At 39.2% G+C, this 144179-nt stretch overlaps 1 protein-coding gene and 1 pseudogene across 12 annotated transcripts; one reads left to right on the forward strand and one right to left on the reverse strand.

Moving 5' to 3' along the window:
* The first annotated feature begins 32779 nt into the window (after positions 1 to 32779).
* On the forward strand, positions 32780 to 98687 carry TAB3 (TGF-beta activated kinase 1 (MAP3K7) binding protein 3). 12 transcript variants are annotated; one of them, XM_036270347.1, is made up of 13 exons: positions 32780 to 32859; positions 51354 to 51456; positions 54992 to 55076; positions 55321 to 55443; positions 68285 to 68398; positions 68781 to 68973; positions 74102 to 75539; positions 76180 to 76218; positions 76651 to 76811; positions 83195 to 83288; positions 86472 to 86555; positions 92837 to 92938; positions 96908 to 98687. In XM_036270347.1, exons 6-13 carry the CDS (start codon positions 68872 to 68874, stop codon positions 97054 to 97056), a joined length of 2169 nt encoding a protein of 722 aa, XP_036126240.1. In that variant the 5' UTR covers positions 32780 to 32859; positions 51354 to 51456; positions 54992 to 55076; positions 55321 to 55443; positions 68285 to 68398; positions 68781 to 68871; the 3' UTR covers positions 97057 to 98687. The 12 variants fall into 12 exon arrangements, 9 of the variants coding, with proteins under 9 accessions (XP_036126240.1, XP_036126239.1, XP_036126243.1 ...); XM_036270346.1 differs by having other exon boundaries at positions 68285 to 68388; XM_036270350.1 differs by having other exon boundaries at positions 55368 to 55443; positions 68285 to 68388.
* LOC118635650 lies at positions 46928 to 47227 on the reverse strand (annotated as a pseudogene).
* Positions 98688 to 144179: the final 45492 nt, after the last annotated feature.

Below are 144179 nucleotides of genomic sequence, written 5' to 3' on the forward strand. Positions count from 1 at the left end.
CCTTTGACTGGGAATCAAACCTGCAACTCTTAGGTCTGCGGGCTGATGCTCTAACTGCCCAGCCAAATTGGCCAGGGCATGGAGGACTCTACTCTTAACCTCAAATTTGGCTAACTCCATGCAGGTCCCTAACCTTCATTTCATCCTGCCTAATTGTTCTATGGTTAAAGACTGAGTTTTCTTTGAAGTATGGCAATCCTCTGCTTTTGTACCCTGCATAGGTGGGTCACAGAATTTGCAGAGGTGAAGACCCCCATGGCTAGGATCTATGTCCATTTTGCACCAATCCCTTTGAATGTTGTTGCCTTCCTGAGATCCTGCCAAACCACAGCCCACTGAGATCCTTACCATCAAGAGTATTCATAGTAACACTGTTCATTAGGGCCCCAAACTAGAAAAAACGCAGATGTCAATCAGAAGTAGAATGGCTAAGTATATTGCAGTATGGCATATTTTACAGCAACAAGAGCAAATTAAATGACACAACAATATGAATGAATCTCACAAACTTCATGTAGAATGAAAGAACTTACAGTTACAAGCTGTATGGTTCCATTAATACAGATTTTAAAAACAGGTGAAACTAATCAAAAGTATTTTTAAAAAGGATAATAGTGAAAGTAACAGAATATGACACCTTAAAATACGCCTCTTTGGCATAAGGATTATTTTGAGGTGGCATGTTTTTGAGAAAAAGCAGGCACAAGAGAAGCTCTAAAAACAGAGTAGAGCTCTGACCGATCTGACTCAGCAGTTGGAGCATCAGCCCTCGGACCAAGGAGTCACTGGTTAGATTCCGGTCAAGGGCACATACCTTGGTTGCAGTTAGATCCCCGGCCCTCGTTGAGGTCATGCAGGAGGCAACCAATCAGTGTGTCTCTCTTATATCGATGTTTTTTCTCCCTCCCTCCCTCCCTCCTTCTGTATCTGAAAAATCAATGAAAAAAATATCCTCGGGTGAGGATTACAAAAACAGAGAAGAATTTACCCTTTTGTTAATCTCCCTTTGTAAGGGTGTCTCCACCTCTCTACCAGGAAAAGAAGGGTGACTCTAAATCACAAGAAACTCTTATCAATGGAGAAGATGTGGACTTAAATCTGTACAATCTAACTGTTTTTCCTGATAACCTTCCATACTTAACTTGACCTTCCTACTTAACATTTTTCTTGTCTTTAGCTGAAGATGGTATTTAAGGTGGTATCAAGCCATTTCAGAGAGTTTTATTCAGATATCCTGGGCTATATATACAGGAGGTATACATGTTATTAAGCTTGTTTTTTGTTTTTTTTTTTTTTTTTTATCTCTTGGTAATTCGTGTTTTATTATAGGGGTGTTAAAGCCAAGAGTTCACAAGGGTAGAGAGATAATTATTGTTTCTTTCTTAGAAGGTTATTCAAGCAGGTCATGACTAAAAAAATACAGAAGGAGGCTTCTGGAATTCTGGAAGTAATCTCTTGATCTAGGTACTAGTTACATATGTGTGTTCACATGGAGAAATTTTGTAGAGGTACACACTTATGATTTGTGCATTATATCTGTTATATTTCAATTAAAAGTTTACATTAATATAGTATCCTGCTTTTTTTCTTTTTTCTTTTTTGCCCTTAGGGATACTTCTCTTCAGTGAACTGAGGATTTAGAAAAAAATCCCAGAAAGGGAGGTGTTTGTACATGTCTTCTGCCTAGGGTGACAAACTTGTCCCGGTTTGCCCAAGACTTTATTCAGTTTTTGTACTGAAAGGTCCACGTGGCAGGAACTTCCACTTTCCCTCCTCGAGTCCTGGGCAAACTGGGACAGTTGGTCACCTTATTTCCTTTTGAATTTTTATTTATTTATTTTTTAATCGATTAGAGACAGGGAGAGAGAAACATGGATTTGTTGTTCTGTTACCCTAGTTAGCTAGACATTAAGGAAGTGCTATCGTCATAATTAGCTAGCTAATATTAATAATAGAAAAGGAGCAAAGGGGAGGCCAAACATTATAAGCATGGTCATCGGGGAAGCTTCACCATTCCCTGCAAATCACTGAAGAAAGGGATCAAACAAAGAAGATGGGCACATGCACAGTGAAGTCGGGGTGGTGTAGGGAAGGTGCTTGCCTGTCAGTCTAGCTGGGAACAAAGATCATTGGCTAGAGGGATGGAGCCACTGTAATTGCATGAAATCCTGAAGGGTTAATTGGTTAAACTCCTGGTTATAATCCCATTCTGAGACAAAGAGTTCTTTCCCTCTTGCACTCTTATTTCTCGCTTGCTCTGTGACCTGCGTTGGCCCGTGCATTCGCTCATCATGTGGCTTTAGCAGCCGGCTACACATGCAATAAACTGCAGCTGGGAACACAAGGTAGCCTAGCCAGATGCTGGACTGGACTGTGCTTTAATATGGAGTGGAAACTCTAGGCAGTGCCTTTGATCTTAGATTGGACTTTTTCCATGGCAAGATGGACAGAGATGGGACCTTGGGAAGGAACCCCTTAATCTTACATCATCAATAAAGATTTCCAAGATACTTCATCCACTGATGGCGGCCTCAGGAAATTCTGTCCTAGTGGCACTCTAAGAACTCCGGTTCTACCAGTAACAGGTGGGCTCTTAAAGGGCACCCTACCAATTATAGAAGCATAGGGAATCAGATTGTTGAGCCTAATGAGCTGGGGAGCATAACTCTGTTTGCTTGCCCTACCAAGGATTAACACCCCTTCCTTCCTCCCTCCAGTACTGGATTGTGGTATGCACATGTGCAATAAAAGTCAAAATGGCACAGGGGGAGGTGCTTGGCCACAGAGGCCTGTCAGTCTAATCTAGGAAAGGGATCATTGGTCAGGGGGTGGACCCATCAAAAGCCTGCAGAAGCTTGGGAAATTGATTGGTTATTTTGAAAAAAGCTCCTGGTTCTTCCTAAACCAGAGAATACATAATCCCAGGGGAACAAAGAGATCTCTCTCTCTCTCTCTCTCTCTGCCTCTCTCTCTCTCCCCTCACACCCCCCAATTTGATCAAGCATTTTTTCTGTCACCAGGAACACAAGACTATGGTGACTATGCAGCCAACAGGGCCCTCAACACACCATGTGGGTTTCAAAGGGCTAAACTTTTATATGAAACAGAAACTCTGGACATTGGCCTTTGTTTTGGCCTTAGCGGAGCAAGGTTGCACTTTTTCCATGGCGGGACAATCAGAGATGGGACATTGGGAACCCAAGAAGAGAACTTCTTTGACTTTGCATCACAAATCAATCTTGCTACACTACAATCTCCAGTGTGTGGGTCCTTGAAATGATTTCTTCACAATCCTGTAGAAGAACCCAACCTCCACCAGCATTTCCACTTATTTATGTTTTCATTGGTTGATTCTTTTTTAAAAAGTATTTTTCTTCCTTTATTGATTTTTAGAGAGAGAGGAAGGGAGAGATAGAAACATCGATGAGCGAGAACATTGACTGGCTGCCTCCTACATACCCCCCACTGGAGATCCGCCCACAACCTGGGCATGTGTCCCGATCAGGAATCAAACAGGTGACTTTTTGGTGCATGGGTCGATGCTCAACCACTCAGCCACACCAGCCAGACCATTGGTTGATTCTTATATGTGCCCTGACCAGAGATAAAAACTGAAAACTTGGCGTATTGGGAGGACACTCTGACTGAGCTACCAGTAGGGCCAGGGCTGTTCACCTTATTTCTGCCTACAAATACAGGGTGGGGCAAAAGTAGAATTACAGTTGTGAGTACAGGAAACACAGAGTTTATTCTTGTATTATTATTCATCAATTATTGTATTATTTTCCATACGAACAACTGCAAACCTACCTTTGCCCCACCCTGTATAATTACATTTGGGAAGGAGCACAAAAAGTATTGATTAACCTTCTGGAATAGGGGAAGAAGAATAAGCATTATGCCTTTGTTAAACAAAAAATTTTTACTTCCACAGATGAAAGTCTTTTTATTTATTATAATTATAATTATTATTTTGGTATGTGCCCCTAGCGGGAACCGAACCCGGGACTCTTGGGTCCGCAGGCCAACGCTCCAACTGCTGAGCCAAACCAGCCAGGGCATGATGAAAGTCTTTTTAAAAGAAAGGGTTTAAGCCCTGCCAGCATGGCTCATTGGTTGAGTGTCAACTCATGTGCCAAGAGGTCACTGGTTCGATTCCAGGTCAGGGCACATGCCCAGGTTGTGAGCCAAATCCCCAGATGGGGGCATGCAGGAGGCGGCCAATTAATGTTCTCTCTCATTGATGTTTCTCTCTCTCTCTCAAATCAGTAATAATAATAATAATAATAACAATAATAAATAAATAAATAAAAGAAAGGGTGTACTAGGCTATTGCTGGCAAAAAAGAAGGCCTGGCCTTGGAGCCTGGGTTCTACCCCAAGCAGCATTGCTGGGTAGAAAAGACATGCCCATATCCTGGAGTTTTGCAAATGTTTTTTCATATATGGAGTTGAGAGGGAAATATGTAAGGTCTTTGGAAAGGATTTACCTTAGCTATAGACAAAGGGGTGGAAGAAGATGAATCAGGGCTAGATCTGGGATAGGCCAGCAGAGTCCCTAAAGCTCATATGTAAACAAAAAGCAGAGGTTCCTGGGGTTCAATGGCTCCTGGCTACTCTCTTTCCAGGTAATCTCAGAAATAGCCATCTGGAAGTTAATTTAATAATTCCACCATACACTAAGGAGTCCGAGCAGTCTTTTGTTGGTTATGTACTGCAGTTAACTGACTGACCTCTTTTTGTATCTTCCTTCCACCCTCTGGTCTGCTGTAATTTAATTTAGGATATCTCAGAATTTTCTCCTTGTCACCCTCAATAAATCATCCCTCCGCAGTACTTAATAGTTTACTCATCATCACAATCAACGAAAGATCTCTCTGCTTGAGAAATCAAAGACACTGTATCACTTTGAAAGTCAGAATCTATATTAACCTAAAAGCTCAAGTAACATGCGTGCACACACAGAACCATCTGAACCTAGATCCAGAGGGAGATATTCAGTTGGAAAGTTTACTTTTAAAAAGGTCAAGTTATTCTCCCTGAAGTTACTGTAGACAAGTGATTTTAGAGTTAGAGGCCCCTGGAGGTCTGACGGAAATGCTATTATAATGCAAATAAACCTTCCTACAACCCAGCTGTGACATTTGATACCAGAGAGAATATGACTGAAAATATACAGCACCACTCTGGTTTTTCTCAAACGGACAGGGAATTGTCAGAGACAACTATAACTCACAAGGACAAAAACCAAAACATGTGAATTTCCATTTATAGTTCAAAAGATGAGGACGTTGGGGGCAGGTGGTAAGGGTGGGCTGCAGAATAGCTACCAAACAGAAGTCTTGAGTTCAGTTTTGGCCAAACAACTCCAAAATAGGAAGCCAGAGAAAAGAGGACCTAGTTTAAATGAACTTCTCAGTCAATAAGTACCTTAAACAACATGTTATTCCTTTAATGTCTTCTATTGCACAGTGATTAAATGGGTGCCCTCACAGCTCTGATTAAAAACATTTTCTAGGGCCCACTTCTCCAATTCCAGTTCTATAGCACTTAATGTTCCCTCCAAAATTGCTTTGGGGAGAGTAATCTCATGTCAGGGAAATGAATTCAAAAGTGCTTTTTACCAGGGCTGAGGGAAATTTGTACCTTCAATCCACAACTCGGAAAATATCAGGCTTTAGATTGCTTTGGGAAGTTCACAAAATAAATCTGAGAATCCTGATACTGAGTGAGGTAACCTTTAGACAGTCTACATACACATTTAGTCTTTAAAACAATCATTTTTTAAATAGGTGATTATCAATATTCTTCAGCAGAACACACTTGTTTACCCAAGTAAACTATTTAAATAAAATTTTTATAAGTATTAGCTTTTGAGAGCCTTCATGACTTTGGGGAACACTATGTATTTAACCCCTGCATGTGCACAGCTTACTATTCAGCCACAGACTTCAAAGGGACCCATATGCGGGTCTCTGTGTCTTTTCTGTCTAGTTCTCTCCTCTCCAGTGTGTTGCCCGGCATACACATCTCCCTCCATTGGACAATCTTTCTGGACTCATGGGTGAAGAGAAGCAGAATATGCCACCCCAAAATATGCTTCTTTGGCTTATCGATTATTTTGATTACTTGATTACTTGGGGCTGATTATTTTAGAAAGGCTTGGGGGCCAGGGACAAACTGCAACCGAGGTACGTACCCTTAGCGGGAACCTAACCCAGGTCTCTCTGGTCCGCAGGCTGATGCTCTAACCACTGAGCCAAACAGGCCAGGGCAAGTTGCTGTTTTGTAAGAGTCATGTACATTTAAAAGGGAAATCTGCTTTTGTAAAGGTGTTTCCCTCTCTGTACTTGGGAGAAGGGAATGACTCTAAATCTCTAGAAATTGACATAAAGATCTTACCCTTATTTACTGTGCTGTGCCTGAAAAACTCCCATAACCGTCTCCCCCACATCTTCTTTTGTCTTTAGCTGGAGATGGTATTTAAGGTGATGACATGGGCCATTTTGGTGAGTTACTCAGTTTTTCTGGGTCTCTCCTATCTGTACAGGAGGTACATATGTTATTAAACTTCTGTTTGCTTTTTCCTTGTTAATCTGTCTTTTATTACTGGGGGTCTCTACCAAGAACCTAAAAGAGTAGAGAGAAAATTGTTTTTCCTCCCCTACATGGACAGTGATGTGTATTGGGTGAGTTTGCTTGGCCTTATGTCCACTTGGGAATAGGCCCCTCATAGCCTTTATACATGACTCTAATTCTTCCCTCCAAATGGATCCTCTAGCTTAACACAATTCTGGGAAGCATCATTCACATATATGATCCAAGAGGTACCACTCAATTAGAGTTGTGTGATGTCTAGGCCCTGTCTCACACTCCAGTTCTACTTCTGTTCACCTAAAATAAGGATTGGTCACTTTTTCACATTGCCTTCAAGCCAATATCTCCAAGCTTTTATGATTATTTGCCCCATAATAAAATATTTTTAATCATGCTCTCATATATAAATATATACCTTTATTTATAAAATTTATACATGTGCCAACACATACACTCTCTCTCTCTCATATACACACACACAAAATAAAGAATTTTTAAAGCTGTGAAACACAAACTATATATATATATGTGTGTATGTGTATATATACATATGAAACTTCTAATAATTTTTGAGATTATCAGATTGACTAAAAAAGCATGAACCACATATGCTGCCTACAAGAAACCCACTTTGAACTTAAAGATGGAAACTGGTTAAAAGTAAAAGCATGGGAACATATACACCATGCTAACACTTATCAAAATAAAGCTGGACTGGTTATATTAATATCAAAGTAAATTTCAGAGCAAAAAATAATACCAAGGATAAAGAGGGTCATTTGGTAATAATAAAGGAGTCAAGCCATCAAGAGTATATAACAATCATAAATTGTTTATGAACTTAATAATAGAACTTCAAAATACTTAAAGCAAAAAACAAAACTGATAGAACTGAAAGGTGAAATAGATCGTTTCATAATTACAGTCAGAGATTTAAATATCCCTCTGTCTCTAATTAATAGAACAAGTAAACAAAAGATCAGCAAGTATATAGGAGATTTGAACAACACTATCAACTAATGTGACCTAATTAACATCCACCAACACCAGAATATACATTCTTTTCAAGTACACATGGACTATTTACCAAGACAGACCATATTCTGGGCCACAAAGTAAGTCTCAATAAATTGAAAAGGATTCAATTTATGCAAAGTGTGTTATATGACCACAGTAAAATTAAATTAGAAATCAAAAATAGAAAGAACTCTGAAAAATCCCCAAATAACACAACTCTAAAAATGCATAGGCAAAGAAGAAATCAAAAGAGAAATAAGAAAGTATTTGGACTGTATAAAAATGAAATATGACATTAAAACTTGTGGAATGCACCTAAGGCCATGCTTAGTGGAAAAGTTATAGCACTAAACACCTATATTACAAAAGAAGAAAGTCCTGAAATCAATGACCTCAGCTTCCATGATTACCTGGGAAGTTAGATGACTTGTATAAGCCGTGTACAGAGTTTCTCTATACATGAATTATCTTCCTTCGGGATTCTTATTCTTGGGCTCTTTTGGTGACTGGTAATGATGAATAGGCCACATCCCTTCTTTCTCTCACTCACGCCTCAGCTAAGAAGAAGCTCCCTACCTCCACTTGCATCCCCTTGGAAGCTTGAGCAGAAACCAGTTTCAGACTCAGGAGAACGAACACATGGGAAAGGCCATTTAGGCCAATTTCCAGTCCAGGCAAAAACAATGCTCACTCCTCACTAGTGATCCAGTCCACCTCACCTGGTCTGAGATATCCACATAGAATTTTGGGGTCCAAAGCAATACAGATTATGTATTAGTTTGGGTTGCCAAAACAAAATACCATAGACTAAGTGCTTTAAACAGCAAAAAAATTTTTCCCCACAGTTCTGAATGGTGGGAAGTCCAAGATCAAGGTGCTGCCCAATTCATTTTCTGGTGAGAGCTCTCTATTTGGATTGCAGATAGCCAGCATCTCAGTATACCCTCATATTGTCTTTCTTCAGTGCATGTGCGTGGAGAGAGAGAGAGAACGAGAGAGCGATAAACAGAGAGAAAAAGATCTTATAAAGCCACTAATCCCATCCTGATTTCCCCACTTTCATGACCTCATCTCACCCTAATCACCTTCCAAAAGCCCCATCTCCAAATATCATCACATGGGGGTTATGGCTTCAACACATGAATTGGGAGTGGGGGGACACAAACCTTCATTTCATAATAGATTGTTCCTACTAAATAGCTCTCCCAGAAATCTATAACATGGCAGGTTGCTTATGAAGAATTCTGGGATTTTCATTCCAGTCATCATTATTTCCTTCCTGAAGATCCAGCAAATATCATGCATCACTTTGAACACCACAAGAGAAAAGGAGCTCTTTATTAACTCAGGGCACATAATGACATTACAACATTAGTACAATAACCTTAACCAGAAGAAAGGGAGAGATGCTGCAGAAGGGGTGAAGGTCAGAGAAAGAACCCCAGAGCAGCTGAATGCCAATGGAGCAAAAACATAACTTCTTATCCAATGTGATCTTGATTGTCAAAGACCTTCAGGTCTTGGCTCTACCAATCATCAGCTGTGGGACTTCGACAAATTACCTCTCGGAAGCTCAATTTCCACATCTGTAAAGCGAGACTAGTAATAGAAACCACTTCTCAAATTTGTTATGAGACCATGAGACTATATGCAAAACATCTGAAAATGTTCATTTCAATGTTAATGTTGTCCATCATTTGGATCAGTGTCTTCTCAGCCATCATCTCCACCACACACACCTCTGAGACACTGGATCACATAATTGTGTTCTCAGAGTTTGTGCTCCTCCTCTCTCCTGGTGTGAATATTCAGAGACATTAAACTGAGGTTAAATGTCTTTTCACCCAGTCTGCACACTTTCAAAAAATTTAATAGCCTAAATTATATAATCCCATCATGCTTTCTTGTTTGAATTAAAAAAAACTCCAAATCTCTTCCAACTACTTTGGTTAAATATTTTCCAGTGGATTTTAGGATTATTTAAAAGAGAAAAAAAAAAAATCCAGGCCCTGGATTTTGGTTAGAGCATTGTCCTGATATGCCAAGGTTTCGGGTTTAATCCCTGGTCAGGGTACATCTAAGAAGCAACCAATGAATGCATAAATATGTGAAACAAGAAATCAATGTTTCTCTCTCTCTCCTTTCCTTTCTTTCTAAAATCAATTTTAAAAATAAAAGAAAAAAGTCCATTAATACATTAATCCAATGAAAATTTACTGAGTGCCCACTAGTACTGTTCTAGGTACCCAGTATACAGCAGTGAACAAAATACATAGACTAAAGTCCCTTATATTTCATACCAGCATAAATAACTACAATAATGTAACCTTCTCAAAGTCTGCTGACTTTGCTCCAAAACTTCTGTTTAGAATGGTCACTGTATCCATTCTCAAATAAAGTTGGTATTTAATTTGTATTTTGACAGTGCAAACTAATGAAGGAATCTTTAGTGCCAGAGATAAAGTAATCTGGAGTTTATCAGATGAAATGAACATGAGTAAACTACAATAAAGAAAATGAGCATGCTAAGGAGAGGAAGAAAAATCTCTTTGTGACAGTCATTAAATTTTAGTTCTCTTTCATTCTCTTGCAGGGGTGGGGAAACTTTTTTCTGCCAAGGGTCATTTGGATATTTATAACATCATTCACGGGCCATACAAAATGATCAATTTATACCAAACTTGACAATATATAATGAAGCTTTAAAAAGTGCATTTCCTATCAAACAACAACTGCTGGCAAGGGTGTGGAGAAAAGGGAATCCTAGTACGTTGCTGGAGGGAATGCAGACTGGTACAGCCACTATGGAAAACAATATGATGTTTCTTCAAAAAATTAAAAGTAAAACTGCCATTTGACCCAGTGATCCCACTTCTCAGAATATATCCTAAGAAGCCTGAAACACCCATCAGAAAGAATATATGCACCCCTATGTTTGTAGCAGCACTACTTACAATTGCTAAGATCTGAAAATAGCCCAAGTGTCCATCAGTAGATGAGTGGATAAAAAAGCTGTGGTACATTTACACAATGGAATACTATGCAGCTGTAAAAAAGGATAGCTTATCCTTTGAGATGCCATGGAGGGACCTGGACAGTGTTATGCTAAGCGAAGTAAGCCAATCAGAGAAAGACAAGTATCACATGATCTCACTTATTTATGGAATATAATGAACAAAATAAGCTGATGATCAAAATAAATCCAGAGACATGAAAGTAGGGAACAGACTGACAAACTTCAGAGGGATGAGGGGTGGGAGTGGTGGGAAGAGATAAACCAAAAAACTTATATACATTTATGCATAACCAGTGGACACAGACAATAGTGTGGGGAAGGCAGGAGCGGGGTGGAAACACAAAGGGTCAATGGGGGAAAAAAGTGGAACATCTATAATGCTTTCAACAATAAAGATTTAAAAAATTATCAACTTAAAATTAGCCTGCTAGCCCAGCCGGTGTGGTTCAGTGGTTGAGCATCAACCCATGCACCAAGAGGTCACCAGTTCGATTCCTGGTCAGGGCTCATGCCCAGGTTGTGGGCCAAATTCCCAGAGGGGGGCATGCAGGAGCCAGCCAATCAATGTTTTCTCTCATCGACATTTCTATCTCTCTCTCCCTCTCCCTCTAAAAATCAATAAAGAAAAAAAGTTAGCCTGCTATATTTGGTCAGGCTAATTTGGTGAGGCATGTGATGCTAGGTGGTATTGATTTCATGGGTCTTATATGGCCCTCAGGCCAGACGTTCCCCACCCCTGCTTTAAAGGCTTATTTTATAACGTAAGTAGGGAAGAAACGTCATGAGGCATTTATAATATATGACAAGCTTCAATTGCACAATATATCTAAAACAAAATAAAAGACTTTTAGAAGTAACTCCAGCAATCTGATCATCATATTGAAAAATTATAACAGAGCATGCATGTGTTTTCTCAGCTTTACAGTTTTAAAAGTCACTGTTTAGTTATTTTACTATACTTTCAAAATGAAGTGTTTTTTTTATGTTTTTTTTTTTATGAATTTTTATTTATTTTTTTGTTACAGATATTTTACCTTTTTACCCCATTGGCACCCCCCCTACCCCCCCTCCACCCTGTCCCCGGCTTAGTTGTCCATGTCCATTGGTCATGCATACATGCATATAAGTTCTGTGGTTTATCTCTTCCCACCCCCCCACCCCCCATTCCCTCTTCTGAGGGATGTCAGTCTGTGCCCTACTTCCATGTGTCTGGGTCTACTGTATTCCTCAGACTGTTATGTTCATTATATTCCGTATATAAGTGAGATCATGTGGTATTTGTCTTTTTCTGCTTGGCTTCTTTCACTTAGGATAATACTTTCCAGGTCCCTCCATGTCGTCTCAAAGGATAAGAGGTCTTTCTTTCTTACCGCTGCATAGTACTCCATTGTGTATATGTACCACAGCTTTTTTATCCATTCGTCTACTGGTGGACACTTGGGTTGTTTCCAGATCTTAGCTATTGTAAATAGTGTTGCTATGAACATGGGGGTACATATATTCTTCCTGATTGGTGTTTCAGGCTTCTTAGGGTATATTCCCAGCAGTGGGATCACTGGGTCAAATGTAAGTTCAATTTTTAATTTTTTGAGGTAGCATCATATTGTTTTCCATAGCGGCTGCACCAGTCTGCATTCCCACCAGCAGTGTATTAGAGTCCCCTTTTCTCCACACCCTCGCCAACACTTGTTTGATGATTTGTTGATGGCGGCCATTCTGACAGGTGTGAGGTAATACCTCATTGTTGTTTTAATTTGCATCTCTCTGATGATTAGTGATGTTGAGCATTTCTTCATATGTCTCTTGGCCATTTGTATGTCCTGTTTGGAAAGGTGTCTATTCAGCTCCTCTGCCCATTTTTTAATTGGGTTCTTTGTCTTCCTTTTGTGGAGTTGTATGAGCACTCTATATATACTGGAAATTAACCCCTTATCTGATACATCATTGGCAATGATGTTCTCCCATACAGTGGGTTGCCTTTCCATTTTGATGATTGTTTCTTTTGCTGTGCAGAAGCTTTTTAGTTTGATGTAGTCCCATGTGTTCATTTTCTCCTTTATTTCTGTTGCCTTAGGTGATGTATCAGTGAAAATTCTGCTCCGTATAATGTCCGAAATTTTGTTGCCTACATTTTCTTCTAGAATTTTTATGGATTCACGGGTCACATTTAAGTCTTTTATCCATTTTGAGTTTATTTTTGTGTATGGTGTAAGTTGATGGTCTAGTTTCATCTTTTTGCATGTAGCTGTCCAATTTCCCCAACACCATTTATTAAAGAGGCTGTCTTTACTCCACTGTATGCTCTTGCCACCTTTGTCAAATATTAATTGAGCGTATTGCCTTGGGTCCATTTCTGGGTTTTCAGTTCTGTTCCACTGGTCTATATGCTTGTTCTTGTGCCAGTACCAGGCTGTCTTGGTTACAGTCGCTTTGTAGTATAACCTGATATCTGGTATTGTGATCCCACCTACTTTGTTCTTCTTTTTCAAGATTGCTGTGGCTATTCTGGGTCTTTTTTGGTTCCACATGAACTTTTGAAGTATTTGTTCTAGTTCTATGAAATATGTCATTGATATTTTGATGGGGATTGCATTGAATCTATAGATTGCTTTGGGTAGTATGGACATTTTAATTATGTTAATTCTTCCAATCCATGAACAGGGTATGTGCTTCCACTTTTTTATATCTTCCTCTATTTCTTTTTTCAAAGACCTGTAGTTTTCTGCAAAGAGGTCCTTTACTTCTTTGGTTAAGTTTATTCCTAGGTATCGTAATTTTTTTGGCGCAATGGTAAATGGGATTGTTTTTTCAGTTTCTCTTTCTGTGAGTTCATCATTGATGTACAAGAATGCCGTCGATTTCTTGACGTTAATTTTGTATCCTGCTACTTTGCCAAATTCATTTATTAAGTCTAATAGATTTTTGATGGAGTCTTTAGGGTTTTCTATGTACAATATCATGTCATCTGCAAATAATGACAGTTTCACTTCCTCCTTTCCAATTTGGATCCCTTTTATTTTTTCTTCATGTCTGATTGCTGTGGCTAAGACTTCCAGTACAATGTTAAATAAGAGTGGCGAAAGTGGACATCCCTGTCTTGTTCCTGTTCTTAATGGAAATGTTTTTAGTTTCTGTCCATTGAGTATGATGTTGGCTGTAGGTCTTTCATATATGGCCTTTATTATGTCGAGATATGATCCCTCTATTCCTACATTGCTGAGCGTTTTTATCAGAAATGGATGCTGGATTTTGTCAAATGCTTTTTCAGCATCTATTGATACAATCATGTGGTTTTTATTCTTCATTTTGTTGATGTGGTGTATCATGTTAATTGATTTGCGAATATTGTACCAGCCTTGCATCCCTGGAATGAATCCCACTTGGTCATGGTGAATAATTTTTTTGATGTACTTCTGGATCCGATTTGCTAATATTTTGTTCAGGATTTTGGCATCTATGTTCATCAGGGATATTGGCCTGTAGTTTTCTTTCTTCGTAGTGTCTTTTTCTGGTTTTGGAATTAGAATTATGCTGGCCTCATAGAACGTGTTTGGAAGTCTTCCTTCTTCTTGAATTTTTTGAAATAGTTTGAGGAGAATGGGTGTTAGTTCTTTTTTGAATGTTCGGTAAAACTCTCCCGTGAAACCATCTGGGCCTGGGCTTTTGTTTGCTGGGAGAGTCTTGATTACCTCTTCAATTTCCTTGGTTGTTATTGGTCTGTTCAAGTTTCCTATCTCTTCCGGGAATAGTTTTGGGAGACTGTGTGTTTCTAGAAATTTGTCCATTTCGCTTAGATTTTCGAATTTGTTGCCATATAGTTGTTCATAGTAGTTGTTAACGATCTTTTGTATTTCCATGGTGTTGGTTGTTACTTCTCCTCTTTCATTTCTGATTTTGTGTATTTGGGTTCTCTCTCTTTGTTTCTTGGTGAGTCTAGCTAAGGGTCCGTCAATCTTGTTTATCTTTTCGAAAAACCAGCTCTTTGTTTCATTGATCCTTTGAATTGTTTTTTTGGTCTCTATGTCATTTATTTCTGCTCTGATCTTTACTCTTTCCTTCCTTCTACTTGCTCTGGGGTTTTCTTTTTGTTTGCTTTCTAATTCTTTAAGTTGTGAGGTTAGACAGTCAATTAGAAATTTTTCTTGTTTTTTGAGGTAGGCCTGTAGTGCTATGAACTTCCCTCTCAGAACTGCTTTCGCTGCATCCCATAGATTTTGTGTTGTTGTGTGTTCATTTTCATTTGTTTCCAGGAAGTTTTTAATTTCTTCCTTGATCTCGTCGGTGACCCATTCATTGTTTAATAACATGCTATTTAACCTCCATGTGTTGAAATGTCTTTGTATGTTCTTGTTGCCATTGATTTCTAGTTTCATGCCATTGTGATCTGAGAAGATGCTTGATATGATTTCAATCTTCTTGAACTTGTAGAGATTTAGTTTGTGTCCTATCATGTGGTCTATCTTTGAGAATGTCCCATGTGCACTTGAGAAGAATGTGTATTCTGTAGTTTTGGGGTGTAATTCTCTGTAGATATCTATTAAATCCATTTGGTCTAGTGCTTCATTTAGAGTCTCTGTTTCCTTGCTAATTTTTTGCCTAGAGGATCTATCCAGTGCTGTCAACGGGGTGTTGAAGTCCCCTGCTATGATTGTATTGTTGTCGATTTCTCCTTGGAAGTCCTCCAGAAGATTTTTAATATATTTTGGTGCTCCTATATTGGGTGCATATATGTTTATCAAGGTTATATCTTCCTGTTGGATAGATCCTCAAAATGAAGTTTTTGACAGGACCCAGAAAGTTAGCTTTATTGCTAGTTATGAGATAATCTTTGAACATTTATACCAATGAGATCAAAATTAGCAAAAGTTTAGCTTTCTTGGGGTTGGGGAGGAACTGTCTGGGTTTCCTTTTTCAAAGTGAGTCCTTTGATATTAATCTGAGCATGCCGGTTTTCTATTTTGCTGGCCCCACGCCTCCTACAAGTTGCTGATTCATTTTATGGAGTGGAATTAAGAACCTTTGTGAGCCCTGGCCAGTTTGGCTCAGCAGTTAGAGCGTCGGCCTGCGGTCCAGAGAGACCCGGGTTCGGTTCCCGCTAAGGGCGCGTACCTTGGTTGCAGTTTGTCCCCGGCCCTGGTTGGTCATGTGGGTGGCAGCCACTCAATGTGTCCCCTTCACATCGATGTTTCTCTCTCTCTCTCTCCTCTCTCTCCCTCCCACTCTACCTGAACAAAAAATGAAAAAATGTCCTCAGGTGAGGATTAAAAAATAAAATAAAATAAGAACCTGTTTGAATCAATAGACATCTGTAGAACAGAGTGCTAATTTTCTCCCAACATCCATTTTTCTCTTTCTTCTGAGAAAATAGATATTTTAGCTAGGCACAGTATTAATAAAGGTCAGCAAGATCTTGGAAAACAACTCACAGGCATCAAAAGCAATAGCATTGAGGTAAATAAGAAAGATTTATAACATTGAGCAGTGTCTGCTGCTTCTTGCTACTTTTAGCAGCACCCTATAGAGGGATGGACCCCAGTCAGAATTAGCTAGATAGCAACCAAAAATGGAAGAGAACAGAACTCTGTCAAGAGTCATTTTTGTCTGTGGCCTGCAATTTCAGAGCCTCACACAAAGGCAAAAGCCAACTGCTTTCTGCAACTCCACAGTGAAGCAGTTTAAAGAGGCTACAAAAAAAGGAAAGCTTGGGAAGAGATAATATTTAATATTGGGCTCCTCAAGCACCTTCCTTCTTGACCAGTAAATGAGAGCTAGAGCAGAGGTAAAGAGCATATTAAGAATGTCAACCTCCCACCCAAACCTATTAAGAAGAGCCTAAGGAAGGAACTATCAAGTTGAATGACAGGAAGATGAGTCAGCACAGAGAACAGTGAAAAAGCAAGAGAATATGCCTGGAAGAGATCGTGGGCTATAGTTACTTCTTTTGTTTGTTTGTGTGTTTTCAAACTAGGGTCATCTTTTTACATTTAAAGAAAATTTTATTGTTGGATCATCCTCTGGAGCTGTGCTTGGGGCCACTCGGGTCTCTCCGATATTGCAAAGCTGCAGGGCCTCCTTGAAGTACTTGGGAAACAGGAAGCTATCAGCATTCCTTGCAGTCAGGATCACTCCACTGGCAGAACAGAAGGCGGTGTCAGGGGTCAGTTGATGAACATAACCGCTTAGCAATTTGGCCACATGTCACTGATGACACCAGGATTCATCAGTGACAGTGACATCAGTTCTAGGCAGCCCTGGGGCCAGGTGCATGTACATTCTTCCCGGGAAGGACAGGACCTTGAGCAAGATGGATGGCCAGAGATGCCAGAATGTACCATGGATGGGCATCAAGGAATCAAGGACAGGGCCTGTGGGTTCTCCTGTGGGCATTAGCTCCAACTCAGTTACCTGCAGGTATTACCAGCTGGAGGGTTCTTGCTCCTCACAGGACAGAAATCAAGAGAGGAGCCAAAATCAACAAAGTAGGCGAAGCGGATTCAGAAGGAAAGAAGTTTATTAAAGATCAAGTAAGAAAGCTCATTGCACACTGCATGGAGAATAGTATGGATCCCCAATTTACTTCTGGGGTCTGGCTTATATGGTCACATGCTTCCTCCTTCCCCTTTGGTGGGCTGCCACTTGATTCACGCAGGCACAGGACAGATTCCTTTGATCTTCAGTTTCCCCATCAGTGGGTTGATACTGGTTTGCACAGGCACAGAGTGGATTTCTTTGTTCTCCAGGTCCTTCTTTTGGCTGGCTGGCTCTGATTCATGCAGGCGCAGAGTTCTATACTCTCACATGCAACGTATACTTCATTAACATCTTAGGTGGTGTCAGGGGTCATTCAAAGATGTATCTTTTCCTTGGATTTGACTTGAGGTTAAGTGGCCTTCTACACAGGGAATGACTGATTGGCCTGGATGAGAAGGCCAGTGCTTGGGTCCCCCTGCTGCAGGGCAAACTGCATTGTTGTCCACCATTCACTGCACTTCTTCAGCTGAAAATCTGCAAAACTGGGTCAGCTGCAGGAGGGTGCCTAGGGACACAAAGCTGTTGACCCCCATGGGAAGCACCACCATGGTACAAGCTTGGTCAAGTTCTTGGGGTCTGTGAGTCCTTCTACCCCTGGGCCCTGCTGCTTCCTGCCTCCTTCTACCAGAGGAGTTCATGGCCAAGACAGATTCCCACTTCCTGGTAGGTGATCTTGCCCAATGGTTACTTCTACATGTAATTGACAATCAGCAAGTAGACCAAAAGCCCATTAAATATTAGAGGATGTCTGAAAGCCCAAGAAAGCAAAACCTGGTTTGCAAATGCCTATGATGATTAGAGTCTCTAAGGAAGGAAAAATAATTTCCCTTCTACATTTTTAGGTTCTTGCCTGAGGACATCCTCCCATCCCCCACAATAAAAGACAGATTAACGGGAGAAAAAACAAACAGAAGTTTAATAACATGTTTACCTCCTGTATACATGGTAGGGACCCGGGAAAACTAAGTTACTCCTGGAAATGGTCCAATCCACCACCTTAAACACCACTTCCAGCTAAAGACAAGGAAAATGTTGGGAACTGGGAGTTAGTTATAGGAGGGTGTCAGGCAAAGTACAGCAAATAAGGGTAAGGTTGTTTTGCAGATTGAAGTCATTGCCTTCTCCACTGATAAGAATTTCTAGAAATTTAGAGTTGTCCTTCTCTTCCTGCTATACAGAAGAAGACACCCTTACAGATGGAGAATTCTTTTTACAATTGTAAACGTCTCTTACAGAAGGATAATTTCTACTTGGTTTTCTGAGCTTCTCCAGTATATGCTGTTTCTTTAAAATAATTAGCTCACCATAATCCTTTTGTCAAGGAGGCATGTTTTGGGGTGGTAAATTCTGCTCCCCTTTACCACCAAGCAGTTAGGATGACCAAATTGTTCGGCAGGAAACCTGTGAAAGCTGAACGATCCTCAAGAAAGGTCCACTGTAGCCCGGCCAGTGTGGCTCAGTGCATTGAGTGTCGTCCCATAGACTGAGAGGTCCTGGTTCAATTCCCGATCAGGGCACATGCCTGGGTTGCAGGCTCATTCCCCAGTGGGGGGCACGCAGGAGGCAGCCAATTGATGTTTCTCTCTCACACTGATGTTTCTATCTCTCTCTCCCTTCCTCTCTCTAAAAAAAACGAATCAATAAAATATATTTAAAAAAGAAAGGTCCACTGCAGATGTGGCCATAATAATCAATGGAAATTAACCTTCCAGAGAGTAGAGACTAGGATCATAGTGGACAATGGACAAGGGGTACCTTTAAGAGAACAGAGCAGCCCCTGGCCAGTTTTGCTCAGTGGTTAGAGCAATAGCCCGTGGACCAGAGAGTCCTGGGTTTGGTCCCTGCTAAGGTCACATACCTCAGTTGCAGTTTGTCCCTGGCCCCGATTGGGGTCGTGTGGGTGGCAACCACTCGATGTGTCTCTCTAACATCGATGTTTTTCTCTCTCTTCCTCCCTCTCTCTCCCACTCTCTCTGATGATTAAATGCAAAAATGTCCTCGGGTGAGGTTGAAAAAAAATGAGAACAGAGCTCAGGACTGTCTGATGAGCAAACTAAGGAATCCAGCACAGGGCTTTTGCATTTCCAAGCCAGTAGGACTCAAGATAATCAATAGGCCAGAGAGGCATATTTTTGGGGTGGCAAATTCTGCTCCCTTTCAGTAGTAACAGGATTGTACTTGGGAGTTCTCTCCCTTGACAACAGGTATATTTTATGTGTGGGAAAGAAGGCATGAATAGATGTTTGTGTGGCCAGAATAGCAGAATGGCGAAGGTTAATAGTTTTCCCCGAATGTCTGTTTGGTCTTTCTTCTATCATAATAGAATTATGAGCTGAATATGTGGCCACCTAAAATACAAACTTTATTTCCCAGTCTCCCAAATAATTAGATGTGGTCATGGGACTAAATTCTGGCCCATGGCATGTGAGAGGGAGTGATGTGTACAACTTCCAGGTTATGCCATTCAAGACTAGCCATGTATCTTTCCCTTCCCTCCTTCCCACTAGCTGGAATATGGAGGTGGTAGAGAGCCATCTGGAATCAAGAGACCATGGAAGCATTCTAAGGATGGTAGAACAAAATAGAAGGAGCCTGGTTTTCTGACACAATAGAGCACCATACTACCCTAGACTTTTATAGGAGAGATTTTATCTTTTATACAGTCATACTTAGAGCTTAATTAATAAGTAATTGTATATAATAATCTAATTCTAGACACCACAAAGGAAATACAGTATTTTTCAGCTTTGTATAAGAATGACAACTTCTTTAGTTTTGAGCAATACAAAATATAAAATGTGATAAACAAAGGATTAATAACTATGCTATATTAACAACTCATTCAAATTTATAAGCAAGACACCTGTAGTTAAGATAATTCAATAAATAGTTTATTAATTCTTGAAGATATACATATGGTGAAGGAAAATTACTTGGAAAATGTTTTTCCTACACAGACATCAAAGGAGTGAAAATTAAACCAATCTAAAGATTTTTTGTAACACCTAATAATTATATTAGCTAATGCTTATTGAGGACCTATTACATGCTAAGCACTATGCTTAGTGTTTTATATTATTTAATCTTGACAATATTTTGATACCATTATAATTAACCTAGTTATTAATAACAGGAAGGAGCAAAGGAAAGACCAAATATTATAAGCATGTCATTTGTGTAGCTTTGCCAGAAAGCTACACTTGAACACTCCCCAGGGAGCCACCGGTCTATTCCCAACAGATCACTGGGGGAAGGGGCTGGACAAGGGGAGAAAAGACAAAGGCTCAGTAAAGTCTGGGTGACATAGGGAAGGTACTTGCCTTTCAGTCATAACTGGGAACAGGTCATTGGACAGAGTAGGCAAGACCACTGCAAATGCAGGAATATTTGGAATATCTAATCCCCTAAACAAAGAAGTTCACTCTCTTGGTTGCTCTTGGTCTCCCTTGGTTCCTCTTAGTTGACACCTGGTTTGTGGGGCTCTCACGCTCCTGCTCTCTTGCATTCGTCCACATGGTGGGCCATGTGGACCCCACACAATGGACTAATGGACTGCAACTAGCCTGATGCTAAACCAGACCCAATTCCAACATAGAACAGAAACTCTGGACACTGGCTCTGCTTTTAGCTCTAATAATCCCCAGCTGCACTTCTTCCAGGACTAGATTAAGGGAGATAGGACTGGAAATCCAGGATTATGATTCCACGCAAATGAAAATCACTCATCCTCCAATGTGAGTCTCAGAAAATTATTTTCTCGAGATAGCTAATCAACTATTCCCTAGCACTCAGTGGGGAAAGGGATACCCCACTTCTACCAATAACAATTTTATATATGAAAAACTGAAACTTGAAGAGGTTAAGCAAATCACTCAAGCTCAGAGCAGGAATTCAAATGCAGGGGTGCCTGACTTCAGAGTCAGTACTCTCACCTACTAAACTGTATTGCCTCCCATGTCAAAAGAACGTTTATAATAACACACAATGCTAGAAAGACTGGTAAAGTTGTTTACTCATTCATTACTGTCCAGTTTGCTCTCAGAAAACTCACTGCCCTTCTCTGGCTCTGTTCTGTACTATAGGAAACTAAATTTCCCAGGTTCCTTTTTTCTTTGGCTTCTGGGTAGTTTTGCCCAGTGGACAGTACTTGCAGAAGATTGGAGAGCAAGAAGAAGAAAGAGTTTCAAGGTATTTTTCTCCCTCTCTCTTTCTTCTTACAACATCTCCATGGGTCCAGCTTTTGCAAGACCAAACCTCCCTTGATGGTCCCAGCTAGTACTAGACAGTTTTGACTAGGTCGACTCAGTCATGGTTCTAGTTCCCTTCGGATGGCCCTGGTTTCTCATTCAAGTATCCCTCCATCCCTCGGAGCAACAGCATCTTTCTTCTGTTGCCAATCTCTGAGTTATTCCACCACTGACATCTCAGCTTCTCCATTACCTTTAACATCAATTTCCTGTTTTATTCTCCCTCTGTTAAAGGTACCGGAGTGGTTTCTGTGGGTTTGGTGGAACTTGAATTAATATACAGACAACACACCCCTTTGGGGAATAAGAACAATAATGATGATCATACATGTTGACCTAGTTTTTTACCCTTAAAAATATAGTTTAAGTGAAATAAGCCAGTTAGAGAAAGACAAATATCACATGATTTCACTTATATGTGGAATCTATTGAACAAAATAAACTGATGAACAAAATAGGTCCAGAGGTATGGATCTAAGTGCAGGGAGGGAAGTAGAAGGGGACAGGAAGAGATTAACCAAAGAACATGTATGCATATATGCATAACTCATGGACACAAACAATAGTATGGGGAAGGCCCGGGGTGGGGCAGGGGTTGGGTGGAGGGGCAAAAGTGGAGAAAATGGGAGACATCTGTAACACAGTCAACATTTTTTTAAATATAGCTTAAGGTTTCCTGGCCAAGTAGTTCAGTTGGGTAGAACGTCATCCCAATACTCCAAAGTTGTGAGTTTGATCATGGGTCAGGACACAAGAACCAATCAATGAATGCATAAATAAGTGGAACAACAAATCAATGTTTCTCTCTCTCTCTCTCTCTCACTCTCTCTCTCCCTCTCCCTCTCCCACTCCCACTCTCACTCTCACTCTCACTCTCCTCTCTTTCTAAAAATCAATAAAAAGAAAATTCTTTAAAAAAGTATAGCCTTGATAGGTGTGACTCAGTTGGTGGAGCATCATCCCATGCATGAAGAGGTTGCTGGTTCAATTCCTGGCCAGGGCACATGCCCCAGTTGCAGGCTTGATCCCTAATAGGGATTGTGCCGGAGGCAGCTGATTAATGTTTCTCTATCATCAATATTTCTCTCTCTCTCTCCTCCTCTCCCTTCCTCTCTCTCTAAAATTAATTTTGAAAATATAGCTTAAGGCCCTGGCCAGTTTTGCTCAGCAGTTAGAGCATCAGCCCATGGACCAGAAAGTCCCGGGTTCAGTTCCCGCTAAGGGCTCGTACCCCGGTTGCAGTTTGTCTCAGGCCCCGGTTGGGGTCGTGTGTGTCACAACCAGTTGATGTGTCTCTCTCACATCGATATTTCTCTCTCTCTCTTCCCCCTTCTCTCTCCCTCCTGCTCTATCTGAAGATAAACGCAAAAATGCCCTCGAGTGAGGATAAAAAAAATAGTAATAAAATAAAATAAAATGTAGCTTAAGGAAATAATTTAACAGAAACAACAACAAAAATGTTCCCATAGATATCCTTTTCAGCGTTATTTATAATAGCAGAAAATTAGAACCACTTAAATGTTCAATATTAGGAAAATGGACTAAAAAATTCAGGGTACATAACACAATGACATATTATGCAGCCATTATAATTATTATATCAGTCAGCTTTTGTTAGATTATGTTTCAATAACAGCTGATCCCCAAATCTCTGATTTATCACAAATTTACTTCTCACTCAGTTACCTATCCTTTGCAGGTTAGCTGCAACTCTGCTTCATTCAAGGACCCAGTTGGAAGTACCAGCCCCATGGTGATCTCAAGGTGGTGGAAAAGGAGCAAAGATAGAATTATACAATAGCTCTTAAAGCTTAGGCTCAGATGTGGGATATTTAATTTCTGCTCTAATTCCACTGGCCAAAGCAAGCCATATGACCAAGCCTGATATCAATGAGACAGACACTGTTTCTGGTGGAGGTTGGTCCACCAGGCCTTTGGCCCTATAGAGATGGTCCCAGAGGAAAGAGTCAGCAAAGATTTTTAACAGTAATAAAATCTACCACAATAATCAAGACTATATAGAAACATGAAAATATAAGATATAATGATAAGGAAAGTAAGACTCTACAAAAAGATTTTACACACACTATTGTGGTTGAGTCTGCTAGTAGTACACTAGACTCCATTCTAATGTATTTCCTGGACATATAAAGTTAGATGTAGTCATATGACTAAGTTCTAGTCAATGACAGTATCTAGCTGAAGATAGTGTCAGATCCCATAGGTGAAGGGCTCAGTCCTGCAGGACTGCCCCTTCCCTCCTGACTTCAGATACCAATTGCAAGTCCAGTTTGTTACCTGTGCTTCTGATTAACTGGCTATAAATTGGATCCTCCTCTGACCCCTTCCTTGTGCTTGATTTATTTGCTAGAGCAGCTCACAGAATTTAGGTAAACAGTTTACTTACAGTTTATAATAAACTCACCAGTTTATTATAAAAGGATATAACTAAGGAATAGCCGGATGAAAGGAATGCCTAGAGCAAAGTATGAGGGGGAAGGGGCGTGAAACTTCCGTGCCTTCTTTGGCACATCACCTTCCTGGTACCTCCACCTGCTCATCAACCCAGAAGCTCTCTGAACCCTTTTTGCATTTTTAAGGAGGGTTCATTAGAAGGCGCAACTGATTAAATCATTGGCCATTGGTGATTTTTATTTTATTTTTTAATTGATTTTAGAGAGAAGAAGGGAGGGAAGGAGAGAGGGAGAAAGAGAGAGAGAGAGAGAAACATGGATGTGAGAGAGAAACATGAATTGGTTGCCTCCCATATGTGCCCCATCTGGGGATGCAACCCACAACCTGGGTATGTGCCCTGACTGGGAACCTAACCTGCCACCTTTTGGTGTACAGGACAATGCTCCAACCAACTGAGCCACACAGGCCAGGGTTGGCCATTGGTGATTAATTCAAACCTCCAGCCCCTCTCCCCTCCCCAGAGGTGGGAGGGTAGGACAGAACATTCCAACCCCTCTAATCACAGAGTTGGCATCCTTGGCAACCAGCCCCCATCCTGAGGGGCTTTCCAAAAGTCACCCCATTAACTTAAACTCAGGTGTGGTTGAAAGGGGCTTGTTATGAGTAACAAAAGGCACTTTTATAACTCATATCATTTAGGAAATTCCAGTGGTTTTATGAGCCCATGCCAGGAATGCGAACAAAAACTAAATATATATATTTCTTATTATAAATCACAATATTACAAGGACCTCTCTTATGCACTCTGATTTACCATCTCCCAGCTTTTCCTTCCTACATCATCACTAGGCTCATGATAATAGGTCAGAAGATTATAGAATGAGAAGTTTAGAAAGAATTCTTATGATGCCACAACTCTGATTGGGAGCATGAGATTTGAAAGTAAACAAATGATGTTTTTAGGTATTAATTAAAAGGAGATGAATAACTGAGTGCAGAAGGTTTATTGAGAAGTTCTCTTAGAAAATATAGACTGTAAGGAACTAAGGAAACCAACATTGGACAGAGGGAGACACTGACCCGGGATGAAGCTACAACCAAAGCTTCAGCCTATCTCACATGAAGCTCTGAAGCTGGAATGGTCCTTCAGAGTTGTCCCAAATTAATGCAAGGATGACAAGACTATTTCCACAGCAGCCAGTCACTGGTTGTGGGCCACTTACTGAGAGAGAGCCTAACCTTTGTGAGGCAGATACCTGAGGGCAAAGGCAATTGCTAGCTGAGGAACAGGGATATAAGCTGTCAGGAACCAACAGCTCCAGCAACTCAGGGATAGGTGCATTGGCCTGAAGGGGGGACCTTGGTGGAGCACCCCAGTTTCTACTACAGATGCTCTCTATCTTTGCTATAATCTTAATGAGGTCCCTCAATATGAACTCTTTCTAATTCACCTATCCACTCATTCTACTTGCTTAGTCAAAAATAGTGTTTTCCTCTCTGTCTTCTACCACTGTTATCCACCTAGTGGATCTGTAGCAAACCTGCCTCGCTGGCTCACTAGACAAGAGACATTTTTGAAGAAATCTATTTGTGATTCCCTCAACTTGAGAGTTGAAGAAGAAGGGCAACTGTCAGGTCTTTGTAAAAGGATTTTCTTAGAGCATTGTTGAGCTTATCTAGCATTAAGGAAAGATAAATTGAGAGTCAAAATTAATTTACTTAGGAGTAGATACTGAGCATGTTTTCTATTTGAAATGTACTTTTTGGGAAAAGAAACTAGAGATTACTTTGCACTGCTCAAGAGAACTGGTTCCCTAAATGTTTTTATTCCCATTATTAATTAAACTTTGACTACAAATAAGGAAAAGATATTGAACCAATTTTAACTGAAGTTTTTTTCTTCTGAGAAAGGTTACTATTCCCAAGATGACAGCTTTGGTGGAGATAAGCCAATGGGGAGTTGGCCACTGGATGGAGGCACTGGAGTTTAGGAGTGGGGAACTAGCAGGGAAAGGGTTGATCCTGGTCACCAGCTGGAGTTACTGAGATTGTATACTATATCCATCCAGCTCAGGTGATGGCCTAAGACCCAACCCAATTCCCCTGGCTTGTTCCCAAATGAATCCTGGTAAGTATAGGTGAGTCATGTTCCAGCAGGAGCATTAACCCATTATCTATCACCAGACACACAAATTACAAGTCATAGAATGCTGAACCAAGAGACAATGAGTGTGTCCCCAGGGATGAAAGGGTGGGGGTGATGGGCAACTGGTGTCTTTTCCTTCTTTACCCTTTGCACTTACTAATTTTATTCCCCCTCTTGTTTAAAAATATGTTTTCCTTATTGCCCTGGCCAGTTTTCTCAGCAGTTAGAGCATCGGCCTGCAGTCCAGAGAGACCCGAGTTCAGTTCCCACTAAGGGCATGTGCCTTGTTTGCAGTTTGTCCCCGGCACTGGTTGGGTTGTGCGGGTGGCAGCCACTCGATGTGTCCCTTTCACATCGATGTTTGTCTCTTTCTCTCTTCCTCTCTCTCCCCTCCTACCGTATCTGAACAAAAAGTGGAAAAATGTCCTCGGGTAAGGATAAATATATATATATATATATATATATGTTTTCCTTATTGATGAGAGAGAGAGAGAGAGAGAGGGAGAGAGAGAGAGAGAGAGAGAGAGAGAGAGAGAGAGAGAGAGAAACATCAATGAAAGAGAACATTGATTGGACGCCTCCTGCATGCCCTCCATTGGGGATTGGGCCCATAACCTGGGCATGTGCCCTGACCAGGAATTAAACTGGTGACCTCTTGGTACATGGGTCTGTGCTCAACCACTGAGCCACAGCAGCTAGGTTATTTCCCCTCTTTAAGTGTCTTGATATAAGAGGGCTCAATTCTGTTGTTTCTTGTGGTTATAAAAGGGAAAATTAAAATAGGCTGCCTTTCGTTCTTCTAGCAAACTCAGAAGGCATTCTGACATATTCATTAGTTGTAGTACTGTTCAGTACAGGGGCAAGTGTTAAATGAAGGTTGTTAGGTGGTAAGCGAAGTAGAGTAATGAATCATGGCTGGGTGGCTCAGTTAGTTAGTGTTGTCCCATACACCAAAGGTTGTGGGCTCAATTTCTGGTCAGGGCACATACCCAGGTTGCAGGTTCGATCCCCAATTGGGGCATGTACAGGAGGCAACTGATAGATGTTTCTCTCTCACCTCGATGTTTTTTTCTCTCTCTCCCTTCCTCTCTCTCTAAAATCAGTAATATCCTTGGGTGAGGATAAAAAATATATATATAATAAAATATCAAACAAGTAGGGTATAGAATATAGGAATAAATTTAGATTATAAGGAACACTTTTCCCATTGAAGTTCATCAAATCATAAGGTGAAAATCAATCAATGGGTCTACACAGAAGCGAAAATTAACATAACTTAGTATTTTAGTACAAAGAGCACATTTGTCTGAAAGTGATCCTAAGAACTCATGTTGGGTTGCAGGCAAAAAGCTAACTGGAACCAGGGATCTGCTCTTCTCCCAGAGGGATGATCTGTACCCAAGCTTAGCTTCTTATTGGACTTCCTCCCCCTCTAGGAGAACTGTAATATTCATTCAATTTCAAGGTCCCAGACAATGCCTATAAACAGCTGGCACCCTAAATCCAGATTACCTGGCACCAAGTGGTCCATTTCCCATAAGGTTTCTTGTTGGCTTGTTTTACAAGAAGGTAGAACCCAGGATCACCCTTTGGGCCCAACCAGGGTTTCCTCTCACTAAAGTTCAATTAGCTACTTCTGGCCCAACCCACCACCTGCAGAAACCAACACTGAGCCACCGTATGGCATAATTTCTCAAGGAAACCAGCCAGCTGCTTGGGTAAATTGATTACTTTGGATCCCTTCCACATGGGGTGTGTGTGACTGTAGGGTAGCAATTCATTCTTTCCAGAACTGATTCATGCTCTCATTATGAGTTCACCTTTCTATTCACAGTTCCTCCAGCAGTACTACCATTGAAAAGTTTTCAAAATGGTCATCTATTGATGTTATATCCCATACAGTATTGCCTAAAACCAATGGACCCATGTTACTGCAAAGGAGTTGCACATGACCATGAGAACCACGGGTCTCATCATATACCTCATCACTCAGAAACAGACAGCCTAATGAAATGGTCCATTAAAGGCTCAGCTAATTTTTTAGCTTTTAGAGCATACACTATGGAGTTAGGGTGACTTGCTAAGTGGGAGCTCTTGTTGGTGTCATGAATAGCCTCTACTCTTGTCACCATGAGTGACCCTGAGTGAGACCAGAAGAAGAGCTGCCCAGCTGAGCCCAACCCAAATTGCTAACCTACTGCATAATGAGCAAATACCATGGTAATTATTTTAAACTATTATGTTTTGGAGTGGTTTGTTACATGGCAATAGATTATTGACACAAGTGAACCCAAAATATCTGAAATGGGACATAAGATGTAGCTGATACAGCTGAAGAAAATACTTGCTAACTTCTGTCACATTCTAAAGAGAGCTTCTAGCCCTTTCCCTAAAGGCTCATGAAAAGGCAGCTAAACCGGTTTTATGCCTACCACCGGAACACCTCCTCCAGCCTGAATAAAAGAAGACTAGCTTTTCCTCCTCCTGCCTACAAAGGTGGCAGCCATCTCCTACTCAGCATCATGGCTACCCTTAGACTCCTCATAAAACCCAAGGTTGACCAAAAGAGGACCAAGAAGTTTTTCCGGCACCAGTCAGACCAACCTGTCAAATTTAAGAGTAACTGGTGGAAACCCAGAGGCATTTACACTAGTATGCATAGAAGATTCAAGGGATAGATCTTGATGCCCAACATTGGTTATGGGAACAACAAGAAAACAAAACACATGCTGCCTAGTGGCTTTAGGAAGTTCCTGGTCTACAACATCAAGGAGCTTAAAGTGCTGCTGATGTGCAACAAATCTTACTGTGCTGAGATTGCTTACATTTCCTGAAAAAACCGCAAAGCCATTGTGCAAAGAGCAGGCCAGCTGGCCATCCGAGTCACCAACTCCAATGCTAGGCTGCACAGTAAAGAATATGTGCACAGCTTGTGTGCACACTGCATTGGTGTTAATAAAACCATAAAATCTGCCTCCCCCCCCCCCCAAAAAAAGCCTAGAAGGGAGATTTTTATTACTTACCACTTTTGAGGAAATGTAGATTTTTCTCTTCCACTAGGGAGGGCAAAGCCAAGCAAGGGGGCTTCTGAGAGCTGAGTGAGGAGTGTCTTCAAGAAGTATTACCTTGCCCAGCTAGTGTGGCTCAGTGATTGAGCGTCAACCCATGCATCAAGAAGTTGCAGGTTCGATTCCCGGTAAGGGCACATGCCCAGGTTGTGGGCCTATCTCCAGTGAGGGGCATGCATGAGGTGGCAAGTCGATGTTCTCTCTCATCGATGTTTCTCTCTCTCTCTTTCCTTCTCCCTTCCTCTCACTCTAAAATCAATAAAAGAAAAAAAAAAAAAAGATGTATCACTTTGCCCTGGCCTGTTGGTTCAGTCAGTTGAATGTTGTCCCATGCACTCAGAGCTCCCCATTTTGATACCTGGTCAGGGTACATGCTCAGGTTGCTGGCTCGATCCCTAGTAGGGGGCATGCAGGAGGCAGCCGATAGTTCTCTCTCCCCTCCCTTCCTCTCTCTCTCTAAAAAAAATCAATAAAATATATTTTTTAAAAAAGCTGTATCACCTTCTAGCTGCTTGGTTTCTGAACAGCAGCTATCTATAAGTCCAACTCAGGCAGATAATTTTAGGGAGAGCTGACCACATATCCTTGGAGTTTGGAGACTGGAGTCAGCAGAGATACTGTTGTCTACCTATTGCTATCAGAATTATGAAGACAGAAAGACTGCTGAAGCAGGAGAACAGGGCCGAATGTCTGTTGTTCAGCATGGCAAGGACATGTGAGTTTTCCATGGATCAAGTGAACGTCAAAGAAAGCAAACAAGTTTGAGCTTTTTTTTTTTTCTTTATTAATTTTAGGGAGGAAGAGAGAGAGAGAGAGAGAGAGAGAGAGACATCAATGAGAGAGAACATCAATTGGCCACCTGCTGCATGCCCCCCCACTGGGGATCGAGCACAACCTGGGCATGTGCCCTGACTGGAAATCGAACTGGTGACCTCCTGAGCCACACCAGCCAGGCAAGTTTGAGCTTCTTGCTTGTGCCCTGCCAGTGGATGAGGGGTTCCTGGCAGTAAGAAGTTGTGGGTATTCCACGAGAGGCAGGGACTGAGAAGTTAGAAAAGGTTGAGTCCATACTGAAGAATTATACCTTTAGGAGGGTGCTGAAGAATCATATTCACTTCATGAGAGAGCCAGCATTTAGGTACCAGTCACATAGAAGGCATGTCCAAGAGAGGACTTATAGCAGTATCAAAAAGTCAGAGAGATCAGGGGCTGAGAAAAGAGAGTCCAGACAGAGGAAAAAGCATCATCTGTGTCCTCAGATGTGCTATCGAACCTTCCCAGTGGAAGCCTAAGAAGACTCCCCAAATAAAACCAAGAGAGAAAGCTAATTTTAGATATCTGCCATGTGCAGAGAAGACAAAGGCATCTTACAAATGCACCTATAAAGCAGTAAGTTGCCCACCTCCATTCCACCCTCTTCATCCTTGGAGAAGAAACTGTGGTTAGCAAAATGGGGCAGGAGATGTAGAAGTCTATGGAACAGAAAGAGAAGGATTATACCTGCTTCTTTGACTTTAAACTCCTCACTGATGAGAGAACAAGGTATAACTTTAAATCATGTTCTGAGTTTTGATTATTTTATGGGGTTGCTGGTTGTCTCCCCAACCTTTTTTTCTAAAGTCATAGATTTTAGCTAGGTACAAGACTGCTTAGAATAAGACCACATTCCCCGGTCTTCCTTGCAGGTAAATACAGTAATGTGAGTATGTTCTTGTCAATGGGTTGTGAACACAAGTCATGTTAACAACTTCTAGGTTGTGCCCTTGAAGGAAATGGGTAGGCCTTCTCCTTCTCAATGACTAGAATGTGGTGTGGTGCTGAGCCATTCTGGACCAAATATACTAGGACAACACTCTAGGGACAGTGGAGCAAGAAGACAGAAGGAGACTAACTGTTGCTCACTTTGTGGAACAGAGCTGCCGTACTAGTCCACTTTTGCCACATAATAAGCAAAAGTGTCAGTGTGCCATATTACAATGTACACTTATTTCTCATTCATGGGTTTGTGAGTTGGCTGGGGCAGTTGTTTGACATGAAACCTTGAACTTGAAGCAGGTTTTAACATGATGGTCCCCAATATGTGGGATATACAACAGGAGTGAATGCCCTTTCTGACTACATCCAGCTTCCAAAATGAGTTGCTCTTAACCCTCGAATTGCTCTGCTTCAGGATGTGGGTCAAATTCAGCTCTGCTCTACATGTCTCATTCTCATCACTAGGCTGGAGGGAGATTAGCTCTCAGGACAGTGGCAGTTCCTTCCCATTGCAGTGCTTAGATTCAGTTTGCCATTTTCCCACATTAGTGGAAACAGCACCTTTAGCCCCCCTCAGAGACACCCGTACAGGAAGATGTTGCTTGGTCCTCACAGATCTGAGTTTCAGCTCTACAAGGCCCCTCCTCTAAATGTCTAAATTGCAATCATCGCAACCTCTTCACTTAGTTCCCCAAGCCCTAGGCATAGTAGCTGCTTCCTGCAGTTGCTATTCTTTCGATATGTTGAGTTCACTTCTTGCTTTTTCAGTTATCTAATGATCAATTCTTTATATTAAATTCTTTGTTAAAATAATCGGGGTGGTTTGTTTCCTGACAACACCCTACTAAATCCTATGCCTGTGAGATTCCCCTCAAGCATTTTCTCTTTGATATATTTCATGACAGCCCACCCCCAGTATCTGTCACTCCCCTGCACTCATTTTTATCATAGAATTTACTGTGAACTGTCATCATTGTTTTGTTTTTTTTTCTCTCATCCATTACCATCTGAGGCCAATAGCTCCCTGAGGTCAGTGCACATCTGTTTCCTCAGCACCTGGCACATGGGAAACTGAACGACACACGTTTGAATGAATAAATGAATGAAACAGAAACAGCAGTTAATAGTAAGAGATTTGTAAGGTTCACATAGCGCCAAAATGAAAGAGAAAGTTAGATGGTGCTGTGAGAAACAGGAGGGCCGGGGCTGCCAGCTGCGAGCCCAGCTCTGAGCTACCATTAAGCTCTCAATAAATAACGCGAATAGACAACAGGATGAAGGGACAGCTGAGAATTTGGAAAGAATACTTGGTGACAGGGAGGGGAAGGAGAAGGAGAAGGCCGAAGAACTCCCGGGGACGCCAGAGTAGTGTTGGCCCTTTGGGCTGTAGAGGGATGACCCAGCCCTAAAAGACGCCTCTCACTTCGCCATCTGGTCCTGCCCAGCCCTTTCCGGAGTTTCATTCTGGTTCCTCCGCCCCCTCCTTCTCCGCTCCGCGCCTCCAGAGGAAACAGGTAAAAACAGAGCACTGGGTACTCTTTAAGGGGCTTTTCTGGGCATGCGTTGTCTTCCGCCCGCCTGCCCGCCCTTGCGCAGGCGCAATAACCTGCTGTAAGCAGTACTGCCCCTAGCCGATAAGGGGGAGCGTTCGCTCCGAAGCCAGCTCAGGCTACTCTAATTGACCACCTTTCCAGTGGTCCTCCTCCCTCCGGTTGCTGTGGGGGAAGACTCGCGAGATCGCCTTCGGCAGTCCCCGACGGCGCCATCTTTGTGCCTGGCGAGCGACGGCGCCCGATGGGAGACCTGAAGCTTGTGGTTCGCTTGCCAAGCTCTCGCTGAGAGCGGATCCAGGAAATACGAGGCGGGCCTCGGTGGGAGGGACGCACTGAGGGAGGAGGGAGGAAAGGGGGCGGTGGCGGCGGCTCTCACCGTATCCGGGCTCGGCGCGGCGCGCACCCGAGGGGGGGTCGGGCGGGGAAGCGGCGCCGGCCCGGACCCCCCGCGGGAACAGGCGGCGGGAGTGACTGCGAGACGGCGGCTGCGGCAGACGGAGAGCAGCGGCTGCCGGGTGAGTGTCCGTGAGGAGGCCCGGCACCTGTCCGGTCCGGGATATCGAGGTGGCCCCGGGGTCCTCACGGTGACCCCGCGTCCAGGCGGTGGGCGTGTGCGCAACTGATTGTGTCCCGGGGGCTCGGTTCGGCCTGGGGCTGCGGGGCTGTCGGAGGTCTGTGCAGGGCCTGGCCCGTCCGCCCTGGACGCCCCGGGAGGCCGAGGAGAGAGGGAGTGGCCGGGGGCCTGGGTTAGCTCTGGCCCCCCAAACGGAGAGGATGATGTCCTTCCTCGCCGGACCCTGGACTTGGAAGCCCCAGCAAAGCGTTTTGGAATGAGAACTAACACACCAAGGTTGGAGTTGTTGAGAATTGTGGGGAAGGTTGGTAGTAATTGTTCTGAAAGAGGTTTGCAAATGATTGTGGGCAGGTGTGGAGTAAGGGGAAAACATCATCTACGTTCATTTAGAGATCACACGAGCAGTCCTCTGAGGTCCAACAGATTAGAGTTATGACCAGTGGAGTTCTATAGTTTAGTACTGTGTGCCAGCTTATTCAAGTTCATAAAAGCAGGATTTGGGGAGGTGGCAAGGGGGACAAGGTGGGTTATAAAGTAAGCTCCATATGAAAGTTCATACTGTTGATGAAAAGCATTTCTGTCCTTGCAGAAACGTAATTTCTAAAAATTGCTTAAGAAAATGTGTCACCTTTGGTCCAGACAGGGCTTGTCAATTCCATGTGTTCTTCACTGACGTTTGTCAAACAGAAAATAATTTTGGCAAGAGATGGATTTGCTTCTGGTTTGTAAAAACTAGACTGAATGGGAAAGAAGAACAGTTCAACAATTTGAAAAGCTTTTGCACACTTTATTTTGAAAGTATAAGGCAGCGGTTCTCAACCTGGGGGTCGAGTGACCCTTTCACAGGGGTCGGCTAAGACCATCAGAAAACACATATTTCTGATGGCGATTCATAACAGTAGCAAAATTACAGTTATGAAGTAGCAACGAAAATAATTTTATGGTTGGGAGTCACGACAACATGAGGAACTGTATTAAAGGGTCCTGGCATTAGGAAGGTTGAGAACCACTGGGTAAGGGGATTTACTTTTTTTTCTTTGCAGTAGTATACAAGAACATTTGTAAGGAGAAACATTTAGATCAAAAAGGCTTTTGAGATGAGAGTTTAATTTTTCACAGTATTAAATTGTAAAGGGTATCGTTACTCATGGTATGTTTTGTGATGGTGTCTTTTTATGAACACTGGAAGATTGCAAGCATAAACACATACATAATTTTAAATGTGTATGATAAGAAATTTTTCAACTTTAGCTTTCCCTCCCATTTACCTACAACTGGCTTAATCAAGGCAAAGACTTTAGTGAAGGTAAATATTAAATATGTAATTTCCATCTTTATGTTTGATTGAATATTATAATCTATTTTCTGTCACTCTGAATTTTCTTCCACGTATTTGACAGTCTTCTCAACTATAGGTACTACACTCTGTACAGTTTGTGTTGGAGCAAAGGGTGTTAATTAACATTGATCATGTTCAGGCACTAGGCTTGGTGAGTTATGCACTTTTGCATTTAATCCTCATAGCTACCCTGTGCCAAAGATAAGGTTATCCTTGTTGTACAGATAACGACACTTATAGCCAGTATTCTTCAGTACCTTTCCTGAGGAGGTCATATAGCTGGTAAATTGCAGAGCTAGAACTCAAACTCATGTGTGTCTGATTCTAGAATGTGTTTTTTCTACTATGCTCTGTATAAGTGTATGTGCTGACTGATACAAATTTTATGAAAGTGGAAATTTTTGTCACAAAGAGACCTTTCAATTCTGTTAGTAATCTTGAAAGCTTTCAGTGTTCTTGGCTGAAGATAATCTCAATATTTTTCCCCCCAGATGTCTTTATTTTCTAGCCAGAGGTAACATTTTGGCAGGTCGGCTGATTAGTAAGGATTTCTAATAGCCCTAGTGACCTATCTGAAATTCATATGTTTTCACTAACTTTGCCTGCAGTTTCAGCATGCCCAGGATACTTCAAATATTTTGTTTATTCTGGTCGTGAATAGTTTTTCAAGTTATGTTATTAAAATAAAATACCAACTATAGGGGTTTGAATTTGCTTTGTCATAGCTTGGAGGTACTCACACGCACCCACACATCCACACACCCCACACCCACCTACTCCCTCACCCACCTACCTTCTTCAGCAAGTGGAGTACTTGATAACAGACACTGTTTTTCTTCTCTTTAATTTAGTACAGAAGTTTTGGACCTAGTTCGTGGTTTGCAGAAAACACGGTAGCTATTCTGGGATCCAGCATAATCTTCTGTGGAGTTAGGGAGTGAAAGACCTTCCAGGTTCCCAGGGCAGTATCTTAGATGAGGTGAAACAGCAGGAACATCTTGCTAGTGCATGGCCATTGGTTACTTTTATCCCCCACTGGTCTCTGCTCTTGCATCTTTGATATGCTGCTGAGCTCGCCATCCTGGTCATTATCTCTGCTTAAGAGAGTTCAACTGTAAGAGTAGCTGAAATTTAAAAAGAAAAAAAAGAAAGTATGGTAGATGCTGGCACTCATCCTCCAGCAGGTCCTTTGGTTAGGTTTACCTGTCGAATTAATAATCCCTGGCTGGAAGTGCTGGAGAAGTTATTATAGAAGTTGGGATCTGCTGCTCCATCTTTAAAAAGTAAATTGGGGGTCTTCAGTTAACTAGCCATGTCTCACAGAAACATGATAGAGGCAGAGGAAAAAGAAGTCCTGTGCTCCTCAGGATGCATCTGCATGTGTGTGTTATATGGAGTCTGGAGCTTTGCTTGAAGTAAAAACTTGGAATCCTGATGAGCAATGTTTGGTCTGAATGAGCAAGTTTTTCATTATGGTTATACTCCCAAGAAAGAGTTAAATACACTTCCTTATTTGTGAAGGTAATTACTCATGGTATTTGGGCTATTGGAGTGAAAAAATCGACAAATGATAATGTAACTGAGTACTCATCAAGTAAATAAAGCCTTTCTGAAATGATTTATATTGCTGCTATATAAATAAAAGACACCAGGAAATTGTTTCCGATGTTTTTAGAGGCTTATCTTCATACCTTCTGCATAATAGACTTCAATTTATTACTATGGCCACAAATATTCATTCATCTAAAAGTGAAATGGAGCTGATGAAATATTTGCAACTGTCAAAATGAATTAATCCTAAATAGTTAAGAACATTTATTATAGTTTAATTCATTGGCGGGCCTATTAATTTGTTCGACCCTGTAACATCCCACTTTCTTCCTGCTTGAAATTTCTCTCCTTACTTTCCTTCCTTTCTCTCTGACACTGTTCTGCTGGTACCTGGAGCCTTCCCGTAGTTCTCAGTTGATACAGGTATTTGGCAGAGTGGATGCTGACAAGGAGGGCAACAAAACCTCAAGTCCACTCCCTTTTTCAAATCACTGTGCTGTAGGAGTTCAAGAGGGACCTGGACAGGACCTCGCAACCCACTTCATTCTTTTTTTACCCTTTTTAAAAACTTACTGATGAGGAGAGAGAACCGTCAACTTGCTGCTCCACCTATTTTTCATTCATCATTTGATTCTTGTATTTGTGCTGACCAGGGATTGAACCCGAACCTTGGTGTATGGGGACGATGCTCAAACAACTAACTTACCTGGCTAGGGCTCCTTGAAAGAATAAGGGTAGCCAGAGTAAGGGAGACAGTGTCAAGACCCTTGCCACAGTTTCTCTTTTTCTTTTCCTTCCCTCTCCTAGGTGTTAAAGGGGAATGTTTGTAAAAGCCCTGCTGCTGCAGGAGCAGGCACTGTTTCCATGTCCTTTTTGCAGCCCACCCTGACCCCCACATTATTTCCTTGTTCCTTTTAGCTGCCGTCCTACCCTTCATCCTTCTCTCCCAAGTAGGTCTTGCCTTCCTCATCCCACAGTTTCCTCTCACTGCACCTCTGCCTTTTTGTCCTAACTCTGAGGCCTAATGCACTGCCAACCACCCTCCATGCCTTTCCTTGTGCTCTGCTTTGATAGTGGAAGCCTGAGCCTTTGGTCCTAGGGGTCCCAGAGGTCCCAGACACTCAGTTGGGGAAGGGAAGAATTCTACTTCAGGGCTGAGTGGGACAGGGGGTATTTGCTTTTATTCTAAGTTGAATGCTAAATGGGTTTTCCTATAGGTTTGGTAATTTATTATACTTCTGTAACCTTATGGGTGTTTAAGTTTTTGTGGGTTGGCTTGGAAACCTGGCACATAGACTTTGTTTTTTGGGAAAGCAAGTTCTGAGGTTCAAATAGATTATTTAAAAAATCAGCTTGTGCCCTAGCCTGTTTCGCTGAGCGGTTGGAGCATCGGCCCATGGACCAAAGAGTTGTGGGTTCGATTCCAGCCAAGGGCATATACCTTCGTTTCAGTTCATCCCCAGCCCTGGTCAGGGTTGTGCGACCAGGGTTGTGCAGGAGGCAACCATAATGTGTGTCTCTCACATTGATGTTTCTCTCTCTCTCTCTCTCTCTCTCTCTCTCTCTCTTCCTCTCCCCACCCCCTCCTTCCTCCCTCCTCCTCCCTTCTACTCTATCTGAAGATAAATGGAAAAATATCCTTAGGTGAGGATTGAAAAAAATCAGCTTGTGCTCCAGAAGTTGTGAGTTGCGTGCTTTTTGTAGGGATGGTAGGGAGCATACCTTTAGCTCTCCAAGATTAGATGTGTTTTGTGGATCAGATGGCTCTTCTGGGAAATAAACTGATAGCTTTTTAGATTGTCAGTGAAGAATTTCTGAATTCTTCTAAGAATTCAGGCACATGTTTTGAGTTCAGTCCATTCCAGGTTAATGTTTGTCATTAAAGCAGATGTTAGTGTTGTGGAAAGAACAGTTTTTCTTTGTCATAAAAGGAATATCTTGTTCCCACTATATCTTGATGCTGTTTTGAAACTTTTCAAGGGTATTGGAATTCTTAGTTGTTTTACCCTAGTTTAGTAGTAAATGTGGACAGTGTGTTTTACCTAAAGATTTTAAAATAAAGTTTTGTCTGTTGTTGAAGTTACATGCAGTTACCATTGTTTGTAGTGTTCAATTAAGTGAAGGCTTTCAAAGTGATAAAAGCAAAGCCAAATATGTTTTAAATTTATTCTCCATAAAGTGTTCAGTTTTAGCTTGGTTGAAGGACATAGTCCTAATAAAAGGCAAATGGGGTTCTTTATTGGGGGTGGTCTCCAAACCAGTCTTGTTTTAAAAATGAATTTGAGTCAGCCCCTTTTATTTTGAGAGTTTACCAAATTATTTAATTACACATAGAATACAGTCATTAAAAACATGATCTCCAAGAGTAAAATGCTCGAGTATTCAAATCTTTCTTTTGACAAAAAGCTAGTTTTAACAAAACTAGCTCAGTGATCTTAGGTAAGTTGCTTAATCTCTGACCTGTTTCCTCATTTTTGAAAATGGGATAGTGTAATATCTACCTCACAGGAATTTTGTGAGGATTAAAAGAGCCAAAGGATGTATAATATTTAGAACATGCCTGGCAATGGTAAATGCTCAGTTAGTCCTTTTGTTATTATTACATTATTATCATCATTATTACTACTTTGGCTGCCTTCTGAGATGACACCCCTTCTGTTCTGGGTATGTCTGAAAACTATTTGTTTATTTGGTGGTCATTTTTAAATGTAAAGCTTATTGGGTGTCCAAGCAGAGAAATATATTAACTGTTGGGTATATCCAAAATTGGCCATATTAAAGGAAATCCATAAAATATTCAGCTAATTTTTTTTTTCAGTAACACTATTTCTATTAGGTATAAGGAACTGTGCCACTTGGAGCAAAAAGGGCTTATTTGAGTAACTGTAGTGTCTTTATTAAAATTTGTGTATATTATCTTGGGATTTGGGAACTGTGTAGTGGGATCTTCAATTTTAAATGGTCCAATTATATGAATTTCTTTCTGGAAATCAACTCCATTTTCCCACAGAAATAATGTCACGCCCTGTGGCCTTCAGATTCCTAGGCCAGTCCAATATATCTGAACTTGGAAACTGATAATACTATAAAAACTAGCTTCTATGTATAACAGTGTCTCAACAAGAATGCACTGAGTGCATCAGGTACTGAAAGATTATGAACACAGTGTGGTGGAGTCACATTCCTTCATGATCCTAGCAAGGACTCCCAAGCTTTGGGCAGAGGGATTTCTTCCCTGGTGGAGGCTGAGTACAGGGTGACCAGTATGACCTGGTCTCTAGAAGGCAGGAGTGTTTCCCTGGCCTGGCTCCTCTGAAAGCTGTGTAGTATAGTAGTTGCCTTCAAATTTTTGTTGTATTACTTACAAAACTTATCATCTGTAAATTTTAGTTATAAGTACTGCCTACCTTATAGGGTTCTTGGGAGGGTTGAATGTGTTTATATAAAGCACTTTAAAAAGCACCTGGCCCATAAGTGAGTGCATAGCAAATGTTATATGTTTTCTATTACTCTTTACTGTTCTAATACCTCAAGAATATCCCTCTACTTGGTGGCCCACTGCCCATATCTATTGTACTTAAATAGGATTGATTGTTCTTCCTTTCTACTGAGAAATGGTTTCATAGTTTTCCATTTTCCTCCCTCCCTAAAGTAAGCATCTTTTTTTTTGGAGGCTTTTCTGGAGTTTATTTTATTTAGTAATACTGGAGAAATGGGTAGCATTTAGAGTCCCTTCTGTGAACCTGTCCCCATTTTCTCTTTTGGCCTTGTGGGGATGGAGATACTTGAAGATAGTTGACTCTGGACATTTAATTGGGTCAGAATTTTGAGATACAAACTTACTGACTTTTGATAGAAATTAGCTTCTTTGGAATACTTTTAGATTTGCAGAATAGTTGAAAAAATACTATAGAGTCTCTTTATACCCTTCACCTAGGTATACATATCCATGATGCATTTGTCACTAACATTGGTACATTATTAGTATTAGCTAAACTGCAATTTTATTCAATTTCACCAGTTTTCTTACTAATATTGTTTTTGTGTTCCAGGCTCTAATCCAGGTTACCATGTTGTATTTAGTTTTTTTTTTTAATCCTCACCCGAGGATATATATTTTTTTACATTTATCTTCAGACAGAGTGGGAGGGGGGAGGGAGAGAAAGAGAAAGAAACATTGGAGAGAGAGAGAGAGACAGACAGACAGACAGACAGACACATTGATTGGTTGCCACCTGCACGACCCCAAGTGGGGCTGAGGACTAACCGCAACCAAGGTACATGCCCTTGGCCGGAATTGAACCTGGGACTCTTTGGTCTGCAGGCCAATGCTCTATCTGCTGAGCCAAACCAGCCAGGGCTGTATTTAGTTTTTAAGTTACTTTTAGTAAATACATTGCATCCTCAAAGGGCCAGGTGTTTTCCCTGAGGATGGCAAGTCCAGGGATTCATCTTGGCATTGAAATTTATAGTGTGAAATAAAAGGGGAGAGTCCTGTGATAGAGGAAAGAATGGTATGGGGACGGAGTGGAAACTACAGCATTTTTAGAATTAAAAATTTTTTTCACAGGACTAAATGAGCTGTTTTATGTACTGTTCACTTATGATGGATTTAGCTTCAAAATGACATCATTCTTTTAAAAATGTTAAAGTTAGTAGAAAGCATACTTGATACGGGAGATAGAAGCTAATTGGAATGAATTGGAGAAATTGGTTGTTAGTGCTTATAATTATTATTGATTTAATAAGAAATTACTATTACATGCAGTAATTTATTGTCACTAATTAGCACATTTGTGTGTTTATATGTACTGGTTGGTGTTTGGTCATGATTGATGTTTTTTTAAGTGTATTTCAGGGGTACTATATGCTATAGGTGCCATTGTCATTCTGAATTATCAAATATGCCGAGGTTTGATGTCAAAGTTTTCATTTAGTGTAAACAAAGTTATCTGTTGGGTTGCACATCATGAACTTTACTTTGAAAAAGTCTTATCTTTTCTGCCCCAGAAATAGCTTTTGGCTATTAGTCATGGATGGCAAAGAAATTAATTTTGAGTTGGTAACATTTGGATGACAATGTTTTCATTGAATATGGTGTGTATTGAGGGACACTACCAGTAAACTAACTCTTGGTGGGTGGAAATCCCCTAGAACTTCCAGAAAATTGGTAGAGGAGTGAAGTTAAATAACTTCAGTTGTTTCTACTTAATCAAGAGCTGTTTATGACCTTGGACAAATCACCCAACTGCAAAGGACCATGGTTTCTTCATTAGTAAAATTAGGAGGTTTGACTACATATGTGAATCTGTAAGTTCATTTCTGAGATTTGAAAGACCCTGCTATTTAATAAAAACCTATAAGACCAAGTTGTTTGTCTTATACCTTTATAAATCAACACTAGTCACTAAATCTAGATATAAATCAATTTATTTTGGGGTGGGTAATTTCTTTCAAACCAGTGTTACTATAAGTTTAAGAGTCACTAATTGGTTTGACACCTGTGAGTATTTTTTTGTTAGTTAGCGTGTTGTGTAATACCTGCTTTTTAAGTTTTTGTTAGTTGATTTCTATGCTTTGACCTGAAGCAGCGTGGACTTAAAACCTTTTTGTTCTCATATCCCCTCGCCAGTTTTTTTTTTTTTTCTTTATTGATTTTTAGAGAGAGAGTAAGGGAGAGGGAGAGGGAGATAGAAACATTGATGAGAGAGAACAGCAATTGGCTGCCTCCAGCATGCCCCCCACTGGGGATCGGGCCCACAACCTGGGCATGTGCCCTGACCGGGGATTGAACCAGCGACCTCTTGGTGCAATGGTTGATGCTCAACCACTGAGCCACACCAGTCAGGCCACTCACCAGTTTTTTAAAACAGGTACTTCTTCACTCTTAAAAGAATTTATTGAAGTTTAATAGCGTAATGTATATGCAGAGAGTGCACATCAGTAGTGAATAGTTTGATGCATTTTCACCAACTGAGCACACTTGTGTACCAGCACTCATGTCAAGAAAGTGAACATTACCAGCCACTTAGAAGCTCCTTTGTTTGCCCTTCTGTTCACTTCCACCCTGTCTCTCAACCATCACCCTGACTCTTAACATCACAGATTTGTTTTGCCTGCTTTTGTACTTTATACAAATGGAATCCTACTCCCTTGTGCAGCATTATAAATGAGATTTATCTATACTGTGTGTAGTTGTAGACTATTCCTTCTCATTACTGTATATTCCATTGTGTGAACATATCACTATACATCATTCTGTTGTTGATGGATATGTAGGTAGGTCTGTTTTTAGAGAATATCTTTGTGACCTTGTCATAGGCAAAGATTTCTTAAACAGGACTTTTTAATATGTTCTAGAGTTCTAACTAGAGAAAGAATGGGAGAACTGGAAAGGGTCAGTATTTTTAACTAAATCGGCTTGGTAACAAGATTTGTGTTTTCATAACTATTTTGGGTGGAATTACTTCAAAAGTGTCAGGTATTTCCTTGCCTATTTTGACTATTATACTGGTGAATAGAAGTGGTAATAGAGGGTACCATTGTCTCTTCCCTTTGTCAAAGGGAAAACTGAACATTTATCCACCGAACATTTGCTGTAATTTTTTCCTAGTTACTATATTCGCTTAAGGAAGTTTCATTCTGCTAATGGCTTAGTAAGAGCTTATATCATGAATAATAGTGGATTTTATCAAATGCTTTTTCTGCTGTTGCTCCTTGAATCAAATTATATTGATTGATTTCCTAATGTTAAATCAACTTTGCATTCCAGGAATAAACCCAATTTCGTCATTTTCACATTTTCCTTTTATTTGCTTGGAAAATTTGCATCTTTGTTCTTGAGTGAGATTGAGCTTTATTTTGTTTACTTGTACAGTCCTTGTCAGGTTTAGGTGGCCTTGTAAATTGAGTTAAAAGAAATAACAGGTATATTCCTTTTTTAAGTAATACATGTAATAGAGATTATATGGTATTTGTCTTTGTCTTTTTTTACTTAGCATAATGTTCTTCAGGTCCATCCATGTTGTCACAAATGGCAAGATTTCATTTTTCTTGTGGCTGAATATTCCATTGTATATGTATACCACATTTTCTTTATCCATTCATCCATTGATGGACTCTTAGGTTGTTTCCGTAACTTGGTTGTTGTAAACAGTGCTGTAATGAACATGGGTATGTATATATCTTTCTGAATTCGTGTTTTCATTTTATTTGGATAAATGCCAAGAAGTAGAATTGCTTGATCATATGGTAGTCCTATTTTTAATGTTTTGAAGAACTTCCATACTGTTTTCCATAGTGGCTGCACTAATTTACATTCCCACCAACAGTGCACAAGGGCTTCCTTTTCTTTGTATCCCTGCCAAGACTTGTAATGCTGGCCTCGAAAAATTAGTCTGGAAGTCTTCTCTCCTCTTCTATTTTTTAGGGGAGGCTGAGAAGGATTGGTATTGGTCATTCTTTCTCCTTTGTTCAGATTTTCTATCTTCAGTATTCAGTCTTGATGGGTTGTATTTCTAGGAATTGGCATATAATTGTTAGTCTCATAGTCCTTTATATTTCTGTAATATCTTTGTAATGTCTCCTGTGTTATTTCTGATTTTGAGTTCTCTCTTCTTTCTTGGTGAGTCTAAAGGTTTGTCTATTTTGCTTATCATTTCAAAGAACCAGTTCTTATTATCCTTGCTCTTTTCTATTGTCTTTTTCATCTCTATTCCATTTATTTCCTCTCTGATTTTTGTTATTTCCTTCCCCTTCCTTCTACTCATTTTGGGCTTTGTTCTTTTTTTTTTTTTTTTTTTCCTAGTTCCTCGAGGTTTCATGTTTTGTTGTTTAAAATGGTTCTTGTTTTTTGAGGTAGGCATTTACCACTATGAACGTTCCTCTTAGAATTGCTTTTGCTGAATATATAAATTTTGGTATGTTGTAGTTTCCTTTTCATTTTTCTCAAGATATTTTTAAAAGTTTGTCTTTTAATTTCTTTTTTGTTTTTTTGATTAATCCTCACCCGATGATATTTTTCCATTGGTTTTTAGATAGAGTAGGAGGGGGTGAGAGAGAAAGAAACATTGATGTGAGAGAGACACATTGATAGGTTGCCTCCTGCAAGACCCTGACCAGGGGCTGGGATCAAACCTGCAACCTAGGTACATGCCTTTGGCTCTTGACCCTTGACCGGGAATTGAACCCGAGACCCTCTGGTCTGAGGGCTAACACTCTAACCATTGAGCAAAACTGACCAGGGCTGTCTTTTGATTTCTCCATTGGTGCATTAGTTGTTTAAGTACCATGTTATTTAATGCTCTTCTGTCATTTAATGTGTCCATAGTTCTTAGTTAGGTTCCCACCCTTTTTTTACATAGTTTTGAGATGTAACCATCTAATTCACCCATTTAAAGTATAAAATTAAATGGTTTTTAATACATTCAAAGTTGTACAACCATCACAACAATCAGTTTAAGAACATTTTTCATCACCCCAAAAAGAAATGCAACAGCCATTAGCAGTCACTCCATGTTGTCCCTCATTCCCTTCCCTCCTCATCAGTCTTAGGCAATCACAGATCTTTTTGTCTATATGGATTTGCCGATTCTGAAATTTTCCTATAAATGGAATTATACAATATGTGGTTTTTTGTTTTTTTAATTTTTATTTTCTTTATTGATGTTAGAGAGGAAGGGAGAGGGAGAGAGATAGAAACATTGATGAGAGAGAACATTGATTGGCTACCTCCTGCATGCCTCCCACTGGGGATCGGACCCACAACCTGGGCATATGCCCTGACCAGGAATCAAACCAGTGACCTCTTGGTGCATGGGGTTTTACTCAACCACTGAGCCATACCAGCTGGGCTAATATGTGTTATTTTGTGACTGATTTCTTTCACTTTCAAGGTTCACCTATGTTGTAGCATATGTTAGCACTTCATTTCTTTTTATTGCCATATAATATTCCATTGTATGGACATAGCACATTTTTCTTTTTTATTTATTTATTTTTTTAAATCCTCACCTGAGGATATTTTTCCATTGGTTTTCAGATAGAGTGGGAGGGAGGGTGGAAGAGAGAGAGAGAGAAACATTAATGATCAGTTGCCTCCCACATGAACCAGGCCAGGGCCAGGGCCAGGGCCAGGGTCAGGGCCGGGGGTTGAACTGTATCCGAGGTATATGCCCTTGACCAGAATCTAACCCACAACTCTTTGATCTGAGCGCCGGTGCTCTAACTGCTGAGCCAAACCAGCCAAGACCCTTTTTCTTTTTAAAATTTATTGGGATGACATTGGTTAATAAAATTATATAGATTTCAAGTGTACAATTCTGTGATACATTATCTGTGTATTGTATCATGTGCCCACCACCCAAAGTCAAATCTCTTCGATCACCACATATTTAGCCCCCTTTACTCTTTACTACCTATCCACTCCCCTTTGCTCTGGTGACCACCATACTGTTGTCTGGGTCTATGAGTTTTTGTTTGTTCATTTGTTGCTTTCAGTTTTATATTCCACATATGAGTGGAATAATATGGTTCTTAACTTTTTGTTCTTGACTTTTTTTGTCTGACTTATTTCACTTAGCATAATATTCTCAAGATCCATCCATGTTGTCACAAATGGCAGTATTTTATCTTTTCTTATGGCTAAGTAGTATTTCATTGTATGATATGTGCCACATCTTCTTTATTCAGTTATTTATTGAAGGACATCTCAGTTTCCCTGTCTTAGCCACCATGAATAATGCTGCAATGAGCACAAGAGTGCATATATCTTTGTGAATAAATGTTTTCAGAATTTATGGGTAGATACCCGGAAAGAGGGTTGCTGGGTCATTGGTAACCCTATTAATATTTTGAGGCACCTCCAAACTGTTTTCAGTAGTGGCTGTACCAGTTTACATTCCCACCAGCAGTGAATGAGGGTTCGTTTTTCTTCAGAAGCTCTCCATACTTGTTATTACCTGTCGTGTTGATAATAGCCATTCTAACAGATGTGAGGTGGTATCTCATTGTAGTTTATTTTATTTGAAGATTTTTAAATTGAGTTTTAGAGAGATAGGAAGGGAGAGGGAGAGAGAAACATCTATGTAAGAGTGAAACATTGATGGGCTACCTCCTGCATGCCCCTTACTGAATGAGCCTGCTACCTGGTCGTGTTCCCTGACTGGGAATCAAACTGGCAACTTTCCAGTACACAGGACAACGCCCAACCAACTGAGCCACACTGGCCAGGGCTGTTTTTTTGTTTGCTTGCTTGTTTGTTTTTACGAGAGAGAGAGAGAGAGAGAGAGAGAGAGAGAGAGAGGAATCGGGGAGGGAGAAAGAAACATCAAATTGTTCCATGTATTTATGCATTCACTGATTGACTCTTCTGTGTGCCCTGACCAGGGATCAAACCTGCAAGTTTGGCATATCAGGCTACCCGGCCAGGGCTCATTGTAGTTTTAATTTGCATTCCCCTACTAGCTAGTGAAGTTGAGCATCTTTTCTTATATCTGTTGCTCATTTGTATGTCTTCTTGGGAGAACCGTCTGTTCAGGTCCTCTGTCTATTTATTATTGGATTGTTTGTTTGCTGTTGAGTTGTATGAGTTCTTTACATATTTTGGATATTAATCACTTATTGGAGCTGTTGTTTGAAAATATCTTCCCACTTTGGTTGATTGCCTTTTTGTTTTGTTGGCGGTTTCTTTTGCTGTGCAGAAGCTTTTTAGTTTGATACAGCCCCATTTGTTTATTTTTGCCTTTACTTCCCTTGCCTTTGGTGTCAGATTTATAAACATCCTCTCTAAGGACAAGATCCATAATTTTAGTTACCTATGTTTTCTTCTGTGGAATTTATTGTTTCAGATCTTATATTTAGGTCTTTGATTCATTTTGAATTCATTTTTGTACATGGGGACAAACAGTATAGTTTCATTCTTTTGTATTTGGCTTTCCAATATCCCCAGCACCATTTATTGAAGAGGCTTTCTTTTCTCCATTGTGTGTTTTTGGCTCGTTTGTCAAAAATTATTTGCCCATATAAATGTGTTTATTTCTGGGCTCTCAGTTGATGGACATTTGGAGTTGTTTACACTTTTTTTTTGTATCCAAAATGTGTTTATTGGAATGGTTCCCCACTCATCTTGATTCGAGGTGTGTTTAGTGCTGCTTCCTTCTGAAGGAGCATCCTTCTGTAAGCCTTGCTTTTCCTCCTGTTGGCAGAGAACAGTGGAACAGCCAACACACAAAACTACTGTTTGTGCATGGCTGAAGACAGTGGTGATTTTATAGCACCCTGGGCATTTTACATCAGTGAGGTAGGAATTGGGGCTCTGCACCAGACGTTTCTTCTTGTGTTTCCTCTTCTCCTCTTCTGGAGAGGGATGAAGGAGATCCTTAGCGAGAGGCATATTGTCGTGGGGAGGTCGTCACCGCCGGAAAGAACTGTTTTCACTTTTTGACTATTATGAATAATGCTGCCATAAACATTCATGTACAGATTTTTACACAGACATGTTTTTATTTCTCATGGACCCTTTTCATTCTTGATATTGGGTATACATATCTTTTTCCTCTCTTTTAAAAAAAATTTTTACTAGAGGTTTAGCAATTATAGTAATTCTTTAAAGAACCAATTATATGGGTGTTTTTCTATTTTGTTATGTGCTTTTATATTCATTATTTCCTTTTAAGGGTTTATTTTGCTTTTATGTTTCTAACTTTTTTTTTTGGTTAACCCTCACCCGAGGATATTTTTTATATTGCTTTTTAGAGAGTGGGCCCTGGCCGGTTTAACTCAGCAGTTGGAGTGTTGGCCCGAGGACCAATGAGTCACAAGTTCATTTCCGGTCAAGGGCACATACCTCAGTTGCAGTTCCATCTAAGGCCCTGGTCAGGGTCATGTGGGAGGCAACCAATCAATGTGTCTCTCTCATATCCATGTTTCTCTGTTTCTATTTCTTCCTTCCTCTCCCTCCCTCTCTCCCTCCCTCCCACTCTATCTGAAGATAAATAGAGTGGAAGGGAAGGAAGGAGGAGAGAGCTACATAGATGTGAGAGAGACACATCATTTAGTTGCCTTCTATGCGTACCCTGACCAGAGCTGGAGATTGAACCCACAACCCAGGTATGTGCCCTTGACCAGGAATCAAACCCGCGATCCTTCGGTGTGCAGGCCAATGCTCCAACCACTGAGCCACAGCGGCCAGGGCTATTTTTCTAATTTCTTAACGGGGTAGTTTGGTATTAATGTGCATCCTTATTTCCTTCCCAACATCCATGTATGACCATACCTTTCAGTTTGAAGCATTGCTTTACCAGCATCCCATATATATATATATTTTTAGAGATAGTGGAAAGGAGGTGGGGAGAGACATCGATGTGAGAGAAACACAGCATTTGGTTGCCTCCTGCACAACCCAGACTGGGGCCGGGGATCAAATCTGCAGCCCAGGTATGTGCCCTTGACAGGAATCGAACCCGCAACTCTTTGGTCCACAGGCAGATACTCTAACAGCTGAGCCAAACCTGCCAGGGTCATCATTTTTTATAGGTAATATTTTTATTGTTAACTGTACATTTTCTAATTGTCATTATAATTTTTTCTTTGATCAATGGGTTATTTAAAGTATTTCTTAATTTATAGTAATATGAGAATTTTCTAACTCTGCATGTTTGGTCATTGGTTTCTGGTTTTATCACAGTTTCCTTAGAGAACTTTCTTTGAGTGATTTCAGTTTCAAATGTCTTGAGCTTTACTTTATATGTGTATCTGTGTCCTTACTTGTCTGCTTATTCTTTCAACTACTGTGAGGTATCTTAAAATCTGCCACTATGATACTGATGTTTGTCTATTTCTCCTACTAATTCTGTCAACTTTTGCTGTATATATAATTTGAGGTCATGTTAGCTACTGCATGCAAATTTAGTTAATTACATTGTTCTGGTTGAAGTAAACATTTTATCATTCTTAATGTGACTCCTTTAACTCTAGTGATGCTTTTCTATTTTGTCTGAAAATAATTTAGCTATACCATTTTTATTTTTGCTAATGTTTACATGATGTATTTTTTATCCTTTTACTTTCAACCTTTTTGTATTATATTTTATACATGGATCTCTAGAAAGCAACATATATATAGATACATAAAAATCTAGTCTGATCATCATTTTCTTTTTTGGAACATTTCTTTATATTTAATGTAACTACTAGTATTTTGAGGTTATATATAGTATCACATTGTTGTCCTGCCCATTCTGTATTTAGTTTTCTCTTTCATTTTAATGATTATTTTGATATCAATTTTTCCTTTATTGGTTCAGATATCACATATTTATTTTAATTATTTTTATGATTACCTTAGCATTTACCAAAGCCTAGGGTTAATTGATACTTTTACCTACCTTCTGGTTGAAGCAAGAATATTAAAAATACCTTAATTTCATTTACTTACCTCCTGACATACATGCTGTCTGTTGCTCTATAATTTAATTTTCTGTATGTATTTGTATGTGTGTCTTTATGTGTATTCAGAAGCTGTACAGATTTAATGTATTTAACTTAAATGAGTTTGGAGATACTTTTCTGTACATATTTGAACTCCCTTAAGACATTATTATTTTTCACAGTATTCCATTAGATTTTTCACATGCTTACTTAATTTTCATGGTTTTTCATTTCTTTCTGCATCTATAACCTTCTGTTTTTGGTCAGTTTTTGTTGCTTTATGATTTCTTAGTAGGAGGGTGCTAGATGTGAACTCTGTTTTTATTTGAGGATATTTCATTTTCATTCTTGATGGATATTTTCTATGCAGTACAGTACTAGGTTGGCAGTTGTTTTTCTTTCTGCTCCTTAGAGATACCATTACACAGTCTTTCAGCTTCCATTTTTGTTGTTGAGAATTAAGCTAGCCATCTAACTGTTGCTTTGAAAGTAATTATTTTCCACCTCAGGATGCTTTTAAGTTTTTCTTTGTTGATTTTCACCTAGGAAATCACTGAGATTCTTAAATTTGTTATTTGGTATCTTCCATTGTTTTTAGGAAATTTCTGCCATTCAGATCATTGTTCTGTCTCTCTTTTCATTCTGGGATTCCAAAGAACTGCATTGGATGTTAGACCTCCTCACTGTATCCTCATGTTTCTTATCCTGGCTTCATTCTGAGCTTTCCCCTTGACCTGTCATCTGATACACTGTCTCAACTGTGTCCATTGGTTGTTAAATCTGTTCATTGAATTCTTTTTTTTTTCTTTATCCTCACCTGAGGACACTCTCCCACTTTTTGTTCAGATAGAGTGGGAGGGAGAGAGAGGAACAGAGAGAAAGAGAGAGAGAAACATCCACGTGAAAGGGACACATCAAGTGATTGCCACCCACACAACCCAACCAGGGCCAGGGACAAACTGCAACCAAGATACATGCCCTTAGCGGGAACCGAACCCAGGTCTCTCTGAACCACAGGCCGACGCTCTAACTGCCGAGCCAAACCAGCCAGAGCTGTTCATTGAATTCTTAATTTCAGTTTTTGTATTTTTCAGTTACAGAATCACTCTCTACTTCCTTTGCAAATCTGCTATGTCACTTTTTATGGTTTCTACTTAATTGCTGAGATTATTAAGTTTGGTTTTCACCTCCTTGAACATAATAAACATAATTTTAAATCTATGTTTGATCATTCTAATATTTGGAGTGCCCGTGAGTCTCTTTTTGTTGTTTTTACAGCTTTTGATTTTGTTCTTGTCTCCTCATGTGCCTGGTTGTCTTTAAGTGTATGCTGAAGAATTGTTTAAGAAATCATCTGAGACCAAGAATGATGTCTTCCAGAAAGGCTTTTTCTTTTTTTTTTTTTTTTTTGGTGGCATCTCCTTTAGGGAATCCAGGATTACAGAGTCTAATCCCTGCTTTCGAGATGTTTCTGGGCCCACCAGATGACTCAAGGCCAAGTTGCATTCAATGTATGGCCTGATTAATTCCTGGTTCACCCCTATTTCTAAAGTGCAGCCCTTCAGATTCCTAACCTGAAGGTGGGGGTAGAGGATTTTGCTCTTGTCCCTCTCAGCTTATCAGGCTGTCGGATACAGTTTAACCTCTTAATTTCTTCTGGATTGCTTAGCTCACCTCTCTGAATTCCAGTCCTTGAATGTCTTTGGCACTGTTTTGTAATCAAACCCATTCAAATTTAATAACAAGTATATCATGGGGAGCTGTGGGGGACCCCTAATGATTTGCCAGGGATGCAACTAAAGTTTCTCCTGTTAGCTTTCTCTGAAGCCAAAACCTCAGAAAAGCTTTAGCTGTCCCCTCTGCTGTTGCCAGCTCTGCCTTAGGTATTAGAGGTAACTGACTAGGAAGTGGAGCAGGATGGTTCAGGCAGTCAGGTGAACATTCTGTTAGTATCTAGCAACATAAACTTTATCCGATGAAATTTCAGGTAGTAAAGATGTACAAATGGCTGCATTTTGTGACCTTTCGTTTGCGTGCCATATCACTTGCTCACACTGTCTTCTTTAAATCTTCACAGTCTGAATCTTACCTCTTGGTTCTTTCTTTTTCTTTTTCAGGATACTGTCCTCAGCCTTTTCTTCAAGGTTTTTATCGTGAATTATTGCGTGTCAGACTGGACAAGGTATCATATTTGAAGTTTCACCAGTTGATAAATTGGAGGTAAGGAGTATATATCTGTGTATTCCTGTAGTATATTAGAGTAAAAACTTGTTTGAAAACTAATCCATATTGCTATTAATATTACCCTACCCCCTCATCCCCATCCCTTTTGTGCATTTAAGAGCAAGGAAAAGATGTTCAGGTGATTTCATGTGTTTAGATTTAGGCCCTAAATCAGGACCCTAAGCAAGTTTTTTTGTACAATTCATTTGTTATTAGAACACTTAGCAGCGAATGGAAGGGTAACTTAGCAGTTGATTTTGAATAAAGAGCACTAATCAATCCTATCTAGGTCCCAGCTTTAGTTGGAGAGCTGGTGGAGCTTGAAAGACTTGCTGGGTGTGCGTGCATATGCTGATCTTCCACCTTCCTGGTTTTTATTGTAATTTTTCTTATTCTTAGACATGTTCAGTAACTGAGTTGAATAGATGATAAATCTAGTATTATCAACAAATCAGTGTATAATTCTTTAAATGTAGTGTAATTCTTGCTTTGAGCCATTGGTAGATCTGTATTAAGAAAGGCTATTTAACAATATCAGCTTTGATTTTTAGATAGCTTGTTTCGCCACCTTATAAAGATGTTACCACTCTTTTTAACAGCTGTTTCCTAGTATAATAACAAATGTGGGTGCATGTTGTGACTTAAACACTGAACAAGATGTTATGAGGCCTATTTTATAATCTTGGCTTTTAAGCAAGTTTTTAAATCCCTCTAGCCTTCAGTTACCTTCTTGTGTAAAACAAGATTGGGTTCGGGGTTGCTTTGCACCTCATCTTAAATATTATCTTTTTCATGAAGCTTTCTTCAGTACTTCTTTTTCTGACAACTTACTATAGGACTTAACCCTGCTCTATTGTAACTATCGGTGTGTTTCTGTCACTGTGAGGGCATGAGTCTTCTGTATCTCTAAGTGGAGTGCTCAGATTTTATTAAGTGAATGAACAAGGGATTCAGGAGTATTGTCAGGCTAGATATTGTTAAATAATTATCAATGGCATTTTTGTAAATCTTTCAAACTCTTACAGTAGGAAATTCCCACAATTTGTGATCTTGAATGTCTAGGTTAATGTGACAGATAACTCAGTTCTTAAAAAATCTTTTAGAAGGCAAGAGCCTCGACTAGAATGTGAGGGAGCTGCACAACACATCGAGGCTGCATTTGAGAAAAAAAAAATTACATAAAAATGTATAGCAAATAGTTCTTTCAACTTTCATATCCATAAGTTTCTCAAATAATTTTATTTTGTTAATTAAAAACTGCCATCTATTCAGATAAAAGTAAAAAGAAAAGGTGTTAAATATTTTTCTTATATAACCTATCACCATATTCTAAGTCAGTATTTATCAAAGCAACTCACAGTAAGAAATACAATTTTTAAAAATATGCTTTTATTGCCTGGCAGAGAGAGAGAGAGAGATATGTTTCTCTCTCTCCCTAAAAAATCAATAAAGAAAAATATTTTTAAAAATCATTTTTATTGATTTTTTTAGAGAGGAAGGGACAGAGAAATAGAAACATAGATGTGAGAGAAAAACATCGATTGGCTGCCTCCTGCACACCCTCCTACCGGGGATGGAGCCTGCAACCCTGGGGATGTGCCCTAACCAGGGATTGAACTAGGACCTCTCAGTCCCTGGGATGATGCTCAATCCACTGAGCCACACCAGCCGGGAGAGAAATACATTTTAATCATGAGCTAGAATATATATATATCCCTCAGATAAGTTTTTTTAATCGGTATTGACCATTGCTATGTGTGAAGCACTCTAATATTTTCTGTTATGTTTCTTTTTTTTCTTAAATACTTAACATCACCCTATAGATTTATTACATAATTCACTAAGAGGTCACAGCCCATCATTTGAAAAACACTGTTCTAAGTAATCTCTTTATTTAAGTAATAAAATGTGAAGATGATCTGCCTCTGGCATATGTTACGATAGGTTGTCCTAACTTTCTTTTTTTTTTTTGGTACGTGCCCCTAGTGGAAACTGAACCCGGGACTCTCTGGTCCACAGGCTGACGCTCCAACTGCTGAGCCAAACCAGCCAGGGCCTAACTTTCATTTTAAATAATGTCATTTGATAATTGACCCAACAAAGACCTCGGGACATCTCAATCAGAGCAAATGAGCTTTTCAATTATTTAAACATCCTACAAAAGATTCAGTGTGCACAAGACACTATAGCTAAAAGAGCACATGTTTGGTTTTAATTCTCAAGATTTATAGTGATAAAATTTAGAGGAGAATTAAAAATTAATAAACATTATTTCAAGTGCTGAAAGTGATAACACAATGACTTTTTTTTTAAATTCTCACCCGAGGACATTTTTGCATTTATCTTCAGATAGAGCGGGAGGGAGAGAGGGAAGAAGAGAGAGAGAGAGAAACATTGATGTGAGAGAGACACATTGACTGGTTGCCACCCACACAACCCCAACTGGGGCCAAAGACAAACTGCAACTGAGGTATGTGCCCTTAGTGGGAACCGAACCCGGGACTCTCTGGTCCACAGGCTGACGCTTTAACTGTTGAGCCAAACTGGCCAGGGCAACACACGATGACTTTTAATAGGCCTTTAGGAAAGATGGAAAGCTGTGCTGATTGAAGTTGATGGAAGAAAGTTAACATGAATGTGGGGTGGATTTTGCATTGTCATGTGTCAGGAGATTGGAAAAAGCAATTGCATATGGTAGAAGACAGCATTCATGTAGGCGTACAGTACTTCTTGCTCATACTTGAAGTTCATTTTTGGGTAATGTTTAAGATAAAGTAACAGAAATTAAGATAAAAACTATGGTAAAGTGCTGAAAGTATACAGTATAAACAAGGGATATTATTTTAGCTCTACTGTCGTTATAAAATGACTTTGAGTCAGGAGATTAATTAGAAACTTGTGTGCATGATGGCTCTGATATAAGCCAATATTTGCCCTAAAATAATAAAGTTAACATTGAATTACTAGGTTTACGGGGAATGAAGCTAGTTTCTAAATGATGGGGAAAGAGAATGCTCATTTGTCAAAATAAGCCAATAAAGCTATTATTATTCTATGTATAATTGTTCTTCATAGAACAGAAATGAGTTGTATAATAGTATTTTTAGAAAAGTTATGTGTTATTTTGGCTATGCAATAGAAAATTTTATACATGCTTGATAGGCCCAGGCTCATCCTTTCTTCTCTACATAGAATGGGCTGGGGGGAGGGAGGCTTAAGATGGTAAGTCACAACCAGGTATGCTGCAGAAGCCTTAAGAAATGAGTTGTGGGCTACCTTTTTGTTTTTCTGAAGTGCTGCTCTCTTCTATGGAATAACATAGAGTTTAATTACTGTAGAAGATATTTGTGAACCAAAGGAAAATAAGATGATTCAGCCTGCGATGATACTTGGGAAAGAACCACTTGCCCTAAAAGCGTGGTCTAGCCCTCTGTCTCCTGTTACTTTAAGGCACCAGAAGTCTATGATTTTTTGTCGTCTTTCCATGTTGAGTTTGGAAGTTCGCAAAAGGATAACTGTCTCATTTTATCAGAATTCCAGGCTACTGAAAAGACGGTGCTTTAAGACCTGGAGATGTGAATAAGACTCCTGTGCCAGGGCTCAAGAACCACTTTGAGGTAATTTAAAAAATGTGTTTTACATAAATTTTATTTTTCAGAGCATTTTTAATTTTACAGAAAAATTGAGAAGATAATACAGGGAGTTCCCATGTACCTTGCACCCAGTTTCCTCTATTATTAATAGCTTACATTAGCATGGTACATTTGTTAAAATTAATTAACCAATATTGAAACATTGTTATCATACTTTAGTTAATTCAGATTTCCTTAGTTTCTACCTAATGTATGTTTTCTGTTTCAGAATCCCACCAAAATACCATATTACATTTAGTCATCGTGTCTCTTTAGGCTCCTCTTAGCTGTGACAGCTTCTTAGACGGTCCTTGTTTTGATGATCATGTCAGTTTTGAGGAGAACTGATCAGGTATTTTGTAGAATGTCTCTCAACTGAGATTTGTCTGATGTTTTTCTCATGATTCGACTGGGTTATGGGTTTTAGGGAGGAAGACCACAGAGGTAGTGTGTCATTCTCCCATTCTCATCACATCACATCAGGAGTACACACTATCAATATGATTTATCACTGTTAATGTTGACTTTGGTCACTTGGCTGAGAAGGTGTTATTCAAGTTTCTCCACTATAAGGTTACTCTTTAAAAAACTAAAACAAAATACTTCTTTACATACTGTGCTATTTGGAAAGAAGTCTCACTATGTATATAGTCCACACTTAAGGGGTAGAAAGTTATGCTCCATCTCCTTGAGGGTGTTCTACATAAATGACTGGGAATTCTTCTGCATGGTAGATTGGGTCTCCTTTCCCCTATTTATTTGTTTATGAGTTTATGGAATTTATTTTATACTTTGGGTCATCATCCAATACTACTTTATTTTGTTGCTTAAAATTTTCCAGCTTTGGCCCTGGCTGGTGTGATTCAGTTGATTGAGTGTTGTCCTGTGCACTGAAAGGTCACCAGTTCAGTTCCCGGTCAGGACACATGCCCAGGTTGTGGGCTCAATCTCAGGTCAAGGTGTGTGCGGAAGGCGGCTGATCAATGTTTCTCACATCAGTGTATCTCCCTCTCTCTCTAAAATCAATAAAAACATTTTTCTTTAAATTCTTTTTTCCAGCTTTGGCCATTAGGAGCCCTTTTGGTTGGTTCCTGTGTCACTTTGACATCCCCTCATTGTCATAGGGTTGTGTTTTTTGTTTTGAGTACTTAATTACACTGCAAGACTCTCCAGGCTCATCCTGTATATCCCTTGTTCTAGTTTTAGAATCAGCAGTTTCTCTACAAAGCCCTGGGTCCTCTTATTAGAGAATGTTTTTGCAGGATCTGGGTGCTAGGTGTGCTCATTGCTCGTAGTGTTGCTCTGTATATTTATGCATATCTATAAATATTTCTATGTATCCATTTCTGTAAATTGGTTATATATAAATATGTATCTATATTTATCTGCTAAATATGAATTCATACTGATGTCTCCAACTCTGATCCATTATCACATGGATCATTCTAGTCTTCTCCCCTTGTTTGTCTATAACCTCCCACTCCAGCAGTGAGAAACATGGCTCCCACCATTCACCATCATTTACTTAATTGTTCAATCCCAGTATACATGTATAGATGTATATCAGTTTTGTTAACCTGAGACCCCCCCATGGGTAAAAGTATCTGAATTGTTAACCTGTACTCCCACAGGAAGCAACTTTATCAACTGGAGTACAGTGCTTGTGTGTAGTTCCTTTTGCCTTTAGTCTTAAAGACTCCGCTAATTTCCAAAGTCATTTAGATTAGCACCTTTTCCTGTATCTCCTGCAGTGATATTGTTTCATACATTTGTAATACAGTTGGATTCTGTCACATAATGTCTATTCCTTCCTGGGATCTCCTGACCTCCTACATTTCTTTAAAAATTTGCATACTTTAAGGTTTGTTCTTTGTGTTATAAAGTTCTGTGGTTTTTGACAAGTGCATAATGTCATGTTTCTACCATTATAGCATCATACAGAATAATTTCACCACCTGACAAATTCTCCTATGCTTCACCTGTGAACCCTCTCTCCCTCCCTACCAACCCCTGGCAACTACAGATCTTTTGCCTTTTCCAGAATGTTCTTGAGATATTTTTAAAGTCACTTTATAGGCAATCTTTGATTTCTCTAACCTATATACTATTGTTCTCCAAACACCAACTCAGTATTTATTGAACAAAATATTTCTAATAACAAATAAGGCTTTCCCATTTGTTTTTTCACATACCAGTATATAAATAAGGTCATTAAGCTTTGTTTATTTTTTAATATCCTACCTTCTCATTACTAACCTCAGAATTGGGAGAACCCAAGTACCTTTATTTTTATTTTTGGGGAAGGTTAATAGGGGATGGCAGGGAGTGGCACATATGAAAAGTCCTATACAGGTGGTGGCTGGCAAATAGATACTCACTTATGAGGAAGAGCATTCAGTCAGTTTAAATTTAATCTGAATATGCTTCACTTATGGGGAAGAACATTCAGTAAGTTTAAATTTAATCTGAATATGCTTCTGTTTGTTTCTAGGGACTATATTTAATTTGACAATGATTTTGATGATTTTTTAATGTGAATATTATTTTGGTCCATATAGTGTATCTCTTGAGAATATAACAGAATAGGAAATAGATACAGCAAATATGTGACTATTTCAAAATGGTTTTCACTGTAACGAAAATCCTATAGGACAGTTAGTTTAGAAATTATTTGGAAGGCTCATTTAGGGGAAATAATAACTTTTACGGGATGAAGACCATAACCCGGGCATGTGCCATGACCAGGAATAGAACCAGGACCTCTCAGTTCATGGGACGACACTCAGTCCACTGAGCCATACCGGCCGGGCTACAGTACTATCTTTAAGCTGTTCTATTTAAAAAAATATATATATATTGTTTTTATTGATTGTGTTTTTAGAGAGGAAGGGAAAGAGAGATAGAAACATTGATGTGAGAAAGATACATCGATTGGCTGCCTCCTGCACGCCCCCTACTGGGGATTGGGCCTGCAACTCAGTCATGTTCCCTGACGGAGAATTGAACTGGGACCTGCCAGTCCATGGGACAATGCTCAATCCACTGAACCACACTGGCGGGGCTTAAGCTTCTCTTTCTAACACATTTCATGTGTCAGATCCAGCACATATTTCAATGAATAAAGCAAAGCCAGGCCTCAGTGTCTGGGACACAGTAGAAACTAGGCAGTCTGGAGAGCATGCAACCAGTTGTTGCCTATTGTTGCTAGATCATCTGATTTTTCAGAGGAAACCTAGATATTCAAATTTTTATGTAAAATTTTCCTATTTCAAAGTGAGGCCCAACTGTTTTTATTTCTGTTTTACTTTTGTTGTTTCTTTATTGATTTTAGAGAGAGAGGAAGGGAGAAGGAGAGAGATGTCTCTTGCATTCCCACTCCCATTAGGGATCTGGCCTACAACCTGGGCGTGTGCCCTGACCGGGAATTGAACTGGCGCCCTCTTGGTGCATGGGTCAATGCTCAACCACTGAGCCACACCAGCTGGCCACTTTTTTTTTTTTAATCCTCATCCAAGGATATTTTTTTATTTATTTTCAGACAGAGTGGAAGGGAGGCAGGGGAAGAAGGAGAGAGAGAGAGAGAAACATCGATGTGAGAGAGACACATCAACTGGCTGCCTCCTGCACCATCCTGACCAGGGCCAGGGACTGAACTGCAACTGAGGTACACGCCCTTGACCAGAATCAAACCCGCAACTCCTTGGTACGCGCCGATGCTCTTAACCACTGAGCCAAACCAGCCAGGGCTGTTTTTTTAAGCAGATGGGTGGGCTGGATTCAGCTCATAGACCACTGGATTGTAATCTGTGATCTAATTATTTTAGGAAGTGAGCTAAAATTCTAGCAAAGGTAAACAGTCAGGGCTATAACAGCACTGTCCATATTTGCTGGGCTCAGAGAAGTTTGTGGAAAGAAAGCACTAGATTTAAAGATCATTTACTAGAGTTTGGATAATTGTAGCATCATAGCAGCGCTCTGGGGGAGCTTCCTCTGTTTGGGAGGAGGAATTCTATTGGGAGAAATCCCAGCAGCTGCCCACATGCCTGAAGTTGGAGGGCAAGGGTTAAACTGCAGTACTGGAGGAAGCCTGAGTGATTCTACTGCTAAGCATACTATTTCAAATCCCCCATCTTCATCCTGCCTTCAGAAATTAGGAGCCCCTGAAAATCTGACAGGCAGTAAAGGCTCGACTCCACAGAATCTCCTGGGTGTTGTGGTTTTGGAACTGTGATTTATGCCTTTACTCTTTCTCCTTTCTTGATCTAGGGTTACCACCTACACAGCTCCAGTCCACAGCTGTGGCCATCTGTGTTTTAGTGGGGGTGTTTCAAGGGTGTCCCAGGAATTTGGTCATGTCCTAGCCTAGCTAGTTCAGTTTGGATAATGTTTGAGTCCTCTGCCTGGTTTTAAGGTGTCAAATCATCACTCATCACTTTAATATTGTATAAAAACTAGCATCTGAATATAATGTTAAGAGACAAACGCCATGTGTACTTTGCGTAGTGGTTGCATACATTGATATATAGTTGACCCTTGAACAGTGTGGGGGTTTAAGGGTACTGACCCCCATACAGTCAAATATCTGTATAACCTTTGATTCCCTCAAAACTTAATAGCAGTTGTCTTTCAGTATCTATGGGGGATTGGTTCCAGGACCCACACTACCCCCCTACAGATACCAAAATCTGCAGATGTGCTCAAGTCTCTTATATAAAATGGTGTAGAACAATGCATACAGTTGGCCCTCTGGATTTGCGGATTTCTAACCAAGGATCAAAAATACTGTTTTTGATCTAGGTTGGTTGAATTCTCAGATGCAAAAGCCAAGGATACATATGGCCAACTGTATGTTTATTGAAAAAATCTGCATGTAAGTGGATTTGCGCAGTTCAAACCTGTGTTGTTTTAGGGCAGGGGTGGGGAAACGTCCAGCCCACAGGCCGAATAAGGCCTGAGAAATCAATTCCAGCAAACATCACATGCCTCACCAAATTAGCCTGACCAAATATATCAGGCTAATTTTTAAGTTGATGATTTTGTATGGCCCATGAATGATGTTACAAATATCCAAATGGCCCTTGGCAAAAAAAAAAAAAAAAAAGGTTTTCCACCCCTGTTTTAGGGTTAATTGTATATGGACAAGAATAGATTGAATGTTTTGATCTGTATCATATCCAAATCTATTAGTTACTATATATGACAATGCTTCATTTTAGTTGTATTCTATGGTCTTAAGTATTTCAGTGTAGTAAGTTACTGTAAAATTAAGTTGTTTGTTTTGTTTTTTGTATTTTTAATCCTCACCTGAGGATATCTTTCCATTGATTTTCAAATAGAGTGGCAGGGAGGGAGAGGGAGGGGGGAAGAGAGAGAAAGATAGAAACATTGAGATGTGAGAGAGACACATCAATTGGTTGCTTCCCACATGACCCCGACCAGGGCCAGGAATCGAACCCACGACCCTTTGATCTGCAGGCTGACACTCAAACTGGCCAGGGCCGTTTGTTTGTTTTTTTAAGATTTTTTTTTGAGAGAAAGGAAGAGAGAGGGAGAGAGAAACATCGATGTGAAAGTGAAACATCCACTGGCTGCCTATTGCACATCCCTTACCAGGGATTGAGCCGGAAACCCAGGCATGTGCCCTAACCAGGAATCAAACTGGCAACCTTTCGGTGCACGGGACAACACTCAACCAAGCCACACAGGCCAGGGCAAACTAAGTGTGGTTTGTTTTATTGGCTGGAATATTTTCTGTCTGTTGGCTTAACTTCCCAGTGAGCCGAAAGGAAATTGCTTTTTTTTAAAAGAAGTGTTTTAACATTTTATAATCGTCAGGAAATTATTAAGTTTGAGAATTTTACATATTGTGAAATACTTAATGATTATCCACATCAGTGCTAATGTGAGTGAATGTTTATGTAGGGTAGAGTGCTAACCACCATTAAGATTACATACATAGTCCCTTAAGAAGACTTTTTTTTTTTTTAATTTTTTATTTATTTTTTTGTTACAGATATTTCATCTTTTTTACCCCATTGGCACCCCCCTCCCCACCCCACCCCCACCTCATCCCCGGCTTCGTTGTCCAGGTCCATTGGTCATGCATACATGCATATAAGTTCTGTGGTTTATCTCTTCCCACCACCCCCCCTTCTGAGGGATGTCAGTCTGTGCCCTACTTCCATGTTTCTGGGTCTACCGTATTCCTCAGACTGTTATGTTCATTATATTCCATATATAAGTGAGATCATGTGGTATTTAAGAAGACATTTTTTAATCAGTTTAGATTCCTATTCATAATGAAAAGTAGATCTATTAATCATCTTTTCAGATGGTAGCCATCTTTGAGGGTGTGTGAGTTGTTAGCATCAATTTTAAAGATGCTTTTTTTTTTTTTTCCTCACCCGAGGATATTTTTCCATTTTTTGTACAGATAGAGTGGGAGGGAGAGAGAGAGAGGAAGGGAGAGAGAGACAGAAACATCGACGTGAAGGGACACATCGAGTGGCTGCCACCCGCACGAACAACCAGGGCCGGGGACAAACCGCAACCGAAGCACGTGCCCTTAGTGGGAACTGAACCTGGGTCTCTCCGGACCGCAGGCCGACGCTCCAACCACTGAGCTAAACCGGCCAGGGCTAAAGATGCTTTTTAATGTTTTCTCAAAGGCAAGTATTTGTACAGTTTTTTAAAGGCAATTTCTTCCCTTTAGCTCTGCTTCTCATATGTCCTAAAGCAGCTATTTTGTACAATGATTCATTTCTCCCTACTCAGTCTTCCACCGCCCACATACCTGTAACCACCCCCCCCATTTGGATGATAAACTGTTGAGTGTTTGCTGCCCTTTTTTCCCACCCAAAGAAGGGCACATGTCATCACTCTCCTGGTAACATCCTTGATACCTGCCAATGACATTGTGAAAAGAACACAGTTTGGAGAAGGCAGGCTTGGATTTCATTCACAATTCTGCCATATGCCTGTTCTCAGAATTTCTTTTCTAATTTGTGAAAAGGAGATAATCCTAGCTACCTTTCAGCGCATAGGTGTTCAGTAAAGGGTAGCTGATATCAACTGTGATAAAAATTAATGGTAACTTTAGCCCAGGTAGCACCAGAGGTTCTGAAGGCTGACAAAACTAGCTGAGAGCTGGTAGCTCTTAAGAGTCCTAAGTATGTGGAGCCCAAGCCCTTGACACCTGAAACTTTGTTCTTATTGACCCTTGTCACCCTTTATTCTTTCTCATAAAAAGGCTACAAGACTACTGCATTGCCCTTATATTTTAAAGACTTAAAATTAGGGTTGAGAAATGAATGAAATCATCTTTGAAGCTACTAGGAAAGCTTGAGTTAAGCCTTTGGGTACTTCAGAAGCTCTTTATTGATGATGATTAAATAGTCATCAAGTGTTTTGAATGTGGTTAGCCCCTGAAATATAAAGGAATCATTTCCTGGCAGAAACACTGTTATCATTTCTGTAAATAAAAGCAGCTTTGATTATCTAAGATCGTTCCTATCATCAAATTAAATAAATTTTATTTTATTTTTTCATTTCACCTAACAGGTATTTCTTGAACACCTAGTCTGTGCTAGGCCCTTTGCCTAGTTAATTGTACACCCTCAAAGGAGATATTAAATTAGGGAATCTAGGAGCTGTAGGTCTTCCTGTCATCTAAATGAAAATCCCAAAGCCTTAGAGCTATGATGTCCAGTAAGGTAGCCACAACAAACTGTAAGTGGCTGCTGAGCACTTGAAATATGGTTCGTCTGAATTGAGAAGAACTGTAAGTGTGAAATACTCACTGGATTTCAAGGACTTAGTTTTAAAAAAATATGTAAACTAGCTTATCTGATTTTTATATTGATTACATGTTAAAACAATATTCTCATATATTGAGTTTAATAAAAATACATAAAAACAGGTGAAATTAATTTTAACTTTCTTAATGTGGCTACTAGAACATTTTAAATGACTCACATTATATTTTTATTGGACAGTGCTGCCTTAGAGTTTCAGTAACTTGCCAAAGTAGCACTCCTGTGACTACTGTAAAATTATAGATGGCCTCACCCTGCCAGTGTGGCTCAGTGGATTGAATGTCCTCTTATGGACTGAAAGGTCCCAGTTCAATTCCCAGTCAGGGCACAAGCCTGTGATGCGATGCGGGCTCGATCCCCAGTAGAGGGCGTGCAGGAGGCAGCCGATTGATGTGTCCTTCTCATCTGTATTTCTCTCTCTCTAAAAAAAAAAAATTAATAAAATAATTTAATTCCCTTATTGTGAAAATGGGAAGTAATTAAGGACTTTAAAATAATTTACATTTTATTTTATTTATTTTTAAAATCCTCACCCAAGGAAATTTTTCTATTTATTTTCAGATAGAGTGGGAGGTGGGGAGAGAGAGAGAGAGAGAGAGACACACACACACACACACATATCGACTGGTTGCCTCCCACATGACCCCGGCCAGGGCTGGGGACTGAACCACAAACGAGAGGTACGTGCCCTTGACCGGAATTGAACCTGCGAGTCTTTGGTACTTGGGCTGACGCTCTATTCACTGAGCCAGACCTGCCAGGGCAATAATTTACATTTTAAATTAAAGCCTAGCTTGTTAATTTGGCAGAATCTCTTAGCATTTCAGATTTGGGATGTTTTAAAAGGGGCAAAACTGGAAAAATATACCCATTGATTCAGTAGCTTAAACCTATTTTTCTTTCTTCCTAAGAATTCACAAATTATTCTACATAGGTGATCCCTGATCCCCAATATTTTATTGTGGTGGGTGTGCAGGAGATAAGGGGCAAGGTTCATCTGTATATTTTTCTATCTTACTAGCTAGATTGGTTTAGTATAGTAAAATTGATTCTTTGTCATTTAATAAACATTTTGAGCAGGTACTAGGGTAAGGCTCTGGAAATGTAATGGTGAATAAGACATAGCCCCTGATAGTACTACAAGCTTTCTTTTTGCTTTTTGTTTTGTTTTGATTTTTAATCTTTTTTCTTTTATTGATTTTAGAAAGAGGGGGAGAGAGAGAGAGAGAGAGAGAGAGAAACAAACATCGATAAGAGAGAGAACATCGATTGGCTGCCTCCTGCTTGCCCCTTACTGGGGATTTGGCCCACAAACTGGGCATGTGCCCTGACCAGGAATTGAACCAGCGACCTCTTGGTGCATGGGTTGATGCTCAGCCAGTGAGCCACAGCAGCCGAGCTTGACTTAATTTTGAAATAATTCCAAACTTACAGAAATTGCAAGAAAAAATATAGTACAAAAGAACACCATATACTCTTTACCCAGATTCATCTATTGTTAACATTTTTTCTTGTTTGCCTTATAATTTGCTGCCTCTCTCTGTGTGCATATGTATGCATGCTTGTTTGTATATACATAGTTTTTTTCCTGAAGCATTTGAGAGTAAGCTGCATATGTTATACCCTTGACCCCTAAATGCTTCATTGCCTAATTCCTAAAAGTAGGGCTATTCTCATAAGCACAGCACAGTTATCAAGTCAGTAAACTGATTAAATTCAGTACATTTAACAATAGAATGTCTTTTCTAATCCACTATCCACATTTCAATTTTTTCAGTTGATCCATTTTTTAAAAAATATTTTTCCATTTAGTATAGGACTCAGTCTAGGATCAGGTATTCAATTTAGTTGTCATGGCTCTGTCTCCTTTAATCTCTGATATTTTTCTAGCCTTACTCTTTTATGACATTGGCATTCTTAAGATGATAGTCTCACTACCCCTCACCCCCTGTTTTTTTTTTCTTTTAATAGAACATTTCTCATTTGGGGTTTGTCTGTTTCCTCATGAGTAGTTTCCGGTTATGCATTCATGACTGGAATACAATAAAGTGATATGTTTTTCTCAGGGTATCACATCTGGAGGCATGCACTGTCCATCTGTCCTTCATCGATGTTAATTTGATCACCCAGTCAAGAATGTTGCTCAGTTTATCCACTGTATAGTTAAATTTTCCCCCTTGCAACTAATAAGCAATTCTTTGGGGAGATAATTTAAGACCATTTATATATCCTACTCCTTGTTCAGATTTCCCCCTAGATATAGTATCCATTGATTCTTGCTTGAAGCAGTCTGTATACTGTGATGGCTACAAAATGATGATTTTTCCAGCTCTATCACTGCATGTTTACCAGTTGGATTTTAGCAAAAGCCCTCCCCCTCTCCATCTATGTAAGTTTGTACTTAACTGTTACTGACATGGATCATGGGTTCCTCTTTTGTATAGGCCTATAATTCACTACAGTCATTAATTATTTTGGCGCTCAAATTGTCACAGATTTAGTCAGTGGGAGCCTCTTTAAGCTGACTCACAGGTCCTTGTGACTAGCTCCTATTATTTTTTGAGTACTTCCTCACTCTCTGGCATAACAGCACAGTTTAGGTGGATCAGCAGTTTTATATGAGACCTTCAGGTACACAGGTGGCTTCAGTATAATGTGTTCAGTTCTCCAATGAGGATAAGCACAGCCTGCTGTGGGACTATAATGGAGGGTCCTCTAGCCCAGTGTAGGAGGAGAGAGACAAGGCGGTAGGACTAAGGAAGGGAAGGGTCAGTGGAAGTTGCCACCAGTGCAAGCATGTGGGGGATCATTATGGGTTGGAGAAGCAGAGAGGAAGGAGGAAGATAGAAAAGAGTCTCAGACAGATAAATGATCATGGGCTAATGCCCTGAGAAAAGGCAGTACAGCACATCTATGCAAAGGGATGGACATGGCTGTTTAGTTTGGATACAGAGAAAGTAGGGAACATGATCAGATTTGCATCTTAGAAAACACATACTCTGGCTGTGACATGGAAGAAGGCAAGACCTGGAGGGAGATCAGCAGAAAGTTGATGAGAATTATATTCAGACTTGCCCTGAATAATTGTAACTAATGTTCCCTGATTTAAGACTATTTTCCATTTAAATTCTACTGTTGCCTGGCCAGTGTGGCTCAGTGGATGGAGCATCATCCCATGGACAGAGGAACCAGTTCGATTCCTGGTCAGGGCACATGCCCGGGTTGCAGGCTTGATCACAGCAGGAGGAGGCTGATAGATGTTTATCTTTCTCTAAAAAACATTTAAAAAATTCTGTTATTTCCATTTTACAGTTGAAACTTCAAAGGTGTAAGAATTGAATCTCTTTTCTAGAGACTAATAAATGCCAAAACCAGGGTGTAAACCATGACCCACTTGATTTCACACTGTTTAGTTGGTTATGCAAGAATGGGAAGTCAAGGATCACACTCTGGTTTCTAATTTTGTTAACTGAGTGGTAACATTCATGGAGAGAACAGAGAGAGCCTTTGGGGAAGGGTTGTGGTAAGGAGTTCCTTTTTGGATATCTTCGGGCATATCCTTATGGTGCTGTGTTTCAGGCAGTTGGCTATATGTCTGAAGTTTTGGAGAGAGTATGATGCTCAAGATACCAATTTGGGAATCATCAGCCTTTAAATGTTTTTGAAACTTTAGTAGTGGGTGTGATCACTGGGCAAAAACAGGTAGAATGAGAAGAGGCAGTTTAGGGCAAAAATGAGGGAAACATTAATGTGATGAGAGGTGAGAAGAAACCAGGCTAGTATGATGTCACAGAGGCTGCCAAAAGTGTCAGATGCTTCAGAGGTCAAGGGGCATAGGGACCAGAAGATATATCATCTGGATTTAAAGGCAGGGAAATAGATAATGGATAGAGTATTGTAGAAGAACAGTGAGATGAGCCACATTAGAACAAGAATGAATTGTAAGGATCAGAATAGTACAAGGTGGCCAGAAGGTCCATGTATGTGCACACTGGAAGTTATCTGTATTCTTCACCCACATTTTTCTTTTTTCCTTATGTTCCTTGGACATCTTTCCTGTTAATGGTTGGAAGTCATTAAGCAGTCCCCAATGGCTCTTTTCACATATGGTTAGGCAGAGTCTTATACATAGAGGCTTTGTGGCCACCTCATAGACACAAAAAGTACATAACTCTTAATAGTCTTAGCTTGGAAAGAAGAAGAGAGACAGCTAGATGCCTGGTAAGAATCAGCAGATTGCATGCAAAATGAAATTCCGTGCCTATAATGAAAGTTCAGTTAAAGATTCCGTGGTATTTATTTTTTAATTATCTGCTTAATTATAAACCAGCAAAAGTAATTCCATATTTTCTTTAAATACTTTTTATTTTTAAAACATTCTATGTTGTCTACATTGCTTTAAGTAAAGGTATGATTTAAAGTTTTGGGGCCTATTTGCAAGAAATAGAAAATTTGGTGTGGAATAACTCTCCTTTATGTGTGTGGTTTAGACATGTTTTATAATTATGGTTTGCATGGAATCCTATGAAGATGCAGGTGATTACTTCTCATTGTTAAAAATATTTGACTAGCAACTGAGCACAGCAGAAATAGGAGATTGTATGGTATACACTATGTTTTTTCCCACTTTTAAAAATATACAATAAACCCTGGCTGGTGTGGCTCAGTTGGTTGGAGCATCATCCCATACACCAAAGGGTACCAGGTTCTATCCCTGGTTGGGGTGCATGCAGGAGGCAAACAATCAGTATTTCTCATATCAGTGTTTCTCTCTCCCTCTCCACCCTCCCCTCTGTCCCTCTTCCTCCCTCCCTCCCTCCCTCAATAAATCAGTTTTTAAAAAAAGGTGCCCTGCTAGTGGTGTGGCTCAGTGAATTGAGCATCATCCCATGGACTGAGAGGTTCCAGTTTGATAATCCGGTCAGGGCACATGCCCGGGTTGCAGGCTCAATCTCCAGTAGGGGGCGTGGGCGTGCAGGAGGCAGCCAGTTGATGCTTCTCTCTCACATCGATGTTTGTATCTCTTCCTTCCTCTCTCTCTCTCTCTCTCTCTAAAAAAAAAATCAAAACAGTAAAAAAAGGAAATAAAGCTTAAAAATTGGATTGGTTAATTGACCCTTGATGCTGCCAGTTGATTTATGATTTCATTATTACTGCATTAGTTGCCTTGTTTACATGGGTGCTTAACTCAACTAGTGCCAGTAAGACCGGGGGTCAGTTTCCTCTACTTAAACTGTACTCCCATATCCTGCCATTTTAGCACCTTGCCAGTGGCATCACAAGTAGATAAAAGCCAAGCTGGGGAGGTCTGGCTAATGATGGGCCACCATCATCATTTTTAAAAACAAAGTTTCTACATTTCCATTTTTGTTTGCCCAGCTATTTCATTTAGGCATTGGGTTTCCTTCACTCAGACTTCAAATTCAAACCTTTTGGCTTTAAAGACGGAGATTGTAAGACAAACAGGACAAGCATGCTTTGTGGTGATGATAAGTACTTGTTTCCTTATTTTATTATTTCAGACATCAAAATAATTACGCTGCTTTAGAGAAGTGATACATATGATAGCCCTTGGGAGACATGAGTGATTATATATAACTAGGATTTCTCAAGGCTTGAAAAATATGATTGCCAAATAATAATACTATGTATTTTTAATATAGCTTTTTTTTTAATGATGAAATGAAATTGGAGTTTGGGGGGATTTTTGGCCTTTTTTGTTTGTTTTTAAATCTGTGATGGCCATATTACATCAGAAAAGTCTCTGGCTAAGTTGAATTTGTCAGTTTTCCAACTTTCTATTTTAATACATTAATGGTTTCTATTTGAATAAAGTGAAATATATAATTAACCATACCTTAATTTCTTTTCATAGAAAATGACTGTGGTGTTGGAAGACCATTACTACTGGAAGGCTGGTTAGCATACATTTCCTAAGAGAAACCTGACCACCATTTTGCTCTGGCATGGCGAAAAGCAGTCCACAGCTTGATATGCAGGTTCTCCTTGACCTCCGACAACGTTTCCCTGAGATTCCAGAGGGTGTGGTATCTCAGTGCATGTTACAGGTCAGTTACCCACCAATTATAGTGATATTAAGCTATATTTTTCCTTGTTAGAGCTGGCTTTGTGTTGTGACAACTAGAACTCGGTTAAATTTTCTTATGTAGCGGGGTGGGGGTAACATTTAGAGCAGGATTTAAGAGTAAGGCCACTTTCTTTAGTTTAATCACATTCCTTTTGTCTTATCTTCTAGTGAAATAAAGATGTTTCATCTCTGATTATGATAGACCATGTCTTCCCACTCAAGAGGCAACAGAGAAACAGGCCTAGCACTTCCTCTGTTGACTTTTTTTTTTTTTTTTTATATTTTGTTCAGATAGAGTGGGAGGGAGAGAGAGAGAGAAACATCGATGTAAAAGGGACACATCAAGTGGTTGCCACCCACATGACCCAACCAGGGCCGGGGACAAACTGCAACTGAGGCACATGCCCTTAGCGGGAACCAAACCCGGGTCTCTCCGGACCACAGGCCGACGCTCTAACCGCTGAGCCAAACCTGCCAGGGCCTCTGTTGACTTTTATATCATCCTTCAGAGGATCTCAGTGTTTTAGGTTATAGCATTTTACTGGTTGACATTTGGGAGCAGCAATTCTGTCTTGCCCACTGGACTCCCTCACACAATCAGTTCAAACTCTACCTTTTTGCAGTATGAATGCCTCAGAATATAACCTAAGCCTATATACAGTTGAGGTGAATTACGAATAGAGAGACTCACAGAACAGTGGTGGTAACAGAGGTGCTTCCTTTGTTTGAGAACCCTCTTTACTAGGTCTAGACCTTGGGCTTATGATTTTAGTGTTATAGCATATCTTTGATTTTTCTAACATACATTTTCAGTCTGAATTTCTGCTTTTTACTTTAACCTCTCATTTTTTTTCCTTTAATTTTTTTTTCTTTATTGATATGAGAGAGAGAAGAAGGGAGAGGGAGAGAGAGATAGAAACATCGATGAGAGAGAACACCGATTGGCTGCCTCCTGCATGTCCCCCACTGGGGATTGGGCTCACAATGTGGGCATGTGCCCTGACTGGGAATCAAACTGGCAACCTCTTGGTGCATGGGTCGATGCTTAACCACTGAGCCACACCAGTTGGGCTAACCTCTCATTTTGGTCTCTGGTAGAGTAAATGTGATACCAGATGAAGTTGGCGGGGGTCACCTTCCCCATTGGGTGCTGCTGGTGGTAGAGTCCTCGAGAAAAGAATTTTCTGAGACTCGCATGGGAGAATGAGTGATTTTTGTGTGGAATTAAATCCCCTTGTTTCCAGAGCCCCATTTCTCTTAGTCCAGTCGTAGAAGAGGTGTAGCTGGTTTTTCAGTGAAGCTAGAAGCAAAGCCAGTGTCCAGGGTTTCCTTTCCATGTTGGCGACAGGTCCAGTACAGCATCAGGCTAGCTGCAGCCCATTAGTTCATTGTGTGTGGGTGAATGCAGGAAAGCAGTTGTAAAAGAGCCCCACAAGCCCAGAATCCCAAGAGTCCCAAGCAAGCCAAGAGCATAAGAGAGTGAACTTCTTTATTCAGGAATTAAGTATCCCCAATCTTCAAGTGTTTGCAGTGCCATGCCCATTCAGGCCAAAGACCTCTGTTCCCCAGTATGACTGACCACAAGCACTTTTCCTAGTCATACCAACTTTACTGTGCATGCACCAATCTTCCCTTTGTCCAGTCCCCATCCTCCTGTCTTTTGCAAGGAATGTGTCTATAATGTTGGCCCTTCCCTTTGCTTCTTTTTTATTATTAATAGTTAGCTAATTACAACTGTATCAAAGGTATTTCCCACTGGAGTGAAACCAAGTGAGGCTCTGGTTTAAACCACTAACAATCTCCTAGGGCCCCACCTCCTGGCTCTGATCTTTTTATTTAATTTTATTTTACTTAGTCTTTTATTACCTGTATTTTTGTCATGGCTTAGTGTCTTGTCACTTAGTAAACTGAACTCAATGAATATTTGGTGATAACTTACATTATCCTTAGTCTTTTGCTTTTTTGTTCCTTTGGGATTAATAGTGCTAATTGATATGGAATTTACCTCCTACTGGGTCTGGAAAGTTTGTTTGCATTGAAATACATGATACTCATTCATTTGCATTTAATACATAAACCTTACAGCCTCTCTCTGAGCTACCATCTCCCAATTTAGGGTCACTTTTTTTTTTTTTAATCCTCACCCTAAGATATTTTTCTCTTAATCATTAGATAGAGTGGTACGGAGTTAGAGAGAGAAACATCAGTGTGAGAGAGACACATCGACTGGTTGCCTCCTGCACGACCCGTACCAGGGGACGAACCGCAAACAAGGCACATGCGCACCCTTGACCAGAATCAAACCTGGGACTCATTGGTCCACAGTCTGACACTCTAACCACTGAGAAAAACTGGCCAGGGCTAAGATCACTTTTTGAGGGTGATGTTTTTCTGCCTTGGTCCTTTTAAGAGTGTTTATATATGTCTTAATAAAAATTCTGACCTCTTGAACTAAACAGTTTGATTTTTTTATTCTTCATGTTTACTGTTTGAAAAGTTTTTTACCCATTTTTTTTTCTTTTTAAGACATTTACCAGGTTAAATATGACATTTGAATCTATTCTTATTCTGGTGTATTCTGTTTTAAAATACTTAAATATCTTTTTCTGTGATTTAAATTTTTTCTTCCTAGGAAAATTTATTTAACTTGTCACTGTAGACATATTTGAAATAGGCTAACAAATCCAACTTTGTATAATTTATAATTTGGATCCTTTTTGCAACAATATGAATTAGGCTACCTAATTGAATGTAGAAAACATGAAATTTCAGGATCATTGATAAAAATGCCAAATAGTAAAGTGTCCATGACTACTTTAGGTTTCAAATAAAACTTTCTAATTTTGTGTTCTCTTCTTAATCCATTGGCTTAAAAGAAAAACTTTGAGAGAGTTTTATTTTCACTTTTCATATTTTTTCCTTCAGCTATGTCAGTCATATTTTCTAGTTCGCAATCAATTTCAATCCTTTGGCTCCTGGCCAAATTTGCTTAATAGCTAGCTTTTCTGCCTTGATCAGCATGATTTCAAGAAAGATAAGAAAAAAACCTAGACTTTGAGTTCTGATTATTTCTAATTTCAACATTTATGTTTTTCTATGGCTCAGAAAGTATTTTTAAAAGTATTAGAATTTGAGAATCAAAAGCTTTATATAACGAAAGGATAAAAGTTACCTATGGGGTTTTGATAACACCAGTTCTTTACATTTTTAAGAATTTATTTTACAAAGGTTTGCTTGACCAAATTTCTTTTACTTCCTAAAGCTTTAGTATAGTAATATACTTTTGGCCTAACATCCTCTCCCTTGAAATTTTTGCGTTTTAGGGGAAAGAGCATTGAAGTCAGGAGACCTAGAATATAGACCTGGCCCTCCTTCCTGTTAAGTGCTTGTCAGGCCATGCAATTTTTCCAGGCATCTCTTTTCTTATCTGTAAATGAGTTGCATTGGAGTAAATGAACCCTGAACCCTAAGAATCCTTCTCCCAGCTCTAAAATTGCAGCATTGTGTGTCCTGTCTTAGATTTAACCTTATTTGTTTCTCTGCAAAAGTATAGCATTTCCTTAGATTTTTGTATAACCTATACTTTTTGTTAAAATAAATATATGGTGATAGTTATTAGTGTGCATATTTATATGTATTTATGAACTACAGAGAATGTGATGGTTGAGAAATGTTAACAGATTATTTCTTTTTTTCAATTTAAAAAATGTTTTTATTGAATTTTTTAGAGAGAGGAAGGGAGAAAGAAATAGAAACATTAATTGGCTGCCTCCTGCACGCCCCCCTACTGGGGATCGAGCCCACAACCCCAGCATGTGCCCTGACCTGATCAGGTTTGGAAAATCAAACTGGGACCTCTCAGTCCATGGGACCATGCTCAATCCACTGAGCCACACCAGCCAAGGCTAGAAACATTAATAGATTATTTCAAAGGCAATAAATAATAGTGTATTAGACTAATAAAATAGTTCCAAATTTTGTATTTCAATGGAAAACTACCTTATATCTTAAAATTTTTTAAAGGGAACCCATTAATAGTTTCATTACTGTCAACTGGAACATCTAAAATGTTTGTTTGCTGTTACCATCTGTGTGTGTGTGACTCAAAAAGTTCAAATCCTTAAATGATTTTGAAAGTTCACCAAGCTGCCTTTCATCAGGTAAAAACTCGAGACGCATGAAGAATTTCATTAAGTCGGTCAAGACCTGGTCTTGTGTTAAATTACCATAACTTTGGTGAAGTTGTAGAGCTATAGTTCAAAAAGTCGACTTTTTTTAACTTATTTTTTTTGTTTGTTTGTTTAGCTTAATCTTTCATAATGATACAGACAGTTGAAGTTATATAAGGATAACTTTGGTTAAAAGCAAAATGAAGGCTGCTTTAGAGTGTGTATTGTTTTGCCCAGCTGGTGTGGCTCAGTGGTTGAGTGTCAACCCATGCACCAAGAGGCCCCGGTTCAATTCCCAGTCAGGGCACATGCCCAGGTTGTGGGCCAGATCCCCAATGGGGGGCATGCAGGAGTCCACCATTTGATGTTCTCTCTCATCAATGTTTCTCTCTCTCTCTCTCTCTCTAAAACTAATAAAGGGGGAAAAAAGAATGTTTATCGTTTTGACTGTAGGAATTTTTATTATAAGCTTTTTTTCTTGTGGTTTCAGTGTCTTTAGAAAACTTAAAGCATGGTTATCTTCATGTTTATCAATTTAAATATTAATGATAGCTATTACTCATACTTGTATATTACAGCAATTGCAGTGAATCCAAGATTAGCATAGCATTTTAATTTGTTGAGATGCACAAGTATAAAATGAGTCCTGGAATTAGAGTCAGAAAAGTTGGGCTTGAGTCACAATGTTCAGAAGTAGATATTTCTGTAGCACTAGCAGTAGCAGTAGTACTAGTCATGTGAGCTAAATGTCTGTAAAATAATATGAATCGTTTGAGATCTCCTTTTCAGGATAGATGACCTTGAAGCCTTTTGTGCTTAAAATACTGTTCTCTGCTTATTCTATGACAATCATATTTGCATAACTCTGGCAAAACTTGACTTCCACTATTAGGATGGGTTGATCTTGCCAATGTTACTTTTATCATTTTTCTCTCCTAGAATAACAACAATCTTGAAGCCTGTTGCCGAGCCCTTTCCCAGGAGAGTAGCAAATACTTATATATGGAATACCATAGTCCAGATGACAACAGGATGAATAGGAATCGCCTTTTGCATATTAACCTGGGTATCCATTCTCCTAGTAGCTACCACCCAGGAGATGGAGTGCAACTTAATGGTGGTCGAACACTGGTACATAGTTCAAGTGATGGACATATTGATCCACAGCATGCAGCAGGTAAACAGCTGATACACTTAGTTCCGGAACCACACTCAGCCCCAGCTGTTGTGGCTGCTACTCCCAACTACAATCCATTTTTTATGAATGAACAGAACAGAAGTGCAGCTACTCCTCCTTCACAGCCACCTCAACAGCCATCTTCCATGCAAGCAGGAATGAATCCATCTGCTATGCAGGGGCCTTCACCACCACCGCCACCTCCTTCATACATGCACATACCTCGGTATAGTACAAATCCAATTACTGTTACAGTATCCCAAAACCTCCCTTCTGGACAGACTGTACCAAGAGCTTTACAAATTCTTCCACAAATTCCAAGCAATCTCTATGGGTCGCCTGGTTCTATTTATATTCGACAGACATCTCAGAGTCCATCCGGAAGACGAACTCCTCAGAATACACCATGGCAGTCCTCACCACAGGGCCCAGTGTCTCATTATAGCCAACGTCCTTTACCTGTTTATCCACATCAACAGAACTATCAACCTTCTCAGTATTCTCCCAAACAACAACAGATCCCTCAACCTGCTTACCATTCGCCACCTCCTTCGCAGTGTCCTTCACCCTTCAGCTCTCCACAGCATCAAGTGCAACCTTCACAGTTGGGCCACCCGAGTTCTCACATCTTTATGCCACCTAGTCCTTCAACTACTCCACCTCATCCATATCAACAAGGACCTCCTAGCTATCACAAACAGGGAAACCACTCAGTAGCTTATCTCCCGTACACAACATCTAGCTTACCCAAAGGATCCATGAAGAAGATAGAAATTACAGTTGAACCCTCTCAAAGGAGTCCTTCGCCTATCAGTAATCAGCCGTCTCCACGGAATCAGCATTCAATGTACACAGCCACCACTCCACCTTCAAGTTCTCCTTCAAGAGGGATATCCGGTCAACCAAAACCTCCATTTAGTGTTAATCCTGTGTATATTACATATACACAGCCAAGTGGACCTTCATGCGCTCCATCACCATCTCCTCGGGTGATACCAAACCCAACTACAGTTTTTAAAATTACCGTAGGCCGAGCAACGACTGAAAATCTTTTAAATTTAGTGGACCAAGAAGAACCTTCTGAAGCCCCAGAACCTATTCAACCCATTTCAGTGATACCAGGCTCGGGGGGAGAAAAGGGAAGCCTTAAATATCACAGGAGTTCTAGTTCTGGATCAGATGATTATGCCTATACACAAGGTAATTTTATCACTTTCATGAAATTTAATCTTTTTTGTGGAGTGGCAATCTCCTATTCAAAATGAAGTAATTTATATAAGCTATTTCATTTTAATTAAATGTTTAATAGTAGTATTTATTAAATACTGGGCAGTAGCATTGCTATTAAGAATAGGGTTAATGCTTGAGAGTCAGCTACAGGCTTAATTTTAAAATATATGAAAAGGTAGAATAGTGACCCAATAATACATTTATTTTGGAAGAACAGACATTGGGAGAAAAATGTAGATAAGTGAACTTGGTACTGTCAAAAATACAAACTACATAGTGGGACAAAAAGATTCATAGAGGGTAGACTAAAATTAAAATTGATCAAGGTGAAAGAATTTGAATCTTTTCTAAAAAGAGGATGGCTTGGAGGATGCACTGATATCAATAAGAAGTTGGATTGCCCGGCCAGTGTGGCTCAGTGGTTGAGCGTCGACCCATGCACTAATAGGTCGCCAGTTCTATTCCTGGCCAGGGCACATGCCCAGGTTGTGGGCCCAATCCCCAATGGGGAGCATGCAGGAGGCAGCCAATCGATGTTCTCTCTCATCGATGTTTCTATCTCTCTCTCTCTCTCTCTCTCTCTGTTTCTCTCTCTCTAAAATCAATGAAGAAAAGAAGAAAAAAAAAAGAAGTTGGATTGGTAATGTTGGTAATGAAGAAAGAACATTGTTAGATTAGTTAAAAATGGACTTAACTAAATATAAAGGAGAATAGAGTTTTTTAAAGTCTATTAAGATTGTTTCAAGACATCTGAGAATTTAGTGTTTCTTTTAGTATATAAGGAGGGAAGTATTTATAATTCAGCATGCCTGATATTTAAAATGGGGAAAATCTTAGGGAAACTGTGGATGACAGAACAAGAGGGACGGATAGATGATGACATTTTGGCAGCAGTTACGAGCTAAATTAAAGCAGATATGGAAGTAGAATAGCATTAGAAAGACATGAAAGTAAATGCCAGCTCAAGTTGGATAACGTGGTTCCTTATAGATATTCTATACATTAGCAATGCATATAGAAATTTCTGGGTCACTTGTTCAATGTTATTTTCTGCAATGACTTTATCTGTAATGCTATATAGCCTTGCTGTTACATCAGCGAGCAAGGATGGAGAGGTTAGCAAAGCAACTGAAACTTGAGAAAGAGGAGCTAGAGCGATTGAAGGCTGAAGTTAACAGTATGGAGCATGACCTAATGCAGAGACGGCTCAGAAGGGTCAGCTGCACCACTCCAATACCAACGGTAAGTGATCTGTTGGGGTGTGTTGGATAGGAAGGTGGGGGTGATCTGTTTCTGGCCAAGTTTGTTATTTTTAAACAATGGATGGAGGACTTTCGCCTTGGGTAATTCTCATCAAAATAATTTGATGCTTTATTTTTTTTCATATGTATGAATTTCATAGGCTCATTAGTATTTTTGGATACTGACAGTTATAATCAAGCTATAGATCTTATTTACAAAAATGGCTTTCTGTCAAAATAGAAATGAAGAGTTTACCCTGAGCAAATATTTTATAAGTTGTTCTTATGTATTCATGTGTTCTTCTAAGCATATTATATATATTTTCCAAACATTTAAAAATCAGTTTTCTACGTATATTAATTCAGATGAGCTACAATGAGATCAATATGAATTTGGGGAGTATAGACTATTTTTAGGCAGAGCAATTTTGTTAAGTGTAAATAATTGTGGAAACTAAAATAACAGTATTGACAACAGTCCTAACAGGAACTGCTCTAACGAAAAGATTTGGATAATATATTTTTCACATGTTGGTTAATATTTAATAAAGATTTTAAATAGTTCTGAAAAATTTCAAACAAGTCTTTAAAATCTTGTGGCAGCACAAACTTTTTCTGATCCAACCACCTGTAATTTCACCTTTTAACATTCATTCAGTCAACTACCATATTTTATAGTTGGTGAATATAGTCCAATGCTAGGTGCTTAGTACATAACTGCTAGTGGGAGAAATAGATCCATCAACAGATAATACAGTGATAAGTGCTCATATGCGTACAGTTAGTGATAAGAGAACTTATACATTAACTAGTTTCTGTATGTACTCAATGTACTTCTCTGCTCTCTCACATTCGTGTTGGAATGCCATTCTAAAGCTCTGCATGTACAAATCCTGTTTTTTTCAGGGCTCAACTCAATCTCTACTTTTTTTCAGAGTCATTCCTCATTTTCTTTCTCTCTCTAAACTAAGGGTAATCTCTCAAAGTTTAGAAGTTTAGAAAAGTGGACATATGTGGCAGGCCTCTTGCAGACAGCATGTCTGTAGCTATGGCCCCAAAGAAAAGTTTTTAACTGAGGTTCATGGCCTCAAAGAAGATTTGTGAATCCTGAAATTATATGCAGTTTCGTATGTGTGTTTATATGGGAAGCAGGTCTATAGCTTTCATCTGATTTTCATAAGGTTATTATTAGATTGAAGGAAAAAAGGGTGAGGAACCACTGCCCTAAACACTATAATATTGCTGTGTAAGCAGAGAGGAAAGGGGAAGATATTTTAGAAGGGAAAAAGAATAGGCAACAAAGACTTGAAGACAAGACAGAGACTTTCAGGAGGTAGCAGTTCAAGTTCCCTTGCTTAAGCTGAGATTTCTGTTGTCTTAACAGGTTAATGTGCACAGGTGGAATGGGACCTAGACCTTGAACACTAGGCTGAGGTGTTTGACCTTTATTTTGCTGGTCATGTGGAACTAGTGGATGTTTTTGAGAAACAAGCATTTTTGGGTTGTTTTTAAATTTGTATTCTTTTTTTTTTATCCTCACCCGAGGATATTTTTGCATTTATTTTCAGATAGAGCGGGAGGAAGAGAGACAGAGAGAGAGAGAGAGAGAGAGAGAGAAACATCGATGTGAGAGAGACACATCGAGTGGCTGCCACCCACATGACCCCAACCGGGGCCGGGGACAAACTGCAACCGAGGTACCAAACCTGGGACTCTCTGGTCCGCGGGCCGATGCTCTAACTGCTGAGCCAAACCAGCCAGGGCTGTATTCATTTTTTAAATCCTCACCCGAGGACATGCTTAGAGAGAAGGGGAAAGAGAGAGGCAGACAGACATCAGTGTGAGAGAGAAACATTGTTTGGCTGCCCTGACTGGGAATCAAACCAGCAACCTTTCAGTGCACAGGATGATACTCAACCAACTGAGCCACACTGGCCAGGGCTGAGAAACAGGCATATTTAATAATTTAGTGAGAATTTTTCTAATATTGAAAACTCTTGGAATATTCCAAAGCTATCTTTAACTGAAAGGTGCTATTTCTGCCTCATTTGTTCTCACTTAAAATCTTAATTGAATCCTCTGATGAGGGAAGATACTGAAGAATGTAACTCATGCAGGAAACCACCTGTGGTCGTTAGGCACTTTGGAGTCCTTTAGGTACTTGCATGGCATAAACAAATTTTCTTAGCATAGAAGTTATTTTCTATAACAAAACCATATATGCTTTGATGAGCAACCTCTTGCTGTGTGATAATCCCTGCTAAATAAAACCCTATTGGTTTTGTTGGAAGTAGAGAACTGTCTAATGTAGCACAAATCAGTCAGTGCTTCAAAATGCAGATTTTAGATGAGAGCTTTTATTGATGAGACTTCTTTTTAAAAAAAAGAGAAAGAGGGAAGTTGGTAAAACTTCTGTCCTGGGCTGTAATTTAATTTTAACTTTTTATTATAGAGAATTTTAAAGATAAATAAAAGAATGAACTCCCATGCAGCCATCACCCAGCTTCAGAAATTGATAGCTCATGTGGGTGATAATATATGAGAAGGGAGAAATTTGGGTGTGTGATTCCCCTGTGTTTCTGCTGCCAGGCCTGGAGTAAAATGGAGGACTATTAGGAGTGCATGGCTGAGGGACAATTATGGTTAAAACAGTGAGCTCTTGATTCAGGTTTCTGGTGCTCTCATGTCACTCACATATCCTTGGATAAGTGACCTTTATGCTTTTTTTTATTACTGATAATATGTGTCAGTACCCATCAATCTGATGGGATTTTTGTTAGAATAACACATTAAACAATTTATATAATGCTCAACAAATAGTATAAAATAAAGGTTAGTTGCAAGATACCGGAAAAATCTGCTTGAGATACATACACAAATTTGAAACATTTTGTAAAAATGATTTTAACTTCAGGGACATGTGTTACACAAGGGTATATTATGTGTAGGAAATTAATCAGAAAACAAAGGATTTTGTCAGAATTTTCTTTGTGTTCATAGAGGCTCATTTGGGGCACCATGACATAATTGAACGAGTGCCTGCATAGGCTCTGGAGCCAGAACAGCTCTGGCACTCACTGGTTATATCTAATTTCTCTGCAGTTGATTTTTTTAAAATATTTTTTTTAAATCCTCACCCGGGGATATTTTTCCATTTATCTTCAGATAGGGAGGGAGGGAGGGAGGGAGAGAGAGCCAAACATCTATGTGAGAGACACATTGATTGTTTGCCTCCCTCACAACCGCCACCAGGGCCAGGGACTGAACTGCAACCGAGGTATGTACCCTCAACTGGAATCAAACCTACGACTCTTTGGTCTGTGGTCCTACTCTCTAACTGCTGAGCCAAACTGGCCAGGGCTTAAATACATTTTTATTTATTTATTTTAGAGAGAGAAGAAGGGAGAGAGAGAGATAGAAACATTGATGTGAGAGAGAAATCTTGATTGGCCACCTCCCACACTCCCCCCACTGGACATCAGGCCTGCAACCCGGGCATGTGCCCTGACCAGAAACGAACTGGGGTCTCTCAGTCCCATGGGACATGCTCAAATACTGAGCCATACCAGCTGGGCTCTGCAGTTTATTTTAATAAAGACACAATGTATGTAAAGTGGCTGGCATGTTGTAGGTACTCAGTAAATGGCTATCCTTATTTTATCATTGTCCCCCTTGTGTAGAATTATTAATAGAGAATTGACTTTTTTGCTGTTGAGCATCTATTGCTACCTTCAGGTTTTCAAACAAATTTATTTCTTATCAAGCAGTGTATAAAAAAATTGGTTAGCAGTGTGACTAATGAGACTGGAATGTACATTTCTGACCAGCTCTGTGTACAAGTGCAGAAACTTAGAGGAACTAAGGAGGGCAAAAGTGCAAGATGAATGACCACCACCATTTCTCCTCAATCTACTATTAAACGCCGTGGGAGATGCCTACATGTATTTGTGTGTGAGTGTGAAGGAGGGAAAAGATCATGTAAGGCAGTAAATCAGAAGTGCTCTCCAACTGAATGGTAGTGATATTAAATGCCTTTGGGGTTCAGAGATAGAAATGTTAGTTTTTTGCTGGTAGGGTTCAAAGATTAGAGAATTTCACGGAGAAGGGGATAATTTAAGTTATACCTTGAAGGATAAATAAGATTTTTAATAGGCAAAGAGCTGTCAATTACATCCTCTCCCCAATTTTTTTTCTCCCATTCATTTTGTTCTGACGAATTGGGTGTTTGGACTAACCCACAGCTTTGAGTCCCGGATACATACTTGGGGCCATGCCACCATCTGTGAGACAGTTTCTTAAAGTGCTAAAACAGTTGGCTCAAGGTATTTCTGTCACCTTTTGAAGAAAGTTGAGATAAACATGCTGGTATTTTACAGACAACTGTAAATTACACACAGTCAATCTGGAAACCCTTCTCCATGAAAAACTGTACTTTTTGACAAATGATTTTTCCCTCTCAATCACAAGCTATTTTTTTTTAATTTTGTTTTCTTTATTGATTTTGGAGAGAGAGGGAGGGAGAGGGAGAGAGATAGAAACATTGATGAGAGAGAACATCGATTGGCTGCCTCCTGCATGCCCCACTCTGGGGATCGGGCCCACAACCTGGGCATGTGCTCTCACCAGGAATTGAACCAGCGCCCTCTTGGTGCATGGGTCGACGCTCATCCACTGAGCCATACTGGCCAGGCTCAATCACAAGCTATGAAAAAGGACATAGGAATCTCACAGATAAACTGTTAATTTAGTGAGTTCCAGTAGTTCCGCTGTCTTTAGAAATGAGCCTGTTGACAAGTGTTTTGTTGTTGTTATAAGCAGATGTGCAGTAGCCTCTTTCTTGACTACAAAGTGTATTATAATATATGCATACGTAGTTACAGAGCTTCACTATTCAGGGACACTATGGCTGAAACATTTTCCCCCACCCCAATATATAGGAAGGATCAGCTCCTTCAAGTACTTGACCTTCCTTATATGATTCTACAAAGAAAATAGGTTCTTTCACATATTCCTAGGAAGATAGCATCACTCTTTGAAATCCTTGAACAAGTGCTTTATCTTTAATATAACTGTTTAGGTATGTTTTAAACTCTTAATAATGCCTGGTTGCTAGGTAAGGTATAATAAGCACTTATATGTTAATGTCACATGATTTACCCATAGGAATGAGAAAAGAAAAGCAATCCCTGATAGATTTTTCTAAATGACTTTAATGTTCCTCTGAATTGTAGCTCTTATATTTTGCCTGTTGTAGCACTTATTTTAAACTTTTGATATCTGCTAATATAATGGGCATTCCCAGTTATTCTAATACCTCCTAACAGCATAAGATCTTATATTATTGTGAATTAAAATAACCCTTTTTGATCATTTTTCTTCACTGTTATCACAACATATTTAGTTTTTAGAAAAATACATGTTTTTAACAATGGGATTTTATTTTGTCTTTCTGTCTTTACAGAATCATCTTTAAAAACTGAGTTACTATGTAGGCTGTGCTGAAAGCTTCCAGTACGCTTGCCTCTGGGGTCTAAACTCCAACTTTTTTACTGTACATATATGTAAAATAGTAAAGGAATTGAGAATGTCAGGTGAAAGAAGGGCTTTCAGAAAGCTTTATTTAACTGAAGAATAGGGCTCTCTTCACATTTCAGTTTCTCCTGTAGGCCCCGAAAGACCTAAGGAATAGGTTGGGCTGGAAAGGTTGAGGCAGAAGGAAACAAAGTTGGAGGAAGAATGGAATTCATTTGTTCTGAAATTTTCATGTACAAGATTAATTGCTTCTATATAAGTTTATATAGAAGACTTTTATATAAATTCTCTCTCTTATAACCTTGGGAAAATTATATAACTTCTGTACCTCAGCTATTCTCATGTCTAAATTGGGGGTGATATTAGTACTTACCTGGAAAGATTGTTTTGAGGAAAGAATGAGAGAATTCTGGTGAACACAGTGCCTGCCACTTAGTGTTAATTAAAATTAGTACTGTTGTCATTTTAACCATCCCAGACAAGACTAAACTCATGGATGTTGTTTGTTTAAAAGGTTCATACTTTTGGCAGTTTCCATTACCATAAAAATGTAGAAATAAAATATTCTCAGTGTTCTATGATTAAAATGGTAGTATTTTGTATGAACAGTCTAATATTATAGCCTGCCACGTTATATGCAGATTGTTTCAATGTGGCCATACTGATGTCCTCATTTTACTTGACTATTCCTTGAAAAATAACACATAGGACTTCTTAATCATGCCCTCTTATGGACTATGGCCATATTCTTGGTAATAACCAATCAGAACGATTAATGTGAATAGTGGTTCTTAAATGTTGGGCTTGATAATGACTTTCCCACAATTGCTATTTTGGGTCCTTTCTTACTAGCCTGAGGAAATGACAAGATTGAGAAGCATGAACAGACAACTCCAGATAAATGTTGACTGTACACTGAAAGAAGTTGACCTCCTTCAATCTAGAGGTATAGACTTGATTATTTGATAAACCATAAGTAATAGTGTGGTATTTTAAGCTGCTTAAGTAGCAATCATTTTGGTTTTATAGACTTAAGAGATAGTTTTTATCCATTATAAGGTTACAATCCTGGTAAAGAGATCACTCCATCCCATGGTCATAGATCAGATTGGGGGATCAAAAAATAGTTTTACTTTGGTAATTTCATTATTAAGAACAGTCTATGTTATTACTCTGTGTTTATCCTCTTTTAGTCATTTACTGTAAATATTTTATAAGTTGATGGGTTTTGACTCTAAAACTTAGTGGGTTCATATTATGTGAGTCATCCAAAATATTTATAACATTAGGGATCCCAAATCAGAAGATCAGATTTCTTGGTTTTAAAGTTAATTTCATGTGCCATTTTTTATAAGTTATGTTACATGAAAATATCCAATTATATCTTAGAGTTTTCTTGTTTTTTTTTGTTGTTGTTTGTTTGTTTGTTTTGCTTTCTTATAGAAGTGCACTACAGTAGAAGCTCTCTTAACTGACTTTCATTTGCCCAGCTCACCAGCATGGAGATGTTCTTACTATTGCTCCCGTCAGTGGACTTGTCTGCTTACCAAGAGTCAGTTGTGCCAGTTCCTAAACCTGTTTATCAGTTATTAAACTAGCATGAAGGCAGGAGAAGCTGCTTTTCCTATAAAACTCAAAGGCAAATACCTTTTAAAGACTCAAAGGCAAATCATATAGGGACTGCAAATTAGACATGTGGGTGAAAGTAATTGTAAAGGGTTAAGGGGAAAATTAAAAACCTAAGGGGATTCTGCCTTCAAATTAAATGTTCTTATAGTATCATTCTTGCTCCATTCTAAAGAAATGAAAACAAGAAGTTATAAATTAGGGTTCAGCAAATTAGCCTGCTGCCTGATTTTATTTTTATTTTTAATAAAGTTTTAATGGAACATAGCCACGTCCATTTGTTTATATATTGCCTTGAACTGCTTTTGTGCTTCAATGGCACAGTTGAGGGGCCCACTATGCCTGAAGTGTTTATTATCTCCCTTTATAGATAAAGTTTGCTTACCATACTACATCACCAAACTACATCACAGGTGTAGTTTATATAAGAAAGACAATGTAGAACCTTCAGTCAACATACAGGTAAAGAAAAGGTCTTGGTCCGACACTAAAATATTATGTTTATGTTTTGTTACATTAAAGTTGACATGTAATTTTTCTTAACAATTCTGTGTTTTAATCAGCCCCTCCCCCACTGTTCTTAATTGTGGCAGCTAAGAGAGCTTCTACTGTATTTTAAGAGGTATATATAAAAGTACCCCAAAGCCATTTTTAGGCAAAGTTAAACAGTAGGCTTAAGCAGGGAAACCCAATAAGATGTGGAACTATCTGAATAAAAGTAAAATTTGAATGTGAAAGTTGAATGATCTAGTTAGGTTCACTTAAAATTATTTTCAGAAGCCTAGTTACTCTATAGCCTACTAAGCAGCAAAAGAATTACTATGCATAATGTGGGGGCTATACAAACTATTGCTACTATATTAGAAGACAGCGTTGCTTTTTTTTTTGCTTGTGTGTTCTTTCAAGCAAAACAAACACTTAAACATTTGGTTAGGATATTTATAGTAAGCCTAATGGGATCTAGAAATTAGAACATCAGCTGTAACTTAAGTAATTGAAGAAATCCATATGCAGCATCTTAAAGCATAAAAAGATCCAATTAATATATCAAGTAGCATTGTGGCTTTCATGAACTGTCATAGGAATTATTTTCAGGGAAAAAAATCTTAAAATAGCATAGCCAAATGGATAAAAGCATTGGTAATAGGACCTGCAAGGGAAACCACTATTAAGATTTTATAAGCAAAGAGCTGTGTTTTTGGTCTCCATTGAGCAACAAAGAGCTCTTTTGGGTGCTTAAGCATTTCTAAATTTCTACTCTTCTGTGCTCTGGAAAAATTTTATATGAATTTCTAATCTAAATTTCTAAGTGAGAGAAGGAATCTAGACAATTGGGGAGATTTAGATTAGATGTAAATCAATGCATGATTTTTTTTTTTAACTTTGTTTAAAATTAATTTTTTAGAGAGAGAGGAAAGGAGATATATATAGAGAGAAACATCTATTGGCTGCCTCTTGCACACCCCTCTGGGCATGTGCCCTGACCAGGAATCGAACCGGCAGCCCTTCAGTGCACAGGACGACGCCCAACCAACTGAGCCACACCGGCCAGGGCAGTGCATGAATTGATGAAAAGCAGCTTTATGGTTGGTTTTGGTGAGAAAAACTTATGTTGAGACAAAATTAGTCTAGAAATAAATCTAATACATTTGAACCTTACCAGTGCCATATAGCATCCTCTGGAAATAAGCATGAGTACAGTTACAAAGCTTAATTGGAATTGTCCAGACCAAGCAGATTGCAGTGATAGGTTCACAGAAGTGAAGGTAGGACCAAAAGCTGGCCCTGGATCAAAATTGGCCTTGGAGGAGTCCTGGCAGGAGATGAGGTTGAAATAGATACTAGGATCGGGGAGGGAACATTTTAAGAGATGAAAATTTTGTGGCAGAATTCTTACGGATTGTTCTGTTATTCTGAAATTGGCACTGTATCATCTTTATCATTGATAAATCTATAGGTGACATTTAAGATTCTCCTTTTCTTGATGATAGGAATCCAAGAGCTGCTGATGTCATAACACTTGAAAAATCTTTGTAAATTGGGGTTCTTTCATAGTCGAATTTGTGATAGATTAAGTTTTAAGGTAAATTATCAAAGATATGGAAGTGAGCTTTCACTATTAAAATCTTCTTATGGTTTGTTCATTAAAATCAAAACAAAGAGAGAAAACAATTCAGCCATCCTTTCATTTCTCTCCTTCATGTACCTCCCTAAACTTGCCACATGCTTAGTCCTGCCTAAAGAAACTAGCTTTACAGTGAGAAAAATATTCCTTTAGATGAACACTGTAGATAAACACTGGTGTGTTAGTTTGCTTGGCTGTTTTCTCACAATGATAAAGAAAACAATTGCAATGGTAAAAGAATAGGAAAAACAATGAGTTTTGAAACCCTGGAAAAGAGATTCCCTTCTTACGTGTTTTATTTCCACATTTTCCTTAACAAACAATTCAAATAACAGGAGAAAGAACTCTAAATGCCTTGTAATTTTCTTTTCTTTATAGGAAACTTTGACCCAAAGGCCATGAATAATTTTTATGACAACATAGAACCTGGCCCAGTGGTACCACCCAAGCCATCTAAAAAAGGTGAGTAGGAAACATCTGTAACAAAAATTAATTAATAAAAAAAAAGATAAAAAATAAAATGTGAGTAGGGAAATGTCGAAAACATCATACAAATAAATATGAAAATTCTTTGGGAGTTCACATTTATAGTTAAAGAAATTTCCACTAGAGATATTCATTAACTTGTTCAGCAAAAAATGTTACCATGATGTTACTGTGGCAATTGTAAAATGTCTCCAAACTTTAAAATTTAAATGGGATATATAATTAAAATTTACCCGGAACTGTAAAAACTGTAATCCTAAAAAATAATTCTTACAAAACTGTGAGTATTTTAAAGGTCCTGTGTTAGAGTGGAAAGTGTGATCTACAGCGGATCTAAGATTATTTGACAGGCCACAAAAGAATACTTGTGTACTCAACAGGGGAGCATAACAGTTAGAGCCCATATAAATCCAAGATTTAGAGGAATCACTTTTGAATAATTATTAAATCATTCCAATGTAATATTAAAGGTATCAAATCTCTTCTTATTTTTATGTACCAAGTGTTTAATTGGCATTTTAGTTACCTTAAGAAATTAAGTTGAATTAAACTTAAAAGAATCATTAAACTTTTTCTGCCCCATTCTTATTAATAACCTATGTTATTTTATAAATATAATTCTCAAGACTGAGCTAAAGTATGCATTTCAGATCTTAAGGCTTTAAGCAACTCAGATTGATCATGAAGACATATACAAATAATGAAGAATGTCTTACTTAAAAAAAATTACCTAAGGGGTGTAAACATTCTAAAATCTCATCAGAATTATTATTAATGAGTGATTATATAAATTCTATCTAAATATTGTTACCTGACCTAAATTACTTACTTTGGTTAAATAACTTTCTATGTATTTCAAAGCCCAGTACGGAGTGTTTTAAGTATTTCATTTATAGGTTGCAACACAGTATCTGTTGTTCTTTTTATTGTTTAATACTTCTGTGGATGTTTCATCTGATCTGCATTTAAAATAGCCTACTAATTTCTAAAAATGGCACAAAGAACAATCTTAGTGGATGACTGCCTAGTACCAGATTTGGCACTATGGCAACATTATATACAGCTTCAGGTTGAAAATAACTGGGTTATATATCATTAATCACTTTAACCATTGGAATTAATAATATGAATCTTTAAACTTGAGTTTGCTTGAATGTCTACTAAGGAAGCATTGCTTACTGGTAATCCATTAGATAAACTTCAGTTAATTGATTCAAGGGCTGTCATGTAGGAATCACCTTATTTAAGGGAGTGCATTAAAAACTTGTTACCTGGGCCATGGCCAGTTGAGCAGTTCCCGGTCAGGGCACATGCTCAGGTTGCAGACTCAATTCCCCCGGTAGGCAGTGTGAAGGAGGGAAGCAGCTGATGGATGTTCCGCTCTCACATTGATGTTTCCCCCTCTCCCTTCCCCTCCCTCTAAAAAAAACAATCAGTAAGTCTTCTTTTAAAAAAGTTGCTACCTGGGAACAGAGGACCAAGTTGGTAAGAAATGGTGGACAGTATGTCCACCTTGAGCCACCTCATTAGCATAAACTCTCAGGAATGGTCTGAAGGTCCCACCATAAATAACAAAGATACTTCTATCACTTGGGAAACTTCATATCTCCAAGGAGCTGGGGACATAGCTAGAACTCTCTTTGGGCAGGAGCGGATTCTTTACTACACAATAGTTAAAGCAGCACTTGGAAGGAAATTTATAGCTTTATTTTTTATTTATTTAAAAAAAATTTTATTGATTTTTAGAGAGAGAGGAAGGGAAAGGGAGATAGAAACATCGATGAGAGAGAACATCGATTGGCCGCCTCCTGCATGCCTCCTGCTGAGGATTGGGCTCAGAACCTGGGCATGTGCCTTGACCAGGAATCCATCCTGCGATCTCTTGGTACGTGGATTGACACTCAGTCACTGAGCCACACCAACCTGGTCGAAATTTATAGCTTTAAATGCTAGTATAGGACAAGAAGATCTAAAATCAATTACCTAATATTCCACCCTAAGAAACTAAAAAGTAGAACGAAAGATAAGAATAGTTAACAAAGCCAAAAGTTTGATCTTTGAAAGATAAAATCGATAGGCTCTGAAGTCAAGTGATTAAAAAAAAACACAAATAAGAGAATGTGATGAACATTGCTATGTTAATAAACTGGATACCTTAGATGAAATTGACACATTCAAAAACTGAAAACAAGATGAAATAGGAAATATTAATATATCAAAAATTATTCCACAAAGAAAACTCCAGACTATCATATATTTAAGGAAGAGATAATATCAGTCTTACACAAACTCTTTGAGAAAACGGGAAAAAAGAAAGCTTCCCAATTTTTAAAAATGGAAAGCTTCCCATTTTTTAAAAATGGAACCATTAGAACCCTGATTCCAAAACCCAATAAAGACATTATTACCTACCCACCACTCCCAAAAGAAAACAAAATTCTAGATCAATATTACTCATGGATATAAAGGCAAAAAATCCTTTATAAAATATTTACAGTATATAAAAAAGATAATGCATCATGACCAAATTGGGTTTAGCTTAGGAATGCAATAATAAAAGAGAAAAAGCACATGATCATTTCACTAGATGCAGCTGAGAAAACATCTGACATTTTTTAGCAGCTATTGTAGATGACATGAGTATTTGCAAAGAAAATCTAAGGGTACTGAAAAACAACTATTAGAAATAAGTGAGTTTAACAAGGTCTTGGGATATAATGTCATGATACAAAAACCATATTTTTAGTTTTATTTTAAATTTTCCAATAGTTTGCTAATATATATTCACAATACCATCAAAAAACATGACACATGAATAAATTTAACTAGAGATATGTACATTGGAAACTATAAAACATTGCCAAAAGAAAATTAAAGACCTAAATAGAATAATATACCATATTTATGATTAAATCAATATTGTTAAGATACCTATTCTTCCCATGTTGATTTGTAGATACAATGCCATACCAGTTGTCACTCTACTAGGCTTTTCCTTATTTTGGTAGAAATTATTAAGGTGATTCTGAAGCTCCTGTGGAAATGCATAAGACTTAGAATATTGAAAACAATCTTAAAAAAGAAGAGTACAGTTGGAAGTATTGTGATAACCAACTTTAGGATTTACTGTAAAGCTACACTGGCATAGGGATAAATAAAAAAGGATAGCTCTGACGGTATGGCCCAGTGGTTGAGCATCAACCCATGCACCAAGAGGTTGCAGGTTCTATTCTTGGCCAGGGCACATGCCCAGGTTGTAGGCCCGATCCTCAGCATGGGGCATGCAGGAAACAGCCAATCATTGTTCTCTCTCATTGAAGTTTCTATCTTTCTCTCCCTTCCTCTCTCTCTAAAATCAATAAAGAAAAATTTTTTAAAAAATAAAATAAAAGCCCTGGCCAGTTTGGCTCAGCGGTTGAACGTCAGCCTGCAGACCAGAGAGTCCCGGGTTCGGTTCCCGCAGGGGCACATACCAAAAATAAATAAATAAAATAAAATAAAAAATTATAACTGCAACAGAACGGAGAACCCAGATGTAGACCTTTACTTACACTGCCATTTGATTTTTGACAAAAGCACCAAAGCAATCAGTGGAGAAAGGAAAGTCTTTTCAGTAATCAGTGCTGGAAGAACTAGATATCCATGTGGAAAAAAACAAATCTTGATCCTTATATCATACTATGCACAAAAATTGATACGTCATATACACCTAAGTGTAGGAGCTAAACATTAAAGCTTCCAGAATAAAACAGATTATCTTTGCAACTTAGATGTCGATAAAGATTTTCAGACAGGACACAGGAAGCATCAAGAGACACTGTTAACAAAGTGAAAAGGCAAGCCACAGACTGGGAGAAAATATCTGACAAACATATATCTGGTAAAGAACTAGTATCAAGAATATAATAAGAATTTCTATGACAATTATATTAAGAACTTTTATGACAATAAAAGGCCCAATAAAAAGAGGGCAAAACATTTGAACAGACACTTCACAAAGGGATATATAAAAATGGCTGATAAGCACATGAAAATGCTCAACTAGAGTAGACATTGGGGAAACACAAATTAAAATCCTGAAGTACCAACCCACACCCACCAGAACGGCTAAAAGCCCAAATTTTGGAAAACAATTCAGCTATTTCTTGTGGAACCATACCTGCCCTATAGCCCATAAACAATTCTAAAGCGTTATCTAAGAGAATCTAAAGCATATGTCTACAAATGACTTTTTTTTAGCAGATTCATACCATTTTTATTCACAATAACCAAAAACTAGAAATAGCCCAAGTGTCCATCAAAATGTGAATGGATAAACAAATTGATATAGTCATACCATGGACTAATACTCAGCAAAAAACTGAATTAATGATACATGAATCTCAACAACATAATGCTGAATGAAAGAAATCAAATACAGAAAAATATATACTGTATGATTCTGTTTATATGAAATTCTGGATAGAACAAGCTAACACTTATTGTTGTTGTTAATGACTTTTTTTGTTACTGTTAATCCTTACCTGAGGATGTTTTTCCATTGATTCCCAGAGAGAGTGAAAGGGATGGAGGGAGGGAGGGAGGGAGAGAGGGAGGGAAACATCAGTGTGAGAGAGACACATTGATTGGTTGCCTCCTGCACATACCCCCATAGGGGCCAGGGATCTAACCTGCAACCCAGGTACATGCCTTTGACTGGGAATCAAACCTAAAACCCTTTGGTCCATGGGCCACAGCTCTAACCACCAAGCCAAACCAGCCAGGGCAAATTTGTTTACTTTTAAGCACTTACAGCTTCTCACTCACTCACTCTCTTTTTTTAAACTAAATTGGCCTTTTAAGTTTACCTGGGTTGACACTTAACATCTTGCCTACCACTTACATTTTAAAAACAAGTAAAATGTAAATAATGAGACTTGTTTTATTGGTTAAAATAAATGTCTTGGGGTGATTACAGTTACATACTAGAAATCCAAGTGGAATATAATTTATCTGATTATCTGGATAATAAGTGTGGTATTAGAGAGAATGAGAGATAGAAAGGGAGACAGAAGTTTGCACTGGATTTTGTAGTTAAGCAATACAGTGTACATGTAAGTTCCTCAGCTGATTCAGAAAGGCCCCCTACCACCCCCCCCACCCTGTTATTTGTGACTCGTAGTGGTGAGAGCACTGATCTTGGTGTCCCATGACTTGAGCACTGGTCCTGGTTCTCTTGGCCACCTGACCTTGTTCTGATCCAGTTTGTGTACTATAGAGGTGATCAGTGCTGTAAAATACACAAGCTAAATAAGGGTTGGTAAGGAGGAGGCATGTGATGCTATAAAGTGCTTTACAAATCTAAGAGGTACCTTAGTCTTTGGAGCCTAAGGAGAAATTTACTCTGCTTTTGTTTGCTCTGATAATGAAGTGCTTTAGTGTCTAAGCACCACACTTAGGATTCTGGAGCACTGATTTCCAAAGGTGGGTTGTACTAGGCGAACTGTTTATGGGCTACGAACTGATTAGGAAATGCAAGATCTTTTTTTGGTTCTTAAGGGCAAATAATGTGAGTTCTGCCATGTCTTGTTTTTTACTTATTATTACAAAGGACTACTTACTAATAACCTATAAATTAATAGAGACAGTATTCTAGCAAAAAATCGAGATGCCTGCAGTCCATGTTGGAAAGTATCTGCTGGTCTTTTGCACTCGTAGGTAATTGGAATTTATGAAATGACTGGGGAGCATGTATTGTCAGTACATAATATTATTTTGAATTGGTTCTGGTTTATCAAGTACTGCTATTCTTGTTCTTTAATTGTAAAATGCTGTAGTTTAATATTATTATAATGGGTTCTTTGGTTAGCCTTATATGGGCAGTTTACTTTCAGCCCATAATTTTCTAATAACTGTTGCTTAATCAGAGAATTGCTAAAGTATTAACATCCCAAATTTTGCTTTCACTTTGACATTTAATTACTGAGTTTGTACCCCTAACCCACTAGAAAGTGGGAAAGGAAAGTGGTGAAATAAGGCATTTATTCCATGTGATTGGAGAGGATGGAAAAAGTCTTAAGAGCCACTGCTCTGCATAGGCTGTAAAAGCAGTATTAAACATGGCACTTGCCCTCTCAGAAGAATTAAAGGTGATGTGTGATAATAGAAGGGGTAAACACTCAACTGTGCACATCCTGTGAGAGATTTTTGTGAGCCTGACCACTCTTCTAAGTAAATGGCTTGATCCCTTCTAACTGGCTTCACTTTTTCTCATGCAGACTCATCAGACCCCTGCACAATTGAGAGGAAAGCCCGAAGAATTAGCGTGACCTCCAAAGTACAGGCCGACGTCCATGACACCCAGGCAGTAGCTGCAGATGGTTTGTACTTGTGTGTCCAAAGTTTGTGCAAAATGTCCAAAGACATGTGTTAACCCATGTAGAGCTATCATAAGTAAAAGTCAACTTTTTTTTATAATAGTTCTGTTTTTAAAACTGATTTTAGAGAGGGGGGGGGGTGAGAGGGAGAGAGAGAGAAATATTGATCAACTGCCTTCCGAACGTGTCCCGACCAGGATCAAACCCGAAACCTGAGTATGCACCCTGACCGGGAATTGAACCCACAACATTTCATTGCATGAGATGACACTCCAACCAAGCTACACGGGCCAGGGCTACATTTGTTATTGCATACTAAATCTTCAAAATCTGGTGTATATTTTATACTTACAGTGCATCTTAATTCAGATTGGCCACATTGAACAGATTGCTGTAAGATAACAGTATCTAGAAATCAAGGCCAAGTAAATATAAATGGAAAGCTCTGGACTTCATAACTTCTCACTAAAGTTTTATAATTCTTCCTGAACTTTATCCTGTAATTCAGTGAAAATAAAGTTTCTGAAAATATTGTACATGTTTGAGTTTGTACAAGTGTTCTACTTGGTATTTCTTGGTATTATTATATTAACTAGGTGGAAAGATCGCAACCTAAGAACAAACCAAGCTTGAAACTACATTATACTTTATATAGTTAAACAAATCCTTCATTCTTATCATTGGCATATTTCCCATTATTGGAAAAATAAAACTGTGTAGAAAATATTTTGAATTTTTGAAAATTTTCATTGATTTCCAGGAAGTTTTTTGATTTCTTCTTTGATATAAACAATATTAGATTGAGGTGATACTTTTTTTTTTTTTAATCCTCATCCGAGGATATTTTTCCATTTTTTGTACAGAGTGGGAGGGAGAGAGAGGAAGAGAGAAAGAGGGAAACATCGATGTGAAAGGAACACATCGAGTGGCTGCCACCCGCACGACCAACCAGGGCCAGGGACAAACTGCAACCAAGGTACGTGCCCTTAGCGGGAACCGAACCCGGGTCTCTCTGGACCGCAGGCCGACGCTCTAACCGCTGAGCCAAAAGGCCAGGGCGAGGTGATACTTTTGAGGATGCTCATTTTATGGAAATTTAGCCTGTTAAAAGAAAAAGTTATTTCCAGTTTCATTGTGTATAAATATGCATATTCTTTTGTTTTTATTTTTCATGAGGCCTGAAATATGTTAACTTGATAAACTATTCCATAAAGATTTCACACCTATAAGTCAAATAAACATAGACATTTAAAATGTATTTGGGGTTTTAGATGCTTTTGTGTTTTGTTTGTTGTTAATCCTCACTTGGAGATATTTTTCCATTAATTTTTTTTTTTAGATAGGGTGGAAGGGAGGAGTGTGTGGAGGGAGAAAGAGAGAGAAAGAAACATCAATGTGTGTGAGAGTAAGACATTGATTGGTTGCCTCCTGCATGGTCCTATCAGGGATTGAACCTGCAACCCAGGTATGCTCTGACTGCTGAGCCAAATGGGCCAGGGCTAGATACTTCTGTTTAAACACTACTTATAATGAAATAAGCCATGTCTTTTTTTTGTTTAGAACCAACATTAATTCTAAATTAGGTGCCTTTTAAATATATTTTTTGAGAAGTTACTTCAGAGTGCTTAATTTTGCCAAATGGAATTGTTAGGGTACCAATGGATAGCAAATATGCTACCCCAAAATATGCCTCTGGTATTAGGATTATTTTGAGAAACTGTAGGTGCAAGAGAAGCTCTGAAAACAGAAGAGAGGAAAATGTTTCCTCGCTTACAGTACTAAACAGTGAAACGAGTCCTCCTGGATTAGTTAGGTTTATGTAGTTTAGAGAAAAGAGGAATTTGAAAAACCTTTTCATATTAAACATTTGCACTGCTACAATCTAAAATTGGAGGCTAGCCCTGGCCGGTTTGGCTCAGCAGTTAGAGCATCGGCCTGCAGACCAAAGAGTCGTGGGTTCGATTCTGGTCAAGGGCATATACCTTGGTTGCAGTTTGTCCCCAACCCTAGTTGGGGTCGTGCCGGAAACAGCCAGTTGATGTGTCTCTCTCATATTGATGTTTCTCTCTCTTCCTCCCTCCCACTCTATCTGGAGATAAATGGAAAAAGGTGTCCTTGGGTGAGGATTGAAGAAAAAGAGATAGATAGATAGATAGATAGATAGATAGATAGATAGATAGATAGATAGATAGATAGGATAGATAGGATAGATAAAATTGGAAGCTACATTTGGAGTTAGCATAGAAAGATGTAATGTAACAGTTTAAAGGTTAAACATCTTAAATTTTCTCACTCTGTGATAAATACTTAAATTATAAGTGTTCGGCTTTCAGGGCATTTTGTTCATTTAAAAGGTAAAGATTACTGTACAAGAGAGGATCTTTCCTGAAAATGAAGGGCATGTAGAACATTTTTCCTCTAACAGAAAGCTTTGACAATGTGATTTTCATTCCTCCATGAGACCAAAAAAAGAAAACTATTAAATGGTGATAATCGCAGTTAAAAGTGACAGTTGAGGCCAGAGAAACAAGCCCATCTCCTTTTTATAGTGACAGGAATAGCCTGGAGAACCCAGTGGTTTTCTCTTCTGTTGTGAGGCTAAGATCACCTCCTGATTGAGCCTGAGCCTTAAACTTGCTGTAAGGTTCAAGGTCTAACACTCAGCTAGTTCTCTTTAGCTCTTAAGGAATGTTCACACCAGCCATTTAAGACAATTTCAAATGGAAGATATGCTTAACCTCCAATGGTAACTGATAAAACTTTCCCAGATCTGCTTCTTTTGTTACCTGCTTAGGAAGGTTGCTTACCTTAGATCATAATGTCATCTCCAGTTCACAGTGAGGATTTTCCAGTGTTTTACGGTGGATTTTCACAGCCTCCTGACCTTGCTCCAGATTCCAGGGTGAATTCCATGTGGAGATCTTTAGCTTCTATTAGCCTCTAGTTACTGACCAACTGTCCCTGAAAGGCAGGATTTACAAATTAACTTTAGAAGCAAAGCGCCTTTTTGAGCACAAGGCCAGAGAGAATGAGGACCTAGGAAGAGTGTAAATTAAGTTTTAAGGTATTTTTAGTTTTGTTTTCATTGATTTTTTTTTAAGAGAGACATCGATTTGTTGTTCCACTTATTTATGCATTCATTGATTAATTCTTGTATGTGCCCTGACTGTGGATCGAACCCACAACTTTGATATATTGGGACAGTGCTCTAACCAATTGAGCTATCTGGCCAAGGCTTAGTTTCAAGGTTTTTAAAAAATAAAACCCCCGCCCTGGCCGGTTTGGCTCAGCGGTTAGAGCGTCGGCCTGTGGTCCAGAGAGACCTGGGTTTGGTTCCCGCTAAGGGCACGTACCTCCGTTGCAGTTTGTCCCCGGCCCTGGTTGGGTTGTGCAGGTGGCAACTACTCGATGTGTCCCTTCACGTCAATGTTTCTCTCTCTCTCTCTCTCTCTCTCTCCCCCTCCCTCTCTCTCTCCCCCTCCCTCACTCCCTCCCACTATCTGAACAAAATAATTGAAAAATGTCCTCAGGTGAAGATAAAAAATAATAATAATAAATAAAACCCCAAGGACTAACATAAGTTTGTCAGCATTTTATGTTGCTAGGTATAGACATTTTAAGTTTTAACATGCTACATAACATCTCATTTTTTTCATTTGGCTGGAATAACTACCCCCACTACCTATGGATAACAAACTAGGAAGGTAATCTGTGCTGGACTTCTATCTTCTTACAGCAAAAAAGTAAATCGTTTAGAACAAAGTAGAATATATATCATAAACTTTCTGTTTGGTTATGCATTTCCAGTAGCTATATACACTAATTGGCTTCCACATTAGGCAAGGGAGAAAGCTTACCTCTCTTGTTTTGTTTGTTTGTTTGTCTTTGTGTATTTGGTAGTTTTAAATTTCAGTTTGGATTATACCTGGAAAAAAACAATCTTTTCTTTCTCTCTTTTCTAACTTTCCTCAGAGCATCTAGCTGGCTCCAAACAGAGTACTCAGACACAACCCCGAGATGAAGACTATGAAGGGGCCCCATGGAATTGTGACAGCTGCACCTTTCTGAACCACCCAGCACTAAATCGCTGTGAGCAGTGTGAGATGCCCCGGTACACCTGAGTTCAGAAGAGCTTGCACCAGGCTGACAGTGAAACTGAGCACCCATTAGAAGGAAAGGAGACCGTGGGAATCTTCATCTGTCCAGCCTTTTCATTTCAGATTACATAGGGGGAGGAGGAACGGCACTCTAGCTGCCTGTGCTCACTACAGGAAAAATGGGGAGGGTTTTTTTTTTCTCTTCCCTTTCTTAACTCATTACTGATCGAGAGATAGAAAGGGATACTTGAAACTGGGAAAAGATTCACTCCTGAAAGAATGTACACAGAGAAGTCAAGAACTCTTCTGTGGAATCCCAATTGTTTAAGTTACTGCTGAGTGGCCCTTATTTTATAAACTAGAACTTTGAATCATAGTGTGACATGTTACAGTTTATGCAGACAAACTGTGAATTCCCAGAGCAGACTTACCTGGTCACAGCTCTCTGGAAAACCAAGGCTCCCCATGCTTTATCCCATTGCTTCCTACTGAAGAGAAGGACAGGGAAAAGCACTCAGAATATGATTTGGGGGTGGGGGAGGGCAAAATAATAAGGGTATTTGTAATTGCTGCTTTTTTCAGGGGTAATTTCCAACACCCAAGATGCTATAAAATGTGATTTGCAGTAGTCAGGAATTAAGCAGATTGTGCCCGTTGTCAAAAGTACAATCAGAGGTGATAAGATCCCTTTTGCTTGTACAATGATTCATCAACCTGTATCAACACTGGTAACTAAGACCTAATTATGCCACATAATAGATATATTTTTTAAGTTACTGCATGCTTTTATTAGGTCATTGGTTTTAAAAATAAGTCCTTACAAAGTATGATTTTATGAATGACCTTCTCGTAAAGCTGTGCTTTGCTGGTAGCACAGTGAATGTACGCCAAATGTAAATCCATTCCAAAACCCATTTGGAAGTCTTGATCTCAGCAGTGCATAGGGCCTTTTTTTTTTTTTTTGCCCCCTCCTTTCAGTTTTGTGAGGAATTCCTGATGTTTACAGCACAGATAATACTTTGTGCCATAATCCTAACTTAGCTGAAAAAAATTAATATCAGTTCAGTAAATATTTATTTGCACATACATTAATAAACCAGTGAGGGAAATTACAGTTGGCCAATATCATAAAGTTGCACACTGCATTATTTGGGGAGGAAGAGAAGGCTAGTCAAGAAATATGATTAAGAATAAGGTGAATACAAAGGACTTTGAAACTAAGAAAATTTCAAATTGAACATGCTGTATTCCGAAATAACATTGAGTTTGTTCCAAGTAGTTCAGCTGATTCTGAAGCACTCCTTCTTTATTAAACTTAGAATTTTAGGGTGTGCATAACTGAAGAGATATAAAATCGTGTCATTCACTAGACTGCACCACTGGAAAATTATTACTAAGACATTGAATTAAGGTCTCTACCATCTTGGAGAATTGGATTTTGGAATCTCCCTTTTTTGTGTAAATATAAACAGCAATACAATCGGTAGTTGTTCTAATCCTTCAGGTTTTTACCTGAGGTTACAACTTTACGAATATCCCCCCCCCACACACACACACATACACACACTTCAAGATGTTGCTGTATTCTAATTCGGCAGTAATCTCAGGCAGACCTGGAAACATAAGCTGTACTTACTAGCATAATGAAACCAAAGGCACAACAACTCATCCTAGTTTTCCATCAAAATCATACTTTCACACTTCACAAAGCATGGCTAAGTAATTACACTGATAAAACATCTCTCATACAACAACTGTGGCAAAACTGTGAAAATGATGGTAAGAAAGCAGATGGACTTAAAAGCATTGACCTGAAAACAGCATTCTTTAAAGGCTTTTGTAACACTGGTATCTGTCAGTCTCCAATAACAGTCTAGAAGTCCTGTTCTGTAACATGCCATTGCCTTTGCCTTTGTATGGTTTCATATCTCTTTAATGATGGTGGACCCCACTTGGTATTTAGTAACAATTTAGGGGGAAATATATATACTGCTTGGTGTTCTAGCTAAAGGTTTACCAGTATTAGTGATGTCCTCAAGTGGCAGCAACTAACTGGGCAGTTGTCAGTTGAGAATGAAAGTAGCATGTATGAAAACAGTTTGATGCTTTATTAAAACCATTTAGGTGACTTAAAACTATTGCATGAACATACATCCAGGTTACTAAGCTGCTATCATACAGTAGATGCATGGTTCCAGTCCTTTGGTGATATATCTCGTCGATCATTGTTTTCACCTGCCAGGGAAAATGAGCAACCAGTCTGTTTAAGAGGTGGAGCAGGGGTGGGGAACATCCGGCTCACAGGCGTAGAATGCCCAAGAAATCAGTACCAGCTAACATCACACACCTCATCAAATTAGTCTGACCAAATATGGCAGGCTAATTTTTAAATTGATAATTTTGTAATGGCCTGTGAATGATGTTATAAATATCCAAATGGCCCTTGGCAGAAAACAGGTTCCCCACCCCTGGTTGAGGGTGGGGTATGAGACATCAGATTGATTTGAAGGAAGTTTTTTGTATGTGTTCATTTCTGATTGTGCACAAGTATTCAGTTTTTTAAATAAGCAAAAGCATTTGACACTGATAAATTTGTTACATTTAACTGTGTCCCATATATCCACTACTACTTGCCTGTGACCAGTTTGAACAAGAATTCAGTCAACTTGCAAAGTAAAGGATCTCCTAGTTAGATTGATATGTACAGACAATTGGCATATAAATGGTAGGGTACACATTGGATGGGGCCTGCCTGCTGAGGGGTTCCTATGCTCTTTGGATCAATTGGCACACTTCTTGTTTCCATCAAAAAGTTTTTTTCTTAATACACAGACCTAACAAAACATTTTAAATAGTTCACTGTTTAGTAAACTGGGTTTTTTAGACAGCACATTTACCATTTTGTTAAAGTGCATTGCCCCTAAATTTTGGAGGTCTTAAAAGTTTATAGAGGTTAATAGAGGAGCCAGAAACTTTCTAAGCAATGTAAAAGTGTTTCATATTGATAATGACCTTGTTTGGGAGAGGGGAGAGGCAAGGAGTTTTAAAGAAACAGAGAAATGCATTGTAAAAAAGGTAGTTTGTAGAGCAGATTAACGATGGTGGGGAAAGTGTTGCTAATTTGTTTATTTCCCTGAAAGAAATGGGATGTGTGATGAGCAGTTTAATAATTTTTAAGGAGCTGGTCTCAATTGTAGTACTTTTTAATTATTTCCTTAAATTTTGTCATTGCTTTGTCCCAATTATCTAGGGTTCATATCCAACTTTCTGTGGCAACTCGAGTTTTATATAGTATTTTAAAAGGTAATTGTAATGTCTGACAGTATAAACAAAAGGAATATAAGGTATAGGAAAATTGTTCTTTGAAAATAACAATGTATCCTGGAATGTGAAGATGTCCCTTTATAGTTAAAATTGATTTATTTTAATACTGTAGTCATTGTTCAGACTTTGAATGAGTTCATGTTACAGTGTGTGTTTGTATATCTGTAGAGAAGGAAAATGATAATTGAAATGTTACTTTAAAAAAAATCAATAAATCGGGCACTGTCTGTGTTGCACCACTACTGTATCTTTCTGAAAGAATTAACAATATTTTCTTATTGTAAAAGTTAATTCTGATGACGTTTTCACATTCACCAGAAATGCATTTTTTCCTATATTATGTGCAACCCCAGATATTTAAAACAAGTAGATTTTGCATGGCATGGGCATTCAGAGATTAATAGAATGGCTCAATTTTAATTTTTAAAGCCATGAAAAGTTACTTTGAGACTGAACAATTCTGAGTTTTTTCAATGATACCCAATGTCCATGTTTCCCTACTGTAAAAGAATTGATCAGTTTCTTTATTAAAACGCAAGAGCTTATTAAATCTTGTAAATACCATGTCTCTTAGATTTCTGTGTATGCTGTGAATCAAATTATTTTGAAGTGAAATTGTACAAAGGCATTTTAAAAGGCTGTGCATGCATTGTACCTCCAAACAGTACATATTCGGAAAGTCAATGATTTCTGCAAAATAAATTAATAAACTAAAAGTAAACATTACAGTCTGCATCTTTTCTGTGTAGTTAGAAGTGACTTGCCATATCAAACTTGTCCTAGTTCCAACACTTCACTTATATGATTTCTGGATTGAAATATGCCGTCTCAGAAACCTAATCTTTGATCCCATTTCTGTTCTATTTGAATATGTAGTAATGTTAAATTTGAGGTATTAAGTGTACATTAATCTTAAAATTGGGTTAAAGTATATATAAGCACATTTTATATAAAAGCTGGAATATGTTAATAACTTACATTATTTATTCCACTTCAGTGTTACTTACAAAAGAAAGTAACTCTTCTTTTCTCTTTATATCATTTGTAGCTAGTTTTTCAAAGGCAAGTAATCACAGAGGCACTGAACCTTGTTTTTCTAGGGTCTGGAGTCAACCTTCCCAACTTTTGCACAGAAATCACCACAGATGACTAATAGTAGGCTTTTCAGCGATTAAGAACATATATTTTAAAGTCAAAACAATTTCTACATTTTTTTACCATATGAAAACTTTCAGACATAGACAAATACAGAAGAATCGTAATGATCCCTCATTTACTCATTACCCAATGCCCAAAATTATCCATATATAAGCAATCTTATTTCATCTGTATTCTCATACACCTCCCTGATTATTTTGAAACAAATCTCAGACATAGCAAGTCATCTAAATTTAACATAAGCACCATATACTCATATCACACCTTACAAAATAATGTATTTTTAAATATCTAATGTTAAATACCCAAGTAGGCTCATGAATTTTTTTACAACTACATATAAATGAGGGTGTAAATAGAATAGTTGAAATTGTTATGTCTCTTGTATCTTTAATCTGCTTATATTTTTTCCTCTCTTTCTTTCAGAAATCCTAAGGATAGTTTAGCTCATCAACTGTTTGGTTACCATTCACCACATCTTACAGAAAAGTAATGCACAGAAAGAACATCAAAGATAACTTTAAAAATAATATGCGTTTTTCTTATTCCCCTTGTCATCGTTTCCCACATCCTGGATTGTATTTTGTAAGACTAGTTTATTGATTTTGAGAGAGAGCAGAAGGGAGGAGGGAGAGAGAAACAACTGTAGGCCGCCTCCTACATGCCCCCTACTGGGGAGCAAGGCACAACCCAGGCACGTGCCCTGACCAGGAATCGAACCACAACCTTTAGGTACATGGGATGATGCCCAACCAACAGAGCCACACTAGCCAGGGCTTGTCTTTAAAAGAACAATACATAAATAAAATAGAAAATTCAAATCTGTTTGGTTACAATAGTGATTCATTATGGTGCTCATTTGGGTAATAAAAGCATCTGTGGGAACTATGTTATCTGTGATCCACTATCTGTATAATGATTTCTCTAGGTAGTGACTAGCTCAGATGTCCACAAAGAAATGTGGGGAACTGTTGGGTGCAGGATGCCCAGTGTTTGTCTCCCACCTGCATTTCTACAAAGACGTCCTGACCTGACTTTGGTCTGTTGGCCTTTTTTTAGGACATAAGCCAGGTGATGTTTGGTGTCAGAGGTTTCAAAGGTTTTAATAGGGATTATAATATGTGGGTGAGATTTTGGTTCTCCAGTTTCAGATTCTCAGAGCAGGCAGCTCCTGCCTCTTGAACAGCAGTGAGTGTGCTTTTGACCACCCTTCCATGGCTTATGAGAAAAGTCAGGTGGTACAACCTAGTTTCCTAAAGTTTAGCATTGTGGTTTGGGAACAAAATGCTACTTATTATGTTCTCTGCTTTTTTTGGACTTAACATGTATAATTTATTTTCTTGAGGACTGAGCCAGTTTCAGGTAGTTTTGTTCCCTTGATCAAGAACCATAATAGCCCTGACCAGTTTGGTTCAGTGGTTAGAGCATCAGCCTGCAGACCCTTTGGGTCGTGGGTTCAATAGCCAGTCAAGGGCACATACCTGGGTTGCAGGTTCGATCCCCAGCCTGTTAGGGTCGTGCAGGAGACAACACATTGATGTGTCTCTCACATTGATGTCTCTCTCTTTCCCCTCCCTTTCTCCTTTCCACCCTCTAAAAAATCAATGGAAAAATATCCTCAGGTGAGGATTAACACACACAAAGAAGAAAAGAACCACTAACATATATAGCCATTTCTAAATCCCATCCTCCATTTCTGACTTAAATCACTAAGAATAGTCTGCTTTGGATGTGAATGATTTAAAAAAAAAAAAACAGTTGATTTGAAAGGCATTTGGGGTTGAGGGGTGGGGGGAGAAAATTGGGTTAGCATATTAAAATAGTTTGTATTTCCAAGGATCCAAAATCGTGGCAGAGTGAATGGAAGCTACATAGACTATCTACCAGGACCAAACTGGAATCACAACTAAAATAAAGACAAGTAATCTGGAAAAACCAAATGAAGAGCAGCTGGAGAGAACCTTTATAACCAGGGATGTAAAGAGGACCCCAAATCGAGACTTGTAGGACCTGCAGAGGCACAAGAGGGCTGGCTGGGTGCCCACGGGCAGTAGCTGAGGGTTGTCTTAGCTGTGAGCAGTTCCCTCTAAGTCTAGTTAGGTATTAAAACCCCAAGCCAGCTCCCTAGGACAGAGTGGCAGAACAGGGAAAGGTGCCCACATAACACCTGGCTAAGAAAATCACGAAAGCAGAAGTTTTGTCTGGCAGGGAACACCGGCACATCCCTGAAGGGCCAGTACACTAAATTATAGCTACAGCCACTAACCTTGGGTTCCAAAAGAGGGAGGGCAGACTGAACTAGAGCTGTGTGAGGAGAGTCAGGGGTTCAGGGCACTGGGGAGAGAGCTGGGAAGGAGGCCATCAGGAACTCTGCTGAGTCACGACCCACAGGACAGTAACCATCTTCCTCAAAGAGCCCCTTTATAGAGTGGCTGTAGCCTGGAGGAGAAGCAGCTGCCCCTCCTTTGGGAATTGAGCATCACCCGGCCTGAAGAAGTGCAACCTGAGGCTCATTAACAACCAGAGACTACCTGCCAGCCAGTAGACAGAGAGAAGCCCCTGAAAGCTTTGAGCTTTGGACCTGGGTCTCAGTGTTGGGGGTCCTGGCTCTGGGGTCTGAGCTGTGAAGGCCAAGGCCTGAGTTCCTATGCTGAGGCACTCTCCCATGCTTCAGTAGCCATCTCTGTCAAGTAACCCAACTAGAGCAGCTGTAGCCTGGGGGAGAAGCAACTGTCCCTCCTTCAGAAATTTAACATCACCAGGCTGGAGAAGTGCAACCTGAGGCTCATTAACAGTCAAAGACTATCAGTAAGCCAGTAGGCAGAGATGAGATTCTGAAGGCTTTGAGCCTTGGGCTTAACCCTCAGTGTTGGGTGTCCTGGCTCTGGGGACTTAGTTGTGAAAGCTGAGGCATAGATCCCTGCACTGAGCCAATAACCCACACTACAGAAACCACTTTATTCTCAAAGTAACTTTAACCCAGGGGGAAGCAATTGCCCCATCTGCTGGAAATCCTCTTACCTTGCCCACCTGAGGGATTTTTCATTCAGCTGAGAGCTACAAACTGAGGCTCATTAAATAACTGAGACTAATAGCCTGCAGGCCATAGCTCTGGAGAATCGAATCTTTGCTTGGCCTGTGACTCTACCCAGGAAAGTAAGACTAGACTTTGGTGTTTAATGTGGTCCCTTCCATACTTATCCAAACCCAGTAGAGGGAGCCATAATCAGCAGAACACTGACACTCACAGGGAAAATTTGGCAGGCTCCAAAATCTGCTGAGACAGCCAAAATGGTGAAACAAAGAAACAAATCCAAAACGAAAAAACAACAAAATTCTACAGAAGAAGGGATAAATGAAATGGAATTTAAGCAAGTTATCAGAGGTAGAGTTCAGAGTAATGATTATGAGGAAGCTCAACAGCATTAGTAAAGATACACAATGAAAAGCAACCAATTGAAAATGAAAAACCACCAAAAAGAAATGAAGAATGACATAGCAGAAATAAAGAACATGTTGGAAGGGCCCTGGCCAAATTGGCTCAGTGGTTAGAGTGTTGGCTCGCAGACCAAAGAGTTGTGGGTTTGATTCTGGTCAAGGGCATGTACCTCTGTTGCCATTCATCCCTGGCCCTGGTCAGGGTTGTGTGGGAGGCAACCAGTCCATGTGTCTCTCTCATGTCAATATTTCTCACTCTCCCTCCCACTTTATATGAAGATGAATGGAAAAACATCCTTGGGTGAGAATTAAGAAAAAACAAAACAAAGGAACATGGTGGAAAGAATAAGCAGCAGATTAGAGGAAGCAGAGAATCAGATCAACGAATTAGAAGACACAGTAGGGAAAAAAATCACCCAATCAGAGAACCAGAAAGGAAAAATAAACAATTATAAAACAGGAGAACAGTATAAGAGAGCTTTGGGACGATATGAAATGTAACAACATCCACATCATAGGAGTTCCAGAAGAAGAAAATGAGCAAGGCTTAGAAAATATATTTTAAGAAAGAGTGGCAGAAAACTTCCTTAACTTGGAAAAGGAAAAAGGCATACAAGTTCAAAAAGCACAGAGAGCCCCAAGTAAGAAGAGCCCAAAGAGGCCTGGACCAAGACTCATCATAATTAAAATGTCAAAAATTAAAGAAAAAGAGAGAATCTTAAAAGCAGCAAGAGAAAGCAATAGGTTACCTACAAAGGAACCCCCATAAGGCTATCAGCTGATTTCTCAACAAAAACACTACAGGTCAGAAGGGCATAGCATGAAGTATTCAAGGTAATGAAAAACAAGGATCTGAATCCAAGACTATTCTATCCAACAAGGCTATCACTCAAAATAAAAGGTGAAATAAAAAGCTTCTCAGACAAAAAAAAAAAAAAAAAAAAAGGTTAAAGAAATATATTAGCACCAAATAAGCACTGCAAAAAAATGTTAAAAGGATTGCTGTAATAAGCAGAAGAAATAGAGAGAAACATAGCCATGATAAATAAAAATGGCAATAAACAAGTACATATCAATAATAACCTTACACACAAACAGATTAAATGCTCTAATCAAGACACAACAGTAGCTGAATGGCTAAGAAAGCATGACTCATATATAGTTGTTTACAAAAGACCACCTCACAACAAAAGACTCACATAGGTTGAAAGCGTGAAGGGATAGAAAAAAAATTTCCAAGCAAATGGAAACAAAAAAAAGCTGGGGTAGCAATACTCATATCTGATAAAATAGACTTCAAAATGAAGGCCATAACAAGAGACAAAGAAGGCCACAACATAAGATTGAAAGAATCTATCCAACAGGAGGATATAACCTTGGTAAACATATATACACCCAATATAGGAGCACCAAAATATATTTAAAAACTTCTGAAGGACTTCAAAGGAGAAATTGAAAGCAATACAATCAGCAGGGGACTTCAAAACCCCGCTGACATCACTAGATAGATCCTCTGGACAAAAAAATTAACAAGTAAACAGAGACTCTAAATGATATACTAGATCAAATGGGTTTAATAGATATTCACAGAGAATTACATCCCCAAACTGCAGAATTCACATTCTTCTCAAGCACACATGAGACATTCTCAAAGACAGACCACATGTTAGGACACAAACTAAGTCTCTACAAGTTCAAGAAGATTGAAATCACATCAAATATCTTCTCAGATCACAGTGGCATGAAACTTGAAATTAATTACAATAAAAACACTGAAAAATATTCAAACATGTGGAGGCTAAATAGCATGTTATTAAACAATGAATGGGTCACCAAGGAGACCAAGGAAGAAATAAAAAAAACTTCCTGGAAATTAATGTAAATGAACACACAACACAAAATCTATGGGATGCAGTGAAACCAGTCCTGCGAGGGAAGGTCATAGCACTACAGGCCTACCTCAAGAAACAAGAAAAATTCTTAATTGACTATCTAACTCTGCAACTTAAAGAACTGGAAAGTAAAGAAAAAGAAAAACCCAGAGCAAATAGAAGAAAGAAAATAGTAAAGGTCGGAGTGGAAATAAACTACATAAAAAATTCAAGAGATCAATGAAACAAAGGTGGTTTTTTGAAAAGATAAACAAGATTGATGAACCTTTAGCCAGACTCACCAAGAAACAGAGAGCAGACCCAAATAAACAAAATTAGAAACGAAAGAGGAAAAGTAACACTGACACCACAGAAATACAAAGGATTTTTAAAAAAATAGTATGAACAATTATACACCAACAAATTGGACAATCTAGTTGAAATGGACAAATTTATAAAATCACACAGGCTCCCAAAACTGAACCAGGAAAACACATAAAACTTGAACAGGCAAATAACAACTAAGGTAATTGAAGGTGTAATCAATAAACTCCCAGCAAACAAAAGCCTGGACGGCTTCATGGGGAAGTTTTACTGAACATTCAAAGAACTAACACCCATTCTCCTCAAACTATTCCAAAAAATTCAAGAAGGAGAAAGGCTTCCAAACTTGTATTATGAGGCCAGCATAATTCTAATTCCAAAACCAGATAAAGACACTACAAAGAAAGAGAACTACAGGCCAATATCCCCGATGAACATAGATACCAAAATCCTCAATACAATATCAGCAAATTGGATTTAGCAATACGTTAAAAAAGTTTTTCACCATGACCAAGTGAGATTTATACCAGGGATGCAAGGCTGGTACAATATTCACAAATCAATAAATGTGATACACCACATTAACAAAATGAAAGATAAAAACCATATGATCATATTCATTGACGTTGGAAAAGCATTTGACAAAATCCAGCACGTTTCTGATTAAAAATGCGCAGCAAAGGGGGAATAGAGGAATCATATCTCAACATATTAAAGGCCATATATAGAAAACCTACAGCCAACATCATACTCAATGGGCAAAAATTAAAGTATTTCCCTTAAAAACAGGAACAAGACAGGAATGCCCATGTTTGCCATCTTATTCAACGTAGTACTGGAAGTCTTAGCCACAGCAGTTAGACAAGAGGAAAAAATAAAAGGGATCTAAATCAGAAAGGAGGAAGTGAAACTGCCATTATTCACAGATGACATGATATTGTACATAGAAAACCTAAAGATCCATCAAAACTAGGCTAGATTTAATAAATGAATTTGGCAAAGTAGCAGGATACAAAATTAACATCCAGAAATCCATGACATTCTTATACACCAATAACAAACACTCAGAAAGGAAAACTAAAAAAAAATCCCATTTAACATTGCAATAACAACAAAATACCTAGGAATAAACTTAACCAAGAAGGTAAAAGACCTGTTCTCAGAAAACTACAGGACATTTGAAAAAAGAAATAGAGGAAGATATAAAAATTGGAAACATATCATGTTCATGAATTGGAAGAATCAACATCATTAAAATGTCCATACTACCCAAAGCTATCTACAGATTCAATGCCATCCCTATTAAAGTACTAATGGCATATTCCACAGATCTAGAACAGATACTCCAAAAGTTTATATGAAACCAAAAGAGACTCTGAATAGCCACAGCAATCTTGAAAAAGAAGAACAAATTAGGAGGGATCACAATACTGGATATCAGGTTATACTACAAAGCCACTGTAATCAAAACAGCCTGTACTGGCACAAGAACAGGCATATAGATCAATGAAACAGAACAGAGAACCCAGATATCAGCCCAAGACAGTATGCACAATTAATATTTGACAAAGGAGACAAGAGCAAATAATGCAGAAAAAACAGCCTCTTCAATAAATGGTGTTGAAAAAATTGGACAGCTACTTGCAAAAAATGAAACTAGACCACCGACACCATACACAAGAATAAACTCAAAATGGATAAAAGACTTAAATGTAACCCGTGAAACCATAAAAATTCTAGAAGAAAATTTAGGCAGCAAAATCTCAGACATCATACATACCAGAATTTTCACTGATACATTGTTTAGGACAAGAGAAACAATGGAAAATATTAATAAATGTGACTGCATCAAACTAAAAAGCTTCTCCACAGCAAAAGAAACCAGCATCAAAATGAAAAGTGAACCCACTCTCTGGGAGAGCATATTTGCCAATGATACATTGGATAAGGAGTTTATATAAAAAAATGTATAGAGTACTCATACAACTCAACAACAGGAAGACAAACAATCCAATTAAAAAGTGGGCAGAGGACCTGAATAGACACTTCTCCAAAAAGGACATATAAATAGCTAGGAGACATATGAAAAAATGCTCAACATCTCTAATAATCAGAGATATGCAAATTTAAACAATTATGAGAATGGCAGGCATCAACAAATCCTCAAACAAGTGCTGGCAAGGGTGTGGAGAAAAGGGGACACTAGCACACTGCTGGTGGGAATGCAGACTGGTGCAGCCACTATGGAAAACAGTATGGTGTTTCCTCAAAAAATCAAAAATGAAACTGCCATTTGACCCAGTGATCCCACTTCTTGGAATATACCCTAAGAAGCCCGAAACACCAATAAGAAAGAATATATGCACCCTTCATAGCAGCGCTATTTACAATAGCTAAGTTCTGGAAACAATCCAAGTGTCCATCAGTAGATGAGTGGATACAAAAGCTGCGGTACATTTACACAATGGAGTACTATGCAGCTGTAAGAAAGATCTCTTATCCTTTGAGACGACATGGAGGGACCTGGAGAGTATTATGCTGAGTGAAATAAGCCGTCAGAGAAAGACAAATATCACATGATCTCACTTATTTGTGGAACATCATGAACAAAATAAGCTGTTGACCAAAAGAGATCCAGAGATATGGAAGTAGGGAACAGACTGACAAACCTCAGAGGGAAGGGGGGTGGAAGGGGTGGGAAGAGATGAACCAAAGAACTTATATGCATATATGCAGAACCAATGGACACAGACATTAGGTTAGGCAAAGCAGGTGAGGGATCAGAGTGGGAAGGAGGGGGTCAATGCGGACAAAAGGGGGACATCTATAGTATTTTAACAATAAAAAAAAACTAGGAGAAAACATTTATAATATATATCACAGATAAAGAACTAATATTCCATATATATCAATCCATTATGAATCATTATATATATATATGTGTGTATATATATGTATACACACACATATATACATATATATCTATATCTATCTATATATATACACACATACATATATATAATGATTTCTTTACAGTTTAGAGGAAAAGATTCAAACCTGATACAATCATTGGCGAAAGAAGTGAACAAATAATACGAAATGGCTCCTAAACATAGGAAAAATGTTCGATTTCACTCATAATAAGAGAAATGCTAATTTCAACCACACTGAGATATCATTTCTCACTTCGCAGATTGCAAAAATGAAAGCCTGACACCTTTTGTTGGCAAGCCTGTGGGGAAGCAGACCCTCTCATACACTGCAGGTGGGAATGCAAATTGGTACCACTTATACTGAGGGAAATCTGGTAGATCTTTCAAAACTATATATGCATTTGACCCAGCAATTCAGCTTCTAATTATTCACCCTGTAGACACTCTTCCAACAGTATGAAAATAGATATGTACAAGATAATTGCATTTTTGTTTGAAATTACAAAATATCAGAAGTAACCTAAAGGCTCATATGTAGGAGTTTGGTTGAATACACTATGGTCCAGCCACACAATGGGTGTTTTAAGGTTACAATTTGAGTTTTTCTATCCCAATTCTGAAATAACTAATGAAAACATGTTTAAGGGTTGGAGAACAGGAAAGGGTGTTCTCAGGAGGTCAGAATTGACAGGATGCAGATGGGAGTGTATTGAGGGCAGTAGCAGCCAGGGTCAGCCAGCCCACGATTCCAGCCATCAGTAAAGGTCAGCCTGCAAAAAGCAGGTCTATAGGACTCCCCAACAGAACCCATTAAGACCAACAAACTCTGAGCTGCAGCAACTGGAAGGATCTGTACGCTGGACAGGAAGCATGGAGACTGTCACATTTGCTTTCTGTCTCACCCCAGGTTCACTAAATAAGCAAGGCATTTAAGTGGGAGTGGTTTTACCACATAGATAAGGGGTGTGATGCACCCAGTAACTGAAAGTTGCCACAGCGAACATAGAGGAAAAACTTGCTTGGCCCAGCTGAGGATTCCAGGGAACAAATTTCAACTCCACAACAAATACCAAAAGCAGCTTCCACTGGTGTTTATTGAAGGGCAAAAAACAAATGCTTAGCAAAACACTGAACTTCCCTGTCTTGCTTATACTCTGTAATCAAATAATTTCTAATCAAGAAAGATAAAGCTCCAGGAAAAAAGAAGAAAGATTTAATGCTTTCTTTTTAGTTAAGGATTAAGATATTTGAGCAGTGACCCACCTAATCTTTATTTTTTAATCCTCACCCTAGGATATGTTTTCTTAAATTGATTTTTAGAGAGAGAGGAAGGGAGAGGGAGAAAGAGAGAGAGAAACATGGATTGGTTGCCTCCCATACGCACCGCGACCAGGGATCGAACACACAACTTGGGTATGTGCCCTGACCGGGAATCGAACCTGTGACCTGTCAGTGCACCCTGTCAGTGCATCCTGTCAGTGCACAGGATGACGCTCAACCAACTCAGCCACACTGGCCAGGGCAAAACCTATCACTATTATTACAAAATATATAAATCAAAGTGCCAACTGAAGAGAGAAATAGTTCTAAATTAGTTGGAGATTTCAATATAACTTTAAATAATGGACAAAACATCTAGACAGAAGATCAATAAAGAAATAGAACTGGACCAACACTATAAACCATCTACACCTAACAGACACACAGAATCCTCCAACAACAGCAGAACGCACATTCTTCTCAAGTGCACGTGAAACATTGTCCAAAATAGACCGTATATTAAGCCACACAAGTCTCAATACATTTTATTTATTTTTTAACATATATGTGCATTTTTTTCTTTATTGATTTTTAGAGAGCAAGGGAGAGGTAGAGAGAGATAGAAACATCAATGAGAAGGAACATCGATTGGCCGCCTCCTGCATGCCCCCCACTGGGGATTGGGCCCACAACCTGGGCGTGTGCCCTGACCAGGAATTGAACTGACAACCTCTTGGTGCATGGGTCGACAGACACTCAATACATTTTAAAAGATTGAAAGCATACAAAGTATTTTCTCCAACCATAATGGAATGAAAGTAGAAATGAATAAAAGGAAAACTGGAAAATTCACAAATAGGTGCAAATTAAACAACACACTTAACCAATGGGTCAAAGAAGAAACCACAAGAGAAATTAGAGAATACTTAGAGATAAATGAAAAGGAAAAGAATATACCAAAACTTTTGGGGTGGAGCAAAGGCAGTGCTCAGAGGGAATTTTATAGCTATAAATGCCTATACTAAAATAAATCTCAGCCCAGCTGGTGTGACTCAGTGGCTGAGCATCGACCCATTCACCAAGAGCTTGCCTCTTTGATTCCTGGTCGGGGCACATGCCCAGGTTGTGCCCAGTGGGGAGCATGCAGGAGACGGACAATCGATGTTCTCTTTCATTGATATTTCTATCTCTCTCTCCCTTTCTTTCTCTCTCTAATATCAATAAATGATAAAAAATAAAAAAATAACCCTCAGCCCAGCTGTTGTGGCTCAGTGGATTGTTGTCCCACGGACTGAGAGGTCCCAGTTTGATTCCCAGTCAGGGCACATGCCCAGTAGGGGGTATGTAGGAGGCAGCTGATCAATGTTTCTCTCTCACATTGATGTTTCTATCCCTCTCTAAAAAATCAATTAAAACATATTTTTAAAAAATTTGAAAACAATAACCTAATTTGACACTTTGAGGAACTAGACAAAGAACAAATGAAACCAACAGCTAGCAGAAGGAAGGACGTAAAAAGTACAGCAGAGACAAATAAAACAGAGAGTAGAAAAACAGGAGAAACAATGAAACCAAAAGTTGGCTCTTTGAAAGAAAGGCAAAATAGACAAACCTTTAGGTAGCTTGACAAAGAAAAAAAAAAAAAGGGAATCAATACAGATACTTAACATCAAAAATAAAAGTTGGGACATTAATGATGGAATGACTGAACATCCACAAATTAGATAAACTAAATGAAATGGACAAATTCCTAGAAACATAAAAGTTACCTAACTGGTTTAAGAAGCAACAGAAAATCTAAACTGATTCAATGTCTTTCCTTGTTACAGGTCTGTTTTCAAAAACCTTCCAAAACAGAAAAGCTCAGGGACCAGACTTCACTGTTGAATTCTACCAAACCTTTAAAGGAAAATTAACACCAATCCTTTTCAAGCCCTTCCAAAAAATAGAAATGAAGGGAACACTTCCTAACTTATTTTATGAGGCTAGCCAGATAGATCCTGAAGCCAGATAAAGACATCACAAGAAAATAAAATTATAGACCAATATCCCTTATGCAACAGATGCAAAATTTCCTCAACAAAAGACTAGCAAACTGAATCCAACAGCATATTAAAAGAATATACTCCATGACCAAATGAGATTTATTCCAGGAATGCAAGAGTAGTTCATCACAATAATAAAAAATGGGGAAACACTCACATGATCATCTCAATTGATGCAGAAAAAGTATTTGACAGAAATCAATACTCTTTCATGATAACAACACTCAGGAAACTGCTTAGAAGCACAATAATGAGCATTTATGAAAAAACCCACAGCTAACCTCATACTCAATGGTGAGAGACTAAAATCTCTTTCCCCTAAGATTAGGAACAAAAGAATGATGCCTACTTTACCACTGTTATTCAACATGGTACTGGAAGTTCTAGACAGAGCAATAGATAAGAAAAAGAAATAAACAGCATCCCTATTGAAAAGGAAGAAGTAAAACTATCTCTAGTCTCAGAAAACATAATTCCATATATAGAAAATTTCACATGAAAGCTACGAAAGCTAATAAACAAATTCAGCAAAATTGCTGGATACAGGAACAGCATGCAAAAATCAGTTGTGTTTCTATACTCCAACAATGAACATTCTGAACATGAAATTAAGAAAGTAATTTCACTTATAATAGCATCTAAAAGCATAAAATGTCTAATAATAAATGTAACCAAGGAAGTGAAAGACTTGTACACTGAAAACTACAAAATATTGTTGAAAAAAAATTAAAGATGACCTAAATAATTGGAAAGACATTTTGTGTTCATGGGTAAGAAGACAATATTGGTAAGTTGACAACGCTACCCAAAGTGACCTACAGATTCAATGCAATCCCTTTCAAAATTCCAACAGCTTTGTTTTTGCAAAAATGCAAAGATTGACCTGAAATTCATATGGAATTTCAAGGGGCCTGAATAACCATAACAATCTTGAAAAAGAACAAAGATGGAGGACTCAACTTCCTGATTTCAAAACTTACTACAAAGCCATAGTATTCGAAATATTGTCTGGGTAGACAAATAGAACAATAAAACAGAACTGAGAGTCCAGAAATAAATCCATGTGTCTATGGCAAATTGATTTTTTTTTTCCTTTTCCTTTGTAGCATTAATTATTTATTTTATTTTATTATTATTTTTCCACATCTTTATTGTTGGATGTAAAATGCATTACAGATGTTCCACATTTTCCCCCATTGACCCCCTCCTCCCCCCTCCCACCCCCCTTCCACCTTTTCCCAAACTATTGTCCGTGTCCATTGGTTATGCATATAAGTTCTTTGGTTTATTTCTTCCCACCCCCCCAACCCCTTTCCCTTTGAGGTTTGTCAGTCTAGCAATGAATTTGTGCTTCTTAATCCCTTCACCTTTTTCATCCATTCCCCCAACCCCTTTCCCAACTGGCAACCAACAAAATGTTCTCTGTATCTATGAGAATGTTCCTGTTCTTCCTGTTCATTTTGTTTGTAGATTCCATTATTGATAGATATGTATTCATTGCCATTTTGTTTGTTCATACATTTTATCTTTTTCTTTAAAAAGACCCTTCATCATTTCATATAATAACGGTTTGGTAGTGATGAACTCCTTTAACTTTTTCTTGTCTGGGAAAGTTTTTATATGTCCATCGATTCTAAATGACAGCTTTGCAGGATAGAGTAATTTTGGTTGTAGGTTCTTGGTTTTCATCACTCTGAATATTTCTTGCCACTCCCTTCTGGCCTGCAAAGTTTCTTTTGAGAAATCAGCTAACAGCCTAATGGGAACTCCCTTGTAGGTAACTAGCTGCCTTTCTCTTGCTGCTTTTAGGATTCTCTCTTTGTCTTGAACCTTTTGCATTTTGATGATGATGTGTCTTGGTGTGGGCCTCTTGGGGTTCATCTTGTTTGGGACTCTCTGTGCTTCCTGGACTTGTATGTCTGTTTCCTTCACCAAGTTAGGAAAGTTTTCTGCCATTATTGTTTCAAACAGGTTTTCGATTTCTTGTTCTCTCTCTTCTCCTTCGGGCACCCCCAAGATGCGAATGTTGGCACGCTTGAAATTGTCCCAGAGGCTCCTTACACTATCCTCATTTTTTTGGATTCTTTTTTCTTTTTGCTGTTCTGGTTGGGCGTTTTTTGCTTCCTTATATTCCAAATCGATGGTTTGCTCCTTGGATTTACGTACTCTATTATTGAAGCTATGTAAATTATTCTTTATTTCAGTTAAAGCCTCCTTCGTTTCTAACTGTGCAGCGATCATTTCTGACTGGTACTTTTTTATGCTCTTGAGGCCCTCACTGAGTTCATTGAGCATCCTTATAAGCAGTATTTTGAACTCAGCATCTGTTAGGTTGCTTATCTCCATTTCGCTTAGTTCTTTTCTTGGGGTTTTGTTCTGTTCTTTCATTTGGGACCTGTTTCTTTGTCTCCTCATTTTGGCTGCCTCCCTGTGTTTGTTTCTGTGTATTACTTAATGAGAGGTATGGGGCTCGCTGAGACCCGATGCTGCTCGTTTGAAAGAATTTAGGAAAAACCTGAAGCAGGATCCAAGACAGGCCAATCCTATGGTTAAGCAAGTAGCAACAGCTTGGGTGGGCTTGAAAGTTGGGTGGGGCGGGGCAGGGCGGGGCCTCAGGGAGTCAGCAGGGCGGGGCTACCAGTGTGAGCCAGGTTGCTGGAGTCCCAGATATGGCGACTGTCTGCCGCCCCAGGGAAGGGCTCACCAAAGGAACAAAGGCCTCTTACAGCACGTTTGTCCCCGAAAAAGCCCCCTCTTCAGCCCTCACTCCAGTGCCAAACAGCTCAGTTCTTCCCTGTATTTCTCTGGTGCCCCTGGAGCTGCCTCCCCTCCGAGCTCAGAGGGAGAGAGTCTGATAAGTCCGTGCGCGGGCCCTTTAAGGAGCTGCCTGTGGCTCCAGCCAGGTCAGCTTCCCTGAGCCTCAGTTTCCGCTGGTTTTTCCAGCCAGAAGTTATGGGAACTTCTCTTCCTGGCACTGGAAACCTGAGCGGGGCACCTGGTGTGGGACGGGGACCCCTCAGTCTTCAGGAAGGACCTTCCCAGCTGCGGGATCCTCCTGATTTTTATCAGCCACACTTGGGTGTGGGACCAGCCCGTTGCGCCACCACGCCGCTGCCGCCACCCCTCGCGCCGCCGCCCCTCCTACCCGTCTGGATGTACCTGCTTTTTTTTTTTTTTTAATTCCGTAGTTGTAGGACTTCCATTTAGCTTGATTTCAGGCGGTTTGGGATGATGGTTGTTCTGTAGTTTTGTTGTAACTTGGATGAGGTTGTGGGAGAACGCGATACTGTGTTTCCCTATGCCGCCATCTTGACCGGAAGTGGCAAATTGATTTTTAATAAGGGTGCCAGATTCATTCAATGGGGGAAAAGAATAGTCTCTTCAACAGATGGTGCTGGGATAACTGGATTTCCACAGTAGAAGAATGAATTTGTATTCCTATGCCACAGCAAATATAGAAAAAAAATGAACCCAAAATGGATCAATGACCTAAGTATAACAGCCCAAACCATAAAACTCCTAGAAGAAACCATGGAGGTAGATCTTCATGGCCTTGGATTTGGCAATGAATTCTTAGATGTGACATAAAAAATATGAACATCAAAATTAAAACTTTTGTGCATTAAAGGACATTATCAAGAAAGTAAAAAGACAACCTACAGAATGGAAGAAAATATCTGCAAATCATGTATCTGATAAGTTTGATATCTAGAATATATAGAATAGTTACAACTCCTACAATCAACAACAACAAAAATTCAAAAATGGTCAAAGGACTTGAATAGTCTTTCTATAAAGATATAGATAGAAATGGCCAATAAGCATGTGAGAGGATGCTCAACATCATTAAGTCACTAGGGAAATGCAAACTGAAACCACAATGAGGTACTATTAGGATGACTATTTAAAAATGCCCCAGAAACTAACAAGTGATGGCAACAATATGGAGAAATTGGAACATGTGGACTTTGCTGGTGGGAATGTAAAATGGTGCAACTGCTATGGAAAACAGTTTAGTAGTTCCTCAAAATCTTAACATAAATTTACCATAGGACCCAGCAACTCTGCTCCTGGGTATATACCCAAAAGAACAAAAATGGACTCAAACAGTTACTTGGACATCAATGTTCATTGCAGCATTATTCACAATGGCCTTCATGTGGAAATAAAAAAAATGTCCAGCTGTAGAGGAATGGATAAATAAAATGTGGTATATACACACAATGGGCTATTCAGACATTTAAAAGAAAAGGCATAAAGTTCTAACACATGCTGCAACATAGATAAACCTTGAAAAATTATGATAAATGAAATAATCCAAATGCAAAATGACAAATATTGTATAATTCCACTTACAAGAAATATCTAGAAAAGACAAGTTAACAGTGATAGAAAGTAGATTAGAAATTACCAGGGGATAGAAGAAAAGGGAGCAAATGATTAATGTTTACAGAGTTCTGTTTAGAGTGGTGAAAAAGTTTTGGAAACAGATAGTGTTGATGGTTGCACAACATTGTGAATATAATGAATGCCACTGAATTACACACTGAAAAATGGTTAACATTAACCCTGACTGTGTAGCTCATTTGGTTAGAGCTTCGTCCTGATACTCCAAGGTTGTGGGTTTGATCCCCAGTCAAGGCACATACAAGAATTAACCACTGAATGCAGCAGAACAAATCATTATTTCTCTTCCTTCCTCTCTCTCTCTAAAATAAAATATTAAAATATATAAATAAGTATATGAGAATGCAATTCATTTAAAAAGTGGTTAACATGACAATTTTTGTTACACATATTTTACAGTTAAAAAATAGAACCCAGCCAGTGTGGTTCAGTGATTGAGCATCGACCCATGCACCAAGGGGCTGCCAGTTAGATTTCCGGTCAGGGCACACGCCCAGGTTGTGGACCAAATCCCCAGTGGGGGGCATGTAGGAGGTGGCCAATCGATGTTCTCTCTCATTGACGTTTCTATCTCTCTCTCCCTCTCCCTCTAACATCAATAAAAGAAAAAACTTTTTTTTTTAAATAGAAAAAGATGCTCATATGGGACCTCTATTTTAAAAAGGCAAATAATCAGGTCCCACCTGAGGAATTCTGATTCAGTAGATCCCAAGAGGGGCCTAGAATCTTCACTTTAATAAGACACTCTCCCCGCAAGTGATTCTGACATAGGGAGTCCAAAGATCTCTGGTATTGTTCCTCTGGAGTAATACCACATGGGTCACTTCTTCCATGGGGATCTTACACCTAAAATTATTTTTTTTAAATATGTTTTTTGTTTGTTTTTGTTTTTTTATCCTCACCCAAGGACATTTTTCCATTTTTTGTTCAGGTAGAGTGGGAGGGAGAGAGAGAGAGAAACATCGATGCGAAAGGAACACATCGAGTGGCTGCCACCCGCACGACCAACCAGGGCCGGGGACAAACTGCAACCAAGGTACGCGCCCTTAGCGGGAACCGAACCCGGGTCTCTCCAGACTGCAGGCCGACGCTCTAACCGCTAAGCCAAACCGGCCAGGGCTAAATATGTTTTTATTGATTTTTTTAGAGAGAAGGAAGGGAGAGAAACATCTATCGGCAGCCTCCTGCATGCCCCCTACTAGGGATTGAGCCGGCAACCCGGGCATGTGCCCTGACTGGGAATCTAACAGGGACCTATCTGTCCATGGGAGGATGCTCGATCCGCTGAGCCACACCAGCCAGGCTTACACCTAAAATCTTTATTTGAACCTTAGATGGAAGGAAAATTTTGTTTTTATAAAAGATAATAATTTCTCATCATTGTATCAAATTCTATTTGTTTGGAAGATTAAGAGTGGCAAGTCAAGGTCTTTTGATGCCCTATTTCCACTTCGCAGAGACCACCGTTGTTATACTACAGTGGCAAAAGTAGGTTTACAGTAGTTCATATGGAAAATAATGAATAATAATATAAGAATAAACTGTTTTGCATACTCATAGCTGTAAAGCTACTTTTGTCCCAACCCGTATATTGTGTGTTCTCCAGAAAGGAAAAGAGGGCTGGCTTCTCTGTTGGCATACCTTCTCAGAGCCTGGTACATATGTACCGGGATTCCCCAAAATATTTTTTTTATGATCCAGACTATATCCTAAGTCCCAGCCAGATGAGTTGGCACACCATTGTCCACAAGATGCTGAAATCAGCTCAGTACAAATCCCTCATATAAAGATTATTTTTTATTTTTAAGTTTTGTTTTTCATTAAACTTTTTAAAATATATTTTTATTGATGTTTTGGAGAGAGATAGAAACATCGATGTGAGAGAGACACATTGATCGCCTACCTCCTGCATGCTCCTCACCAGGGATCAGGTCCTGACTGGGAATCAAGCCAGGAGCTCTCAGTCTATAGGATGACACTCAGTCCACTGAGCCACACAGGCTGGGGTCAAGATTATTTCTTTTTTTTTTAATTTATTTTTTTTATTAATTTGTTTTTGCTACAAATGTTTCTCCTTTTTTCCCCTCATTGACACCCTCCTCCCCATCCCTCCACCTCGTCTCCAGCTTTGTTTTCCATGTCCATTGGTTATGTGTACATGCATATAAGTTCTGTGGTTTATCTCTTCCCCCCACCCTCTTTTCTGAGGGTTGTCAGTCTGTACCCTACTTCCATGTCTCTGGGTCTACCCTGTTCCTCAGACTGTTATGTTCATTATATTCCACAAATAACTGAGATCATGTGATATTTGTCTTTCTCTGCTTGACTTGTTTCGCTTAGGATAATACTCTCCAGGTCCCTCCATGTAGTCTCAAAGGACAAGAGATCTTTCTTTCTTATAGCTGCATAGTACTCCATTGTGTATATGTACCACCGCTTTTTTTGTCCATTCGTCTACTGATGGACACTTGGGCTGTTTCCAGATCTTAGGTATGGTAAATAGTGCTAATGTAAACACGGGGGTACATATATTCTTTCTGATTGGTGTTTCAGGCTTCTTAGGGTATATTCCTAGAAGTGGGATCACTGGGTCAAATGGCAATTCGATCTTTAATTTTTTGAGGTAACACCATAGTATTTTCCATAGTGGCTGCACCAGTCTGCATTCCCACCAGCAGTGTACTAGACTCTCCTTTGCTCCACACCCTCACCAACACCTGTTGTTTGATGATTTGTTGATGGCAGCCATTCTGACAGGTGTGAAGTGATACTTCATTGTTGTTATAATTTGCATCTCTCAGATGACTAGTGATGTTGAGCATTTCTTCATATGTCTCTTAGCCATTGGTATGTCCTGTTTGGAGAGGTGTCTATTTAGTTCCTCTGCCCATTTTTTAATTGGGTTCTTTGTCTTCCTTTTGTGGAGTTGTATGAGTAATCTATATGTATTGGAAATTAAACCCTTATCTGATATATCATTGGCAATTATGCTCTCCCATACAGTGGGTTGCCTTTTCATTTTGATGATTGTATCTTTTGCTGTGCAGAAGCTTTTGAGTTCGATGTAGTCCCATGCGTTCATTTTTTCCTTTGTTTTTGTTGCCTTAGGTAATGTATCAGTGAAAATTCTGCTGCGTATGATGTCCGAAATTTTGTTGCCTACATTTTCTTCTAGCATATTTCTGGATTCACAGGTCTTTCATGCATTTTGTCTTTTATCCATTTAATTCTTTTATCCATTTTGAGTTTATTCTTGTGTATGGTGTAAGTTGATGGTCTTGTTTCATTTTTTTTGCATGTAGCTGTCCAATTTTCCCAACACCATTTATGAAAGAGGCTGTCTTGACTCTATTGTATACTCTTGCCACCTTTGTTAAATATTAATTGAGCATAATGTCTTGGGTCCATTTCTGGGTTCTCTGTTCTGTTCCACTGGCCTATATGCCTGTTCTTGTGCCAGTACCAGGCTGTTTTGATTACAGTAGCTTTGTGGTATAACCTGATATCTAGTATTGTAATCCCACCTACTTTGTCCTTCTTTTTCAAGATTGCTGTGGCTATTCGGGGTCTTTTTTGATTCCACCTGAACTTTGGAAATATTTGTTCTAGTTCTGTGAAATAGCCATTGGTATTTTGATGGGGATTGCATTCAATCTATAGATTACTTTAGGTAATATGGACATTTTAATGATGTTAATTCTTCCAATCCATGAACAAGGTATGTGCTTCCACTTTTTTATATTTTCCTCTATTTCTTATTTCAATGTCCTGTAGTTTTCTGTGAAGAGGTCCTTTACATCTTTGGTTAAGTTTCTTTCTAGGCATCTTCATTGTTTTGCTGTAGTGGTAAATGGAATTGTTATTTTAGCTTCTCTTTCTGTGAGTTCTTCATTGTTGTATAAGAATGCCGTTGATTTCTTGACGTAAATTTTGTGTTCTGCTACGTTGCCAAATTCATTTATTAAGTCCAGTAGATTTTTGATGGAGTCTTTTAGGTTTTCTATGTATAATATCATGTTATATGCAAATAATGACAGTTTCACTTCCTCCTTTTGAATTTCGATCCCTTTTACTTTGTTTTTCATGTCTGATTGCTGTGGCTAAGACTTCCAGTACTATGTTAAATGAGACTAGTGAAAGTGGGCATCCCTGTCTTGTTCCTGTTCTTAAGGGAAATGCTTTTAGTTTTTGCCCGTGGAATATGATGTTGGCTGTAGGTCTTTCATATATGGCCTTTATTATGTTGAGATATGATCCCTCTATTCCCACATTGCTGAGCGTTTTTATCAGAAATGGGTGCTGGATTTTGTTGAATGTTTTTCAGTATCTATTGATATGATCATGTGGTTTTTATCCTTCATTTTGTTTATGTGGTGTATCACATTTATTGATTTGCGAATATTGTACCAGCCTTGCATCCCTGGGATAAATCCCACTTGGTCATGGTGAATACTTTTTTTGGTGTATTGCTGGATCCGATTTGCTAGTATTTTGTTCAGGATTTTGGCGTCTATGTTCATCAGGGATATTGCCCTGTAGTTTTCTTTCTTTGTAATGTCTTTTTTTGGTTATGGAATTAGAATTATGCTGGCTTCATAAAACAAGTTTGGAAGTCTTCCTTCTTCTTGAATTTTTTGAAATAGTTTGAGGAGACTGGGTGTTCTTTTTTGAATGTTCGGTAAAACTCCCCCGTGAAGCCATCCGGGCCTGGGCTGTTGTTTTCTGGGAGAGTCTTGATTACACCTTCAATTTCCTTAGTTGTTACTGGTCTGTTCAAGTTTTCTATCTCTTCCAGGTCCAGTTTTGAGAGACTATGTATTTCTGGAAATTTGTCCATTTCACTTAGATTGTCAAATTTGTTGCCATATAATTGTTCATAGTAGTAGTTAACGATCTTTTGTATTTCTGTGGTGTCAGTGTTACTTCTCTTTCATTTCTGATTTTGTGTATTTGGGTTCTCTCTCTTTATTCTTGGCGAGTCTAGTTAAGGGTTGATCAATTTTGTTATCTTTTTCAAAAACCAGCTCTTTGTTTCATTGATCCTTTGAATTGTTCTTTTGGACTGTATGTCATTTATTTCTGTTCTGATCTTTACTATTTTCTTCCTTCTACTTGCTCTGGGGTTTTCTTTTTGTTTGCTCTCTAGTTCTTTAAGTTGTGAGGTTAGATAGTCTATTAGAGATTTTTCTTGTTTCTTGAGGTAGATCTGTAGTGGTATGAACTTCCCTCTCAGAACTGCTTTTGCTGCATCCCATACATTTTGTGTTGTTGTGTGTTCATTTTCATTGGTTTCCAGGAAGTTTTTAATTTCTTCCTTGATCTCCTTGGTAACCCATTCATTGTTTAATAACATGCTATTTAGCTTCCATGTTTTCATATGTCTTTGCATGTTCTTGTTGCAATTGATTTCTAGTTTCATGCTATTGTGATCTGAGAAGATGCTTGATATGATTTCAATCTTCTTGAACTTGTAGAGATTTAGTTTGTGTCTTATCATGTGGTTTATCTTTGAGAATGTCCCATGTGCACTTGAGAAAAATGTAAATTCTGTAGTTTTGGGGTGTAATTCTCTGTAGATATCTATTAAATCCATTTGGTGTATTGCTTCATTCAGAGTCTCTGTTTCCTTGCTAATTTCTTGTCTAAAGGATCTATCCAGTGATGTCAGCAGTGTGTTGAATTCCCCTGCTATGATTGTATTGCTATCGATTTCTCCTTTGAAGTCTTCCAGATTTTTAATATATTTTTGTGCTCCTATATTGGGTGCATATATATTTATCAAGGTTATATCTTCCTGTTGGATAGATTCTTTCAATTATTGTGTAGTGGCCTTCTTTGTCTCTAGTTATGGCCTTCATTTTGAAATCTATTTTATCAGATATGAGTATTGCTACCCCATCTTTTTTTTCCTTTCCATTTGCTTGGAAGATTTTTTTCCATCCCTTCGCTTTTAACCTATGTGAGTCTTTTGTTGTGAGGTGGGTCTCTTGTAAACATCATATAGACAAGTCATGCTTTCTTATCCAATCAGCTACTCTGTGTCTTTTTATGGGAACATTCAGTCCATTTACATTTAAGGTGATTATTGATATGAACTTATTTATTGCCATTTTTGTTTAGTGTGGTTCTATTTTTCTTCCTATTTCTCTTGCTAATTACAGCAGTCCTTTTAACATTTCTTGCCATGCTGATTTGATGCTAATGTATTCCCTTATCCTTTTTTTGTCTGGGAATAATTTTTTTTCATGTATTGCTGGATCCAATTTGCTAGTATTTGGTTAAGGATTTTGGCGTCTATGTTCATCAGGGACATTGGCCTGTAGTTTTCTTTCTTCATAGTATCTTTTTCTGGTTTTGGAATTAGAATTATGCTGGCCTCATAAAACGAGTTTGGAAGTCTTCCTTGTTCTTGAATTTTTTGAAATAGTTTGAGGAGAATAGGTGTTAGTTCTTCTTTGAAAGTTCAGTAAAACTCCCCCGTGAAGCCATCTGGGCTTGGGCTTTTGTTTGCTGGGAGAGTCTTGATTACCTCTTCAATTTCCTTCGTTGTTATTGGTGCAAGATTATTTTTAAAAAATATGGTTGGAATTATCCAACCTTGTAATAGATATTAAAAGGTAAAGTAAATGATGGGCTCTGAATTGGGGACTTGTCCTACAAAAAATTATGTTTTTCTTCCTCCCCTTGAAAACCAGATGCACAGATTATACCAGCATGTTTAAAGATTCAGTTATAGAAAATGCTCTGTTTTAAAAATGCAAAGTATGTTTCCTTAGAACCAGGGGTGTGGTTGAATTAGTTATTTTCATCTTGGCCTTGATGGTTCTCAGCTTTTCTTCCTCTTTGCTAGTCCATATCACTGAGCTCTCAGCATGCCTGGAAGGAATTTTAAGATGCCTACAGAGTAGATTTTAAACCTAAAGACACAGGAAATCTTAGTTGTGTTCATCTATCCACATGGATGGGCTGCTTTGCCAAAATATTTACATATATTTCAATTAAAGCAGATAAGTAGTGAATATAATGATTATTTATATTGAGATATTAATGTGTAGGAGTATTAAGTTTTAAACTGCCATATTATCTCTTAGAATAGCACAATTTATTATACAGAATTAAATGTCTTATGTTGTGATTTAAGAATTGCTACATTAAGCCCTGGCTGATTTGGTTCAGTGGTTAGAGTGTTGGCCCTTGGACAGAAGAGTCTCGGGTTTGATTTCTGGTCAAGGCCACATACCTTGGTTGCAGGCTTGATCCCTGGCCCTAGTTGGGATTGTGTGGGAGGCAACCAATGGATATGTTTCTCTCATACAGATGTTTTTGTCTCTTTCCCCCTGACCTCCCATTCTATCTAAAAATCAATGGAAAAATATTCTCAGGGTGAGGATTAAAAAAAAAAAAAAGAATTGTCATATTTAGCCCTGCCTGGTGTGACTCAGTGGTTAGAATGTCAGACCACACATCGAAAGGTTACAGGTTTGATCCCTTATCAAGGGTACATATCTGGGTTACAGGTTTGATCCCTGGCCCTGCTCTGGGCATGTGTGGGAGGCAACCAATCAACTTCGATGTTTCTCTCTCCCTCCCTCCCTCTCTCTCCCTTCTATTCTCTTAAAAAAATCAATGGGAAAAAATATCCTCAGGTAAGGATTAACAAAATAAATAAATAAAATAATTGTCACATTAATTAATTATAGGAAAGTGAATATAGAAGATGTGAATTTGGAAAGAATCAAAGTTTGATCAACTAATCATTATGCACGGTGTTAAATTTAAAGCAGGTGAAGCTTGTTTAAACAAAGCATGTTGTAACTACTGAAACATTCTCTTGCATCCAAGAATTACCACCTCGCCCTGGCTGGTGTGGCTCAGTTGGTTGAGCATCGTCCCATGCATCAACAGGTCGCTGGTTCCATTACCAGTCAGGGCACATGGCTTCCACCTGGTTCCCAGTAGGAGGCAGCAGATTCATGTTGTGCTGTCATCAATGTTTGTATCTCTCTCTCCTCCCTTCCTCCCTCTCTAAAATCAATAAACACATATTTTTTAAATAAGAATTACCACCTCTTATATTATTAAAGGTTAAAGGTTATTTATCTTTTTTTTTTTCAAATATGTTTTTATTGATTTTTTTTTAAGAGGGAGAGGAAAAGAGAGAGAGATAGAAACATCGATGTGAGAGAGAAACATTGATCAGCTGCCTCCTGCACACCCCTCACCAGGAATTGAGCCTGCAACCTGAGCATATTCTCTGACCAGGAATCAAACCAGGACCTCTCAGTCCATGGATGACTCTCAATCCACTGAATCACACTGGCCAGGCTAAAGTTTATTTATCTCTTTTTTTAAATCCTCACCCAAGGACATTTTAGCAGTTATCTTCAGATAGAGCAGGAGGGAGAGAGGGAGGAGGAGGAGAGAGAGAAACGTCGATGTGAGAGAGACACATAGAGTGGTTGCCACCCACACAACCCCAACCGGGGCCAGAGACAAATTGCAACTGAGGTACATGCCCTTAGCAGGAACTGAACCCTGGTCTCTCTGGTGTGCGGGCCGATGCTCTAACCACTGAGTCAAACTGGCCAGGGCTAAAGCTTATTTATCTTAACACATTGTTGACCGGCAAATTTACACAGAAGTTATTTCATGTCACCGGCTATTTTTTCGTAATTGCATATGAAAGTGAAACAATCTAAATAAACTTCAGTATACTTTATTTATACATAATGAATTTAAATGAAACTTTGTACATATGTGCTACATATTACATTATATACATATTACATATTTTAGTCATTTTTTTGGTGTGGTATACTGTATAGCAGTCACCTTTTGAAACACACACTTTACACGTTCTAGTTGGATTTTTTTTTTTTATACCAGTGACTATTTTTTCTAAAGCATGGTCTTTTAGTTGCCCTGAAAGCCTAAAAGGTGAATCACTGCAAGGAGCTCTTTCAGAAGGACCAGAAGAAGTGTTAGGTTCTGAGCTGCACTCATTTGAACCAGCAGATACCCATTCCCTAGCTACTTCAAGTAGAAAGTTTTTGTATCTTATTTTATTTTGTCTATTGTAATTACAGTAAATTTTGAATGCATTGAATAAAGTGCCACCCTGAGTTTCAAACATTGAAATAGCTAATGCAAGTGCTAACACGAGTTAACTCGTGAGAGGCCAGCAATGTTACAAGAGCATGCCTTTTCTATGCAATCTTCAGTAGAGCCAGATGAAATTACATCTGAGAGAAAATTATTTTGTCCAATTAGTTTGTTTTCTCTGCTGCAAATACTGACTCAACTCAAAAAGTATTATTAGTATAAAATGATGTCATGATATTACACTACAGTTTATAATATGTCACCATTGGGGGGAAGCTGGGTGAAGGGTTACTGGAACTCTGTACTATTTTGCTACTTCCTGTGAGTCCATAATTACTTCAAAGTAAAAAGAGGTTTAAAAAATGGTATCAACAGTTTGTAAAGATATCAAATTGTCACTGTAATAACTATATATGGTGTCAGGTTGGTGCAAAACTTATGGGGTTATCACTTTGTAAGGTATATAAATGTCTAATCACTATGTTGTATGCCTGAAATTAATAATATTTTATGTCAACTGTAATTTAAAGTAACTAATAGAAAATTAAAGAAAAAGAATCGAGAAAAATATGGACATACAAACAGGTAATTGCAATATGATCTACAAAATGCCATAACATTTAAAAAAGAACAAACCATCATGTTGTCTTAGGTACCCAAACCATATAATCCTGCTCTCCAAAGTGATTTCATTGAATGCTAGCTATATCCAGATCAGATCTAGTTTTCACAATATTGATGCAAACCCTCATTTATAAAAGAGTGCTCTATAGCCCTGTCTGGGTAGCTCATTTGGTTAGAGCATCATCCTGATTCATCAAGGTTTTGGGTCCGATTCCCGGTCAGGACACATACAAGTCTCAACCAATGAATGCATAAACAAATAGAATGACAAATCAGTGTCTCTTCCTCCTGCTCAAATATCAACAAATACATTTTAAAAAGAGTGCTCTGTAATGTTGATTTTCAAATATCTTAATTAAACTGAAGCAAATCTCATATTGATGTAATAATTTCCACTTTGATTTTGAACCTAATTATAGATTTCCTCAACAACATATCAAAAGTTAACATTTCAATACTCCTTTCTTAGTTATAAAGTTGTTTCTTTTTTTAAACCATGGCATTAAGCCCTGGCCGGTGTGACTTAGTTGGTTGGGTGTCATCCCATGCACCTAAAAGTTGCTGGTTAGATTCCCAGTTGCTTGGGTTGTTGTTTTGATCCCCAATAAGCAGCTGATCGATGCTTTGTTCTCACATCGATGTTTTTCTTTCTCCCTCTCCCTTCTTCTCTCTAAAAGTCAATAAAAAATATTTTTTAAAAAGTGTGATGCACGAATGGCCAAAACTATTTTTTAAAAAACGCAAAACTTCCCTGGCCAGTTTGGCTCAGCAGTTGGAGCGTCGGCCTACAGACCAGTGAGTCCCGGGTTTGGTTCCCGCTAGGGGCATGTACCAAAAAAACCAACCAAACAAAACACCCCTCCCCCCCACAAAACTATGGCATTAATTCAACTACTAAAAAGAAAGGATAATTATGTAACATGATACAAGTGTTAGTTATTGCTACAATGGTGAATATATTACTACATACAGAGTGGGGCAAAAGTAGGTTTACTGTTGTTTGTACAGAAAATAATACAATAATAAATAATAATATAAGAATATAATAGTACAAGAATAAACTGTTTTGCATACTCACAACTGTAAACCTACTTTTGCCCCACTCTGTATTAAATAACATGCTGTACACCTTAAATTTATACAATGTCATATGTCAAGTATATTTAAATACGTAAAAAAAAATCAATTTTAAAAATTAAAAAACTACTTTGTAAAACTAAAACTATGATGTTAAAATGTACATGTTCTTGTGCTGTTGAGGGTGTGAATCTTTGTCACATCCTGATTTCAAACTATATTACAAAGCTATAGTAATCAAAACAGCACAGTATTGGCATAAAAACAAACACAGAGATCAATGGAGCAGAATAGAGAGCCAAGAAATCAACCCACACCTATATGGCCAATTAATTTATGACAAAGGAGCCAAGCATATACAATGGAGAAAGAACAGTCTCTTCAATAACTGTTTTGGGAAAACTAAACAACCACATGCAAAAGAATAAAACTGGACCATACACTATACACAAAAATTAACTCTAAGTGAATTAAAGACTTGAACATAAGACCTGAAACCATAAAACTTCTTGAAGAAAACATAAGTGGTAATCTCCCTGATATTGGTCATGGTGATGAAGTTTTGGATTTAACATCAAAAGAAAAGGCAACAAATACAAAAATAAACAAGTGGGACCACATCAAATTAAAGAGCTTCTGCACAACAAAGGAAACTATCAACAAAATAAAAGGCAGTCTACGGAATGGGAGAACATATCTGCAGATAATATATCTGACAAGGAGTTAATATCCAAAATATATTTTTAGCCCTGTCCAGTTTGGCTCAGCAGTTAGAGCGTCGACCCATGGTCCAGAGAGACCCAGGTTTGGTTCCCACTAGGGGCACGTACCTTGGTTGCAGTTTGTCCCCAGCCATGGTTAGGGTTGTGTGGGTGGCAGCCAGTCGATGTGTCTCTCTCACAACGATGTTTCTCTCGCTCTCTCTTCCCCCCTCTCTCCCTCCTACTCTATCTGAAGATAAATGCAAAAATGTCCTCAGGTGAAGATAAAAATATATATATATTTAAAAACCTCATATAATTCCATAGCAAAAACAATCCAATTAAAAAAGGGTAGATCTGGCCCTGGCTGGTTTTGCTCAGTGGTTAGAGCATCGACCTGTGGACCGAAGGGTCTCGGGTTTGATTCTCAGTCAAGGGCACGTACCTGGGTTGCAGGTTGAATCCCCAGCCCTGGTTGGGGTCGTATGAGAAGCAACAAATGGATGTGTCTCTCTGACATCAATGTTTCTCCCCCCCCCCACCCTCGTTCTACTCTAAAAAGTTAATGGAAAAATATCCTCTGGTGAGGATTAACAAAAACAAAACACAACGAAAAGGATAGATCTAAATAGACATGGTCCCAAAGACAGAGAGGGCCAACAGGTATATGAAAAGATGCTCACATCTTTTCACAAATGTTTTATGAAAACATTAGTCATCAAGAAAATGCAAATTAAAATCAACCATTAGAAATTTTGATGATTTTGCCCGGCTGGTGTGGCTCAGTGGTTGAGCATTGACCCATGTACTAAGAAGTCACTGGTTCAATTCCAGATCAGGGCACATGCCCAGGTTGTGGGCCCGATCCCCAGTGGGGAGCATGCAGGAGGCGGCCAATCAATGTTCTCTCTCATCGATGTTTCTCTCTCTCTCTCTCTCTCCCTTCCTCTCTCTCTAAAATCAATAAAGAAAAAAAAAAAAGAAATTTTGACGCTTTTCCTTGGACCCCCTTTGTAGTACCTGGCTGTCCACAGTCCCCAACCACCTCTTCGCCTCCCTCATCCTCCCTTCCCCTGATATATAAGATGCCTGTATTTTGAGCTCTTAAAATGAATTTGAGAATAAGTTCTCTCATCTTCTGGAGCTAAGCCTTCTTGATCAATATACCTTTCCTTACTCAAAAAAAGAAAAAGAAAAATGGGATATATATATATAAAAGAACATTATTCAGCCATAAAAAAATAAAATAAAATCTTGCCATTTGTGACAACATAGAAGGACCTTGAGGGAATTATGCTAAGTGAAATAAGTCAGACAGAGAAAGACAAATACTGTATGATCTCACTTACATGTGGAATCTAAAAAAAACAAAAACAAAAAAACTAATCAAACCAAAAAAAGAAAAACCAAGCTCATAGCTAGAGATTTGTGGTTGAGGGAGGGGGGAAGGAGGTAGGCCAAATGGGTGAGGGTGATAAAAATGTGCAAATTTCCAGTTATAAACAGTTATGAAAGAAGTAAGTCATGGAATGGAATGTACACCATAGTGACTACAGTTAATACTGTATTGTGTATTTGAAAGTTGCTAAGAGAATAGATCTTAAAAATTCTTATCCCAAGAAAAAAATTTTGTAACTATGTATGGTGACAGGTATTAACTAGACTTATTGTGGTAATCATTTTACAATATAGACAAATACCCAATCATTATACTGTACACCAGAAGCTAATATAATGTTACATGTCGATTATACCTCAATAAAAAAATTGCATGTACTTATGCTGTTGGGGATATGAATCTTTGTCCATTCATAGAAAAATATAAGACACAAGAAAAATGGACCCTGTCTGCTTAGATTTCCATTATTCCCCCAGAATCACTGTGTGTGCCCTGAAAAAATTCTTATTGCCCAGCTGGTGTGGCTCAGTGGGTTGAGTGTTGTCCCATGGACTGAGAGGTCCCGGTTCGATTCCTGGTCAGGGCACATGCCTGGGTTGTGGGTTTGATCCCCAGCAGGGGGCATGCAGGAGGCAGCTGATCAATGTTCTCTCTCATCAATGTTTCTCTCTCTCCCTTCCTCTCTAAAAATTCCAGAAAAACATGTTTTAGAAAATTCTTATTGACCATGCCTTACTCAATTAAAACTTAATTCTTCTACATACTTTTTTTCTCAGACAGCTGAAATAAAATAAAGGAAGCAGTATGTATTGTAGGTATAAAATTGTGTGAGTGTACGTAAGTGTATCTCAAATGTTATTATTTAAGCTGTGTCTGATCTTTAGGGTTTTATAAATTGTGTCACACACACACAAAAAGGCTTAGAATTCTAAACCTTAGAATAGCTAAAGTCCATGGTTCTAACACAGAGCTAAAAAGGATTATGATCATTTCCAGGAGGATTGAGTAAGCTTTGGCAGAACTTAGGACTCTCCAATGGACTGCTTTTTTGTATTCCTGAATTCGATGTAACTCTCACTAGTGGGTATTTTGACAAAAAGCATTTGCTGATCTCATTTTTGGTCTCTAGGTCTCTAGTGTCTCACCTCCAGCAATAGGGTAGAACTTGCCTGTCACTGCAGAGATAAGTTTTGTACCCTAGCTTTGAGCAGATAGCCTTTGTCCTTGTGTGGTGGGCAGTTAGACAGACAAGAACAGAGCAAGGATGGACCAGGTACAGAAGGTCACCAGGGCAGAAAGCTCTGGATGCCTAGCAAAGGACAACTGTAGGGTGGGACTTCGCTCCAGGGTGACCTTTCCTCCCCCAGCATAATGCTCTCAAGCACTTTGGACCCCCTGCCTTCCCTCCCTAGAAATAACATCCAGGCTTCAGTTGTAGTTCAGCTCCAAGTCCAGAAAAGCAGCAAAACCTGACAAGCAGAGCCAGGGCTGACCTCAGGACCAGCTGCATTGGATAATGACCCACTGTCCTGGTGTTGACCAATCAATCAAAGGAGACCTAGACCCTGAAAGGACTCACCTGCAAAACCGCTGAGTATTCTATTGAGATCTTCCCTGAGACCTAAAATCTCCACTTTAAAAACCCTTAGGACAGTAGACCCAGCGCACTCTCCCTCCCAGGAGCATGCCCACAACTTTTTTGCCTTTTGCCTCTTTTGTCTTTGCCCTCCTTCCAGGCACATTACCATTGCCTTCCTCACTCCCAAGCTCCAAGGGCCCTTCCTTTGCCTCTATAACTTGTTTCCTAGAATCATTTCTTCTACGAATTACTTCTTCTAGCTCTGTAATTTCTAAATAAATGTTTGAGTCTTGGCTCTGAATTCTTTCCTAGCCAGAACTCAAGTACGGAGGTCAGTTGCTGAACCCAGGTTCGGTCTGCCTCCACCTGTCTAACACCTGGTGCCTATCCTGCCACCTCCAACACTTGGTTTAGTCTTTAAGGATGTTTGCCTGCAGCATGGTACATGAATTTGGTCCCTTAAGATTGCTGGAGCTAAGGAATTTCAATTAATGGATGGATTGCTATCTTATTCCCTTTATTATCTTTTTAAACCAGTGTAGATGACAAGTATTTATTCCCCAACCTTTTAAAGCACAGTGATGTTCTACGCATTAGTTCTTGCTCAGACTTCACCCTAGGCTGCCTGAATCAGAATTTATGGATATTGTGACACAGGAATCAATATTTTAACAAAACTCTCTAAGTAATTCTAACCCAACCAACAGTTAGAATCAGTGGGCTAGACTAGCCTGTTTAAAGTGTTTGAGCACTGAATTTCTTTTAATGTTTGTTTGTTTTTTATTGAGTTTTAGAGGGAGAGGAAGAGAGAGAGAGCAACACCGATGAGAGAGAACATCAATTGACCTTCTCCTGCATGCCCCCCACTGGGGATCTGACCCAAAACCTGGGCATGTGCCCTGACCAGGAATCGAACCTGCGACCTCTTGGTGCATGGGTCGATGTTCAAAGACTGAGCCACATTGGCTGAGCTGAGCACTAACATTTTGTGGTGCTGACATTTCCTACACTTCAGTGAAATACTCTGAGATCTTGAAATACCCGAAGCAATGAATTGTCTTGACAATTTGACTGCCAATCCCACGGGAATGGGGCTAGTTCCCTGCGAGAATTTTACATGTATCCTCATTCAAAGTGACTCACAGATTTGGTTGAATTATATATTCATCAAAATATATTTGGCCAGAAGTACCCTTACATCATTAACTCTCTATTTCAACTCTGACAAATTTTGTGCCCTTGTTTTTGGCACCAGAAAGTCAGATGAAAAGAACTCTCTCCCCCTACTCACTCCCACTCCCACTTACTTTTAAATTTTAGCTTCAGAATTCTGGCTTGTTTTCGGATAACCACTTATTGGGACTGCTATAAATACATTACCTTTGGGTAATGGACAGGCTTTCCCCATGGAACTTTTTATGTTTTCTTTCGTGTGTGTGTGTTTATGTGTGTGTATATGTATACATGCATGTATATATGTGCATATATGTATGTACACACACACACACACATATATATGAAATGTAACTGAGCCTTTTGGTTGACTTAGGGCTAGGACTTGAATCTTCTGGTAGGTAGATTTAAGCAATATCTTTCTACCAGCTAATTCTATCCCCTGTTCAGGAGCAACTTAAGGCAAAAGAAAAACTTAATGCATATCCCCATGACCTCAGGTTTGATTAATTTGCTAGCACAGCCACAGAACCCAAAGAAACATTTTACTGCCCTGGCCGGTTTGGCTCAGCAGTTAGAGTGTTGGCCTGCGGACCAGAGAGTCCCAGGTTCGGTTCCCGCTAAGGGCATGTACCTTGGTTACAGTTTGTCCCTGGCCCCAGTTGGGGTCGTGTGGGTGGCAGCCAGTGGATGTGTCTCTCTCACATCGATGTGTCTCTCTCTCTCTCTCTCTCTCTCTCTCTCTCTCTCTTCCTCCCTCTCTCTCTCCCCCTCTATCTGGAGATAAATGCAAAAATGTCCTCTGGTGAGGATAAAAAAAAAAGAAATGTTTTACTTCCTGGATCACTGGTGTTGTATAAAAGGATTAACTCAAATAGAAAAGACGTGTATGGTAAGGCCTGGGGAAAAAGCATGAAACTTCCACATCCTCTCCCCAAAGCTCTACGTGTTCACTAACTCCGAACCCCATCCTTTTGAGTTTTTATGGAATCATTACACAGGCACAGTTGATTAAACTCAATCTCCAGCCCTTCTCCCCTCCCTGGAGACCAGGGGGTGGGACTGAAAATTGTAACCCTCTAATCAGTGGTTGGTTCCCCTGGCAACCAGTCCCCATCCTTACCTGACCTAGGGAGTACCCAATGTTATGTAATTAACATAACAAAGACACCTTTATCATTCTCACCACTCAATAAATTCCCAGGGTTTTAGGTTTGTGCTAGGAAAGTGACAAGAATCCAATTTATATTTCCTTTTTTTTTTTTTTATCCTCATTTGAGGACATTTTTCCATTTTTTGTACAGACAGAGTGGGAGGGAGAGAGAGGAAGAGAGAGAGAAGGAAACATCGATGTGAAAGGGACACATCGAGTGGCTGCCACCTGCACGACCAACCAGGGCCGGGGACAAACTGCAACCGAGGTACATGCCCTTAGCGGGAACCGAACCCGGGTCTCTCCGGACCGCAGGCAGACGTTCTAACCGCTGAGCCAAACCGGCCAGGGCTATATTTCTCATTATTAATCATAATATCACACCAAGAAATTTTTTTTTATCCTTACCTGAAGACATTTTTACCATTATCTGGAGATAGAGCGGGAGGGAGAGAGGGAGGAAGAGATAGAGAGAAACATTGATGTGAGAGAGACACATTGAGTGGTCGCCACCCACATGATCCCAACCGTGGCCAGGGAAAAACTGCAACCGATGTACATGCCCTTAGTGGGAACCAAACCCAGGCCTCTCTGGTCCACGGGCCGATGCTCTAACCGCTGAGCAAAACTGGCCAGGACTCAGCAAGAAATATTTTAATGAGAGAGGAAAATAAGGGTGTGTTTCCTTATATGTTATTGATGGTATATAAAAGTACATAAATCTTAAGCACACAGCCTGAAGAGTTTCACAATATGTAGATATTTGTGTAACAGCATCAAAACATGGAATATTACTAACTCTTAGAAAGGTTTGTCAACATAAGAAACATTTAAACCTGTGAAGAATTTTTGTGAGTTTATTTGAGCCAAACTGTCAACAATTGCTGGGAAGCAAAATCTCTAGGCATTGAAATAATGCTCCAGAGAAGGGGAGTTTTGTACCTTATTTTATACATTACAATCAAAAGAGAAGATGTAAGTGGGTTACATGAAATTAATTGGTGATTGATTAAGGACGTGGGAGAAAGCAAAGGGGGGGGGGAATCTCTGGTATTGGATAAAAAGTAAAATGTTACATCTTTTATGTAGGTGGGTGCAGGAAGAAATTTAATAGTCAACCATTAACATGATACAAATAACAATGAGAGGATTTGTAGTCTCTGTTGTGATACATTGGTTGTGCCCTGAGGCGTCAGGAAAAAGGGGAGTTTACCTTGACATTCCAAAAGTATGTTATCTGAGATGCAAAAGACAATAAACAGGCTCAGTTAAGGTAAAGATTGATGTTTGTCAGGGAAGATTCTAACCTAGGACATGACTACTTGTCATAAACTGCTTTTAATTTAAAAGTTTTCATTTTAGCCTGGCCACTGTGGCTCAGTGGATTGAGCAGCATCCTTTGGACTGAGAGGTCCCAGTTCAATTCCCTGTCAGGGCACATGCCCAGGTTGTGGGCTCCATCCCCAGTAGGGGGTATGCAGGAGGCAGCTGATTGATGTTTCTCTTGCACATCGTTTCTATCTCTCTATCTAAATATATATCTATATATCTATATATCTATAGATATATATCTCCTCATCCAAGGACATTTTTCCATTTTTTGTTCAGATAGAGCGGGAGGGAGAGAGAGGAAGAGAGAGAGAGAAGAGAAACATCGACGTGAAGGGACACATCGAGTGGCTGCCACCTGCACGACCAACCAGGGCCAGGGACAAACTACAACCAAGGTACATGCCCTTAGCGGGAACCGAACCTGGGTCTCTCTGGACCACAGGCCGACGCTCTAACCGCTGAGCCAAACTGGCCAGGGCTATATTATTTTTTAAAGAAGTTTTTATTTCAGATCATCCTTTGTGGTTATTTTAGGTCTCTAAGTTTCCAAAGCCACCACGAAGGCCTTCCCTGAGCTTGTCAGGTTAGCACGTGGCCCCCTTTTGTCCATAAGTTTAGTTCTCCCCAAAGGATAACCATTATTTTATCATTATAGATCAGTTTTGCCCGTTTTGAACTTCATATAAAGAAATCATAGTTTGTATGCGGGGCAGTTGGCAGGCAGGACCGTTTCCTTTTGGACTAAGATTGCTGTAAGCTAGAGGCCATCTGATGGTGGTATTCAGAAAAACACACACAGAATACAAGGAGTCCCTTTCCAAGTCACACTCACTCTTGAAATGCTCTTCTACCAAAAAAGGCAGGCTGAGCTATAAAACCCTTCTCATAGCAGCTAGGACACCACTGCTTATTTGAAAAAGGGAAGTTAATCATGAGCATAGTCTCATTGTGAGACAGGGCAAGTGGGAGAGAGAAACTGAGACAGACAGCTGAACAAACTGACAGAGCAATTTACAGTGGAGACAGATGGTCACCTCCCCAGAAATAACATTGGGCCTCAGTTGTATTTCAGCTCCAGACCCAGAAAAGCAGCAAAACCAGGTGGGTGACACCAGGACCAGCTGTACTGACTAACGACCCTGTGCCCTGACACTGACCAATTAGTGAGGACCTAGACTGATGAATATTCTGCTGAAACCCTCCCCCTGGGACCTCTCCTGAGATTCCTGATTCCAACAGAGAAATAAAAGCTTCAAGGCAAAGGACCCAGACAGCTCTCTCCTTTCCAGGAGCAGGCCCAAGGCCAGTGCCCCCCCTTCCTGCAGGCATGCATCTCCTAGACTCACAGGGACCCCAGGAGGCTTGCAACCAGGGCAGCAATGGGCAGTGGCAGTTCATCCCAGGCAACCCCCCTGAGCCTGTCCCCAAGGCCCCCCTTTCTCTGACTTCTTAGTCAGTCAAAGCAGCCCAGCCTAGGCTCATTTCCCCAGCCCTTCCTTGTTTCACTGTCCCCAGCTTTACTAAACATCCCCAAAAATTCACCTGGACTCAGGTTGTGAATTTTTTCCTGCAGGAAGTCAAAAACCCACACAGTACTGTCCCAGCCCTAGGCAGACCCGCTCAGGGTCAGGTCCCCTTTCTGATAACAACTGGAGGAGAGTGAATGCTTAATATTTCAATGTGACATGCATCTATCTGCAGAGGAAAAGAGGATCGATATAAGCGAGAGTGATTAAGACAGTGATTTGTGGGATTTGTGAGTGGAGACTAAGACCCCATTCACAGGTGTCCACACTACACCTGTGAATCCTAAGGGTTTAAAACAGTGCATGGCATTGTAAGGTTTTAGAATGAGTCATCCCCCTCTGGCCAGTTTGGCTCAGGGGTTAGGGCGTCGACTCTCGGACCAATGACTCGTGGGTTTGATTACCGTCAAGGGCACATACCTCGGTTGCGATTTGTCCCCAGCCCTGGTTGGGGACGAACGGGAGGCAGCCACTTGATGTGTCCCTTTCACATTGATGTCTCTCTCTCTTTCTCTTCCTCTCTCCCTCCCACTCTATCTGAACAAAAATGAAAAAAGAATGAGTCGCCTCAAGATGTGGCATGTGGATTATTTGAGCTAAAGGCAACCGAGACCCTATGGGCTCAAGAGAAACACCTGCCCCTTACCTTTTGACTACCTAAAATAATTTAAGTTAGGGCCCTTGACCATAACATGACAATGATAATGAGAGACAACTTTTATGCCCTGGCTATAGGGCAGGAAAAACTTCTAATTACTGAACATCTATTTACTCTTCTTAGAGTCCAGAGAATGACTTTTGTCTCCCCTGAAGCCCCAGGGTGCCTTACCTCATCCTTAGCTCAGAATGTTCATACATACATCATTTTCACTTTCTGTCCCTGAACCTTGCATCTATGTGGAATTACCATATATATGTATGTATGTAATTAAATTTATTTATTTCCCTTGTTTATCTGTCTCATGTAGGTTTAATTACTAGACCACCTAGAATAACCTAGGAGGAAGAGGCAACTCCCCCCCAGCATATTATAGGTAGTCTAAAAACATCTGATAAAAGAAGATTGAATTAAATAAATAATGAGTAAGTTTGAAAGCAGACTTCTACTAAAATAATTATCATATTATATTTCCACCACCCAGAAAGTGGGAATAAGCTGAAGGACAAAAGCACTTGCTTTTGTGAACCTTCAACTTTTCTTTTAAAAATATCTCAGTTCTAAGTCTCTCTCAAGCAAATAACCATAAAACAATATGAACACAATTCCCTAAGCAGCTTTGAAATACCTAATGGCCCCTCAGCTTATTGGTTCAATATTTTCTCTGAGTACGAGGGCAGATTTCTCTGGGAAAATGTTAAACCAATATTATTTACTAAATGGCTAGATTTGCATAACATCTTAACATGTAAGTATTTTAGGATCAGAACAGAATTGCTATATAACTTTTTTGTTGAAAACCCCCTAGATGAATTCTTATAATCAATGCCAAAATTAAGCACACTCTATTGGATTCTGAACAGAAAAAAGGAAATTGGTGAAAAAACTCTTGAACTCCAAATAAAGTCGAGTTTAGTAAATAATAATGTACCAATATTCATCTCTTAGTTTTGACAAATGTATTATGGCTATTAAGATGTTAACATTAGTCCGGCCGATGTGGCTCTGTGGTTGAGCATTGACCCATACACCAAGAGGTTGCCAGTTCGATTCCTGGTCAGGGCACATGCCCAGGTTGGGGGCCCGATTCCCAGTGGGGGGCATGCAGGAGGCGGCCAATTGATGTTCTCTCTCATTGATGTTTCTATCTCTCTCTCCCTTTCCCTTCCCTTCTCTCCAAAATCAGTAAAGAAAGATATATTTTTAAAAATTTATCTGTAGGGAGAGAAAAAATGGTGGCGGAGTGAATGGAAGCTACACAGACCATCTCCCAGGGCCAAAGTGGAATTACAATGAAAATAAAGACAAATCGTCAGTAAGGGGCAACTGAAAGGCAGCTTGGAGGACCACATAACCAGGGACACTGACTCAATCCTGGTAGGCTTGTGAGGACGCGAGAGGGGGCCGGGAACCCACGGTCCGTGGGTTCCCGGCCCGCAGCGGCCTGGGCGGGGACCTGTGGCTTCTGCTAGGACCTGCGACCTTGGCTGGGTGCTACGCGTTCGGCTGGGACCAGTGGCCTCGGCTGGAAGTTGCGCCTTTGGCTGGGTCCTGTGGCCTTGGCTGGGACCAGCAGTTGCCTCTGCTGGGACCTGCGGCCACCTTGTCTGGGTCTTGCAAACTCGGCTGGGTGCTACACCCTCAGCTGGGAGCTGCCGCAGCCATGGCCGCCCTTATCTGGGAGCAGCACCCTCAGGTTAAAGTACCAGGTGGCTCCATGGCGCAGAGTCCAGACAGGGGCTAAATTGGCAGTAGTCACTTACCTTGGGCTCCAGCAGAGGGAGGGCAGACTGGACTGGAACTGTGTGGGGACACTCGGGATTTGGAGGATGCTCAGAGCTTTCGCTGAGCGCAGCCACACAGGACTCTGGTCAAATTACGCCTTCCCAGGGCCCTGGGGAGAGGCTGCGGCCCCTCCCTCAGAGATTCAACCCCACCCAGTGGCCATTGAAATGGTAATTGAGGCCCATTAACAACCAGCAGCTGCCCCAACCTCGAGAAATCCTCTTACACTGAGCACCTGAGAAAGTTTTTCAGTCAACTCAGAAACCAAGGTTCTTCAGGTGACCACTACTAATAGCCTTCAGGCAAATAAGCTAGAGGATAACTACCATTCCATGGGCTAGCAACACTAACCAGAAAAGCTAAGACTTGACGGTGGTGTTTAAAGTGGGTCCTCCCTGGCTCATGCAAACCCAGGAGAGGGAGCCACAAACAGCAGAACACCAACACCCACTGGGAAAATTTGGCAGGCTCCAAAGCCCACTGTGATAGCCAAAATGGTGAAAAACAGAAACAAAAGCCAAATGAAAGAACAAGAGACCTCCACCGAAGATGAGATAAATGAGGTGCAGTTAAGCAAGTTAACAGAACTAGAATTCAGAGCCATGATCTTGAAGCTCAACAGCATGTGTAAGGACATGAGCACCATGAGTAAAGACATAGAAATGTTGAAAATCAACCAGTTGGAAATTAAAAACCACCAAGAAGAAATGAAGAATGACATATCAGAAATAAAAAACACATAGGAAAGTCTAAATAGCAGAGTAGAGGAAACTGAGGACCAGATCAGTGAATTAGAAGATAGGGTAGAAAAAATCAACCAATCAGAAAACCAAAAGGAAAAAATAATTAAAAAACAGGAAAACAGCTTAAGAGAACTGTGGGACAACTGGAAACATAATAACATTCACATCATAGGAGTCCATGAAGAAGAAGAAAATGAGCAAGGGTTAGAGAATATATTTGAAGAAATAGTGACAGAAAAATTCCCTAATTTGGTGAAGGAAGAAGGCATTCAAGTTTAAGAAGCACAGAGAGCCCCAAGTAAGAAGAACCCAAACAGGCCCATACCAAGACACATAGTAATCAAAGTGCCAAAAATTCAAGACAAAGAGAGAATCCTAAAAGCAGCAAGAGAGAAGCAACAGGTTACCTACAAAGGAAACCCCATAAGGCTCTCAGCTGACTTCTCAACAGAAACACTACAGGCCAGAAGGGAATTGCATGAGGTAATCAAGGTCATGAAAAACAGGATCTGAATCCAAGAGTACTCTATGCAGCAAGGCTATCATTCAAAACAGAAGGTCAAATAAAGAGCATCTCAGACAAAAAAAGGCTAAGGGAATACATTAGCACCAAACCAACACTGCAAGAAATGTTAAAAGGACTGCTGTAATAACCAAGAGAAATAGAAAGAAAAATATAACCACACTAAACAAAAATGGCAATAAATAAATACATATCAATAATCACGTTAAATGTAAATGGATTGAATGCTCCCATAAAAAGACACAGAGTAGCTGATTGGGTAAGAAAGCATGACTCATCTATATGTTGTTTACAAGAGACCCACCTCACAACAAAAGACTCACATAGGTTGAAAGTGAAGGGATGGAAAAAAATCTTCCAAGAAAACAGAAAGGGAAAAAAAGCTGGGGAAGCAATACTCATATCTGATAAAATAGATTTCAAAATGAAGGCCATAGCTAGAGACAAAGAAGGTCACTACATAATATTGAAAGAATCTATCCAACAGGAAAATATAACCTTGATAAACATATATGTACCCAATATAGGAGCACTAAAATATATCAAAAATCTTCTGGAGGACTTCAAAGAAGAAATTGATAGCAATACAATCATAGCAGGGGACTTCAACATGCCGCTGACATCACTGGATAGATCCTCTAGACAAAAAATTGGCAAGGAAACAGAGACTCTAAATGAAGCACTACACCAAATGGATTTAATAGATATCTACAGAGAATTACACCCCAACATTACAGAATTCACATTCTTCTCAAGTGCACATGGGACATTCTCAAAGTCAGACCACATGTTAGGACACAAACGAAGTCTCTACAAGTTCAAGAAGACTGAAATCATATCAAGCAATTTCTCAGATCACAATAGCATGAAACTAGAAATCAACTGCAAGAAGAACATACCAAGACATTTGAACACATGGAAGCATGTTATTAAACAATGAATGGGTTACCGAGGAGATCAAGGAAGAAATTAAAAACTTCCTGGAAACCAATGAAAATGAAGACACAACAACACAAAATCTATGGGATGCAGTGAAAGTAGTTCTGAGAGGGAAGTTCATAGCACTACAGGCCTACCTCAAGAAACAAAAAAACAAATTCTAATAGGCTATTTAACCTCACAACTTAAAGAACTAGAGAGCAAACAAAAAGAAAACCCCAGAGCAAGTAGAAGGAAGGAAATAGTAAAGATCAGAGCAGAAATAAATGACATAGAGTCAAAAAAAAAAAAACAACTCAAAGGATCAATGATACAAAGAGCTGGTTTTTGAAAAGATTAACAAGATTGATGGACCCTTAGCTAGACTCACCAAGAAACAAAGAGAAATAACCCAAATACACAAAATCAGAAATGAAAGAGAAGTAACAACTGACACCACAGAAATACAAAAGATCGTTAACAACTACTATGAACAATTATATGCCAAAAAATTTGACAATCCAAGCGAAATGGACAAATTTCTAGAAACACATAGTCTCCCAAAACTAGACCAGGAAGAGATAGAAAACTTGAACAGACCAATAAGAACAGAAGAAATTGAAGATGTAATCAAGACTCCCCCAGCAAACAAAAGCCCAGGCCCGGATGGCTTCACGGGGGAGTTTTACCGAACATTCAAAGAAGAACGGACACACATTCTCCTCAAACTATTTCAAAAAATTCAAGAAGAATGAAGAATTTCATTCTTGTTTTATGAAGCCAGCATAATTCTAATCCCAAAACCAGAAAATGACACTACGAAGAAAGAAAACTATAGGCCAATAGCCCTGATGAACATAGAAGCCAAAATCCTAAACAAAATACTAGCAAGTTGGATTCAGCAATACACCAAAAAAATTATCCACCATGACCAAGTGGGATTCATCCCAGGGATGCAAGGCTGGTACAATATTCGCAAATCAATAAACGTGATACATCACATAAATAAAATGAAGAATAAAAACCACATGATCATATCAATAGATGCTGAAAAAGCCTTTGACAAAATCCAGCATCCATTTCTGATAAAAATGCTCAGCAATGTGGGAATAGAAGGATCATATCTAGACATAATAAAGGCCATATATGAAAGACCTACAGTCAACATCTTACTCAATGGGCAAAAACTAAAAGCATTTTCCTTAAGAACAGGAACAAGGCAAGGATGCCCACTTTCGCCACTCTTATTTAACATACTACTGGAAGTCTTAGCCACAGCAATCAGACAGAAAGAAAAAATAAAAGGGATCCAAATTGAAAAGGAGGAAGTGAAACTGTCATTATTTCTAGATTACATGATACTATACGTAGACAACCCCAAAGACTCCATAAAAAATCTACTAGACTTAATAAATGAATTTGGAAAAGTAGCAGGATACAAAATTAACGTCAAGAAATTGATGGCATTTTTATACACCAATGAGGAACTCACAGAAGGAGAAACTAAGAAAACAATCCCATTTACCATTGCGGCTAAAAAATTAAGATACCTAGGAATAAACTTAACCAAAGAAATAAAGGACCTATTTGCAGAAAATTGCAGGCCATTGAAAAAAAAATAGAGGAAGATATAAAAAAGTGGAAGCACATACCTTGTTCATGGATTGGAAGAATTAACATCATTAAAATGTCCATATTACCCAAAGCAATCTATAGATTCAATGCAATCCCCATCAAAATACCAACGGCATACTTCACAGAATTAGAACAAGTACTTCAAAAGTTCATATGGAACCAAAAAAGACCTCGAATAGCCACAGCAATCTTGAAAAAGAAGAGCAAAGTTGGAGGGATCACATTACCAGATTTCAGGTTATACTACAAAGACACTGTAATCAAAACAGCCTGGTACTTGCACAAGAACAGGCATATAGACCAGTGGAACAGAACAGAGAACCAGAAATGGACCCAAGGCAATATGCTCAATTAATATTTGACAAAGGGGGCAAGAGTATACAGTGGAGTAAAGACAGCCTCTTTAATAAATGGTGTTGGGAAAATTGGATAGCAACATGCAGAAAAATGAAACTAGAC

This window comes from Molossus molossus, unplaced genomic scaffold (genome assembly GCF_014108415.1).
Source record: "Molossus molossus isolate mMolMol1 unplaced genomic scaffold, mMolMol1.p scaffold_m16_p_2, whole genome shotgun sequence".
NCBI lineage: Eukaryota > Metazoa > Chordata > Mammalia > Chiroptera > Molossidae > Molossus > Molossus molossus.

Excerpts from the sequence above, each read along its gene's own strand:
- TAB3 (XM_036270347.1), top strand. The coding sequence starts at position 68,872 with ATGGCGAAAAGCAGTCCACAGCTTGATATGCAGGTTCTCCTTGACCTC. Across the intron at positions 76,219-76,650 it reads AAGTTGGATTGGTAATGTTG|CCTTGCTGTTACATCAGCGA; the intron begins GTAATGAAGAAA and ends AATGCTATATAG. Across the intron at positions 86,556-92,836 it reads ACCCAAGCCATCTAAAAAAG|ACTCATCAGACCCCTGCACA; the intron begins GTGAGTAGGAAA and ends TTTCTCATGCAG.